We start from the raw sequence: 144,179 nt of genomic DNA, 5'->3' as shown, positions 1-144,179 counted from the left end.
AATTGGATTTGATTTGAATATGTGGAAGAGGACCGTGGAGGCTCGCAGCGTTGCGTACCAATGTAGCCACGTTGTTGGTTTGGGCTAAGCCCCGAATGTTTACAACTTATAGCTCCGCGCCTGATTAACACTCAGATCCATAAGCAGTCTCAAAAATGGTAGCAATATAAAAAATAATACGATCCCTTTCCGTAATCATGATACCCCCCAAGAAATGTTCGATGCACCCCTAGTCAAAGCAGGCTGCATCCGTGACAGCTTATATCACAAACCTCACCAGAGAAGCAGTTCCAGCCATCACATTAGGGGTGAGTTAATTACATGTTTGACCAAATATAGCAGGCACATTTTTAAGTTGATAATTCTGTACGGCCCCCGAATGATTTTATAAATATCTAAATGGCCCTTGGCATAAAAAAGATTCCCCACCCCTGGCATAGATGATCAATACGTAATTACAAAGAAAACACAAACACACACATTATAAACAGCAACGTTATTCACACCCAACTGCAGAGTTTAATTTTTACATTTAGTTTTAGTTTTATAAGTTTTATAAGCAAATCAAAACTTGAATGTACAGTAAGTAATGTAACATTAAATAATGTATTTAAACTCAAACTTGTGTGGTGCGTCGCTGGCTTCAGTGGCACAGCCTAAACTTTATGTCAAAAGAAACGTTCTAATTTCCGGCGCTTTAAAACAATCCCTCACTCAGTGAAGTTTGGCTAGCCACCGCAACTAGCTTGCTCGTAGCAAACCTCTTTTGAACTAGCCAATTCTCCCTAAATAGATGTCAAGCTTATTTACGTTTTTGGGGGCATATTTTCAGTTAGCAGATGGTACTCTTTGAATCGCAATTCCATCTGAAATACTGCCGGTGACAACGTTGTTACAGTAGTTTGTTTCAAAGGAGGTTCTTAATGAATTACGCAATATGAGTAGGCTAAATGCTTGAAAAATGTCACTAGAAGAGAAAAACTTAAGGGGACGGACCCACCTGCAACCGATGCAAGCAAGCACACCCTACAATTTCCCCAGAAATTGTACCCTCTCTAGTTATTGGGTGTGCTTGACTTCGGCAAGAGCACAACCTTTGTTCTCTCACATATATATTATTGTGAGAATGCTGTTAATTTCTCACTATTGTTTTCCTGTTTCTCTTTATTATTCCAACTTCTTAGTTCTGACATTTTTTCTGACTGTTTTTTTGGCCTTTAACTAGTCCTGCATACTTTCACCGATTCCTTCAATTTTTGTATCAAAACGTTCAGCTCCTTCAGGAGTTGGCTATGACTTTTGGTATTTCTCACTTTTATACTTTTCAAAATAATAAGGTTTTTGTGCAAATTATTCTCCCATTAAAAGTAATGGTAAATCCTTTCAAATCATTAAAAAGCTTCCTCCTCTTTCAAACGTAACTACTTCAGCATACTTTCAGCTAGAGACACCATTCAACCTTTAAAATGTTCACAAGACATTCAGCTATTCCCAAATGATTTAGCATTTTCAAATATTCAGCCAGTTTTGAATTATGACAGTTTGAATACATTAAAATGTTTGCTCCTTCTTGATTTTTATGAATGAGCAGCAAGCTGCCTGCTCTTTTTCTTATATTCAACTAAATTGTCAAACAAATTCCTCTAACTTTCATATAGTTTAACTTACAGAAACAAATACCTTAAAATAACTACTAAAATTCGTCAGAGAAAGCCGAAGGAACAAGATTTTGAAACTGCCGATAGAGTCATATTTCTGACCACACAGACATATAAAGGATATCTCTGGTTTCGGTTTTCTTGGGTCTCGGAAAATATCCTTATTTTTTGGATTGGACGTACAGTTTTGCATCTAAGTTAACTTGTTTGAGGTGTGGATTCTAGCTACATTTCTGTTATTCTCTCTTATAATCGAGCTAGCGCGATGGCTCCATAACTAAAAACGGTTTCACTTTTTCTCCACAATCGACCAAATTGGCCAAACAAGGTATGTACATTGAGCTTAAAGTGTACATAATCTAGCTAGATCGTTTTTATTTTTGCAAGTTTCACAGAAATCTGCAAAAATCGAGGCTCAAGACTGTCATAAACAGCCAAACCGGGGTCGCGTAACGTTAAGTGTTTGCTGCAGCTGGCGTTAATCCTACGAACAAACGCTTCGTAACTGGAAAGTTTTTACTTTTAATTGACGATATTGAACACAGATGTTAAGTAACTTGTCTTTACTCTAAATATATTCTCTGTTTTCAATTTGAAGCAGTAAATCTAACACAGTAGGAATCCGCTCACTCCGCTTTGACTAATATGTTTTCTCAGTCCACCATACATTAGACGAGCTAATTTTCAATCACTTTCAATACAAGATACAGGCCATGTTAGAGTTGATACATATATATATTAGGGCTGTCAACGAATATTCTATATTCGAATATATATTCGAATAGTGGTTAAAACAGAAATTCGAATGTGAAAATTAATATTCGAATGTAAAAAAAAAGTTACAAAAATAAAAATAAAACACAACTGCCTCAGCGTCCCTGCTGACGGTTGACTCGCGTGGAATATGGCAGAATGTGCAGAACCCAGCTTGACCGCAGCAGAGAAAGTGATTGTAACCCCAAAAAATCTAAAGAGTGATGTCTGGAAATATTTCGGATTTTGGTCAGTTGATGGTAAACTTGTTGAGCCTACAGCTAAAGTAGTGTGTAAACTATGTAAGCTAGAGTTAGCTTACCATTCAACAACTAGCAACTTGAGGCTACATCTCCATGTTTACCACAGCACAGCTAGCTCGGGGGGGTTCAATGTTGGTTCTATACTGTAAAACTTCAATTAATGTTAATAATATTTGTTTCAATCACTGGAATGAAGCCTGCCATATTTGGGACAAGAATCGCGACCTTAAATTGCTTGCACAAAACTCTTGATCAGAACTCAACATTTGTTTATTGTTGTCGTTAATTTTACACCGCTATGCGCAGAGAGCGCGACGGTGCGGGAGAGAGAGAGAAAGAAAGAGTGCGTGTGTGCGAGCGAGCGGCCAAGGTCTGCGGTCTTGGCCATTAGTTAATTTACTTTTTGTGTAGGTTATATGTTGTTAAATATGTTTAAACTTAGGCTTACCTAAAGTATACAAGTAGTTGTATCTCGTTGTATTAATTTGTCCAATTATTGACGTGCCTAATGTGCAACCAGAAATTCGAATATATTCGAATATATGTGTTTTTTTTAAAGGAATATTCTAACGTCATTTTTGAGAAATTTTGACAGCCCTAATATATATATATATATACATACATAATTGTGTGGGCAATGTAGAACAGCAGACAGATTTTAAATATTATCTTTTGTTTTAAAGTTATGGCTATTCTAGTGACACTACGACTGTCATCATAGCTGCCACAGAACGGCGAAACCAGGTCATACTGTACAGTAGCTAGCTACGTTCTTCCTGCAATAACTATCGTTCGTTACCTACAAACAAATGCTTCGTGACTGAAGAGTATTTACTTTTTATTGGCGATATTGACAACAGAGGTTAAGGAACTTGTCTTTAAATCAAAAGATCGTCTCCGTTTTCAATTTGAAGCAGTATCTAGCTTACTGTAGGAAATCTCCCATTGCATCCTCTCTAGTTTCGCTTCGGCTAAAGTCAGATGGACGACGATGACGATGCATGCATTATTCACGCCTACGGTGTTAATACAGTCTGTACAAATACCACTTTGACACACTTGCAAGAAATGATCCGCTGGTTAGATAGCATGATCTTATTTAATACCCACAATACTGTAGTTCAGCTTTTTTTGCAGCAGCATTTTAATCTGAGTTCGAGTAGCTTTTGCAGTTGCACAACAAAGTCACGTAATGTGACGAGATTTAATTGGGTGTGCTCAAGCCTTCGGCGAGAGCACAACCTTTGTTCTCTCACATATATATTTATTTATTATTATTTATTTTCGCCCCCCTAAGGATCAGTCAATATTTGGACTACATACACAACGGCGGTGTCAAAAGGTTCGTCTTGGTAGCGATTGCGTTGGTTGTATTTTTATTTACGTTCCGTTGCATGGTTTAAGTAGAAATTGCGTTTTTGTGGTGAAAAGTGAAGCTAACGGTGGCTAATTTGCTAGCCACAGTCACTGACGTTACTGACGTCACTACGTCACGAATACACGCGTGACTACCTGTAGCAGAACATTCGTTTCACATCTGTTAACTTGGGGGATAGCTAGGCTAACTATAGCTTTACTGCAAGGCAGCTGCAGGAACGCCACAAGCAAAGAGGCCAGGGTGATAACTATTTACTCATTTTACTTTGTGATGTGAAACACAATTATGAAATGTAATGTACAATATTAGCTGATATTATTAAGGAAGTAGGCCCACATCTACTTTTGGAAACGGTAGTCTACTATTTCACTGAAGCATTAGCATCATGACATTAGCCTCTGTTGCCCGGGCAACACATACTACAGTGGTCTATGATGCATCTGTTTTCAATCTTTAAAATAAACATTCCTCACAAATACATTTTCGTTGTAGGATTTATTATTACATTACATTACAAGTAAACGATTTGTGGGTGAAATTACCATTACCTGTGGTTTCAAACCAGTGTTGCTCACTTAAACGCTGTAGCCTACGTGAGACAAACGACAACAAAAACACTAGAGAGGGTACAATTTCTGGGGAAATTGTAGGGTGTGCTTGCTTGCGTCGGTTGCAGGTGTTGCAAGTTTTTCTCTTGTAGTGATATTTTCAAGCATTTAGCCTACTCATATTGCATATTTCATTAAGAACACCCTTTGAAACAGCTGCGAACCCCCTTTGAAACAAGCTACTGTAACAACGTTGTCACTGGCAGTATGGAATCGCGACTGTACAGTACTGTACCGTCTGCTTACTGAAAATATGCCGGCCCCCCAAAACGTAAATAAGTTTGACATGAATGTAGGGGGAAATGGCTACTTCAAAATAAGTTTGCTAGAGGCAAGCTAGCTGCTGTTGCTCCACAGTTCACTGATTGTTTGAATGCGCCGGTAATGAGAAAGTTTCTTTTGACATAGAGTTTAGCTGTGGCATTGAAGACAGTACTACTACACACTGCCAGTGGGCGAGCCGAGTCTGACTGAGGCTAACGTCAAAACAAGCCGCGGTGTCACTCAAATTCCAAGTTTTACACAAATCACAAAAATATGCTGACCCGCTGGCTATCTTCGCAATCGTCTTATCTTTAAAACACTGCCCTCCTTCTGATTTTTTTATGTAGAATTGACCCTGGTACGAAATTAAGAAAATACTCATCAGAGATCGACAACAGCTGACGCAATCGTCAACGGAGGCTGACGGGGCTCTCACGTAGCAAACCAATCAAAGTTTTTACAGCAACCTACATTAAAATCTCACCATCTGGCTGTCTTCACAATAGTCATATCGTCATAACATTGCCCTCCTTCTGTTTTTTGGTGTAGAATTGACCGAACTATAAAATTACGAAAATACTAAACTACGATGACGATTGCATGGCTGCCGCCTGAGCAGTCTCACGGGCGAACCGCACTCGCTCAAATTACAAAGACTTTCACGACCTAAATAAAAAATCCTAGATTGCAGTTCCACTCGAAATTGCTTTCTCAACAAAACCCAATGGTTGGTAATTTTGGGGGTTGGCATTTTTCACTCATAATCCAAGCTCCAATTTGCGTGCTAGAACGTCTCTATCACGTTGTATCCATGCGTCGTTGCTAACGTGTGCTGACGTAGTGACGTAGACTAGCACTGCTACCCTTCGCCGACAGAAGACACTTTTTGCCACAAAAACGTTGTAACCTCCTAAACTGTGCAACGGAGTGTAAATAAAAATACAAGCAACTCAATCGCTACCAAGACGAAACTTTTGACACCTAGGTTGTCTATGTAGGCCAAATAATGACTGAGTTTTAGGGGGGCAAAAAGAAATAAAAAAAATAATAAAAATAATAATATATATGTGAGAGAACAAAGGTTGTGCCCTTGCCGAAGGCAAAGCACACCCAATTACACAGCTGTAGGAAGTCAAACGGCAACAGAACATGTTCGGCACTCCCCTTACTTAAATCAAAAGTCTAACTACTAACCTGAACTTCATTGCCACAGCCTAAACGTTGTCAATCTGTTCATGAAAATAATTAATTTCAGCCTAAACCGTACAACGGAACATTAAATCCAATTCAACCAACGCAATCGCTACCAAGACGAACACAACAGTAGTCTACTAGTACTGTACCGTAGTAGTACAATTTACCGGGGCAGCTTCTCCACACAGGGCTATATCGCATTTTGCGTTGTTACTGACAATGATCGCTACCAGTGAGCTTTTTATGAATGAGCGATTTTCCACTAAATAAATGTCAAGCTTATTTACGTTTTGGGGGGCATATTTTCAGTTAGCAGATGGGACTGTCTGAATCGCGATTCCATCTTCTACTGCCGGGTAACGTCGTAGAATAATCTTCAAAGGGGGTTCTTTATTAATGAATGAATGCAATGAGTAGGCTACATGCCTGAAAATATCACGAGAAGGGAAAAACTTAAAATGACGTTTAAGTCATAGAGATTAGGTCCATTTTTACACCGGTCTGCCAAATGTATTCGTTTTGATTCAACGATGAGGCTGCCTCTTGCAGGGGAAATGAGAAGACATCTATTTCATTCTACACTTCACTCGTATTTTCAGTTGTAAATGAGCAGCAAAAAAAATATGCTTTTAAATCTATTTAATCTTTATAAATAATAAGTATGCATTTTCATATAAAATATACAGAAATCAGTTGTAAAAATGTCATTCAAAAACAGACCCCTGTGCAACCGACGCAAGCAAGCACACCCTACAATTTCCCCAGAAATTGTACCCTCTCTAGTTTAAAAGTATAACACACTCACCAGGGAAAACGGCAACATCGGCAACCTTGCACCATGGATTATTATTTTTATGTCATCTTTAAATTCAGTGTCTGAACAGGACTGGGTGTGCTGTGCAGGCACACATGATTAGTTTCTCCTCCACCTTGAACCTGAAACCTAGATTCTAGGTTAGAAATGTTGCCAATGACCAATGGTTGCTACGTTACAAGAAACAAGGAACCAATCCGATTGGCCAAGGCTCTTCACTGTTCCACTGTCCTTCCACAAGTACTTTCCAGCTATGAAAAGAGTTTCAGCAACTACATTTCTGCAAACCTTTCCCTTTTCTCTACTTATTTAGCATCTTTAGGTGACTTCATTTTATAAGGATTGAAAAATAATTCAGAATATGAACAGAATTCATCTCCCATCTCCTTCTTTAAACCTTCAACTTTTTCTGCTAGGACTAATAACTTTTTTTCAGCCATTTAATCAATTCTGCCTTTTTTTCCAGCAAGTTCGTCATTCCAGTGTTGTCCTTTTAACTTCAAATTCGTTCAACCCAGACTTCAGCAACTGGTTTTCTGCTAAATTTTCACATTGTCCTGCAGCTCATCTTTCTGAATCTTTCCCCTTTTTGTTTTGCATTTTTGGTGGCCAAGCCGCGAAGCCACCTTGAGTGTTTCTACCTTTTCTTATTAGGATTCCTCCGTAAGGAGGAAACCTATTGTTATTGTTAGTTTTATTATTATTTTAATTCTTGTACCATTGGAGTCAATGGCAGCCCCTAGAACCATATGGTAACTTTTTGTGAAATTTGGCACACTCATTAAGGACAGTCCCTTCTTTATTCACACCAAGTTTCATGTCTCCCATTAGACCACTCTAGCGCCACCAACGCTGGACTTGGAAACACCAAGTTGGACTTGTGTTTACACACGCAACTTTTTAACCGTGTGGCCGATTTTCAAAAATGAGGTACCATTGGATTCCCTGGATCAAGACGAGTTCAACACACCCTATGGCGTCAATTTCCGGTAATTTAGATTTTCCGCCATTTCCGGTTTTATCAAAAACCTTTGAAAGCCTACTCCTCCTACAATTTTTGTCAAATCTTCTGTAAAATTATCAAAGATGATCTTCAGACCAAGCATCACAAAATCTATCGATTTTTTTTTAATCCTCACAACCGTTTGTTCGGTACAGCCAATCAAATTCAGCAGAAAAGCCGCCAAACAGGAAGTGAGGTCATATCTCAGCAAATCCTTGAGAAATCAACACCAAACTTGGTATGATGACTCGAAACCCTCTTCTGAGGATGTCTACACAATTTGGTGTCATGTGATCACTGGGCGTGGCCGCAGGAAGCAAAAATGTGTTTTGGCCAATAACTATTGATTTGTTTGCCTTTATTAAGTGTTTCCTTTCTCTCCTGATATCTTGGGACATCCCGTGTGTGACACATGATAAGCCGAATTGATGCGGCCGCAAGTTTTTTCTCTACTCCTCCTACAATTTTTGTCATATATTCTTCAAAATGACCAGAGATGATCTTCAGACCAAGCCTCACAAAAGTTATCCCATGGCGTTTTGACTTTCTAAACCGTTTGTCCGGTACAGCCAATCAAAGCAACCAAACAGGAAGTTGGGTCAAATCTCAGCAAATCTTTGAGATATCACCACCAAAGTTGGTATATCGGTGGAAGACACTACAACATGTTACCATGTGCAAAGGCAACTTCATACCTCTAAAAATGATTGATATAAAGCAAATCGAATTTATCGCTAACGCTAAAATAATGCTTTACACATCCGCCGGCCAAAAACTGATACTCTGATTGAATCACAAGTTCATATGAAAACTCTTGAGAATGTTGAGTACACATATCTGAGAAAAGGTTGACTGTAACATGAAAAGTACTTTTTTTGTCAATATTTGAAACATGCATGCTTGGCTAATTGCTAAAGTAATTTCCAATGAGATGTCTCCCCTGCTCTTCAGCGCGCGCGAGCTCCACATTCTCACACACTCAGCCTTTCCCTTGACACACGCGCGGGCTTGGCAAGACACACACACAACATTTCAGGAGAGTGTGGGCTGACCAAGCCCCCACTCATTCTTTGGTCTTTAGCAAAGACCCTGTGGATCTTGATGGTATTGCATTTCCGATTTTGTATGCAATGGTAAAAAGTTCTCCAAATCCTGAAACATTGATAGTATAGGTTAAGAGTAACTACCACACCACAAATGGCCCAACATCACCCATAGGTGACGCTACTGGCCACGCCCTGATGCACAAAGATACAAGGCTTTCTGGAATGGGTAGGCTCACTCAGCCCCCTCCCTTCACTCCTTGGGTTGAAATAAAGGTACTTGTGGATCTTGATGGTATTGCATTTCAGATTTGGTATCCCATTGGTAAGTCAGCAGCATGGATTTTTATATACAGTGACAATTTGTAAAGAATATACATTTTTCAATGGTTCGCAATGTTTGAAGGAATCCGCCATTGCTGCTTGCAGCTATATTTATTGGTGGCCAAGCCGCGAAGCGGCGCAGCCACCTCAAGTGTTTCTACCTTTTCTTATAATTATTATTATACATCTGCCATGGGAGTCTATGGCAGCCCCTAGAACCGTATTGTCAGAAGTTGTGAAACACTCTTTGGGACCAGTCCCCTCATCAATTCATGTCTCCCATTCCAACCATCTAGCGCCACCAATGGGTCAAAGTTGAAGGTGTGTTTACACACTACTTTTGAACCATATGCCTCATTTTCCAAAATGAGGTATTGTTGTATTCCCTGGATTAAGACGAGTCCAATGACGTCATACCCAGTTATATAGATTCTCCGCCATTTTGAATGTTAAGGAAAAGCGTCAGGTGGCTGAGCGGTGAGGGAATTGGGCTAGTAATCCGAAGGTTGCCAGTTCGATTCCCGGTCATGCCAACTGACGTTGTGTCCTTGGGCAAGGCACTTCACCCTACTTGCCTCGGGGGAATGTCCCTGTACTTACTGTAAGTCGCTCTGGATAAGAGCGTCTGCTAAATGACTAAATGTAAATGTAAAAGCATTTTTTCGCTACTCCTCCTACAATTCTTGTCGAATCTTCTTCAAAATTGCCATAGATGATCTTCAGACCAAGCCCCTGGAGCTTTGATTTCCGCAACCGTTTGTTACTTACAGCCAATCAAATTGATGTGGCTGAATTGATGTGGCCGCCATTTTGAATATAACGTTTTTTCGCTATCTCTCCTATAAGGTTTTTCCAATCTTCACCAAATTTGGCACAGATCATCTTCAGACCGAAATACATCAAGTGTTTTGATTATCTAAACCTTTTGACTGGAACAGCCAATCAAAGTTGTCAACCAAGCCACCATAAAAGAAGTGAGGTCATATCTCAGCACCTCTTTACTGCATTGCTCTAAAGAATATATTGTGCTTATTAAAGTTATGCATTGTGCTTATTAAAGTTATGAACATAGAAGTGTGCTCAGGCTTAAACATTGGGTCTCACACTGAGTGTGGGAAGCAGGCTGTTCTTTGTGTCTCTATCTTTTCATTTTCAGAAACAACCTTGAATCTGGGTGGAGATGGCACCCGAGCAGGTGGGACGCGGAGGCAAGAACAACTCCCTGATGCACGAGAGAACAAGCTCAACCCTCTTTTCATCTTTCTGTTTTAATTGCACTGTATATTATATGCTGGGGAGGGAAAGATAGCCAGTTGGACTTCGTGAACCAGCCCAAACTCTGTTGCGGGTAGGGAAACGTAGACAACCCCAGAGCTCTGTACTTGTTGATTTACAACTGCTGCATTAAAGCTGATATTATGGGACCTCTGCGACTCCAGACCACTCTTTCTAGAACACAGATTTGTGTCATTGAATACTATCATTACATATTGGAATAAACACATAGATATAAGAATCCTTCAAATGGTGACCCCGACGCTGAAAAGAGGGAGTCCAGAGGGTTCCGGCCCGACCGACGGATCGGGGGAGAGACCCATACACCGGTGCGAGGAGACAGACGTAATCGTCAGAGGCCTCAACATAAAAAAAGGTAAGCAGACACCTGTTAATTCAAAGTACTGCTATTCGGAACTGAGAACCAAATTTAGACGATTACTATGTTTCATCGTACCTAGTCAAACGAACAGTGGTGGGAAATCAACCGTTTTTGTGTTTTGTCCTTGTCCAAGGGGAGGTTAGAGTCCTCTCCAGGGGTTAGAGTCCCTAAACTCGTTGTCTTGTCCAAGGGGAGGTTAGAGTCCTCTCCAGGGGTTAGAGTCCCTAAACTCGTTGTCTTGTCCAAGGGGAGGTTAGAGTCCTCTCCAGGGGTTAGAGTCCCTAAACTCGTCTTGTCCAAGGGGAGGTTAGAGTCCTCTCCAGGGGTTAGAGTCCCTAAATTCGTTGTCTTGTCCAAGGGGAGGTTAGAGTCCTCTCCAGGGGTTAGAGTCCCTAAACTCGTTGTCCTTGTCCAAGGGGAGGTTAGAGTCCTCTCCAGGGGTTAGAGTCCCTAAACTCGTTGTCTTGTCCAAGGGGAGGTTAGAGTCCTCTCCAGGGGTTAGAGTCCCTAAACTCGTTGTCTTGTCCAAGGGGAGGTTAGAGTCCTCTCCAGGGGTTAGAGTCCCTAAACTCGTTGTCCTTGTCCAAGGGGAGGTTAGAGTCCTCTCCAGGGGTTAGAGTCCCTAAACTCGTTGTCTTTGTCCAAGGGGAGGTTAGAGTCCTCTCCAAGGGTTAGAGTCCCTGAACTCGTTGTCTTTGTCCAGAGGGAGGTTAGAGTCCTCTCCAAGGGTTAGAATCCCTGAACATTGTCTATTTGTGTGGAGTCAGATTGAGTTTAATAAAAATAGAGAGGAGTGTGGTGTGTTTTTTCCTTTGACCAAGAAGTTAAAGAAATCCCGAGGAGAGTTGGAGAAAGGTGGGGGCTAAAAGAGTCAGTTACGTTGAGATGTTACAAAGGTTATCCCAGAGGGTATACCCCTGGTTTATAAATTGGTTCTAATACAATTGGAAGAGTTATACTATAGCAAAATTAAGTGAATAGACGGTAAACGCTAAACAGCTGTGTTGGTCAAAGAATGGTTTGAGGAAATGTATGTGAAAAATTATGAGGAAGCAATTGGAAAGTTACATAAAGGATTGGTTTAGAGAGGATCATGGAAGGTTATGAAATAAAACAAGAACGTTTTGTGGATGTGAAGAGATGATTGGTTTAAACACTGATGTTTTGAAGAGGAAACTATGAATATACTTTGAAGGTATATGGGATAACATTTTAAGTCAAAATAGTAAAATCTATGGTTTTTAAGAGTTTTGATGAAGGTATTAGATGTAATTTGGTTAAAAATGAGAAAGAGAAAATAACTAAATGTACTTTTATTTGGAGTTTAATTATAATTTGGTTTTAAGTTTTATTTAAGAGTTTTATCAGAGCCTGGCATACTGTTTGGGATAAACAGTTAGGCTGTGATAATGTTGTATTATGAAGAGGGTTATTATAACATTCAGTTCTGAAATAATTTGGGAAGACTCATCAAGTCTGATAAATTGTGGTTATGTGGTTTGAGCTAATTGGCTCGTTTTGAACTGCAGCAAAACGAGTTATGAAGTTCTACCTATCTGACCTTTATAGAAAATATAGTTGGGAAAAATGTTTGGTTAATAGCTACATTAAGAACATGATTTGGTTTATATTTCATTTAAGAAGCATACGGATTCTGGTTTGGCATAATGAAAATTGCTTTGATCATATCTTTGATAAAAAGAGCTGTGATTTGGTAAAATAGAGAATCTAAAACAATATTGGTCTTAAACTTAACTGTTTTAAAAGACAGAAAAGGTTTTTTGGAGTGAAAGAAATTAGACTAACAGTTGATTTTCTAAAGAAGGGAACAAAGAAACAGATTGTCATTTCTAGGCATGACTAATAGGAGTTGAGTCAGTTCCAGACCAGACCACTCTTTCTAGAACACAGATTTGTGTCATTGAATACTATCATTACATATTGGAATAGACACATAGATATATGAATCCTTCAGCTCTTACTTGACTCTGCTTGCTCTGACCTTAACCTCTCTCCTCTGCTACGACTCCTGGTCTTAAACTAATCCTAACCTCAACCGTCGTTGTGATGTAGTCTAGCTAAAAAAAACCCACACACACCAAAGTAGGAAGGATAAATAGCGGACCAGACGCAAGCTTTTATTTTGAAAAGTAGAAGCATGAGACGGGAGGGCATGAGGCGGGAGGGCATGAGGCGGGAGGCTGTAGGCTGCAGCCATATACTCTTGATTACCTGTGGTTTCAAACCAGTGTTGCTCACTGCAACGCTGTAGCCTATGCGAGACACACTACAAAAACATCTACACAGCTGTTTAGGAAGTAAAACGGCGACAGAACATGTTCGGCACTCCCCTTACTTAAATCAAAAGTCTTTCAATAGGTGAAACTATCTGACTACTAACCTGAATTTCATTGCCACAGCCTAAACTTTGTCAATCTGTTCATGAAAATAATTTCAGCCTAAACTGTACAACGGAACTTTAAATCGAATTCAACCAACGCAATCTCTACCAAGACGAACACAGCAGTAGTCTAGTACTGTACCGTAGTAGTAGAATTTACCGGGGCAGCTTCTCCACACAGGGCTATATCGCATTTTGCATTGTTACTGACAATGATCGCTACCAGTGAGCTTTTTATGAATGAGCGATTTTCCACTAAATAAATGTCAAGCTTATTTACGTTTTTGGGGGCATATTTTCAGTTAGCAGATGGTACTGTTTGAATCGCGATTCCATCTTCTACTGCCGGTAACGTCGTAGAATAATCTTCAAAGGGGGTTCTTTATTAATGAATGAATGCAATATGAGTAGGCTAAATGCCTGAAAATATCACGAGAAGGGAAAACTTAAAAGGACGTTTAAGTCATAGAGATTAGGTCAATTTTTACACCGGTCTACCAAATGTATTTGTTTTGATTCAGCTTTAAGGCAGGGGAAATGAGACATCATATTTCATTCTACACTTCACTCTACTATTTTGAGTTGTAAATGAGCAGCAAAAAAAAGATGCTTTTAAATCTATGTAATCTTTATAAATAATAAGTAGGCCCTATGTATTTTTATATAAAATATACAGAAATGTCAGTTGTAAATATGTCATTAAAAAACGGACCCCTGTGCAACCGACTCAAGCAAGCACACCCTACAATTTCCCCAGAAATTGTACCCTCTCTAGTTGGGTGTGCTCACGCCTTCGAGCGCTTGGTCGAAAGTTGTGAAATTTGGCACACTCATTGGGGACAGTCCCCTGATCCATTTTACAAAGTTTCATGTCTCATACTTGGGCACTCTAGCGCCACCAACGGGTCAAAGTTGGAGTTGCGTTTACACAAGTAACTTTTGAAGCGCATGTCCAATTGTCAAAAATGAGGCACCGTTGGATTCCTTGGATCAAGCAGAGTTCAAAGCACACCATGGCGTCAATTTCAAGTTATATAGATTTTCCGCCATTTCCGGTTTTATCGAAAAGCTTTGAAAGCCTACTCCTCCAACAATGTTTGTCAAATCTTCTTCAAAATTACCAGATATGCTCTTCAGACCAAGCCTCACAAAATAATTCTGATCCCCACAATCTTTTGTCCGTGACAGCCAATCAAATTCAGCAGAAAAGCCACCAAACAGGAAGTGAAGTCATATCTCAGTAGTTCTTTGAGGCAGTGACACCAAATTTGTTATGCCTACTCGGAACCTTATTCTGAGGATGTCCTCAATTTTTTTTTTCATGTGACTAAAAGGGGGCGTGGCCGGAAGCATAAACGTGTTTTGGCTAATAACTGTTCAAGTTTTTACCTTAATAAAGTAATTTCTTTGTCTCTTGATGTCTTGTGAGATCCCAAGCCTTACCATTGATAATATTTCATAACAACCAAATTGACGCGGCCGCCATTTTGGATTTTATGGAAAAGTGTCAAAACCTTTTGCACGCCCCAAATTGTGTCCAATGATTACCAAATTTGGCACAGATTATCTTCAGACCCAGCTGCACAAAAGTTATCAGATGGATTTTCCATTTTCAAAAACGTTTGTTCGGTAGAGCCAATCAAAGGCGGCGGCGAAGCCGCCAAACGAGACGTGAGAGCGTAACTCAGCAAACATTTGTCCGATTGTCACCAAACTTCGGTTTCTTCGTTCCCACGAGGAGCAGAGGAGCCCTGCGGTGTTATGCCAGAAAAAACACTTTGAACACTCAGTTCTCTTGAACGCAAACAGATATTTCAACCAAACTTGGTGTGTTGCATGAGTGCAACAAGTTGTTGTGACTTAATTGTTGCACAAGTGCTATGGAGGCCATATCCTGCTCTGGACTGCTTGGCCCCTCCATTGCTGCTTGCAGCTATATTTATTATTATTAATCTTCTTCTCCTTGCGCCACAATAACTCAACATGTTATTGGTAACACATTTTCTAATTTGGCACATTGATACTACATCCGAGTGGGTACCGCCACACCAAATATGGGACACCACAGGCCAAGCCCAAATGTCCACTTTACAGAGTGATGGCATTTCCACCCCATTGCTCAAATTCTTCTGAAACTTGGTGTGCATGGCTCATTTTTCATGAGGAACAAAAAAGCCTCAAGGACCCATAAGGTCCACCATTATGTATTTTCCTGTACAGTGATAATTTGGGAAAACCTTCAAAATTCCTCTTCTCTTGAACCAAAGATCTAATTGACTTGGAATTTTGAACAGATATGTATCATTGATGTATCTAAAAACGTTAATTAAGACAGTTGAATCAAATACAAAATGGCTGAAAGGGGTGTACTTATGTAAATGTCCACATTGCCTCAATATGTTTGTGTCACTAAATCAAATGTCATTTTGAATGATGGTTTTTCAAACCTAATAGGCTTTAAGGTGACACCCCCCTGAAATACCATGCAAAGCTTCACCTTGATATGTGAAAATATGACTGAATTACAGCTGTTTGAGCTTGGACCAAATCTGACAATGCTTGCCATAGGAGAAACAGCTTACTTTTTTATACAGTAACTGAACATGACAATATTCAACACTGAGAATAGCTCAATGGGCTGTGCTGATGTGCGAAGGGTGGTGGGTTCTAATCCAGGCAAAGGTATAAACTTTTTTTATTATTATGACAGAAATTACAGTTAAGTCTTTTGGTTAATCCCAGTTTAACTATCTATTATGTCAAATTTACAACATTTTGAAGGAGGAATCCGCCATTGCTGCTTGCAGCTATATTTTGTTTTGTTTTAGTCAAGATTCAGTGGTACTCATTTTGAATTTTAGTCAATGTTTTAGTCATAAGTTTCATGACTGAAACTTGCTGAAGGATATTTCTCTTTGTTATAATTCCCATTGAGAAATATTCAAAAAAAAAATCGTTAAGAAAAGCAGTGTAGCAGTGTGAAAAATGTATTCTCGATGACAGTATGCACAAAAAAAGTATTGTGTTTTGCCACTTCAAATGTTTTTGCATAAAGTGCCCGTAATGCAACGCATGTAACTTTTAAGGCATATTTTGGTTTTTCCAAATGCAAACAGCTCATCCAAACAATGTCACTCATGGCACTGCACATCCTTGGGTCCTGAGCAATACACTGGCAGATTTTCAACTTCATACAATGCCCGGTTCTGGAAATAATTGTTGACAGACAGAGATTCCTCGCATTATAGTTAGATGTCACTGTCACAGGGATACCCTGTGCCGTATTATGAAAGATGCACACTGGCATGCACACACGTGGCATTTCCATTTCTGTTAATGATTAAATCAAGCCGGCTTGGAGGTGTCTGGGTTGTAGTGCTAATCATAATTGTCATTTCTGTTTGTTAATGTCAGGATGGGTGTTTTTGGTTTGATAATCAAATTTGAATTGCCTTTTTTCATATGTACTTGCCTAAAATGTTTTAGTATGTTCTGTTACCAAATTGTAAATGTTTGGACAAAGTGTGGACCACTCCTGTGAGATCACTGATTACTAAACACCAATCAATGTTTGTTGACAAAATTAACACTGCACCACTGCTTGAAACAGATCATGGAGGACACCATGAATGACCCAGGTGGTCATGACTGGTTGCATGTCAGTATACATGTATGACATCACAGAAACAAGTGAAAGGCTCACTGGTAGGGAATACTCCTGAAGATGATGTGGTCTAGCAGGGTGCTCTGCTCAGCCAGCTCCATCGCTGACAGGGACTCAAAACATTCTGCTTTGGGGCACTCCGCCTACACACACACATGCGTGCACATGCAAACACACACAGAGACAGGCTGTTAGTCAAATAATCACTTTCACATTTGTAGCCAAGTGGTTTATAGCCATTGTTTTTGGTGCCTAAACAGGTTGGTGTGGCCCCTTTAAGGAATCATCATGCAGGGTGATGGGGTTTCACTTTGGTTAGCAGTGCGCATGTGTGAGAGAGTGGTTAGTCTGCACGGTAAAAGAGAAACCCGATATTCAAGAGATTTTAGAGAGTTCTTGATTAAAACGTGGTAAATAAAGTTTTTGGCTAAATATACACTTAGTGTTGTAGAGATGCTATAACTAGTTCTTGTCACATTCTTAAATATGGTGTTTGATGTATGTTGAAGCCAGAAGATTCACATTGCCATAAGTGGACCACATGGTGGTCGAGGGTTCAGGTACGTGCACAAGAAGAACATACTTAAGAAAGGTTCATAATGTAATTTTTGTTGTTTGTATTATGCAGTTCCTTGTTACATTTGATTTACTAAGTGTTCGGTCGAAAAACTATGTGCCTAGCTAATTTAAAGTTTGATCTCTGTCCGTGTGCTCCCATGTGTAGCCACTTACGTATTTCATATTAAATATTTCATATTTATTTTATTTTATGAAATGTTCTACAATTTAAGAAAGACACAACCATGTTCTGGTTTAATGTACTTTAGTGTGTGAAAGCTCCATAGATTGCAGATTTCTTTAAAAAACAGCAGTCAGAAAACCCCCTAAAAAAAAGGGAAAATAAGTCCCCCCCAGTCACACATAGTTCTCTATTTCTCTCTTCCTTTCTCTCAATCACCCTCTTTCTGTTTCTTATCATCTCGATCGCCATGTTTACCCAGCTTTGACGCTTAGTCTACTTAATAATTGGTCTATAAGCCCAGCTCCTCAAATGACTAAATGTAAATGTCCTCAGCTTAAAGCAAAGGCCCCAATGGAGATTGGTGGTACTGCATTTCTGTTTTGGCACCTTGCTCGATTAGTCCAGTCTAAATAAAGAAAATATGCTTTACAATTATTTGCTTTTATCAATAAAAGCTTAGACCTATTATGACGTCAAAAGCACGGTGATCCACTCTACTGTGCAAGACCGTCTATGACCTAAGCCCCAAAAATGGGGTGCAAGGTGCTTGCAAATTCTGCAAACAGTCTTCTATGAAAAAGCAATTATTTTGAGCCAGGTTCACAAACAGAACAAATTATTATCTGGGATTTTGACTGGAGTTACATTTACAGTTAGTCATTTAGCAGACGCTCTTATCCAGAGCGACTTACAGTAAGTACAGGGACATTCCCCCTGAGGAAATTAGGGTGAAGTGCCTTGCCCAATGACACAACGTCATTAAGCACGGCCAGGAATCGAACTGGCAACCTTCAGATTACTAGCCCGATTCCCTAACCGCTCAGCCACCTGACTCCAGACTCCCTCCAGTTAATAAATCACAGGAACGAGCCAGGTGACCACTGAGCATTTCCCATGGGTCGCCATAGTGACATCAGATACTTCACTGTATCCAGTTATATTATGCTATCAATGGTCCGCACTGGCATAGTTACATGATGATTTTCATTCAACTGGTGATTCATTCTCTGCAGTCTATTCTGGGCTGATAGCAAGTTGAAAAGCTTGTCCATCCTCTCAAATCCCATTCCATCATACTCAAGGACTGTCCAATCCTATTCCATCACACTCAATGACTGTCCAATCAACTTCAGAGACACTGACTGAAGGAGATGCTGGCCAGTTGGACCTCCATGTACATTGATTTGTGAAGCAAAGGTGTATCGTGGGTATTGTAGTTTCCTTACCATCTGTAGGATGTCCTCTATCCTTAGCTGTGTGTCGTCCTGCTCCTCCTGGGAAAGCGCGCTGACAAGACAACACATTCTGATTGGTCAACTGATAATAGAACAAATCCTGATTTGTGGGTGGTCAATTGTAACCCTAATCCTCTGAAAGAACAAGGCATCTATCATATGTATATGAGTGTGTCTATGTGCATGTTTTAGTTTGTGTGTGAGTGTGTGCTTGTGTGAGTGTGTGTGTACCTCAGTATGTTGGCAGTAGCCTTCCTTTCCTGAGGCAGAAGGTCAGGGTCTCTCAGCACCTCCTCCAGCAGACAGGCCACGCTCATCTTCAACTCTCCATTCATCTCAAAGTCCTGCACAACACACACACACACACACATACATACATACACACACACACACACAGGTCTATCATTTAGTGCCATCATGCTTTCTCTTGTTTGCTACCCTTCTTTCTTCCTGCACACTCTATTTAAAGGGTCAGTTGTAACACATTCTTGTTAACCAATCATTACATGCATGATTGTGAGTGTGTATTGGTGTGTATGTGGTGTGTGTCTGTGTGTGTGTGTGTGCAGACCTGGGAGTGTTTGGAGACCCAGTGTCGCAACACATTTAAAACTCTGTTGGTGGCAGCCCTGCGGATGATGAACTCCTTATCACATGTCCTCTCAGAGTTAGTGAACACTGCAGGACACAGGCAGACATAGTGTAAGTGTGTGTGTGACTGTGTGTGTGTGTGTGTTTGTCAGTGTGTGTGCATCGGTGTGTACCTGTGGGAGAACTATGTCCAGCTGCAGCCGTGGCAATAGCGAAGGCTGAGGCAGGAGAGACGGAAGAGCGAGAGTTCTCTCCTGATTGGACTACAGGTCATCATTATCATCAGCATCATCATCATATTTTTCATCATCCTCACCATTACCATAATCATCATGACCATGATCAACCTTATCACCGTCATTATCACCACCATTGTTATCATCATCATCATCATCCCTATCATTATCATCACCATCATCATACAGTAAACTGTGTGTGCGAGTACATGTGCGTGTTTATGCTATGTGTGTGCATGAGTGTGTGTGTGTGTATAAGGCTAACAGGGCCTGACCATATAGCAACTACCCTACATATTAGCCTTCCTTGAATGCCATCCAAGCCTGGCAGGCGCAAGGGAAACTGGCTCTGGAGAACCCCACTGACCCACCTACACAACACTCTACCCCAACCCCGGCAGTACACCTACTTCCTGGCCGGTAGCGGAGGTGTCGTGGGGTGGAGGGAGAGCGGCAGGGAGAGGTCTCTCCTGGATCACTGCTCTGGGGAGACTCTGGCAGGATCTTCTCCAGAGAGACAGACTCCAGCACAGCTACAACAACACACTCAGGATGAACAAAACAGCATAGAACTGCGTTTGATATATTACCCACATACTGCGTATGGTTATATATTTGTCAGTGTTTCCCATACATTAATTAATGGGAAATTTACAGTATGTATGCCGTCGCAAATTTACGACTTTAATCTAAGAAATTCAGACTTTTTTTCTTGCAAATTCTTTCAGACTTTTTAATCTGGGAGAATCTCCGATTATTTTCTCACAAATTGAAGCAAATATTTGTATTTGACCTCCAATGGCCCTAATACGCCATCGTACATCGCAATCATCATTGCTAATATGCAATTATTTTCGAAATAAAATCTATTAGGTAACTGTTTTATAAAAGCAATATCTCACTTCAGACCATGATCTATGGTAATGATATCACAGGTAAGGGGCTGTCGGCTCCGCTTTGCATCAGGTAACCCATACAGTATACCATGGCTAAATTGAGCTTTTCCTTATGAGATACACAGTACTAACTAACAACTACATACAGAAGACTACAATTACAAAGTATACTTATAACTGCATACATACTGTAAATTTTACTCTGAAACTTCTTCCATTCTACCCTGCCTTGTCTACACAGAGTGTACAAATACTGTCTAAAGTATAGGAATAAAAATCCATGTAGACCCAGAGCACACTGAAAACCTTTGATGAACCTCTTAATTTGTGCTCTCTCGCTCTTTCTATCTCTCTATCTGTCCCTCCCTTCCTCCCCCATCTCCTTACCTCTGTTTCTCTCTTGCCCGTCCTACCTCTCACCTCTGCGAATGCTGCGTCTCAGTTTCCCACAGAAGGCATCCATCCTGGGTAGCTCATCCCCCTCTGAGAGAATAGTGGGGCTCTGGTCAGGGGAAGAGGGGGGAAGGGGGTCTTGGTCCTGGGGGAGACCACAGCCCAGTGGGAGGGAGGTGGAGAAGGTGGGGGTAGAGGTGGGAGGAGAGGTGGAGGTGGGAGAGGAGGTGGGGGTGGTTGTGGGAGGGGAGGTGGGGGTGGATGTGAGAGGGGAAGCTTGTGTCTGTTGGGTGTCTGCGAAAGGTGGTGTCTGTGGTGTGGGTATGGAGGTAGGAGGAGTGTGGGGCGCATCCGCAGAGATAGGGGGGTTGGGGGTCTCAGGGGCGGGGGTTTCGGGAGTGGGGGAGGGTGTGGTAGGGGTCTGGTGTGTGGAAGCGGGCAGGGTTTGAGGGGTGCATGTATAGAGGGGAGGGGTTTGAGGTGTGTGTGTTGAGGTTGGGCTACTGACATAAGACTGGGACGAGGAGAGGGCGGAGTTTGGGTAGCTGAGATCCAGCCCAGCCAGCCGGGAGCTGAGGGGGGAGTTGAGTGGGGAGTTAAGGGAAAGTTTGCGCATTCGTACGGGAGAGCAGGAGTGGGAGGGGAGGGAGAGGGGAGGAGGAGAGGAGAATTTACGGCAGAGGCGAGGGGATTTGTCGCTGACGTGCTCAGCGCTGTTTCTGTTGTTCTGACTGGTGGCAAAGTACAACTCCAGAGACCTGGAGGGGGGGACGGGGGATACAGAAAGGAGGAGGAAGAAAGTGGTGGAGGGGGGTAGAACAGGTGCAGGCGGACAACAGAAAAAAGGGAGGGCAAGGGAAATGGAGAAGTGACGGAGACAGAGAGAGGAGCGGAGATCAGGGGGTAGATAGAGAGGGGGGAGACAGAGAGGAGGAGAGAGCAGGGGGGACATAGAGAAGAGGGGGGAGACAGAGAGATGAGGGGGAGACAGAGATGAAGGGGGCAGAGAGAGGGGGGATACAAGGGGCAGTTGGACAGGAGGAAGAGACAGAGAAGAGGGGGAAACAGAAATAAGGGGGGCAGAGAGAGGAGGGGGAGACAAGGGGCAGTTAGACAGGAGGAAGGGACAGAGAGGAGGGGGGAGACAGAGAGAGGAGAGGCAATAGAGAGAGGGGCCACAAAGAGGAAGAGACCGAAATGAGGGCGGAGTCGAGAGGAGGAGAGTGAGAGAGATGTGGGGACATACAGAGAGAGGAGGCGGAGACAAGAGAAGGGGGAGAGGAGGGCAGACAGACAAAGGATTCATTAAGATGCTCAGTAATCTTTGTCAGGACAGAGAGCACAAGGACAATTTGAGAAGTGAAAGAAAGAAGGAGAAAAAAAATGTGAGAAGAGGATGGCTGAGTCACCTTGAAATCATCTCTATAGTGAGCAGGCAGAGAAGGACAAAAAGTGAGGGAGGAAAAAAGAGTCGGATGAGAGGGCAGTACTTAGACTGGTCCAGAGAGATCTTCCTGATCTTCAGGGTGTAGTCTGGACAAACGGAGGTGATGGACAGATGGTCGAATGAGTGGTACTGAACCCTGTGGATGGAGGGATGGGTGGATGGATGAAGGAATGGAGAAGTAGAGGGATGGAGGAATGGGACATACACACACATGCTGAAAAGGTCCATATGTCTGGAAGATTAACACACTTTGGACTCAACTACAGAAGCAGGGACTGAAGAGGGGGTAGAAAGTGAAGGGGAAGAAGGAAAGAGAGAGTTGGAGGAAGAGATAAAAATAAAAAACTGGATATTCCTAAATGTCTGCCAAGAGGAACTGTGTAGAATCATCTGTTCTAATAACTGGTGTGTGTGCGTGCATGTGCGTGTCTGTGTGAGTACAGTGATTATAAAATGTATTAACCCCCCATGGACTTTTTCATGTTTTGTTGTTTGACAACATTGAATCACAATGGATTTTATTAAGCTTTTTTACACTGATCAACAGAACAAAGGAGATCACTTGTGTGCAATCAATGTGTTCCAAGTGACTTTGACGTAAAAAATTCACTGGAAGGTTCAATATTCGGTTAGTCTGTTTCGCGACAAAAAGGACATAATGAAGACAAAAGAAGGTTCCAAAGGAATCTGCGACAAAGTTATTAAAATGCACTGATCAGGGAAAGGATACAAGAAAATGTCAAAGGCACTCAATATCCCTTGGAGTAGGCTATAAATTATAAACAAATGGAAAGAGTATGGCACAACTGTAAATCTGCCCAGAGCAGACATTAGTCAGGGAGCCCATCAAGAGGCCTATGACAACTGTCAAGGAGTTACGGGCTTCCATGGTTGAGAAGAGAGGGTCTATGCATACTACAACAGTTCCCCGGGTGCCTCACCAGTTACAGTTAGATGGGAGAGTGGCTAAGAGAAAGCTACTTTTGAAAAAAACTAAATATGACATCTCGGCTAGTGTTTGCCAGGAGGCATCTGGGAGACTGAAACGAAGTGAAGAGGGTTCTATGGTTTGATGAGACCAAAATTGAGCTTTTTGGTTGAATAGATCTTATGAGATCTTGTGTCTGAATGGGTGTTTGTATATGTGTGTGTGCAGCACTGAAGGTTCAAATGTACTCCTATGTAGATGCTTACAATTGCGCGGAAACAACAGACGAGCAGGAGTTCTGTTTACACTACTTTCTGGAGTCGCTTAGAGCAGTGGTTCTCAAAGTGGGGGGGTCGCGAGACAGCGAAGGGGGGTCGCAAGATGATTTCCAGAAATCAAGGAACATTAAAAAAAAAATGGAAATAGCATATTTTAGGAAGTTAACCCTTGTGCTGCCTTCGGGTCACATGACCCAAAGGTTCATAACGAACCATCGTTGTGTTTACCCAATTTTACCCAATACAAAAACAAATAAAAATAATTTTCTTTTAACCTTCGCAATGTGGGGGGTCTGAGACAGCCCAACGGTTAAAAGAAAATGCTTCAGTTTGGTTTTGTATGCGATAAAGTTGCCGCAATACGACGGTGGGTCACAATGACTGATGGGTCAGAATGACCCGAAGATAACACAAGGGTTAAAAAAAGGAGTTAAATGAATGCATGCAAATAAAAAAGCCATCAGCCTTTTGATTTTCCATTCACTGTAAGTACGGCATACCATCTGACATCCGACCAGGAGGACGCATTAGTTGAACTGTCAAGCGACCGAACGTTAAAGGCAGCGTTCTCAGCCAAGACACTGGCTGAGTTTTGGATTTCAGTGGAGAGGTAATACCGGGAACTAGGGGTGCTGAGGGTGCTGCAGCACCCCCTGACAGCAGGGGTGTCTTAATAGCACTTGATAGTCCATAGCCCAGGGGTGTCCATAGCCCCTGGACTATGGACTTTTTTTTACATTTGCATCAATTTCTTTTTGCCCCCTAAGGATCCGTCAATATTTGGACTACATAGACAACGTCGGTATCAAAAGTTTTGTCTTGGTAGCGATTGAGTTGCTGGTATTTTTTTTTTGTTTGGGCGGGTGGCAAAAGGTGCCTTGTGTCAACGAAGGGAACTCAGTGCTAGCCTACGTCACAACGTCAGCACACGTTAGCAACGACGCATGGATACAACGTGCATTGCTGTTGCACAGCAAGTATCGTATCGTGCCATGGTGTACTAGCAGCATTATACATTTAAGCAATTCAAAACTTGCATATACAGTAAATAATGTCACATTAAATAATGTATTTAAACTCAAGCTTGTGTGGTGCATCGCTGTCTTCAATGCCACAGCCTAAACTTTATGTCAAAAGAAACGTTTTTAATTTCCGCTCAGTGTAGTTTGGCTCATAGATATATAAAGGGTAGATGTCTCGTCCGAGTTGCCGGCCAACGGAGTCGAACGTCCACACATGGCAGCCATCTTGCTACAGTCAACTCGCTCACCCATAACATTGTGTTGGTGCTACATGTACTTTTTAAATTACCATAACTTGCTAAATTTTCAACCGATTTTGAAACGGTTTGGTTTGTTATCAACGTCAGAGATGTCGTTATGCCACTGCATACTTCTATTCTTAAAAAAAAAACATAATTATTCATAAGTATGCATAAGTAATGACACCGCAAATACGGACATTTATCATCATTTTTATTTTGTATTATTATTAAGAGGCCCCTGATTGGTCGAGGCCCCGGGCTTAAGCCCAGGTAAGCCTGTGCATTGAGGCGCCACTGCCTGACAGCACGAGAATTTAAAATAATATGACTTGAAAATCCACCACCACAGTAGGGGACTGGCCATCGGGAGCACCGGGAGAAGAATAACGATGGAAAACCAGGCTAAGAAACGTAAGGGTGGGGTGAAAAATTAAAAGACAAAAAGACATCACCTTCACTAGACAAGGTTTTACCAATTGAAAAACGGCTATGTTTATTTTACACAAAGCTAAAACAATATTTTGCAGTCAAATAAAGGCCAAAAAATGTGGCTTGCGCGCTCGCATTAACTATCAAACTCCCGAACTAGCATCACATCAAACTCAGAATGTGTATGCATTAGCAGGTTAGCTGTGGTAGCGTATACGGGGGCCGGTTCTGGTGGGCCGGTCTGGATCAAAGTCCAGGGCCTATTTTTACTCCCACGTATACATAAACCACCTCCATGGATGCGGGGGTCGCGAGTCACTGGCACCATTATTTTAAGGGTCGTGGGCTGAAATGTTTGACAACCCCTGGCTAAGAGGATGTCTCTAGGAAAGTAATTCTTTTGGCGAGATAACCGGTACCACAACAAAGTGCACACCCTCTGAAGACAATTTACGTGGACCTTAGCAAATCCTCGCATACTTGCGGGCGCGGAAAGTACAACACCGGCTTGAGACTCATCCTCAACAACTCACTCTGAGCTGAGGGGAAACGGCTCAATAACAAAGACACACACATAAATAATGAAACACATATATAATTAAACAGAGATTCTTTATAAAGTGTTAAACCAGAATAATGAGGTGTGTTAGCAAATGTAACAACGTCCCACAAATGTTGTAAACCACAAATGTAATACAAATCTGCAGCTTTAAATCCCACAAACATAATACGTTTCCCACCAATTATACCTACCATAAAAGTAATAGCCTACGTAATTTCCCGCAAACGGTTGTTACGTTTGCCGTAATTTTTTACATTTGCAGGAAGGTGAACATCTTCAGTTTTCGAAATTGTAATAACTTCCCACAAATTCTAGGCCTATCAAATAATAATAATAATAGGTTTGACAACAACCTGTAGTGTAATAGGCCTATCACTTGACAGCGACAAGACTAGGCTAACTTCATGCTAACAAGCCATACTGCCAATAACTTTGCCTTGGACACACACTTGGAAAAGTTAACAAACAGTGAATATGACCTGACGTTTGACAAAAGGATGGCTTGTTAGCCATTTTTCAAATGCGTGCAGCATACAGTACCACTGTCAGTCGTAGCCTCAAGTACATTATTTACGAGTTGAATCACAATTGGTAGGACACACAATAATTTATTAGACAAACAGTTGAAATGTATTGCTTTAGCTAGCTAAATTTTGTGAATTGTGAATAAGGCAATATGAACTTTATATTCCTTACTGCTTATGCAAACAATTGTTGCTATACACATTAGGTTATCTTAATAACACTGTTATTGTAAACAGTAGTAGGCTACATTGTAACACTGAGGCTGTAAAACAGGCACATTAGTTTTGCACTGTAATGAACATATCAATACATGTAGGCTATACTAACACAAATAACTAGCCTACAAACCTGTATTGCCTATGATATAACACAGAGCCATCCCATGGCATAAGCGAACTAAGCGGCTGTTTAGGGCCTCCGTGGCCACCAGTGGGCCCCCAATAGCACATGAAATTACATCTTAATTAAAAAATTATATATATTATGTTAATGGTAATTATACAAATTCGGAGGGGCCCCCAAATCAATTCTGCTTAACCCTGTAAGACCCCTTGTTGTAATATTACAACATCACCTTTAGTTGTCCAAAAAACACATTTAAAAAAAAGACCACATTTTCATAGCTATTGGGTCTTATTGTATTGCTTTGCAATGCCATTGGATACTAAATGTGTATATAGATCCGGCTATAAGGCCATGAACTCATTCCACCAGCCAACTTTCCTGGAAGCGAATCTCCTTGTTTCATTGGACGGATATATCAACATTAAAGTAAGTAAATTCCATGAAATATATATTTTTTGGTTATTGTTAGAATATGTAGTTCATGTAAATACTAAGTTATTGTGGAATTCATGCATCACATTTGATTTTCAGCTTGTTTTGTCATTTGGTCAAAATGGTAGCTAAAATAGCAATTGCACCTTGCACTCTACATGGAGACATTACACTTCTCGAATGTTCAGATGCAGGATAAATACTTACAGAAATATAATGTATTTGATGATTCACACTTTACAAATGGGTTATTTGTTATAATTTTCAGTTTAGACCAGATTTGAAGATTTCTAAATCAATGTTATTTCTATGTTAGAAGTGGTATATAGTCAACTGTTTTTTTACATCTGGACTTTGCTTGTTTGCCCAAATATCTGCTTGTTGCACAAGGCAGATACTGTTTGTGGAATGCTTTGGAGGATGGTTATTCAGGGACAAGTGTAAATGTTTTGGAATGTGGGGGTTGCATGTATGGTGCATTATTCAGGGACAGGTGTGAATGTTCTGCAATATGGGGATGTAAGAGGTCTTGTATCTTCCTTTTAGAATGTTAAGAAGAGAGCACATTAGGCTATCCAGACAGTATTGTGTGCCTTCAGTGGAATGTATTGCATGAATAAGGTATACTTGAACATACTATAACTATTATTTCCATTTCAGAATGACACCATCATGGAGAGTTTACTTCAGTATGCATGATGTCATTGATGCTATCCAAAATGGAGAAAGTGATGTTGACATGGAATCAGACACCAGTGATTCGAGTGATGGTGGTTGAAAATGTTGAGGAAGTGGAAAAAGAGGATCAGAGACCCACTGATTGTCCAACTAATGATGATGATGGTAAGGACATCGAGCAAACCAACACAAGCCAACCAAACCACAACATATGCGCTGTCAAGTGATATGACAACAGGGCAGTCACACTTGTGTCATCCTTTGCTGGCATTGATTCTGTGCAAAAGATTCAACGCTGGAACAAAGCCACCAAATATTACATTGAAGTTGAGAGACCTCATATTGTGGGTGCATACAACAAATACATGGGCGGTGTGGATTTGCTGGACTCATTTGGAGCCAAATACAAGTTCCTCATGAAATTGTGCAGCTGATAGTTACATCTTCTGGCACACTATTATCATTGCTGTGATCAACGCCTGTCTCCTCTACAAACGGGACTGCAAGGCTCTCAATATTCCCAAGAAAAAGATGTTGAACAGGAGACTGTTTCAGGCGCAACTAGCTTCCTCTCTCATCCTGACAAACACAGCTGTCAACACACCAAGGAGAGGGTGGCCATCTTCAGCCAGGGGGAGCCCTTTGACATCGATAACTGTGACACCTCAGAGACCTGTGACTGCTCAGAAGAGACCATCCTCAGGTAATGGGGTCCACCAAATAGGGTCCCAGCCAAGAGGGCAAGTGAACCACATACGGATGTGCGCAGGGACATGGTCGCACATTTCCGGTGAAGACAACGAGAGGACGCTGCAGACACTGCATAAAAGGATATTCTAATACGCTCTGCAGAAAGTGCAATCTCCGTCTCTGCTTTTCAGAGGAAAGGAACTGCTTTTGGGACTACCATTGCACGTGAACAATGGACCCCGGGGTCTTTGAAGTTTTCATTCTCTTTTTATAATATTTATCAATTTTTTTTCTCCATAAATTTTGATTAATCAAAATATGACTGTTGGGTGATTATTATTAATGAAATGTACTGTTATAGTGCTATGTGAGCAATCCAGACTCCAAATTAAACATTAGTTGTTTTTTGTATTTGTTCTGACAGTTTGAGAGCAAATGCTGAAATTCTGCTCCCAACTAGGCCCAACGTTGCATTCCTGCAAATCTAACAAAATACAGCAAACAAAATAATTATAACATTTGCGGGAAATGTATTACGCTTGTTGGATTATTACATTAAAAGCTGCAAATTTGTATTACGTTTGTGGTTTACTACGTTTGTAGAATGCTGTTACTTTGCGGGTCTAACAAGGTGTGTGTGCATATGTTACCTGATGGGAATGGAGGTAAAAGGTTTCTTGTAGATGTCAGCCAGCTTGTCCATGATGACAGAGGCGGAGGTGAAGACTCTGTAGGTGTGTAGGAATGTGTTGAGGAAGTCTATGGACAGGAAGCGCAGGTCTGTCAACCTCTCCAGCAGGCGCTCCACGCTGGCATACCGGATCTGGGGGACCTTGCACGAGTTGAGCGTCTTGCTGAAGCAAATGTCAACATCATCTTTATGGAGACGCATATCGGATCTGATGGACACATAACCACACACACACAACCACAACCAAGCACTTGTGAAACATCTACAGTATCTTTCAAGCTTAATCATCTGAAGTGACTATAATTGTAATTAAGACAATGATGAATGCGTATGTGTGTGGGTGTGTGTATTGTGGTAACCACTGAGGGGGAATCGAGGCGAGCCACCTCAAGACGCACATGAAGCAGCGGCAGGGTGAACCACACTGGTGGGTTTTATTTCTAGAAAAAATAGGTCTCAAAGAAAATCAGTAGACAAAAATCAGTCACTAAAATTCTTCCTCTTGAAAAGAAGTCACTCTGTGTCTCCTTTCTACACCGGTGTGCCGTCAGCCTAGGGGTGTAGGCACAGCACAATTAGTAATCACCTCTTTTTGTCTCAGTCACCACGCTGAACACTTCTGCTCTCTGTTTGGAGCTGGCTATTTTTACGGCCTTGTCCTAATCAGAATCAGAATGGGTTTTTATTCGCCTTGAAAGTTTGCACAGACAAGGAATTTACTTTGGCCGAAAGATACCGACCGAGGCAGCCATTATCGGCGCCCCCTTGAAATTTCAGCAGAAACATGAGGAGAGGAGAGAAAAAGTCAACCCCCAGACTATGCTCCTAGAGGAGTACAGTGTGGGAACAGCAAAAAACACCTCGGCACATACATTGTACAACATTACATAACTCATGACATGCATAGGGGGTGGGAAGCCAACGCAAACAAGCAGCATCTGGACCTGCGGCCGTAAAAGGCGCTGGTCACAGACCCGCCTGCCACACTGGGGGAACGAAGCAGGCGAAGGCGTTGGATGGGGGTGGGGGGGTGATGGCATATCTGTAGTAGGTGAAAGTTAGTGTATGAGTAGGCCTGGGTTGACGCCTTCGCCTAGGCCACAATCAGTCAGATTCAAAGTTCGCAGATTGTATTGCCATGGAGACATCCTTGGTCGTGACCCAGACAGAGACCGCAATCCACAGGTGTCTATGGGAGGGGGGAAGGGAAGAGACTACAAGAGAGTCTCACTGCAGCGCTCTCCAGGGGAGTTGTTGTTCCAGCAACGGCCTTGGCCAAGGCCTGTGCTGGTTACGGGGCCGAAAGCAGATAAGATTGGGGTTGTTGTTTGGTCGAGTAGCCGCATTCAATTTCCACGTCTACACATTATGGTCTCCAAATCGGTCCACTTTCCTTTGCAGAGCCGCTAACTTCTCCATGATGTTATCCATGTTGCGTTGTAAAGTCACAGTCTGAGCGCCAACAGCTCTGCCCATCGCATCAATCATGTCGGGCAGCCTTAGGGGGCTTTTGACAGCTGTAGCCGTTTCATCAATTTTCCGATATACCAGGGCAGCGCCTAATCCAATCAGCAGAAAGCCTGTAATCATGGTTCCGAATAGGTAGATGTCTTCCACGTCCTCCACGGAAAGCAACGCTAGGCACACGACACGCCACTTCTCCCACGCGTCCATCGAGTAGCCAGCTGCGAACAGTTAAGTTCCCCCGAACCCAAGCTTCTATTCGAGAAGATGGTGTCAATTGCGTTGAGACCAGCTAATCAATTCCATGTTTCTTGCTTCGGAGAGTGATGCGGAGAGTCTCTCGAGTATACAAGACAAGACAATACGATAGAAGCCAAGCAGGGAAGGTCAGGGAAGGGGAGGGAGAGAAAAAATGCGACCGCCTTCGCCGAGAGCCAAAAGAAAATGTAATTGGTTGGGACATTGTAAAATGTAATTGTCTGATTCACTGCAGGTGTGTCCATTCCTGGCTGAGGGACGCGAGCAAAAGAGACATACCTCCCGTCCACGACACACCCGTGCTTCAGCGCGTGGTGCTGTCCATGGTGCTGACTGGCCTGCTGCGGCGGATTCAGCCTCAGGTTTTCCATACTACCCCATCCCCAGCAGAAAGCCGGGGTCCCAGTGCCCCGGCCAACAGCACACTGTTCCCAGACCGGTGCTCCACCTGGAAGTCAAAGTCATGCAGAGTGAGACTCTAGACCCCGATGTTAGTGTCTTCTGCTACACTCATCCACTTCAAGGGCACATGGTCAGTAACCAATGTAAATTTCCTGCAGAGCAGGTAGAACCTGAGTTTATTGAGGGGCCACTTGATGGCCAGGGCCTTCTTTTCCACCTAGAGTAAGCTCTCTCATGTGGTAGGTACTTCCTGCTGACATAGGTGACAGGGTGCTCCTCGTCACCTTGGTGTTGGGAAAGGACAGCTCTAAGGCCCACTTCCAAAGTGTCTGTATGGACTACAAATGGGGAGTTGAAGTCAGGGGTGACAAAGACTGGCTGCTGACAGAGGGCCTGCCTGAGCACCTTGTCTTCATTCGTGGCGTCCGACCAGTCCATGCGTTGGGGCTGGTCTCTCTTGGTCAAGTCGTGCAGGGGGCCAGCCAGAGTAGCAAATCTGGGGATGAAACTTTGCTAATTCCCCATCAATCCCAGGAATGACTTAACTGTTTATTCATGGTGGGGCAGCCAGCTGAGGATGGCCTCTACTTTGGGTTACTGAGGCCATACCCGACACAGTACCCCAGGTAAGCGTCCTCCAGACCTAGGAAGCACTTCTTGGAGTTGGCCGTCAGGCACGCTGACCAGTACTCCTCTCAGGTAATGGAAGTGGGTGGTCCAGTCTCCACTGTGCACGACTATGTCATCTATGTAAGCAGTACATGTATGTGTTCTCCTGGTGCAGTCTCAGCACCCGGTCCATCCTACGCTGGAGCTTGGCAGGGGTATCGTGCACCTCGAAAGGGAGTACAGTGTAGTGATACAACCCGTCTAGAGTTACAAAGGCTGTGCATGGGATAGGCACTTCATTTAACTTACGGAAGTCATTACAGAATCAATACGTAGCATCCGGACTGGCGACGTGGACGAAAGGGCTGGACCAGGCACCGTCAAATTCTTTATTACCCTCAGTTGCAGCACATTCTACACCTCCTCTCAAATGGTACTTCTTGTGCCTCAGGCATGTGGTAGGAGTGGAGGAGCACCTTTTCTCCTGGTTTGGTCTGGATGTCTTGTTGGGCCATGGTAGTCCTCCCTAGTTGGTCTGAAAAGACATCCAGGTGTTGGAGAATAATTTCACAGAGGGCTTGCTTGCTTCTGGTTGGACCAGAATTGTTCGCCGAGCGGGAGAGGCTGTGAGACCAGGGACCGGGGAAAGTGCCAGTGATCTGTCCCATTTCTTTTTGTAGGTTGAAGTGATACAACTGCGTGGGCTTGCACCTCTCTGGCTTTCGTACCTGGTAGTTGACGTCCCTAACCTGCTGGATGACCTCATACGACCCTCCTCGGTGGGGACTAGGACTCGGTCACTAGGCTGGAAGGTGCATAGCTGGGCTGCCCAACACTGAGTTGAAAGCCTGTGAGATCTGTCTGCGTGTAATGCTTGCTTCAACCTGGAGTTGTCTTCCTCAATGCTGGATCCACAAATAAGGACATAATCAATAAATACCTTAGTGCCTGGCACACTCTTGATCTGTTCTATGGAAGACCTCTGGTGCCGAGGTTAAACCAAAAGGCTGCCTCTTAAATAAGTATCGCCTAAACAGTGTATTAAATCTACACAGACTGATCTTATGCTTATCTAAATATATTTACCAAAACTCAGCAGAAGCATCGAGAAGTATCTGCTTCTTGCTATGTTTCCAAATATTTCACTCCTGGTTGGCAACCGAAAGAGCTCTCTTTTACATATTTATTCAACTCTTTAGGATCTATACACAGTCTAAGAAGCTCACATTTCTTCTGCATTATGACTAAGGAGTCATGCTAATGGTACCTTCCTAGGTGCATGGACTACAGACTTCTTGTTCTCATCCAATTCTATTTTGTGTTTTAGCTTTAGTTTTCATTTGCCTTGGAATACATTTGTGTATGCATATTCTACATTTTTTAGCTTCTGAACTGATCCATCACTATCACTCAATAAGCTACATGACTTTAACCCAATGATGGGTGCCTTGTTTCCCTTCACAATTACAAAAGAAACAACATGTGCTTCCTTATCTATCTTTAGCATCAATATCCCTGTGGTCGGAATTACTCCCTACTATACAATTTCAGTGTCAGATTGTGCTTTGTATTTACAACAGGCTTTACCTGCAACCTTGACTGTTCAGTGTCTGGGATGATGTTGACCTGAGCTCCAGTGTCCAGTTTGAAAACAATGTTTGTGCCTGTGGTGTTGCATGCGGCTGATCACTCGTCATCTGGTCTGGTTTTTTGCTTCAAGTCCATGATAAACTCAACAGTCTCTGTTTCTGACTGCCTACTATTAAAAACATATCTTTCATATGTCAATTTTTTGGGGGGAGTGCAGAAAGCTTCAAATTTGGAAATTACCAGATTATAGTCCTCCTGCTCCTCCTCATTTAGCTGAAAGCTGTTGAAGACATCAATGGTGTCCATTCTGGCAGTCTTTAAAAACTGAGAAGCCACCTCCCTGAAATGAGTCTCTGCAGGTTGGGATGTCTGGAGACTTCAGCTGCTGATCCATTTATCCTCAGATTGCTACCTTTGCTATCTAATTTACATTTACATTTATTCATTTAGCAGATGCTTTTATCCAAAGCAACTTCCAAGAGAGAGCTTTACAAAGTGCATAGGTCACTGATAATAACAACAAGATAGCCACAAAAACATTGCGAGTAGCCAAAACATGAAGCACACATTGTGAACAACCAAAGTAAGTGCCAAAGGGAAGAACCATAAGAGCATGTAGTTAAACAAGTTACAATTAAACAACATGAACCGCTATAAGTGCAAGTGTACCTGTAGAAAAAAAACAAGCAACAATAATAAAACAATATATCACAGCGAGTACAAACATTTTAAATCAGTTACCACTAACCACAAGAGCAACAAGTCTCTAAGCAAGAGTCATTGTGAACCTTGAGGAAACTAACATCGGGTCAAGCAAACCATTCCTAAGTACCGTTGTACTCCCGGAACAAGTGCGTCTTGAGCCTTTTCTTGAAGGTGGAGAGACAGTCAGTGTCTCTGATGGAGGTGAGGAGTTGACTCCACCACTGGGGGGCCAGACAGGAGAAGAGCTTGTGTTGGGACCGGGCGGTCTTGAGCGGTGGGACCACCAGGCGGTTGTCTGAAGAAGACCGTAGGTGACGGGTGGGGGTGCAAGGCTGCAGGAGAGACTTGATGTAGACGGGTGTAGTCCCGTTCACTGCTCGGAAGGTCAGCACCAGGTTCTTGAATCTGATAGGGGCCATGATGGGTAGCCAGTGGAGAGAGATGAGGAGCGGGGTAACATGGGAGCGTCTGGGTAGATTGTAGACCGGGCGGGTTGCACATGCTGGGAGACCAGCGAGCAGCGAGTTGCAGTAGTCCAACTTGGAAAGGACAAGTGCTTGGACTAGCAGCTGGGTGGAGTGCCCAGACAGGTGTCTCCTGATCTTCCGGATGTTGTAGAGGGTGAATCTACACGACCGGGAGACTGCAGCAACGTGGGCCGTGAGGGAGAGCTCGTCTTCCATGGTAACCCCAAGGTTCCTGGCAGAGGATGAAGGGGTCACCGTCGCAGATCCCAGGGTGATTGAGAGATCGTGGGAGATGGAGGGTTTAGCCGGGATGATGAGAAGTTCTGTTTTGGCAAGGTTCAGCTGGAGGTGGTGCTCGGTCATCCAGGCGGAGACCTCAATCCTAGCTGAGATCCCTGGATCGGTCGGGGGGAACGACAGGTACAGCTGCGTGTTGTCAGCATGGCAGTGGTTTAGCTAGCTGAATTTAGCTATCAATTTAGCAACTTGTCTAGTATGCTGGCTAATGTTACACAGTACGCCAACACACTTCCAAAATCCACAATCAGTGTTGGGAAGGATACTTTCAAAACTTATTTTGTTACAGAACACAGAATACATGCCCAAAAATGTATTTTGTAACGTATTCCGTTACGCTGAATACTTGGATTACATGCACATTGAATTGCATTTTAGAAGTGCAGGAATACGGCCATCAAATCCTGCTTACTAAACTGCGTTTCCCGATAACGTTGGATCTTAGTTGTTACGAGGGTTCTCTACTAGCAAAATAATGAACCATCGTTATTTCTTACGTGCGTTTCCCGAACATGATCGTAAGGAGAACCCTCGTACGTGTCTCTTAAGAACTACTTGAGAGTGGATGAGAGGCATGCTTTGGCCAACCATGGTACGCGAGTTTGCATCCCCCGTGCATGTGATGGCCATGCATTGGCTTAGCCAATAGCATTGCAGAAGGAAAGAACGAGAGGCAATGACATGGGAGCGATAGATGTATTTGTGTACGTACAGTGTAGAAACCACCAGATAGAAGTTCTGGGAAATGCATGGAGTTGCCTTAATTGGGTGTGCTTTGCCTTCGGCAAGGGCACAACCTTTGTTCTCTCACATATATATTATTGGGTGTGCTTTGCCTTCGGCAAGGGCACAACCTTCGTTCTCTCACATATATATTATTATTATTTTTATTATTATTTTTGCCCCCCTAAAACTCAGTCAATATTTGGCCTACATAAACAAAGTAGGTGTCAAACGTTTCGTCTTGGTAGCGATTGAGTTGCTTCTATTGGAATTTACGTTCCGTTGCATGGTTTAGGCTGAAGTTAAGTTTTTGTGGCGAAAAGTGAAGCTAACGGTGGCTAATTTGCTAGCCACAGTCACTGACGTTACTAACGTTACTAACGTCACTACGTCACTAACGTCACGAAAACACGCGTGACTACCTTTGGCAGAACATTCGTTTCGCATCTGTTAACTTGGGGGATAGCTAGGCTAACTATAGCTTTACTGCAAGGCAGCTGCAGAAACGCCACAAGCAAAGAGGCCAGGGTGATAAATATTTACTCATTTTACTTTGTGATATGACACACAATTGTGATGTGTAATGTACAATATAAGCTGATATTATTAAGGAAGTACATCTACTTTCGGAAACAGTAGTCTACCATTTCACTGAAGTATTAGCATCATGACATTAGCCTGTGTTTCCCGGGCAACACATACTACAGTGGTCTATGATGTAGCGTTATCTGTTTTCAATCGTTTTTTCAATTCCTCACATATACATTTTCGTTGTAGGATTTATTCTGACATTAGAAAACGATTTGTTGGTGAAATTACCATTACCTGTGGTTTCAAACCAGTGTAGCTCACTGCAACGCTGTAGCTTACGCGAGACACACTACAAAAACATCTAGCTACAGTACTCAGCTGTTTAGGAAGTCAAACGGCGACAGAAAATGTTCGGCACTCCCCTTACTTAAATCAAAAGTCTATCTAACTACTAACCTGAACTTCATTGCCACAGCATAAACGTTGTCAATCTGTTCATGAAAATAATTAATTTCAGCCTAAACCGTACAACGGAACGTTAAATCCAATTCAACCAACGCAATCGCTACCAAGACGAACACAGCAGTAGTCTACTACTGTACCGTAGTAGTACAATTTACCGGGGCAGCTTCTCCACACAGGGCTATATCGCACTTTGCGTTGTTACTGACAATGATCGCTACCAGTGAGCTTTTTATGAATGAGCAATTTTCCACTAAATAAATGTCAAGCTTATTTACGTTTTGGGGGGCATATTTTCAGTTAGCAGATGGTACTGTTTGAATCGCGATTCAATCTTCTACTGCCGGGTAACGTCGTAGAATAATCTTCAAAGGGGGTTCTTTAATAATGAATGAATGAATGCAATGAGTAGGCTAAATGCTTGAAAATATCACGAGAAGGGAAAAACTTAAAAGGACGTTTAAGTCATAGAGATTAGGTCAATTTTTACACCGGTCTGCCAAATTTATTCGTTTTGATTCAACGATGAGGCTGCCTCTTGCAGGGGAAATGAGAAGACATCTATTTCATTCTACACTTCACTCGTATTTTCAGTTGTAAATGAGCAGCAAAAAAAATATGCTTTTAAATCTATGTAATCTTTATAAATAATAAGTATGCATTTTTATATAACATATACAGAAATATCAGTTGTAAAAATGTCTTTCAAAAACGGACCCCTGTGCAACCGACGCAAGCAAGCACACCCTACAATTTCCCCAGAAATTGTACCCTCTCTAGTTGGGTGTGCTCAAGCCTTCGGCGAGAGCACAACCTTTGTTCTCTCACATATATATTATTATTATTATTATTATTTTTATTTCTTTTTGCCCCCCTAAAACTCAGTCAATATTTGGCCTACATAGACAACGTAGGTGTCAAAAGTTTCGTCTTGGTAGCGATTGAGTTGCTTCTATTGGAATTTACGTTCCGTTGCATGGTTTAAGCTTCAGTTAAGTTTTTGTGGCGAAAAGTGAAGCTAACGGTGGCTAATTTGCTAGCCACAGTCACTGACGTTACTAACGTCACTGCGTCACTAACGTCACAAAAACACGCGTGACTACCTTTGCCAGAACATTCGTTTAGCATCTGTTAACTTGGGGGATAGCTAGGCTAACTATAGCTTTACTGCAAGGCAGCTGTAGAAACGCCACAAGAAAAGAGGCCAGGGTGATAACTATTTACTCATTTTACTTTGTGATATGACACACAATTGTGATGTGTAATGTACAATATAAGCTGATATTATTAAGGAAGTACATCTACTTTCGGAAACAGTAGTCTACCATTTCACTGAAGTATTAGCATCATGACATTAGCCTGTGTTTCCCGGGCAACACATACTACAGTGGTCTATGATGTAGCGTTATCTGTTTTCAATCGTTTTTTCAATTCCTCACATATACATTTTCGTTGTAGGATTTATTCTGACATTAGAAAACGATTTGTTGGTGAAATTACCATTACCTGTGGTTTCAAACCAGTGTAGCTCACTGCAACGCTGTAGCTTACGCGAGACACACTACAAAAACATCTAGCTACAGTACACAGCTGTTTAGGAAGTCAAACGGCGACAGAAAATGTTCGGCACTCCCCTTACTTAAATCAAAAGTCTATCTAACTACTAACCTGAACTTCATTGCCACAGCATAAACGTTGTCAATCTGTTCATGAAAATAATTAATTTCAGCCTAAACCATACAACGGAACGTTAAATCGAATTCAACCAACGCAATCGCTACCAGGACGAACACAGCAGTAGTCTAGTACTGTACCGTAGTAGTACAATTTACCGGGGCAGCTTCTCCACACAGGGCTATATCGCATTTTGCGTTGTTACTGACAATGATCGCTACCAGTGAGCTTTTTATGAATGAGCAATTTTCCACTAAATAAATGTCAAGCTTATTTACGTTTTGGGGGGCATATTTTCAGTTAGCAGATGGTACCGTTTGAATCGCGATTCCATCTTCTACTGCCGGGGAACGTCGTAGAATAATCTTCAAAGGGGTTGTTTATTCATGAATGAATGCAATATGAGTAGGCTAAATGCCTGAAAATATAATGAGAAGGGAAAAACTTAAAATGACGTTTAAATCATAGAGATTAGGTCAATTTTTACACCGGTCTGCACTAATGTCACGAAAACACGCGTGACTACCTTTGGCAGAACATTCGTTTCGCATCTGTTAACTTGGGGGATAGCTAGGCTAACTATAGCTTTACTGCAAGGCAGCTGCAGAAACGCCACAAGCAAAGAGGCCAGGGTGATAAATATTTACTCATTTTACTTTGTGATATGACACACAATTGTGATGTGTAATGTACAATATAAGCTGATATTATTAAGGAAGTACATCTACTTTCGGAAACAGTAGTCTACCATTTCACTGAAGTATTAGCATCATGACATTAGCCTGTGTTTCCCGGGCAACACATACTACAGTGGTCTATGATGTAGCGTTATCTGTTTTCAATCGTTTTTTCAATTCCTCACATATACATTTTCGTTGTAGGATTTATTCTGACATTAGAAAACGATTTGTTGGTGAAATTACCATTACCTGTGGTTTCAAACCAGTGTAGCTCACTGCAACGCTGTAGCTTACGCGAGACACACTACAAAAACATCTAGCTACAGTACTCAGCTGTTTAGGAAGTCAAACGGCGACAGAAAATGTTCGGCACTCCCCTTACTTAAATCAAAAGTCTATCTAACTACTAACCTGAACTTCATTGCCACAGCATAAACGTTGTCAATCTGTTCATGAAAATAATTAATTTCAGCCTAAACCGTACAACGGAACGTTAAATCGAATTCAACCAACGCAATCGCTACCAGGACGAACACAGCAGTAGTCTATTACTGTACCGTAGTAGTACAATTTACCGGGGCAGCTTCTCCACACAGGGCTATATCGCATTTTGCGTTGTTACTGACAATGATCGTTACCAGTGAGCTTTTTATGAATGAGCAATTTTCCACTAAATAAATGTCAAGCTTATTTACGTTTTGGGGGGCATATTTTCAGTTAGCAGATGGTACCGTTTGAATCGCGATTCCATCTTCTACTGCCGGGGAACGTCGTAGAATAATCTTCAAAGGGGTTGTTTATTCATGAATGAATGCAATATGAGTAGGCTAAATGCCTGAAAATATCATGAGAAGGGAAAAACTTAAAATGACGTTTAAATCATAGAGATTAGGTCAATTTTTACACCGGTCTGCACTAATGTCACGAAAACACGCGTGACTACCTTTGGCAGAACATTCGTTTCGCATCTGTTAACTTGGGGGATAGCTAGGCTAACTATAGCTTTACTGCAAGGCAGCTGCAGAAACGCCACAAGCAAAGAGGCCAGGGTGATAAATATTTACTCATTTTACTTTGTGATATGACATACAATTGTGATGTGTAATGTACAATATAAGCTGATATTATTAAGGAAGTACATCTACTTTCGGAAACAGTAGTCTACTATTTCACTGAAATATTAGCATCATGACATTAGCCTGTGTTGCCCGGGCAACACATACTACAGTGGTCTATGATGTATCTGTTTTCAATCGTTAAAATAAACATTCCTCACATATACATTTTCGTTGTAGGATTTATTCTGACATTAGTAAACGATTTGTTGGTGAAATTACCATTACCTGTGGTTTCAAACCAGTGTAGCTCACTGCAACGCTGTAGCTTACGCGAGACACACTACAAAAACATCTAGTTACAGTACACAGCTGTTTAGGAAGTCAAACGGCGACAGAAAATGTTCGGCACTCCCCTTACTTAAATCAAAAGTCTATCTAACTACTAACCTGAACTTCATTGCCACAGCCTAAACGTTGTCAATCTGTTCATGAAAATAATTAATTTCAGCCTAAACCGTACAACGGAACGTTAAATCCAATTCAACCAACGCAATCGCTACCAAGACGAACACAGCAGTAGTCTACTACTGTACCGTAGTAGTACAATTTACCGGGGCAGCTTCTCCACACAGGGCTATATCGCATTTTGCGTTGTTACTGACAATGATCGCTACCAGTGAGCTTTTTATGAATGAGCGATTTTCCACTAAATAAATGTCAAGCTTATTTACGTTTTGGGGGGCATAATTTCAGTTAGCAGATGGTACTGTTTGAATCGCGATTCCATCTTCTACTGCCGGGTATCGTCGTAGAATAATCTTCAAAAGGGGTTGTTTATTCATGAATGCATGCAATATGAGTAGGCTAAATGCCTGAAAATATCATGAGAAGGGAAAAACTTAATGACGTTTAAATCATAGAGATTAGGTCAATTTTTACACCGGTCTGCCAAATGTATTCGTTTTGATTCAACGATGAGGCTGCCTCTTGCAGGGGAAATGAGAAGACATCTATTTCATTCTACACTTCACTCGTATTTTCAGTTGTAAATGAGCAGCAAAAAAATCTATGTAATCTTTATAAATAATAAGTAGGCATTTTTATATAAAATATACAGAAATATCAGTTGTAAAAATGTCATTCAAAAACGGACCCCTGTGCAACCGACGCAAGCAAGCACACCCTACAATTTCCCCAGAAATTGTACCCTCTCTAGTTTATTTTGAGAGTGAATAAACTTGTGTAACAGATAAGTATCGTAATGTAATCCATTTATTTCAACAATGTAACTGTATTCAGAACTTCTCATCATCCCGGCTAAACCCTCCATCTCCCACGATCTCTCAATCACCCTGGGATCTGCGACGGTGACCCCTTCATCCTCTGCCAGGAACCTTGGGGTTACCATGGACGACGAGCTCTCCCTCACGGCCCACATTGCTGCGGTCTCCCGGTCGTGTAGATTCACCCTCTACAACATCCGGAAGATCAGGAGATACCTGTCTGAGCACTCCACCCAGCTGCTAGTCCAAGCACTCGTCCTCTCCAAGTTGGACTATTGCAACTCGCTGCTCGCTGGTCTCCCAGCATGTGCAACCCGCCCTCTTCAGAGGATTCAGAACGCGGCGGCCCGCCTGGTCTACAATCTACCCAGACGCTCCCATGTTACCCCGCTCCTCATCTCTCTCCACTGGCTACCTATCATGGCCCGTATCAGATTCAAGACCCTGGTATTGACCTTCCGAGCAGTGAACGGGACTGCACCCGTCTACATCAAGTCTCTCCTGCAGCCTTACACCCCCACCCGTCACCTAAGGTCTTCTTCAGACAACCGCCTGGTGGTCCCACCGCTCAAGACCGCCCGGTCCCAACACAAGCTCTTCTCCTGTCTGGCCCCCCAGTGGTGGAATCAACTCCCCACCTCCATCAGAGACACTGACTGTCTCTCCACCTTCAAGAAAAGGCTCAAGACGCACTTGTTCCGGGAGTACAACGGTACTTAGGAACGGTTCGCTTGACCCAATGTTAGTTTCCTCAAGGATCACAATGACTCTTGCTTAGAGACTTGTTGCTCTTGTGGTTAGTGGTAACTGATTTAAATTTTTGTTCTCGCTGTGATATATTGTTTTATTACTGTTGCTTGCTTTTTTCCACAGGTACACTTGCACTTATAGCTGTTCATGTTGTTTAATTGTAACTACATGCTCTTATGGTTCTTCCCTTTGGCACTTACTTTGGTTGTTCACAATGTGTGCTTCATGTTTTGGCTACTCGCGATGTTTTTTGGCTATCTTGTTGTTATGATCAGTGACCTATGCACTTTGTAAAGCTCTCTCTTGGAAGTCGCTTTGGATAAAAGCGTCTGCTAAATGAATAAATGTAAATGTATTCTAAATACCAACTATTTAAATTGTAACTGTAACGGAATACAGTTACTCATAATTTGTATTCTGAATACGTAACACCGGTACATGTATTCCGTTGCTCCCCAACACTGTCAACAATGACCTAAACAAGGCAAGTTCTATTTCTCCTGGTACCATGTTGTATCTCCTTCGATAGATACAATAGAGAAACTACTCATTCCAAGTACTGTGAAATAGTCTTTCTTTTATTAAACACTAGTATGTACAAATCATGCCTTCAATCCAACGGTCCACATCAACTGAACTGCCCAAAGCGCGGGCTGCCTTAGAACTATATAAACTGCAGTCACGGACATTACACACTACAATATAATATGCCACAATACCTGTCTCAAGCGCTGTTGCATCTGCTCGACATGCTCAATCCCAGTGCGGAAGACTTCCCTAGGCCTATTTGGCAATGTCCAGAAGTCTCCACGGTCTCCTTCTGTACATGAGCTCAAAGAGGGAGAAACATGTGGAGGCCTCATGGAAGGAGAAGAGTACATATGGTAGGATCTGGTCCCAATTCTTCCCATTCTCCTTGATCACTTTCCGGGCAACTATTTCCGTGTCTGGTTGAACCTCTCTACGGGTTTTCTCTATATGTATGAGGAGGATAAACAGTTCTGTAGATGTTTCACCTGGGAAAATCTCAACATTTCTTTTATAACAGAGGACATAAAACAGGATCCTGAATCCGTAAAAAAAACTTCCATCCTTCTGCACAATGTGAATGGTTCCTTTGCTGCGGCCTTAACTGTCGCGGCCCGGAGCGGCACCGCGTTCGGGTAGTGTGTGGCATAGACTACTAACACTAGAATATAACGGTGACCCCAGCAGGTCTTGGGCAAGGGCCACACAATGTCCATAGCCAGCTCTCGAAGAGAACATCTATGATAGGCAGGGGTATCAGTGGGTCTCTCGTGTGAGCTGACACTCGAGACAGGTTTGGCAGTACTCTAAGACTGTTTTCTTCCCCCCCGGTCAATAAAACCTAGCTTGTTCATCGGACGCAAGAAAAAGTGACATACCTCCCATCCACGACACACCTGTGCTTCAGCGCGGGAAGCTGATCATGGTGCTGACTGGCCTGCTGCGGCTGATTCAGCCTCTGGTTACCACAGTATACATGCATGGATGTGTGTGTATGTGCTTGTGTGTTTTCTTACTTGATCATATGAGGCACAGTGACTTTGGAGTTCTCCTCAAACACACTTGTCATCAAACCATTACAACGGATATTATCTATGCACTAGCGAGAAAGAGAGAGAGAGAGAGAGAGAGAGAGAGGGGGATGGACGCATAAGAAGAAAACAGAAGAATATTACTTTGATGACCATAATGAATATACATATACAGTTGCAGAATGAAGTCAGTGTATGTGTGTGTGAGTGTGTGTGTGTGTATGTACCTGGCTGATGTCACTGGTCCAGGCAGCCTTCTCCTGTCTAGAGGGAGCCAGCAGAACCACAGTGAAGGACGCTGAATCACACGGCTCCACCACCAGCTTGAAGTCCAGCTGACCAAACACCTGGCCTGACTTAGCTACACACACGCGCACACAAATGTACACATGCGCACACACACACACACGGATAATGGAGTGATGATGTCACAGGATTAGACCCTGGCATTTAAAGGAATGGCCATGTGATATTTTAAAGGGAGGCCATGTGTAGACTTTAATATGTGACACTAATTAACCTGGCTGAGGAGCAGGAGGATGAAAGATGGGGAGAGCAGGGTGGAAGGTGGAGGGATCAGGGAGAAGGAGGGATGGGAAGAGGAGGGAGGGGGAAAAATAATTAACCTGGGCGATGAGCAATAAGGAGAGGGATGGGGAGAGTAGGGTAGAGGAAGATGGAGGTAGGAAAGATCAGGAGAGGAGGGAAACTAATGAACCTAGCTGAGTAACAGGGGGCTGGTAATGAGACTTCACAGTCTACTGGGGACTAATGGTGCACACAGATCCTAGCAATCTGAACACAAACACACACAGCCTAGCAATCTGAACACACAAACCTACACCCACACTGATATACGCACAGCCTAGCAATCTGAACACACACCTACACCCACAGTCACATACGCATGCCTAGCTATCTGAACACCCACACCTACATCCACACTCACATTTGCACAGCCTAGCAATCTGAACACACACACCTACGCAAGTTGATGAGCTGGGGAAGAACACACACACATGCATGGTGGACTCACCCTCCTCATCGGCAGCATCAGGCTCCTCTATGAGAGTGCAGTCTATTAGAGAGAGGACCCCTCCTTGCTGTAGACAGGAAGGGTTGTAGTACGTGTGAGTGTGTGTATGTGTGATGAGGGTAGAGGGCTGCAACTTTAAATGGTTTCCCGCTCTCTACTCAGTGGACGAGCCACACAGCTGTGACCTGGTCATTTTTTGTTAAATAACCAATTATGTCAATTGTATCAACAATTGTGCCATTCCCCAATTTCTGTGTACAACCTCCTGAATTGTATGCATTTCAGCCCTCTAACTCTCAGTGGCTGCCACAGTATGTTTGTGTGTGCATGCGTGTGATTACAGGAATGTGCATGCGTATGTGCCTGACCTTGAGCAGGTGCAGCTTGCCCCCTGAGCTGCGTGTGCAGATGAGGAAGTGCTTGGTGAACAGGAAGCACTGTCTCTCTCCTTCCTTCTTCAGAGACAGAGAGCCCAGGCGCACCTTACTGAGCTTACCTCGCTCCACCGACGGGAGCTGGATCAGAGATCCTGATGGGGAAGAAGAGGGGAGGAGGGGGAAGAAGGGGGGAGAGAGATAAAATGGTACAGTATCTGGGTCAGTGTTCACCCAAGGATCCAAGGTCAGGGTCTGGGTTACAGGAGCTTAGAGAGTCAGGGTTAGTGAAATGTAGAGGGTCTGGATTAGAGAAGTAAAGAGGTTCTGAGTTAAAGGAGATTGGAGGGTCAGGGTTGGAGAAATATAGAGGTTTGAGGTTAGAGGGTCGAGGTTAGTGGAGAACGTAGAGGGTTTATGTTAGAGGAGCGTAGAGAATCAGAGTTAGAGGAGCGCAACAGAATGTAGACGTTCTAGGTTAAAGGAATGTAGAGGGTCTGGGTTAGAGTAGCGTAGAGCGTCAGGTTATAGGAATGTAGATGTCTAGGTTAGAGGAATGTAGCCGTCTGGAACATAGAATGTAGAGGTTGAAGTTTAGAGGAATGTAAAGCATCAAGTTCAAGGAATTTAGAGGGTCTGGTTAGAGGAATGTAGAGGGTCTGGTTAGAGGAATGTAGAGAGTATGGTGAGAGGATTGTAGAGGGTCAGGTTAAAGGAATGTAAAGATTTGGTTAGAGGAATGTAGAGAGTCAGGTTAGAAGAATGTAGTGGATATGGTTAGAGGAATGTAGAAGGTCTGGTTATAGGAATGTAGAGTCAGGTTACAAGAATTTAGAGAGTAAGGTTAGAGGAATGTAGAGGGTCTGGGTTAGAGGAATGTAGAGGGTCATGGTTAGAGGAGCTTGGAGGGTCAGGGGTAGAGTAAAGTAAAAGGTTAGAGTTAGGGGAACGTAGAGCGCCTCACCCTGTCTAACGAAGGTCTGGCTGGTGTCCAGTAGGATGTCACAGCCTTCCACAATCATCCTCTCTATTGCCAAGTTCTTACGGATGTTTTCTGTGTCACTCACCTCATCATGCATCACCCTAGACGCACACAGACACAAACACACACCACATACACACCACACAGACACAAATCCCACACACACATCATACACACCAAACACACATAACATACAAACCATACAAATAGTTTTTGTTTATTTGATACAACAATACAATTTGAAACAAAAAATTTAGGCCAGAGATTTTACGTGTTCTGAGATGCAATCTAGGTCATATAAAGACAGGTTAAAAACACATCACACAAATCAATCTGATTCGTCTACAATGTAGCCTATCAGGGACGTGCGGTCAGGGTTGGCAAAAAAAAAATAATGATACAAATATATATATTAATATTTCTCTACTGATCTGTGCTATAAATGTAATTTATGTATGATTCGAATCATTTTACGCATTTTTATAATCAAAATCGCTGAATTTGCGCATGTCCTGTTCAAACAGACACGCGAGATGAGGCAGCAACGAGCTGCGCCTCATCTCAGAATGTGCAATCCCAAACACAAACTGGGTTGAGCGCATGCCTTTTGTTTTCTCATTGTCTGTCACCACTGTACATATTTCCAGACACTTTTATTATATGTCCTTTCTATCTGTGGAATAGAAAATGTATTTTACGTATGTGTATAACCTATTAGTCTGATCCGACATACAGGGGCGTCTTAATAGCACTTGAGGCCCCTGGGCTATGGACTTAGCACTTTTGAAGCCCCAGCCCGCTAATCGCACAATCGCACGAGTTGCTTGTATTTTTATTTACATTCCGTTGCACGGTTTAGGCTGAAATTCAGTTTTTGTGTCAAAAAGTGCCTTGTGTCAACGAAGGGAACTCAGTGCTAGCCTACGTCACAACGTCAGCACACATTAGCAACGACGCATGGATAGAACGTGCATTGCTGTTGCACAGCAAGTATCGTATCGTGCCGTGGTGTACTAGCAGCATTATACATTTAAGCAATTCAAGACTTGCATGTACAGTAAGTAATGTCACAATAAATAATGTATTTAAACTCAAGCTTGTGTGGTGCGTCGCTGTCTTAAATGCCACAGCCTAAACTTTATGTCAAAAGAAACGTTTTTAATTTCCGGCGCATTCAAACAATTAGTGATGGGCATTCCGGCTCTTTTTCGTGAGCCGGCTCGTATGGCTCAGCTCACTAAAAAGAGCCGGCTCTTTTGGCTCCCTAACGGCTCTTTAAAAAATACATGTTTAAACTATGAATTTGACTATGATAGGTGTGAAAACAATTTGATTAAATTATGAAATGAAATCATACTCGACCGTAACCACATATCTTTAAAAATGCATTGATTTGTCATGGCTCTCCTCCGAGTTTTGACTACTCTGACTGTGTGAGTTGGCTCGGCCCTCCCTCATGCAGGATTGACAGGAACAGACGATGTTCGTGTGCGCCTTTAAGCCTACAAGTATTTTTTCGTTGTTCTTTGCATTAGTCAATTATTTTAAATACAATTAAAATTCATTATTTCATAATCATTTAGTTTTTATAGGCTGTATTAATCTATTAAAAATAGAGTCGGCTCTTCGCGAACGACCCATCACTACAAACAATCCCCTCTGTAGTTTGGCTAGCAAACAGCAGCTAGGCTAACTTGCTCGTAGCACAATTCAGATTTTCCACGCAGGGCTCTAGACTTAGACCAAAAAGTCGCGCTTAGGGGCATATTTTCAGTTAGCAGATGGTACCGTTTGAATCTCGATTCCATCTGAAAAATACTGCGGGTGACAACGTTGTTAGAATAGCTTGTCTCAAGGGGGTTCAGCTTGTTTCATATTAAATGGACCCATCTGCAACCGACGCAAGCAAGCACACCCTACAAATTGTACCCTCTCTAGTTTTTGTTACATTTTATTTAGATAAGGGGGAGGGGGGGCTTCCCTCCACATACACCACCAGATGCCACTGTAGAGCAGAGTAATGACACGGCGAATATGGATGTTTATCATCATTATTATTTTGTATTATTATTAAGAGGCCCCTGATTGGTCGAGGCCCCGGGCTTAAGCCCAGGTAACGCCTGGCACACACTGCCTGCTATCGGCTGCGATCTGCTGCGACGCGCCTGGAAGCGCCGCCTTTTTTCTTTCGGCGCCCATGTTATCAAATGGGGCCGACCACACTGGCCGCGAAGCACCGCGATTGCCTGCGATGTGCAGCGATCGTTTCGAGACGCTTGCGAAATCGGCTGCAGGATGATGAAATACACCATACTAGTTGATATATTTTAATAAAAAAACATATTAAGATTTTACTCCATTAATTGTAGACTACGGTGAACATTTGTAGAGTTGTAGACTTTATAATTACACAATGTTGGTAACGAACGTCCTTTACATGTGGTTACCCTGATGAAAACGAATGAAAATAAACAGATTGATCCGTTGAGCTAGCATGCCCGTAGTTGTTTTGTTTGTTTGAGAGAAACGAGTTGTCAGGCATTGCACACAACACACACGCTTGCAGATTTAGCCTACCGAGCCTATTTTGCATTTATTTGTATTTTTAGTAATATTTGTATTTTTTTATTTTTATATTGTAAATTACGGCAACTTATATTTTATTGTATATTTTATTTAATTCTAATTCCACTTAGTACTGCTAGTTTATGTACCCTTAGTATAGATAGTTCACATATTTAAATTTTAGGTCCCTATATGTTTATTGTATGCACCTTCCTGCCAAAGCAAATTCCTTGTCTGTGCAAACTTTCATGGTGAATAAATCCCATTCTGATTCTGAGAGAGAACCCCCAAGTCGATTTCTAAAATCAGCATCAAATTAATTCTCGAAGTTGAAAAGCACAGGGAGTTGTTGTATGACCCCCAGCAACAATTTTACAAGGACAACGTAGATAAGGATCAATGCTGGGATATAACTAATGCCATGTTTATGTACCATGTCAGCGTAAAGGAAAGCTCAGAGTAGCTGAAAGGCTTGATGACCGGCGCGGAGAAATGCGCGTCTGGTGTGAACAGCTTTTGCTCAGTCGTAGCCGATCGTAGCGCTGCGCGGCGCGTCCAGGCGCTTCGCAGCCAGTGTGTCCGAGGCGTAAGCCCGTGCATTAAGGCGCACTGCCGACATAAAACCGCAGTGAAAAAGCAGAGGGGAGGCAAATAGTGCCTCTGCCTCAATGAAGGGCGAGTGCAAGAGCCTGGAAACTGGACTTTCAATCGATAAACTAGAGAGGGTACAATTTCTGGGGAAATTGTAGGGTGTGCTTGCTTGCGTCGGTTGCAGGTGGGTTCGTCCTCTAAATTTTTCCCTTCTAGTGATATTTTCAAGCATTTAGCCTACTCATATTGCATATTTCATTAAGAACACCCTTTGAAACAGCTGACCTAAACAGCTAAACAAAATTGACCCTGGTACGAAATTAAGAAAATACTCATCAGAGATCGACAACAGCTGACGCAATCGTCAACGGAGGCTGACGGGGCTCTCACGTAGCAAACCAAAGTTTTTACAGCAACCTACATTAAAATCTCACCATCTGGCTGTCTTCACAATAGTCATATCGTCATATCATTGCCCTCCTTCTGTTTTTTGGTGTAGAATTGACCGAACTATAAAATTACGAAAATACTAGACTACTGTGACGCTTGCATGGCTGCCGCCTAGGCAGTCTCACGGGCGACCCGCACTCGCTCAAATTACAAAGACTTTCACAACCCAAATCAAAAATCCGAGAAGGCAGTTCCACTCGAAATTGCTTTCTCAACAAAAGGTTGTGCCCTTGCCGAAGGCAAAGCACACCCAATAATGGGAGACCAATGCCAGAGCTAAAAGGTTTATTTCAAACGACGGGACAGAAGATAACACTAGTTAGTAGTTTTTTTGAACCTCAAGAATAGATTTGGCTTTGGACGAACAGCGGAGACTAAATATTAGCAAGAGGGAGGGGGGCTTCTCACCCCTCATTCGCTAACATTACATTCATATCAGAGTAGTAAGCCCTTGCTCCGTTGATTTCACATTATTTCTCTGAGGATTGTTTAATGTCTATGTGAAGCCATTTAACATCATACAAGTGGTTGTAATCACTTTGAACCCAAGACTGCTTTTTATTGGTGAGCTGATTTTGAGAAATTAAACTTAAAGGTTAAAAGTTGCAGCTAAAGTTGTTTTTCAGGTTGCTATGGTAATCTAGTTGCTATGCTAGCTACCTAGCTAGATAAGGACACTTTAAATAACCTTAAACGATTTAAATGGAAGAGATCAATCTGCATGAAATGATAGCTAGTTATCTAGCTGATGTTATAGTCTCTTAGATTTAACTTATGCAATTATAATGGGAAAAGGTAGAAACCCTCAGGGTGCCTGTGCAACTTCGTATAAAAGTGTTAATATTCACAGATATTAACACAAGTTTATCACAAGCTAGCAGCTGCCAACCCTTACAAAAAAAGTATATTAAAGTATACTATAAGTGTACTAAAAAATGGATAGTACACTTTTAGTTCACTTTTGATATACTTTTAAGAAGTATGATTAGAAAAATAGTTCACTTTCGATATACTTTTAAGAAGTATACTGAAAATAGTTCACTTCTGATATACTTTTAAGTATGCTTTGAAAATAGTAGATGTAGGCTACGTTTTCTTATATTATACAGCAAAAACAGTCAAAATACTTTTAAAGTCCATTACAAGTTAAATGTTTTAGATCCATCTTGTATATTCTAATTATTCATGTCTAGGAAAATATATTATGCATTGCAGATTGAATCTTTTTTGTTACTGAAGCTGTAACTTTAATTACGGCCAAAACATTTTGAAGCCCTATACTCTTATACGATACTAATCATTATCAATTGGAGTATTAATGGCAAAAACTACTTGAAAAAGAAGCAGACAGAAGGGTTGCATTATGCATTTGAAGGTTATACTGTCAAACTGACTGAAGAACGAAATAACAACGTGAAACTAGAGAGGGTACAATTTCGGGGGAAATTGTACGGTGTGCTTGCTTGCGTCGGTTGCACAGGGGTCCGTTTTTGGATGACATTTTTACAACTGATATTTCTGTATATTTTATATACTTGTTATTTATAAAGATTACATAGATTTAAAAGATTTTTTTTGCTGCTCATTTAAAACTGAAAATACGAGTGAAGTGTAGAATGAAATAGATGTCTTCTCATTTCCCCTGCAAGAGGCCGTTTGACTTCCTACAGCTGTGTAGATGTTTTTGTAGTGTCTTGTTAACAAGCTGCTAAACTAATGTTCTGCTAGAGGTAGTCACGCGAGTTTTCGTGACGTTAGTGACGTAAGCAGCGTCATTGACTGTGGCTAGCAAGTTAGCCACCGTTAGCTTCACTTTTCGCCACAAAAACTTAATTTCCACTTTAACCATGCAACGGAACGTAAATCCCAATAGAAGCAACTCAATCGCTACCAAGACTAAACTTTTGACACCGAGGTTGTCTATGTAGGCCAAATATTGACTGAGTTTTAGGGGGGCAAAAAGAAATAAAAATAATAATAATATATATGTGAGAGAACAAAGGTTGTGCCCTTGCCGAAGGCAAAGCACACCCAAAAATGAAGATAGCGTGGCTCATTGGCTGGTCAATTCCCATGATGCAAGGCGGTAAATAGTGTTAACATTTGCTGATAAATTTGCAGTGTGTTCGAAATACAAATGTAACTTCATGAATTTCGTTTTTTTATTGTGTCTGCTTAGAATGTAGTGTTTTGTTGCGTGGTAATTGTCATTGTTGTGCTGGTTTACCATTGTAACCATGAGTTAAATTACTGTTACGTTTGATAATAAGAGCTGGATTAAAGCAACATGAGACCATACGCAGGAATTAGCTTCTTTCAGCTAATAATGTCACTTTGCGAGGGCCCCGTTCTCGTCAAGTGATGCAAGATCGGTGGCGTTAGAGGGTCCCCTAAACATATAAATATTATAGTAAATCATAGTAAATGGACATTTATTAAGTTTACTTCTTTAAGTAAGGGAGTCAGGTGGCTGAGCGGTTAGAGAATCGGGCCAGTAATCAGAAGGTCGCTGGTTCGATTCCTGGCCGTGTAAAATGATGTTGTGTCCTTGGACAAGGCACTTCACCCTACTTGCTTCGGGGGAATGTCCCTGTACTTAAGTTGCTCTGGCTAAGAGCGTCCGCTAAATGACTAAATGTAAGTACTTACATTAATTGAAAGTGCACTTGAAAGTATTCCAAAGTATATTTTGAAGTACTTTAGGAAGTATACTTCATAAACTAAAAGTGCACTACACAGGCTACTTTACAGTATTCAAAAGGGAACTTCAAATACACTATAAGTGTACTTTAAAGTGTACTAAATGACCTAAAAAGTGGGCCAATTCAGTTTACTTAGTACAAAAATAGTATATAAGTACACTGCTAGTATACTTTAGGTACCATGATAATAGTATACTTTTATACTTAAGTATACTTACAAATTAAACTTGAAGTATACTTATTTTTTGTAAGGGAAATGTATGTACCTTACCTATGTGTGTGTAAAGAATGCTGATATGAAATATGAAAAACAACCAGTAGTCAATGTGCAAGCTGCCAATTGTATTATAGAATTCCTCATCAACAGCGGGAATCCTTAAACTACAAACAGCATAGCATCCTGTTAAAAGTAGTGACGGCATAAACATTAAAAAAAAATGTCTGATCGTATTGGCTCTTTGCCGACGCAAGGGACGAATCATAAGACGGCTTATATGTGAGCTTTACGGCTGTTTGGATGTCAACACATGCACGTGGCTGCCTGCTGAAATAATTACATCGATTTGTTGGGTAATGCGTAGAATGCATAGGATATTCAAGTCAAGTGTAGCACCGTAATTGGGGCCTCGAAATCGCATCTGCTACGCCAAAATCGTGTATGTTGGCAGCTCTGTACATACGCTTTCACCCACACTCACACACACACCTTGACAGCTCTTCCAGCTTGGACTTGGCAAACTCCAGACTCTTGCGCTCCACATGCTCATGTGGAGTGTGTGCCAACAACTCATGTAGAGTGATGATGTAGCGAGGGATCTGGGAGGGAGAGAAAGAAACAGAAAGGGGCAGAGAGTGAGTTACACAGGTTAGAGATGGATGGTCAATTGTGTATGTGTACGTGTGTATATGTCCGTGTACCTGCCTGCATGTGTTTGTATGTTCCTGCATGTGTGTGTGCATGCATACATGCAAATTGATGTGTGTGTTACCTGAAACATGGGGTATGTGAGGAAGGTTTCCAGCATGCGTCCTTCACAGGCAGTGTTGGCCTCATACTGTTTAAGCAGCTTATCAAAGTCTCTGTTCTGCTTGCAGTTGGCCAGAACCTGCAGGCTGTACTGGTGGTTACGGACAAACTCCTGGTAGATGTTCAGCATGGGGAGCAAGATGTCAAACAGATCCGCTGGGGGTGGGGAGGGCACATTAGAGAAAACACATTTATACGCATTCATCCACTCAGAATGAACCAGACTATACAGTTAGTTTACAACTACACCAGAGCAGAACCAGATTAGAACCAGAGTAGATCCAGGCTAGAATCAAGGCAGAATCAGACTAGAACCAGACGGGAACCAAAGTAGAACCAGACTAGTGCCAGTGGAGAGCAGATTGTCTGTTTATCATTCAGCCTCTTCTTCTCCCTTTTCCTGTCTTTCTCTTTCTTTTTCCTCTGTCTCTGTTTCTCCTCTTCTTTAGTCTACCTGTCTCTCCTCTCCAGTCTCCCTCTATTCCCTCTGCTTCACTTGCTCTTTCTCCCCCTTTCTGTCTCTCCTCTCCTTCAGTCTCTCCATTCTTCCTGTCTCCTTTCTTTCACTTACTGCCTCTTTCCCTTTGACTCCTCTCCTCTTTCTCCCTCTGTTTCCTCTTTTCTCTCCCTTCTCTGTCCGACTCTCTCCTCTCTGCCTGTCTCCTCTCCTCTTTCTCCCTCTGTCTCCTCTCTTCCCTCCCTCCCTTCTCTGTCTGACTTTCTATCATCTCTCCCTCTTTCTCCTTTTCTTCGTTCTCTCCCTCTCTCTCCTCTCTCCCTCTGTCTCCTCTCCCTCTTTCTCTGAATGCATCATTAATGCTTGTGTCTTTGTCTCTGAACAAGCCCCGCTTCAGGATTGGGTCTCCTTGGTGATTCTCATTAGTCAGGGTGGGTTTTAGGGGTAGAGGAATTATGGTCTGTCTGTGTGTCAGGCCATCCTTTGTCTATCAGGTGTGTGTCTGCTTTAGGATGAGATAGCAGAGGAAAGACAGAGGAAACAGATGAGATTGTATGTGTGTGTGTGTGCATATGTGTGTATGTGTCACATGTGTGTTTGTATGAGAGAGAGGGAGAGCAGCTTACCCAGCACCAGAGTAGGCCAGTTAGCGATGCGAGCCTTTAGGCCCTGATGAAAGATCTCATGCAGGAACATAATGGTCTCACTGAGGAACATTGTACACACAGAGAAGGAAACTCAAGTTAAATACATACATGTAGGCATGTATGTGTGAATATGAGTGTATGTGAATGATTTGTAGGGTTGTAGGGTAGGGTTGTAACTATAAAGATTCTAAATTTCCAAGAAACGTGGATTCGATAAGACACGCACATTTCGACTCCTCACTTAGGTTCCTAACTATATTACGAAGGGTATTACGATCCCTTGGTGGTATTTTTACGAAGATAAAAAAAGAAAGAGGTTTCTACCGCACTGTCTCTTGTACTCCCCCGGTTGAGCCTTTCACATGGCAACAGGCTGATTGGTTGAATTTACAGCTCTCCATTAATGATCGCATGACAAAATGAAACGTGGGGCACAAATAAAGGCAAAATTGCTCAAACTACTTCGTCGGAGAGTTCCGAGATAGTCTTTGGCGAAGCATGGTCAATAGAAATGGATAGATGGATGTTGGGGATTAGAGCAGGGTTCTCCAATCCTGGTCCTCGAGGGCCGCTTAGGTGCGCTGGAGCAGGAAAACATCTAAAACATGCAGGACAGCGGCCCTCGAGGACCAGGATTGGAGAACCCTGGATTAGAGCATTGCTGTCGCCACAGACAATCTTTTGGCGACTCCAGCTTTCACATTCTAGGATGCCAGAAAACAATTGAGTCTTGATGAACGTAGGAGTTAGCTAGCTGTGTGTTTTCCTATAGTAGGTTAGCTAGCTAGCTGCAGAGCTGTATCAGCAGTGTTCACGTTAATTTGGTAGTTGATAGCAAGATCGGACACTACGCACAAATGGGTCGGGTAGCTATTCAACAAATTTCCCATACATATAAATTGTAGGTTAGGCTACCCATCTCTATTTCCATCTCATAATTTGACATCAACTTTGTATGCTTTTTGTAGTTATATAGTGTAAGCATATGATAAGATAATAGGCCTACAAATGTTGTTGAATAAATAGCCTACAGAAAGCGTGACATGTTTTTCACAGGATACATCCATGGACATTGTCCTTTGTCTATTTGCACATCAGAATCAGAGCTAGAACAGAACATTATGTTCTTATATTTTTTCTCTCCAAGAAATTATTGGAACCGTAACCAAGATTAAAAAAGAACCAGATTCGAAAACCGGAATCGGAATCGACAAAATTGAAATTATACCCAACCCTAATGTGTGCGTGGGTTTGTACCATAAGGTGTGTTCGACTTCATGCAGTGCCGGCGACGCCAACAGCCGGCTGCAGCTGGCTGACTTGAAGCAGTGAATGCTGGTAAGACTTTTTGTCTGACTTGAGGCGGCACGAGGCTAGGTCATTGTGACGTATGCCATCTAAGTACCGTGAGATCGATTCAAGAACTGCCGGCTGTGTAGCCCATAGATATATATAAAGGCTATAGGCCGATATATGCTTCTCCGTTTTCCCAAAAACGGACACATGGGAACGCCCTCCTCTACGGGGAACGCCCTCTCGGAAAGCCCTCGGAGAGCCCTGGAGAGCTCGACGTGCACCTCCTGAATTTTCTAACTATCCGTCGTAATTTCGGATAGTTACGGATACCCCCTTGGCTGTGATTGGTCAGTATTAAGAACCACTTGCGTCAGGGGCGGGGTTGCCGTGATAAACAGGACGAACAGAATCCTTTGACCGCCATTGCTGTAAGTGTTTACAATTCATATTTCAGCTAAACAGTACATGTAAATCAGCATCTGAATTAAAATGTGACGATAAATGGGCAGTGTAGTTGCTGAAAATTTGCGTATTTTATTGATGAAACGGCTCATTTGTAAATTTGCTCCGACTTCTCGATAACCTAGGTAAATAAACACTCGACAACGACTTACAAAAAACCGTTGCGCCACCTTCTTTTCTGACGGTGAATTGTTTTCAGCACCCACAGCCTACGGAGAACCATAAACGCAGTCTATCCGTCTGTATCCGTCCGTATCCGTAAGCCCGCCCATCCGTAAACGGAGTCGGAGAAGCATATTGCGGCATTAAGTCTCGTCCGCGTTGCCAGCCATCTTGCTACAGTCAACTCGCTCACCCATAACATTGTGTTGGTTCTACATGTACTTTTTAAATAACCATAACTTGCTACATTTTCAACCGATTTTTTTACGGTTTGGTTTGTTATCAACGTCAGAGATGTCATTATGCCACTGCATACTTCTATTCTATATATTAAAAAAAATAAACATTATTATTCATAAGTATGCAGTGGCATAACGACATCTCTGACGTTGATAACAAACCAAACCGTTTAAAAATCGGTTGAAAATGTAGCATATATTATAATTATTATATATATAATTTATATATATCTATGGTGTAGCCGACAAGGGGCAAGCTGAAAAATGCCAATGTGGAAGTGGCTTAAAGTGCAATGCCGCCGATGATCGCCAGGGGCTGGCTCCAAAAAACTCAATTGCAATTGACTCCCATTCAAAAATCGCCAACTTCTCTCAGAAATACTATGTTTTTGTTTTTTTTCACAATTCATTATGGTGTCATTAGCGAGATCAAAGATTGGTATTTTTGGGGCCGTGGATGGCTTGATTGATAGGTCTACTAGCCAGGGGCATAGAGGAGAAAGGCCGTTAGCGAGGAGGGAATCTACCTAATGACAGCATAATGTCATTAGCAGGGATGTAGTGGGGGCTAAACGCACGTATACGCCGTTTACGCACCTCCCGAAATTGGGAAATTGCGTTTATCCACCTCTAAATTGCGGAAATTGCGTTTATCCACCTCTAAATAGCTTTTATGTGCGTTTACGAACATCTAAGTTCCCTGCGCCTCGTATTCTGCCGTTGGAATAATCTGAAATACATTTGGTGTAATTTTAAAGAGCCAAAAACTAAATTTCATGTTGTTGAAACGCTGTAGTCTGAATCATTTCAACTGCGCTGTATATGGTGTATGCTGTATTTGGGGAGTCAGGTGGCTGAGCAGTGAGGGTATCGGGCTAGTAATATGAAGGTTGCCAGTTCGATTCCCGGCCGTGCCAAATTATGTTGTGTCCTTGGGCAAGGCACTTCACCCTACTTTCCTCAGGGGGAATGTCCCTGTACTTACTGTAAGTCGCTCTGGATAAGAGCGTCTGCTAAATGACTAAAATGTAAATGTAAATATGGTCTGTGACCCTCCTATCAAGGCAACGCATTGAGGAAGTACTACAAAGTACTATGTAAACACACACGTTGTGGATTAGCCTACCTGTTCGGAATGGATTAATTAGCCATGGATATCAGGCGATTTTTGAAGAGACCATCGAGTGCTCCCACTCCCACAGATGCCGGCAAAAGGCCTCAAGTACAGAGTAAGATCAATTTACGTTTGTAAACGTTGTTTTGGTTCGCACAACATCCCATTAAGACAGGGACAAACGCTAGCGGCTAGCCTAATAACTTGCTTTCAAATACAATGATGCAGGTACAAGCCAACCTTACTGGTTCCATCTAAATAGGCCTAATGAATGTAATAATAAATAAATAATCAAATTCATAGTTTACCCACCTCTAATTTTACCACTACACCACTGGTCATTAGGTAGATTAATTTCACATTTCATAAAAAAATATGAAATGTTCCTTATTGTTAGGGCTGTCCCCGACTAAGATTTTCTTTGGTCAACCAAGACTCGACTAAACACTTCTGAAAATCGATTAATCAAAATTTGAAACAGGTTTTTTTTCTATAAATGTCACAATGTTTTTCATCAAACGCTTTTGTGTGATGTTTTACCTCACTGTTTTAAGAGATAATATGAAAGAAATACATATGTAAGAAGGGAGATTGACAACTAGACAAACATAAATGTACAAACATTTTCCCGATCTGACTCAATGTAGCTGCTGGACATTCCAGATTCAGCCGCTATAAAATAAGCTAATTAGTAATAATAAGTCTTGTGTCACTAGTCCTGTTGTTACCGAATGCCGATATAATACAAAATACCTGATTGGTTATTATGTAATATCTCTTACAATGTACTACAAATTAAAAATATTGTTTGAGCAAATCGTCAGAGCGCGCTGATCACTGGCTGAAAACGTGCAGCATGCAAACTTACGTAGAAGCCGAGTGGGGAACGGTGCAACAGAGAAAGATTTTGTTGTCTTGGCCGGAGAAGATAATGTCATTCGATTTGAATCACATCCAAATCGAATGACATTCATTTTTCAACCCAGCGCGTTAGCATGAGCGAAGTAGACCTAGGTCAACGTACGTTTTTCAGGTGGTAGGCTACATCATATTCGACGTCGAACTTTGAAAAATAAACCGTTGTTGGCAGAGTTTGCATTCAAAGTTTTTTGAGTCACCCGGTACTTTGTAAATGTAAATGTACTTTAATGAAATTCTGCTATACCACAGATTTCTTTGCCATTTTGACTAATAACACCGACAAAGTAGGCTATGGCAGAGTTTGTAGTTCGGCAGCCAATTGTGCTCGTGCCGTGTGCAAAAAAACAAACCAAAACAAAGCGCAGATTAACGAAAGGGAAAACAATAACACCTTTTCTATTAAATTATATATTTTTAGAGTTGCTTTATTTGTCTTAAATAATATAATCTACAATTTCTGTAGAACATTTCTTTAATTCAGCAATGGTGACACAAGCGGGAATCAGATCTCACACTGCCAATACAGCAGCTCGACTTAAAAAATCTTAGTCGACCAAGAGCATATCGACCAGAAAGTCGACTAGTCGACTCAGTGGGGACAGCCCTACTTATTGTATTCCAGTATTCTATAGAAACACGTGAAAACATTTTCCTCAAATACTCTGAACCAGCAAACTTTGCAAAACACAACATTTGTCATTGCCAAAACTTACGGCCACGACTGTATATTGGTCGTAGTCATCGTGACGTCACCCATTGGTTTGTGAAAGCCCGTTTTGAAGCCTTAATTTTTGCACTTCCTGGTCACCATCTTTGTTTTTTGGAGCCAGAAGTGACCACATTTGGACGAGAGGGCGGAGTGGGGAAGGGGCGAAGAGCGGGAGAAGCCGAGGACACAAAGCACACCCACCTCGCTAACGGCCTTTCTCCTCTATGCCCCTGGCTAGTAGACCTATCAATCAAGCCATCCATGCCCCGATCTGAGGCCTAATATCTAAAAAAATATTTTCAGATGGACCACCAGGACACTGATAAGGAGAAGGGAATCTACCTAATGACAGCATAATGAATTGTGGAAAAAGAAATTGACTTAGTATTTCATGAGAGAAGTTGGCGATTTTTGAATGGGAGTCAATTGGAGCCAGAGTTTTTTGGAGGCAGCCCCTGGTGAACATCAGCGGTATTGCACTTTAAGCCATTTTTCAGGCCCGGAGGTGGCCCCTTGGATGTGTACCAAGCCCCCACCCCTTGCTCCTCAGCTTGAGGCAAAGGCCCCAGTGGATGTTGGTTTGCATTTCCGATTAGGTACCAGGCTCGTTCGGTCGATTTCATTCTATAAACTCAAGTCAACATATCCTGAACTATCTTCCCCAATATATTTTTGTTACATTCTCGAACCTGTCTCATACTACTAGCATTTTGTTTGTAGACTTTATTCCCGTTATTTGAAAGCAGATTTGAAATTGTTGTCATTAACGTTTTTACATTAATGACACGATAAAGGCAATAACTATATAATGTTAAGTGTTAAGGCTTGAGCATATATTGTTGTCTACCTGGAGCAAAGACGAAGATGAATACATTTGCTGTTTATCAATCCAAAGAACGCTAAGAAAGCACACCCAAGTGTCCTTGCGAAAACGGTCTTGCAAGACCGCAGGACGGAAAACGATTTGAGATGCGTGTTCTTGGTTATTATCTTACAATTACTTCTGGGAAATCAGATGCGTTCTCGCTGGCCAAGTCACCAACCTATGCATTCTCGATAAAAGGGGCGGATCAAGAACACTTCCAGGTTCCAGTTGCGAGCATGCACGAGCCTCGGAGCTAGGAGCATGTCACTAGGTGCGTTCGACATGGACTGACTTCATGCAGCGCTGCAGCCGGTTGCAGGCGCCTGACTTGAAACAGTGAATTCTGCTTAGACTTTTTTTCCGACTTGAGACGGCGCCGAGGCTAGGTCACTGTGACGTAGCCATCAAAGTACCGTGAGATCGATTTGAGAACTGCCGGCTGTGTAGCCGAGCGCATTTTCTCAAGAGCAACTGCACGGGTTCTAATGACGACACAGCTATTTCATGATTGGCCAGACTCACACACGACAACTTTGACGCGTGTTTTGTAATTATTCTGACACCTTCAGTTTCGCCAACGCTCAAATCCGGACCAAACTGTTTAATTGAATTAAAAATGTGTTAAAGAAAGGGTTTTAGTCCGCCTCTTCACTAACGGAAAGACTAAGTTTAATTATAAATAAAGTAAAGTAAGCAAACAGCGCTTAATCGGCCATGACTGACGTCAACGCAGCAAACCACGAGAAGCTGGAATGTCCGACTTCACAGAGCCGTTTTCAACTCCTCCCCGACTGCAAGCGGCTACTCTCGCCGGTCGTTTCATGCAGCCGCAGTCCATGTCGAATGCACCTACTGTTCTGCGCAAGACTGGACAAGCCGGAACTTGAAAGATGGCGCGGTCCGTTTCAAGCTCTCGCTTGCCTCACTGCACCACTTAACACTTTCTATGGAAACGAACTGGGACAACATCTTTCAAGAGCCGATTCGCTTGGTCTAGTTATATAGGTCTATGGCAGGGGCATCGTTAGATCCTTTTTACTAGGGCACGTGACCCAGTATAAATCTGCTGTGCCCCAGTAAAATCAAAAGTTTTAACAATTTACTTTATTAGTCAGTGCATTCATTTAGATTGATAATCCCGGAAAAAATAAACGCAGTATCCCAATCAACGCTTGTAAAATCAAAGCAGTTTAACCAAAAACACAAACCGATGCCGCAGCACGCACACAGAAGTCTAGGTGTAGGACTTGGCAAACAATTGAGGTAGGATAAAAAAACATTACAAAACTAAACTAGAGAGGGTACAATTTCTGGGGAAATTGTAGGGTGTGCTTGCTTGCGTCGGTTGCACAGGGGTCCGTTTTTGAATAACATTTTTACAACTGATATTTCTGTATATTTTATATAAAAATGCATACTTATTATTTATAAAGATGACATAGATTTAAAAGCATTTTTTTTTTTTGCTGCTCATTTACAACTGAAAATACGAGTGAAGTGTAGAATGAAATAGATGTCTTCTCATTTCCCCTGCAAGAGGCAGCCTCATCGTTGAAACAAAACGAATAAATTGGGCAGACCGGTGTAAAAATTGACCTAGTCTATGACTTAAACGTCATTTTAAGTTTTTCCCTTCTCATGATATTTTCAGGCATTTAGCCTACTCATTGCATTCATTCATTAATAAAGAACCCCCTTTGAAGATTATTCTACGACGTTACCCGGCAGTAGAAGATGGAATCGCGATTCAAACAGTACCATCTGCTAACTGAAAATATGCCCCCCAAAACGTAAATAAGCTTGAGATTTATTTAGTGGAAAATCGCTCATTCATTGACTTCCTAAACAGCTGTTTAGTGTAGATGTTTTTGTACAGTAGTGTGTCTCGCGTAAGCTACAGCGTTGCAGTGAGCTACACTGGTTTGAAACCACAGGTAATGGTAATTTCACCAACAAATCGTTTTCTAATGTCAGAATAAATCCTACAATGAAAATGTATATGTGGGGAATGTTTATTTTAACGATCGAAAACAGATAACGCTACATCATAGACCACTGTAGTATGTGTTGCCCGGGCAACACAGGCTAATGTCATGATGCTAATACTTCAGTGAAATAGTAGACTACTGTTTCCGAAAGTAGATGTACTTCCTTAATAATATCAGCTTATATTGTACATTACACATCACAATTGTGTGTCATATCACAAAGTAAAATGAGTAAATAATTATCACCCTGGCCTCTTTTCTTGTGGCGTTTCTGCAGCTGCCTTGCAGTAAAGCTATAGTTAGCCTAGCTATCCCCCAAGTTAACAGATGCTAAACGAATGTTCTGGCAAAGGTAGTCACGCGTGTTTTCGTGACGTTAGTGACGCAGTGACGTTAGTAACGTCAGTGACTGTGGCTAGCAAATTAGCCACCGTTAGCTTCACTTTTCGCCACAAAAACTTAACTTAAGCTTAAACCATGCAACGGAACGTAAATTCCAATAGAAGCAACTCAATCGCTACCAAGACTAAACTTTTGACACCTACGTTGTCTATGTAGGCCAAATATTGACTGAGTTTTAGGGGGGCAAAAAGAATAATAATAATATATATGTGAGAGTACAAAGGTTGTGCCCTTGCCGAAGGCAAAGCACACCCAATAAAGTTTCCACATGATAGGCCATCGATCATCTTATTTTGACAAAAACATAAAAACAATATTACATGAAGCTCAAAAAACGTATTTGCGCTCAAATGAATGCGGAAAACAATTGCACGCTTGCATTAACCATTAATGTCCCTACCAAAGCTGATATCAAACTTGCGTCCCTGAACTGTTGTATAGTGTGTTAAGCAAGGGGAGTTTCTATAGCCTAGTAGTGCATTTTGCGCAGCAAGCTTGTAAGAAAAAAAGGGATATGAATAGGGGCCTGTGCCCCAGTAGGGCTTTATGTCTGACAACGCCCCTGGTCTATGGTGTGTACAATGTATAGTCTCACCTGTTGAGGAACACACTGCTGACGTCATCATGTCTGATAGGAGGCTTCTTAGAGCTGGCTGCCATGCGGAGTGGCCGCAGGAAACAGTTGACCAGGATAGACAGCTGGTGGACATATCTAGACCCAGACCAGACTAGGCTTAGAACAGGACTTGGCTTTGAGAGTTGGATTTGAGTAACGAAGAAATGTGACTTGGCTTGATTTACACTTTTGATCAATTGACTTCAGCATTTAACTTTAGACAAGAGACTTGAGAATAATGTAAGTCACTATGTAAACACTCAGTTTTGTAAACACACTGACAATAACCCTTTTTAGATTATGAATAATAATGACACATTGTCCAATAAACAGATTATAATTGCTGATAATAATAAGCTTACAATTATCAGCAAGGTAATTTGCATATGTGTCTGTGTGTTCTTATTGATGTGTGCTCTACATTTGTCTTCCCTTCTGTTCCCTCCAAAATTCAGGTGTCCAGCTGTTATCAACCGGACCTTCATCCGGCCAATCGTAGACATGTCCTATACCAGGACTAGGGTTGTACTATGACTAGAGTTAAATCAGGACTAGATTTAGATCAGAACTAGACTAAGACTAGGGTTAGATCAGGACTATAGTTAGACCAGGACTAGGGTTAGACCACGACTAGACAGACCAGGTGTAAGGTTACACCAGGACTAGGATTAGACCAGGACCAGACTACAACTAGGGTTAGACCAGGACCAGACTGTGTGTGTAATAGCTACGTACTCTGTCTCTGCCTCAACCATGTTGAAGACAATCTGGTTCCTCTTCCTCATGCTCTCAGCGTGGGGGGAGCTGATGTAGTCCTGGACGATGCTCTTCCACTTCCTCCTGCACAGCCAGCCTCGCATGAAGCCCTGGACCTACAAGCACACACATAGATACAGACAAATGGGTTAGCTGGTCTTAGTGTATCTCCCTCCACATGCAGGTTAGCTGGGTGTGTGGTGTGTGGGTGGTCTGTGTGGGCTGGCTATGTGGTGTGTGTGTGGTGGCTATGTGGTGAGCGTGTGGTGTTTGTGTTGTCTGAGTAGTGAGTGTGGGGTGGGTGTGTGGTGTGTATGGTGAGTGTGGGATGTGTGTGTGAGGTGGTTGTGTGTGTCTTTACCTTCTTGATCTTCTTGATGTCTGGGTCATCTTGCTCCTGCTGGGTGTGGTAGGGCTTCATCCTCTCCTTGGTCTTGTTCAGTGCCAGGATCTGATAACACACCAGCTGCTCATGACCACCATGCAAATACACAAATAACTTGTGGGTTGTGGTAATGTGTGCATGTTAAAACATTGAACCAATCTGATCTGTTTGTGCATGCGCCGTGGATGTGTAGGTGTTACTCTGTCAGATAAGCATCAGATCAGATTTCCTCTTCATAAAATTACACACACAACACAGAGTGAATAAGTAAGCAAATGGAGGATTACAATATCCTGTGCATGGATGGACAGATGGCCTACCCTTGAGGCTTTTGGGTTAAACATTGGCAAAGTATGTAACACTGATACACACACCACACAACATCAACTTCTCTATTGCCGTGTTCCTGCTGAGTCCATGTGTGTGTGTGTACCTCAGCCTTCAGCCTCTCGATCTCCGTGTCCTGGTCCTCCAGCTGGGTGCGGAGTTGGTTGGCCGCCACCTTCTCGGTCTCCACAATCTGGACAAGGTGGATGTACTTTTGCATCAGTACCTCGCGCTCGATGATGATGTCAGAGTAACTGCAACCACAGCCGAACAAAGATTATGTCACTGAATGATGGCACTCCTCAAGTCTCTCATACACAAAATGACCTGCTGTTAGTTACTGAGACGATTGCTGATGCTGGAATCAGTATACATCGAACCATACTAGATGATTACCATCATCCAACCATGTTAGGAGATGTTTATTATGCTTAAAATCAAAGGTAATATAATCTGGAGACGTTTACCTCCCGGTGTTCACTCACAAATCATCAAGAAAATGATGTTCTAAGTGTGGATATTGGTCCACTCATTAACGTCTATCTGACAAATAACAGGGCATACTAGAAGGACAGAGGGATGGAGAGAGAGGAGGAAGAGAGGCAGAAAAGGGAGAGGGAAAGACAGGGAGAAAGGGAGAGAGGGAGATGAAGAAAGGGAATGACCATGGGAGAGGCGTATACCTGGCTTGCTGTATGGCCTCCACCCATTCGTCACATTCATTCTCCTCATCTGTTCGCAGCTCCAGGGGCTTCTGTCCGTCGTGGCCAAACACTATAAGGAAGTAATGCTGTAGGGAGAGGGCAGGTCAGCATACACACACAAACACTCACTCTGCATCTGGGCTTTGCCCAACCACTTCCTTCTATTCCTCATCCAATGTCCTATAATTATAGTCCCTGATGTACCTACCCCCCACATACACACACCAGAACACATACACACCAGGAGCATTATGTGAACCGATTGAAGCTTTTATTCAAATGCTTCTGGCCCGGAGCACTGCTATTCATAGACGAGCACACTGGCCTCCTCTTCCTCCTCTTCATCTCAATCTCTCCACCTCCCATCTCTCCTCTTTCTCACTGTACTTTATCCTCCTCTTCTGCCCTTTCTATTTCTAATTACTCTATAATTTTTTACAAAGAGTTCAAAAACGGAGAGTGGAGGGAGAAAGTGAGGAGAGAGTGAAAGAGAAGGGAAGAAAGAATGATTGCAACATTGAGCAAAAGAGAGAGCGATTGAAATAAGGAGAGATAGAGAGAGGGAAAGAGACAGAGGGAAGGAGAGTGGGAGAGAGACTGAGACAGAAGGAAAGAGACAGAGGGTAAGAGAGGGAAGTGGACAAGTGTTATTACAAAACATGTCTTTAAGGTAGGCACAATTGTAAACCATGTCACTACCTAACAACAAAAATGTTTCCAAGGCAACATATTCTCCCAGCACTCCAGAGATGTTCTGTCGTTTTATTTTCAGCTATTCAATCTTTTTCCCTCCTCTACTCATCCTCCTCTTTCAGTTCTGATAGAAGGACATGTTTAATTTCTAATTCTCTGCTCCTGTCCCCTCCTATCCTCTCCTTTCTTGTTCTCTTCTCTCTCCTCCTCTCCTCATGTTGTTCTGTGTCACTGACACCTGCAGGGTCATTACCATTACAAATAAAATACAACAGAGAACCAGCTGTGCAAGTGTGTGTGTGTAGCCAGGGGCTCAAATGGGTGATATCATACAAAGATTGGGGGGAGACACATAATTAGCTTTTTTCTGTGTATTTCAAAGAGAGAATACTGAATACTATTTCTCGGTTTATTTGGTTTATTTGGTGTCAGTCTTGGCTCATACAGAAAACTTTATAAAGTTTATGTTGGCATTTAATTGCTCTGACGTTTAACTTTGCTGCGAGGATTCCCGTTTATAGGGATTACCCATTGGCTACTATTGTGCAGGTGCTGTCCAGTTGCACTAGTACTGAGGTCAGTGCTAAATAATTAGTTTTTAATTATATTATTATTATGTTCATTAGTTGCCACGTGTCTGTGTGTGTGTGAGAGGTAACAAGTCTATATTAACCCCCAGCAGTTATTAAATTCTCAGAACATTATGTAACATTGCTTCTCAGCTGTTCCCAAACGACAATTAGCAAAGCTGTGTATGTGTGGGTGTATGTGTGTGAGAGAGAAAGGCGAGGTGGAGGATAATGAGCAGGTGCTATTGTTCTCTCTTCTCTCACGTAATTTCTCTCCTTCTCTATGTCTTACAAACACACACACACACAGATGTGAGGTTTGTCACTCAGCATGACTGACTGACAGCAGCTGAAATCATGCAGCTTGTTGGGGCCAGAGGGTGTTCTTGTCATTGTGTCATTGTGTGTATCAGTAACAGACAGTGTTCTCTTGTCACCAGCTGCAGATTTCCTTTTTCTTTCTTTCTTTCTTTCTTTCTTTCTCGGAGTAGTTAACTGAGCTAGATGTTCTAGACTTCTTGGTCACATAGTTTACCACTATTCTCTCTCTCTCTCTCTCTCTCTCTCTCTCTCTCTCTCTCTCTCTCTCTCTCTCTCTCTCTCTCTCTCTCTCTCTCTCTCTCTCTCTCTCTCTCTCTCTCTCTCTCTCTCTCACACACACACACACACACACACACACACACACACACACACACACACAGGTTTCTTTTACTATCTTATGGAGGACTGACAATTCAATCCCATTCAAAATGGTGTTATCTTTATTAACCCCTGATCCTAACCTTAACCCTTTCAATCCATTCTAACCCTAATCTCCTTAGCCCCAGAAAAAACACTTGAAAGTTATGGGACCCAAGAAAATATCCCCACAAGGTAATTTTGTTCTTACTTTACTAGTTAAACAACACACACAGCTGGACAGCACAAGACAGCACAGCTGAAAATTGTGTATCCTGCTGCATGAGTTAGTATCTTTCATTGTTTGAGTAACCTAGAAGACAATCCACCTAGTTACCAACACACCAACCAACCTTGTACCAAACCAGTAACCAAGCTAGTAATCAACCCATCTGGTATCCAACCCACTTAGTAACCAAGCTAGTAACTAACCCACTTAGTAACGTACATACCTACTCACCAAGCTACCTATTAACCAATCCACTTCGTCACCAACTAGTACATAGTAACCATAGTAACCAAGCTAGTAACCAAACTACATAGTAACCAAGCTACCTAGTAACCAACACACCTCTCCATACAGGACTATCAACTTCCTACTATCACCATGCCACTCTCTTCTCTCCATACAGCACTATCATTGTGGTGGGCCAGAACAGCTGGAGACAGACACACACACACTCCAATAGCCTCAGATGCACAGCCTTGCATCTGAGGCTGGAGAGCTCTCAACCTGTCCTGGATGGTTTCCACAGCGACCATGGTGTTGCATCAGCTGTGTGTGTGTGTTTGCATGTGCATCTATACAGATTGTCATAAATGTGGATTTAGACCCACACAACAAACGCACACACACACAATTGCACATCCTTATTGATTTGAGCCCCAAGACAGTCTTTAGAAGTGACAATTTAGACTAGTGTGATGAACATCCTCAGAACTGATCTCTCCATAAATATTCAAGAAGGCTTAGTTGAACGTTTGAGTGTGTGCATTCTATTATTTGTATGTTTTATTTATATGTATAGTTTTGTTAGTGTCCATGTTTGCAACTCTGAATGTGTGCATGTTAGCCAGTATGTGTGGGAATGTGTGTTTGTGTCTGTGTGTGCGCATATGTGTGGATGGGTGTATTTGTGTAGGTGTGTGCAAGTTTATCGTGTGGCTAAGGGTCTAGAACGCTGCACAGTGCAGAGATGAGAGTGCAACAGAGAGAGGGAGAGGGTGAGAGAGAAAACAAAAGATTAGTGCTCCTCACACCTCTTAGTCAAGCACATACTCTGGGTCTCCCAGTAATAATGTTTATACAGTATGCACCTTCCAAGCCATAGCTAGAACTCTCATATTCTGCTTGATTTATATTTCATTGTATAACACACTCCCATAAACACAGTCCGACATGCTCCAGTGTTGTTGTGCTGTTTGACCCTCTGTGTTTATAGGTGCAAGTGTGTGTGCTCGTGTGTGTGTGTGTGTCCATGTGTTATTACCTAACCCTAACACCAGAACCTGAACACTTCACGCTAAAATGGCCTAACACTAGAATTATGACTGTTGTGAATTTGCTGTGTCTGCTACAGTGTGTGGGTGCTAGTGTGTGTTGCTGCTTGGATGTGTGTACATTTACTTGCATAGTAACACATGGCTAGCTGAGAGCACAGAGACAAAGAATAAAATAACCCTAATTAAACAACACAGCTGAAGAAAAAGGGGGTCTGACAGATACAGAGGGAGAGAGAAAAGACAGATAAAAGAAATAGAGGGGGCAAGAGGAAGAGACAAATAGAGTGAAATACAGAGTAAGAGAGGGAGAGAGAGGAAGGGAGACAATAAAAGAGAGGAGAGGGAGACAATAAAAGAGAAAGCGAGAGAGAAAAATTGAAGAGAGAGGAAGAGACAGGGAGCAAGCACATCTCACATGATCTTTTCCTCTTTGACCATTGCTTGCCTGAGAAGGGGCAATTAGAACTGGATAATTAACATACACAAGACTTTAGATCATACACACAGGTCTACAGAACACAGACATAGAGCTTTACAAATTGTTGTTCACAGAACATACACAGGCCCACAAACACGCATTACACACAGGCCAACAGAACACACACACACACATTGTGGGTGGTACAAGAAGAATTTGTGTGGGGGTGAATGTTGGCAGTTTGAACAGACCTGTCCAGACAACACCAATTAATGCATATAGGTTCGAATCTCTCGACCAGAACCGGAGGAACAATACACTAGCGCTTCCGTGTAGCCACCACAGCCACTGATGTCATATGTCATATAGGTTCCTCTTAAACGTTACAATGAGACGGCGCTCATTCAACAGGTTCATTCAGTACGTTCTGCAGGGGCTAGATAGAATCTTTCTCCTGTTCCTGCTCTACCCATCTTCCTGTGAATATGTTGCTGTTTTTTACTCTTTCTCACAAACAAACACACACACACGCACACAAGCTGTTGCACAAGCAAGTATCTGATAAGAATTTTACTAAAAGCGATCATGCACGAAAACACCCCGAGGACGTTCTAGTCCACGCCCCGTAAAGTGGGAAGACACAACACCCTTACCCTCCAGATTGCACTGGTACCCGTTTCTTTAAATGCTGTACAGATATTCAGAATAAATCAATGAATCAATCAAAATATCTTTGTATTTTTTACAAGCAATGACATATTTCGCCCATAGAACTACCTCTCAGCCAACCTAAACCATCAAGGAAGACAAGGAAAACTCACAGGAAAAGTAATTGAGAAAAAAATTGAAGAAACCTTGGGAGGAGCAATTCGGTGAGGGGTCCCCTCCTCCAGAGACGGTTGGTGACAGAACTAACCTTGCGTAATTCTCTCAGTCTCTCTTTCTCTCACCTGTTTATCCAAGGGCTCCTTTCCCGCTGTGGAGACTTTGGGCGCGGGCACACGCTCGCAGGTGCATCCTTCCAACAGGTAAATCCCTGAAGGTCGCGCGCTCTGTTCATTCTCGAAGTAAAACAGCACGTTCTGGTACAGTGCAAAGAACTTATCGTGCCAGCGGCTGTTCTCCGTGGTCTTCTTGCTCAGATAACCGCGCTTGGTCCCTTCCTTACGCGCTACCACTGAGAGGAACAGTGCGTGACCCTCGTTGTAACGGACACTCTTCTGCATGTTGTAGCAAGGTTTATCCTGTCAACGGTTTAGAAAAACCTGGATTAGATACTTTACCGGGAGCCAATATCTGGCATGACGCATGTCAGCGGTCCATTTTCAGCGCACGCAGAAGGTTCAGCAGTTTAAAACACGGTATCACAATCCGAATCAAGTCAACTTCTTTCCATGTTTACATAAACAAAACTTTTGAAAGAGTGACATATAGTATAAAATATATTATACGGAAAATAAAGGAAGTCTCGCTCACATACCCCGGGGTCAACCGTATATTGTGACCGAATCGCCAGCGAGATCAGCAGTAATAGGTTTTGACACCAGTTAAAGACGCAGCATCTCTCTTTCTCTCTGATGTTCTCAGATCTCTGTGAAACTGGGCAGGGCGGCGCTGGAGTTGGCGGAATTAGAGGCGGAGTCTCTGTAGTATAAGGGCTAGTGCGTGCGTGCGTGCGTGCGTGCGAGAGAGACAGAGAGACAGAGAGACAGACAGAGAGACAGAGAGAGAGAGAGAGAGAGAGAGAGAGAGAGAGAGAGAGAGAGAGAGAGAGAGAGAGAGAGAGAGAGAGAGAGAGAGAGAGAGAGAGAGAGAGAGAGAGAGAAAATAGTGGTAAACTATGTGACCAAGAAGTCTAGAACATCTAGCTCAGTTAACTACTCCGAAGAGTTGATCAGATTTGCGTCTCTCTTGGATTTGTTGCCCGGTGAGAGGGAGGGCATTGAGGCAGAGGAAAAGGAGAGAGCGTGAGTAGCGGTGTGCAGAGTTCGACTTAACTTCTGGTAAGCTAAATTTTAACAAGAAAGTTACCCTTCCCAAGTGTAAAACAATTTCTCATAAGTATACCACCGGCAAAATAACCTTTAACACTCAAAATGTGAAAATAACCTGCGACAAAAATCTGTCAATCGGTACCTGATCTTATGGATGAAATATAAAGTGGATACTTTATTTTCAGCGTAGATCAGTGAATTTTGGCATGTTGTTATGAATGAACGTGTTGACTAATAATCAATGTGGATGCGCAGTAACTATCTCTATCCAAACTGTGAAACGGTTTTACCCATGTGCTGACATCTTACAATTTTTCTCAATTGCTAAAACACTAAAACCCATTGGCTGAACAAAGTTCTCAGTTGCCTGAACTCACTTAGCTAATTGTGCTTGTCTGTTGTCAATACCTTAAACCATTTCACATGGTAAAACACAATTTGCAGATCTCACTTAGACTTTTCAGCAAAACTCTAAACACATTCTCAAAACACATTCTGCACTCTAATGCACATGTCATCCATACTGGTAAACGTGGCAAAAATCAAATACAAATAGAGAAAATATGTCATTGATTTAACTTGTTTCAAATGATGTGACACAACCAATATAAGCCAGTTCAGAGAGCAAACAGGTTGTTGAAGGTATGAAAATATTACTTGTGATGTCGACAAAGTGCTCTGGCCTGACCCAGCCCAAAGACAAGAAGAGTCCCTTTCAGTATTGTATACTGTAGTTCAGTGCATTGTGGGCTGTATACTGTACAATGAACAAATTGTATGGCCCTGAACATTGTGCTTTCCATTTGTTACAGTAACAGTACTGACTGGATATATTTTGACTGGTTGCAGGTTCATATCAACAAAGAACAAGAATTACAGTATCAAAGAGACAAAGGACAAGTTTGTGAGATTTTTTTGCAATTTTCTTTGTTCTTTCTCCTCCTTGTACCAAGAACAAAGAAAATTGCAAAAAAAAATTGCAAAGAGCAAAGCAGAGTTAGCCAAACTTAGCCCACCCACAAAAGAATTTGGTCAGGAAGTTGGGTCTGGGGTCGCTCGGTTGGGGAAAAACGATGTCCGAACAAGAGCTGTTCGGACCAATTAAATTGTCAGGGCGGGTTTTATACGATGATGGACAAATGATCAACAGTAACGTAATCAACCACATCACCAAAGAGCGCTTGGGTTGAATTTGTTTTCAACAAACAAAATACTACGTTGCTCTGATTGGTTGTAGGTCTATCCAATTGAGTGAAGAGGCATTTTTGGTGTATTGTTTACTGACTGCTTGATAGTGTATGTCATTTTTATCACTTTGTTTATGATTTGAGAGCAGTGTTTGATTTTGAGCACAGGTAAATCTGTTTTGAGGCGAAAGTTTGATTTTGAGCACAGGTAAAACTGTTTTGAGGCAAAAGTTTCATTTTGCAAGAGGATTCAGAGGTTTTGTAAATAGTGCTTGAAGATGAGGTTTTGTGTTTACAGTTTTGAGAAAATGGGTGAATGTTTCACGAAATGTGTCTTAGCAATCGATAAAAACTGTAATCGCCGGCTGCATCACAGGCACGGGCACACATTATTCTAAATGTGTGCTCGTATAATGTACTAAAACACAATTATAGTTTCAAATATTGTATCTTTATTTATTTAATCAACAAAGCAATTGTATTGAACAGAGTTACAGTACAACAGTAATAAAGTAGAAAGGTTAATTGTAGAGTAAAGGTTAGTTGTGATGGCCTCCAGTGAATCCTTGTGTCCCAGAAAGCCAGCAGAGTCATCCCTGCAGCAAATATGTCTCACTTCATTAGTTAACTGAGTGTATATGGGTGTGAGAGCATGTGAGTGTAATCAGGGGTTTGACTGCATCCAGTCCAAAAGAGATTCTCTGTCTCTGATGCTCAACACTGATAAAAGCTTCTTAGTCCTCCTAGAAAGAGAGAGCGAAAGAGAGATTAAACATGTGTAACTGACAAGCCTATTGAAACTATTCTTTATCTGAGCATTTTATTTTGTAATTACACACACACAAATATTTAACGTTTCAAAAAAGTTACTTGTATTATTATATTGTATGGATGTTTCATTTTGGTGTTATATCTATGCAGTCCAAGCCAGTGGGTACCAAAGATTAAATCTAGACGCTCGTTTGGTAAATCACCAATCATCAAACGGTATCATATGGTTGAAGATAATTAAGTGTGTTGTCCTATCATTGTGGATTGCTTTGGCAAAATTGTTTAGCAAAACGATTTATGCCAATAATGCATACTGCATGAACGTGAAAGAGAGGGAAATGGAGAGAAAGATTGGATGGGGGTAGTTGAGTGACTGTGGTGGCTGATAGATACAGTTAGGTCCATAAGTATTTGGACATTGACACAATTTTCATCATTTTGGCTCTGTATACCACCACAATGGATTTGAAATGAAACAATCAAGATGTGCTTTAAGTGCAGACTTTCAGCTTTAATTTCAGGGTATTTACATCCAAATCAGGTGAACGGTGTAGGAATTACAATACATTTTATATGTGCCCCCCCATTTTTAAGGGACCAAAAGTAATTGGACAATTGTACAGTTCTGGAACAACATCCTATGGACAGATGAGACCAAGATCAACTTGTACCAGAATTATGGGAAGAGAAGAGTATGGAGAAGGGAAGGAACTGCTCATGATCCAAAGCATACCACCTCATCAGTGAAGCATGGTGGAGGTAGTGTTATGGTGTGGGCATGTATGGCTGCCAATGGAACTGGTTCCCTTGTATTTATCGATGATGTGACTGCTGACAAAAGCAGTAGGATGAATTCTGAAGTGTTTCGGGCAATATTATCTGCTCAGATTCAGCCAAATGCTTCAGAACTCATAGGACGGCGCTTCACAGTGCAGATGGACAATGACCCGAAGCATACTGCGAAAGCAACCAAAGCGTTTTTTAAGGCAAAGAAGTGGAATGTTCTGCAATGGCCAAGTCAATCACCTGACCTAAATCCAATTGAGCATGCATTTCACTTGCTAAAGACAAAACTGAAGGGAAAATGCCCCAAGAACAAGCAGGAACTGAAGACAGTTGCAGTAGAGGCCTGGCAGAGCATCACCAGGGACGAAACCCAGCGTCTGATGTCTATGGGTTGCAGACTTCAGGCTGTCATTGACTGCAAAGGATTTGCAACCAAGTATTAAAAGTGACAATTAGATTTATGATTATGTTAGTTTGTCCAATTATTTTTGGTCCCTTAAAAAGGGGGGGGCCACATATAAAATGTGTTGTAATTCCTACACCGTTCACCTGATTTGGATGTAAATACCCTGAAATTAAAGCTGAAAGTCTGCACTTAAAGCACATCTTGATTGTTTCATTTCAAATCCATTGTGGTGGTATACAGAGCCAAAATGATGAAAATTGTGTCAATGTCCAAATACCTATGGACCTAACTGTATATGTCATAATTTATATATGTTTGAAATATTGCTCTGAGGACAGATCACAGTCATTACAATTTAGTCCTTTGATACCGTCTACAGTCGTGGCCAAAAGTATCGTGTTTTGCTAAGTTTGCTGGTTCAGTTTTTGTAGATTATTTTTTTCACATTTCCATGGCATATTGGAAAACAATCATACGTATTTTGTATTTTAAAAGCTTTTATTGGCAAGAACATTCAATATATGCATAGAGTCCTACCTTTTATAGCAATCAATATGCTCTGATAATCCAGTTAGAATGATAGTGATTTAACCTGACTAGAACTTGTTTACACTTTCCCATGGGCTAATGATGACTTGAATATCATCCTCATCAATGAAATTATGTTTGCTAGTTGGGTGTGCTCAAGCCTTCGGCGAGAGCACAACTTTTGTTCTCTCACATATATATTATTATTATTTTTTTTTTAATTTCTTTTTGCCCCCCTAAAACTCAGTAAATACTTGGCCTACATAGACAACGTAGGTGTCAAAAGTTTCGTCTTGGTAGCGATTGAGTTGCTTCTATTGGAATTTACGTTCCGTTGCATGGTTTAAGCGTAAGTTAAGTTTTTGTGGCGAAAAGTGAAGCTAACGGTGGCTAATTTGCTAGCCACAGTCACTGACGTTACTAACGTCACTGCGTCACTAACGTCACGAAAACACGCGTGACTACCTTTGCCAGAACATTCGTTTCACATCTGTTAACTTGGGGGATAGCTAGGCTAACTATAGCTTTACTGCAAGGCAGCTGCAGAAACGCCACAAGAAAAGAGGCCAGGGTGATAACTATTTACTCATTTTACTTTGTGATATGACACACAATTGTGATGTGTAATGTACAATATAAGCTGATATTATTAAGGAAGTACATCTACTTTCGGAAACAGTAGTCTACTATTTCACTGAAGTATTAGCATCATGACATTAGCCTGTGTTTCCCGGGCAACACATACTACAGTGGTCTATGATGTAGCGTTATCTGTTTTCAATCGTTAAAATAAACATTCCTCACATATACATTTTCGTTGTAGGATTTATTCTGACATTAGAAAACGATTTGTTGGTGAAATTACCATTACCTGTGGTTTCAAACCAGTGTAGCTCACTGCAACGCTGTAGCTTACGCGAGACACACTACAAAAACATCTAGCTACAGTACACAGCTGTTTAAGTCAAACGGCAACAGAACATGTTCGGCACTCCCCTTACTCAAAAGTCTTTCAGTAGGGAAACTATCTGACTACTAACCTGAACTTCATTGCCACAGCCTAAACTTTGTCAATCTGTTCATGAAAATAATTAATTTCAGCCTAAACCGTACAACGGAACGTTTAATCGAATTCAACCAACGCAATCGCTATCAAGACGAACACAGCAGTAGTCTAGTACTGTACTGTAGTAGTAGAATTTACCGGGGCAGCTTCTCCACACAGGGCTATATCGCATTTTGAGTTGTTACTGACAATGATCGCTACCAGTGAGCTTTTTATGAATGAGCTATTTTCCACTAAATAAATGTCAAGCTTATTTACGTTTTTGGGGGCATATTTTCAGTTAGCAGATGGTACTGTTTGAATCGCGATTCTATCTTCTGCCGGTAAAGTCGTAGAATAATCTTAAAAGGGGGTTCTTTATTAATGAATGAATGCAATATGAGTAGTCTAAATGCCTGAAAATATCACGAGAAGGGACAACTTAAAAGGACGTTTAAGTCATAGAGATTAGGTCCATTTGTACACCGGTCTGCCAAATGTATTCGTTTTGATTCAGCCTGTCAGCTGCCTCTTGCAGGGGAAATGAGAAGACATCATATTTCATTCTACACTTCACTCATATTTTGAGTTGTAAATGAGCAGCAAAAAAAAGATGCTTTTAAATCTATGTAATCTTTATAAATAATAAGTAGGCCCGATGCATTTTTATATAAAATATACAGACCCCTGTGCAACCGACGCAAGCAAGCACACCCTACAATTTCCCCAGAAATTGTACCCTCTCTAGTTATTTTATGCCAGGCCCCAAAAACAGTGAAATGTGGGTTTTTGTTAATTTTTTGGGCCAATGAAGCTGTTATTTAAAATACATCTGATCACTCTGCACAATTATCGAGAAACAATGTGAATCAACGCCACAACTGAAGCAGCAAACTTTGCAAACACAAAATGTATGTCACTGCCAATACTTTTGGCCAAGACTAACTGTTGTTGCTGATGTGATTATCTGATGACACAAAGGAGACCACTGTTTCAACGGATGTGTTTAACTTGTGACAAAGAGACCACAAGACAAAAACAGTAAACCATTTGATTGCGTCTGAAAAACTGTGACTTTTGGGCTGTTTGAGATGACAATATGTACAGTCGGGTGCCAAACTGCAAATGTTTATTGCAAACGCCTTTGTAAACCGAGATTTGTTAAAACGTTTGTTAACCGAGACCGTAGGTCGAGGTTTACAAACAAATCGTTTTAAATCGAGGCGACAAAGCGTTTGCTGACCTGTCGAGGAGTAAACATTTGGTTTCTTATATACTACAACAATACGTGGGAAGATCCCAAATCAAACACGTCGAATCTGGAGCAGACGCCATGTTGTCAGAGCAATCAGCTGCACTTGCACTGGTGACGTCACTACATCTCCAAGGCAACATATCAACATCAATTCGTCTTCCGTCTGCTACAGATACTTCTTTAAAACGGGAAGCGATTGCGGGGCGTTTGCGGACCTGTGCAAAAACCATATTTGGTTGTTTTAGTTTTTTTAGGCAATTTAGGCTACTTTGTTGCCGAGCAGATGCCACGTTGTTAAGGTCAGTTGCTACATCTCCAAGGCAACCGTAAGGTCCGTAAAAACGTTTATTTACCTCTGCGAACTTTCAGGAGGTATATAAACGGATTTATTAACTTTTGAGAACGTCTTCTGGACCAATAGGAACAGCATATTGGTCCAATTATTACACTAGTATATAAGAAACTCCTTTGTTGAAAAAGCACTACAAGGAGGTGTATAAAAGCTTGTTGAAATAATTGTTGCTTTGAGGGACACACCTAGAACCTGGTAGCAGGCATGTCCTCCATGTCTGCAGATATGTACTCATCAAAATTGTATTGGCTGTTTGAGCCTTAGCACTTAACTTGTGTATCAATTAAAATAGCATGCATTGGCTGAAATTCCACAACAGTCACATAAAGGCAAAAGGGTAGAGAGAGAAAGACAGGTAGACAGAGGTAAAGAAAGGAGAAAGTAACTGACCTCTGTGACTCATATTGATCAGTCTTCCCCCTCACACCTCTATACAAACACTTCATATGGAGAGGATTAAGCTTGGACAGACAGGGACAGAATAGTGTGTGTACAAGTATGTATGTCTATGTGTACATGTGAGTGAGTGTATGTGTTCATTCAGACACATGTAAGCTCTGTTACAGCTCTGAATGCTGATCTACAAATATACTGGAGGTGTTGGGTACACTCCTCTCTTTCACACACCTTCTCTCTTCATCTTTTCTCATCACCTTTTCTCATTCAGCAGGTGTTCAACTACAGATTAGAAACTCTTTCTACAGTAGCTCTGTCTCTGTTCTGTTAGCATTTAGCATGACATTAGAACTAAGAGTCTCTGTCACGGTGCTGTTAGCCATTCGCATGATGCTGGCCACAGCAAGTGAGATCATTCCATTAACAGAGCTAGAGAAAGAAGGAACATTTGTGCATCCGTTTGCGAATGTGTGTGGGCGCGTTAGAATGTATGAGTGTGTGTGCATGCAAACGTGCATGAGTGTGTGTAGGCTACCTCCTGGTTTTGACAATGTTCTCCAGTTCGTGGGCTTTGCGAGCAGCAGTTTGTAGTACAGGTTCTGGGATATCAGCCAATCGGGCGACATTTAGTCCATAGCTCTGCCCAGCAGATCCCTCAGTCAACTGATAGAGGAAGGTGATGAACTCTGGCTTGACCTCTCCATCTGACACACAAAAACTGAATTTACGACTCTCAAATGACACAAAGAAACACACAAACCTGTACACTCATATGCATGGGCGGAACTAGGGAGGGGCTTGCAGGTGCTTTTGCACCCCCAAGAAAGACCAAAGCACCCCGATAGCACCCCTAAAATATTTCTCATTTAGTAATAATATTCAGGCCTGGAGTGGCCATCGGGAGAATTCCCGGTGGGCCGCTCTGCCCGCTCATAAATTGGGCCAGCAGATCGTTTTTTCACACACCGAATAAAACGATATTTTAAGTTTGTTAAGTTAAAATCCAGCTCTTAACCCCAACCCTTGGTGTAATTTTAACCTTAACTGTAATTCTAGCCTAGTGACGTGCACAGATAGACCCCAGGTAGTTCTCAAGAACCTGCCCTCTGACTAAAAAAGTGCCCTTTTTTCCTAACTTTTTTTAGGTATTTCTTTTTCGAATTTTTGTTTAAAAATGTTATCCATGACATTGATTCTTAATTAAATCCGTGTTGCAATGCCTGACAACTGCATTTAAGTTCTAATCTAATCTGTGACACCACATAAGCCCCTCCCTACCTCTAGGTTATTTACCTTAATTAACATAAAAACTTTCCCATGTTCCAAATAGCCCGTAAGCGTTAGGGTCAACATGCACAATGTGTTTTCTTTGTTATTGCCTGTCCATGTAATATATGTAGAAATAGTGAATGCTAAAGACATTCGTCTTAAATCATAAATTATGGTCTTATAGACATATGACATGAAACATTGTATGAAGCATCTGCATGAGTATGAGTATTGAAATGAATACATCTGTAAGTAAGTAAATTATGTGCTACGATATGTAACTTCATTTTGTAGAAATAATGAGAGGGGTACCCTTTTCTAACCCCAAACATGTCTGTGCACAGCACTGTTATACCCTAAACCCCTTAAAAACCCTATAAATAGCACTTGATCTTGAGAGGACAAAGACAATTTCCCCCCAGTTTCCTTGTTTTACTATTCTTGAGAGAATTTCTCAAGACATCCCCCCCACACACACACCTTGGGAGGTGCCAGAATATTCATTAATGAAGAAGTCCATGTGGTAGTTGGCTACATATTGAGGGTACAGGTTCTCCAGCTCACACAGTGGAGGGTAGTGGGTCACAAAGAGAGTGAAGCACTTTGTCTGAAAGAGAGAGAGATGAGGCAGAGATTAACTGGATTGAACAGGTGTCTGTAAGTGTGTTTGTGCGCACGTGTGTGTGTTCAATGCGTGTGTGTATCCCAGGAACCAGACATTAAGAGCAGCTCTTCACCACATAACTCCACCACAGACAGACATACCCTCCCTCCCCACTCTCTATCAGTCTTCCCTTCTTTCTCTCTGTTTCTCATTATCACTCCATCTTTTTCTCTCCATCTTCACCACGACCACTTATCAGCACGAGTCAGAAGGATGAGCAGTCTCCGTGCGAATGTGTGTGTGTGTGGCTCAACAAAACACTTGTGTAGCTCTAGGTTAACACCAGGGACGGTGGGGTAGAAGAACTCCTGGGACAGGGTAAAGGTAGGAAAGCTCTCAGGACAGAGTAGGGTACTCCAAGGAAGGGGTAGGGCAATTCCTGGGGTAACAATATAAGCTATATCTACTTTCCTCTCCTTGGGGAAGAGCAGAAGATTTCACCATGGCAACTAGTTCTGTCTTAGCCCCCCTCCATCAAGGCTGTCTGCTCTACAATGGTCTATTCAGACCATCCGCCTCCTAAACACTTCACAGGTAAACTCTCTAGGATGGGCTGTAGCTATGACAACTACTGAATGCTAGTAGACAGGTACCGATTAAGAAGAAAAGCAGGAGGAAGAAGAGGAGGAAAAGGAAGGAGTAGAAGGAGGAAGAGGAGAAGGCAAAGAAGGAAGAGGAGGGGAAAAGGAGCAAGAGGAGAGGGAAGAAAAGGAGGAGGAAGAGAAAGAGAACAGTGCAGGGTGTTAGATACAATGGGAGAGAGCACTATATGCACTATATGGCCAAAAGTATGTGGACACCTGACCATGACACCTATGTGAGCTTATTGGATATCTCATTCCAAATTAGTATCCTCCTTAGTTTCAGCTTGCAATGAATACAGAAAAGGCTTACTTGTGCATATAGTTATTTTTCTCATATGTAAAAAGGTCATCAAAATATTCACACGCGACTGGATGAAGTTGAAATGCGGAATGTGTATTGCTCGGATGATCGGTGTCACACCCATAGGCGTACCCCAGTTTGAGTTCTTATGGTATTTCCCTGTCCTTTGTGTTTCCTTGTGTGTTCTCCTGGTTAAGTGTCTGTGAGATTTTTAGTTTGTTAATTTGTTGCAGCTGGGTTCACATGTGTCTAGTTTGGTCCATGTGTGAATCAATACAGAAATGTTTTGTAGAGTTTTGTGTGGAAAAACTTGACCGGCTTGCACAAATCTCTGACCTACACACCATCAAACATATTTGGGATAAACATAATTTGCAAGCCAGGTCTAATTACACAACATCAGTGTTCATTGCCCAACTCTCCACATTTTGTGGCTGAATGTAAGGAAATCCCACGTCACTGTTCCAACGTCTTTTTGAAACCATTCCCAGAAGGCAGTTATAAAAACATAAATATAGCTGCAAGCAGCGATTCGGGTTCCTCTGCAAAATGGCAAAATATTATAAACATGTACACTGTAGAAGATCGAGAGTTGGACAACAAGAGAGCAAAACGACTTCATGTTCGGCCAACAACAATAGGCTGAATGGGGATTTGAACTCAAGAGCTTAAGGTTACAAGTCAGTCTCTCTATCCTCTCTGCTACACACCAACTGTTGAGATTGTATGAATAGAAAGGGCAGAGTATTAGCCATGGTCAGCTTTGGGACAAAGGTTAAGAAACGGTTGACATTTCAAGGTGAAATTGCACATGGTATTTTAGAATGATGTCATCCTGTTTAACTAAACAGATAATCAAAATTAAGACAGGCCAAAAGATTGTGGCTGGATTCAAACCTACAACCTTATACTTTGCAGGTCACCGTCCTAGCCCATTGAGTTATTCTCAGTGTTGAATATTGTCATGTTCAGTTACTGTATAAAAAAGTAAGCTGTTTCTCCTGTGGTAAGCCTTGTTAGATTCAGCCAAAGTTGAAACTGCTCTAATTCAATCATAGTTTGACATACCAAGGTGAAATTGTTTATGGTACTACAGAGTGATGTCATCTTGAACCCTATTAGGTTTGAAAAACCATCAGTCAAAATTATATTTGATTTATTGACACAAAGACATGTAGGCAATGTGCACATTTACATAAATACACCTCTTTCAGCCATTTTGTATTTGATTCAACTGTCTTAAGTAAAGTTTTTAAATACATCAATGATACATATCTGAACAAAATTTCAAGTCTATGTGACCTTTTGTTTAAGAGGAGATCGATTTTGAAATATGTTGCTGTACAGAAAAATCCATCATGGCGGACCTTATGGGTCCTTGAGGCTTTTTTGTTCCCTATGAGAAATAAGGCAAGTATACCAATTTTCAGGCATTTTGGAGTAATGGGGCGCTGGGGAAATCCTGTAGACTTTGGACGTGGCTTATAGCGCCACCTATGGGCGTATGTGGGCCACGGGCCGTCTGAGAGTAGTGAGTGACCTGTTATATCATTGGGCCAAATTTGAAAAAATCGGGTCGAGGACTTTTCGAGCTATTGAGCCATTTAGCGGAGAAGAGTAAAAATAATACGAATACTAACAAAAACAATAGGTTTCCTCCTACCAGAGGAACCCTAATAATAATACCAACAATACCAATAGGTTCCGTCCTACCAGAGGAACCCTAATTACAGAAGAACCCTGTCCTGTATTTGATGCTCTGCCAGAGGAACACCTGTTGGTCCATTAATCCACACGGCAGAAGCTTCAAAACAAGGTCCCCCCAAGTGCACCAATAAACACTGTCCCCCCGAGGAACTACAAGGGCTGAGCGCTGATAAATACATTCAACCCTGAGCAGTAACCTTAAGGGAAAAATTACCTTAGACACCAGACACAACCAACACACCCACAAGTATACACAAACAGACAACCACATGCATTTCTCTTTTTTACCAAATACTTTTCTTTGTCATTCTCTGTCACAAACACACACACACACTTCTGCTCTGTCACCAAGAAGACATGCAGCGACATGCAACACCCAGTGGAGCTCTGCCTGTGCCAGTCCAAAAACACATATGGGATGAAAACACAAACACACACATGGCTGACTCCAGGACCAATCCTTCACTCCTCCCCTCCCCTTCTCTCCTCTAATGCGGCTTATTATCTATCATCAGTCTAAACAAATCTGTTTAACAAGACCCAAATGAGACAGGTCATATATGTAATTACACTACTGGTCATTGCAGATCAATTCTCTTACCAATTCTCTTCAGTGTTTCAGAGCAGATCTGCTGTCAGTGTTTCTCTGGAGTCTCCACTATGCTTGCAAAACAAACCCCCTGATCCCTCACACACACACTCACGCTTTCTTTCTCTCACATACACTCAAGCACACACACAAACATATACCAACACCCACCCACCTTTTTATTGGATGCCATAACTTGTAGATTTAGCGAGCTGTTGACATCAAACCCCCATTGGGGCTGTTGACTCAGCAACAGTGTGTATGTGTGAGGGGGGTGCCTACAGGGATTTTAATGTGATCTTTCAGGGAAACCATAACCCTGGAGGTAAGTACAAGCTCTACCTCTCTCTTTTTCTTTCTCTATTTCACACATCCCCTTCACTCTCTCTCTTTCCCACCCCATCCTCTGACTCTGCCTCCAAACCTCATACTCTCTCTAACACACACACACACACACAGTAAAGGACAGACAGAAACAGACAGACAGGCAGGCAGGCAAGCAGAAAGACAGACTCACGTCTCTGATGAGGTGCTCCAGAGTGGCGCGGGCGATGGAAATGCCGTCATGGGTGCTGGTGCCCCGCCCCAGCTCATCCAAAATGACCAATGAGTGTTCGGTTGCCCGGGAGATGATATCCGATACTTCCGTCAGCTCCTCCATGAACGTGCTCCGCCCCTTGTAGATGTTGTCTGACGCCCTCATCCTACAAATCACAACAGAGGGCAACACAAGAATATGGCAGATACAACAAATCAGGTGTACATGTGAGTGGAGCCATGAAGTTGTGGAGAACTCAAGTGTACAGCTCCATTCTGCCTGCTTCTAAAAATATAACTCACACTACTGCCAGGCTTTCGGTTCCAAAGGTAGGTGTGTGTATGTGTGTATGTATGTATGAAAGTATGCCATTCACAAACACACACGTGCATACAAATGTACATGCACACAACAGCAGGTTAATGGTCCCCTTATGTTTCTTTGAAAGCTATATCAGTCCACATCATCTCTGCTGAACATGTTCTTTTCATGAGACTGCCCAATGAGACACTGAAATTCATGTAACCATGGTTACAGCTCTCCATATAGTTGAGCAGTGTGCCTATGCATCTCTTCAGTTAGTTAGAGTGTGTGTATGTGTGTGTCCGATTTGGGGGACAAATACAACTGGGGATAAAAAAGAGGAGAACCAGGTGTTTCTCTGTTCATCATTCAGTTATTTCTTCCCTTCATGTATCTCCTGGGATGGTCTTCCCTTCCTGTATCTCCTGGTCTTCTCTTCCTGCTTGTCAAGGGATAATTTTCTTTATCTGTAACTCCTGGGTTGGTCTTCACTTCCTTTATCTTCTCGTCTTCTTGTCCTGTATCTCCTGGGATGGTCTTCTTGTTACGTCCCATGGCTCGTCACTGTGTGTACTGTTTGTTTGTCTCCCTCTGTCCTGTCCATGTCTCCCAGGGGTTCCAGGTCCTGCCCTCCTGTGGAATGGTCCATGGTCCAATCAGTGACCTCTAAACTACCTGTTCATCAATTACCCATCTGCCCCGGATCACCAATCAGAGCTCACTTCCTGCTATTTAAGTTCCTTTGTTCTCCCTTGTGTTGGAAGGAGGGTTGTTTACTATTGCTACATTGATTGGGTGATGTATGGTTTATGTTTTGTTCTCAGTGTGTACTATCGGTGTTTCACCATTTTGTTTAACCCTGGTGGATGGGGGTGTGCATGTAGGTAAGACGCCCATGGGCTTACACACTACCCATAGGAAAACCTCTGTCTATACACCCTAGGCAAGAAACTGGGCGGACCACCCCCTGTATTTTGTTTGGTTTTAGGGCGCCCTGATAGTGTGCCAGATTAATCGAATGGGGTTGTGCTAGGGAGTGAGCACGGGTTAGGGGTGGGGATGTTACATGTTTGATTTCTTTGTTTTGGTCCTGCTCAGCCCCTTTCTCCCATCTATTATTATTTGTAGACTAGTGTTATACAGTGTGATGTTGTGGGTGGAGAAATAAAACTCCCTTCCGTTGTCGCTACCACGGTTGTTCAGCGTCTGTGTCCGGCTCCTCATCCACCATTCCCTCACCCTGATTCTTGGTATGTTGTTTCCGTGTGCAGTGGCACATTATGTTTCCCTGCCCACCCAGGGATTCATAACACTTCTCTTCCTGCTTGTCCAGCGATAATCTTTTCTATCTCTAACTCCTGGGATTTTCCTAGGACCTTCCCATCCTGTATCTCATAGGATGGTCTTCTGTTATCTTCTGAGATGGTCTTCCTGTATTTCCTGGGTTGGTCTTCATCAATCTTCTGAAATGGTCTTTCAGTATCTCCTGAGATGGTCCTCTGGGATCTTAGTAGATGGTTTTCTCTTCTTTTATCTTCTGAGATGGTCTTTCCTTCTTGTATCTCCTGTGATGGTCACAGCATCATTCCTCAGAACCCACGAAGTACCGTAGACACAGACTCGTAATAAAATAATTGGAGAATTGGAGGAGAGGAGAGAATTGAAGAGAGAAGATAAGGATGGGAGGAGTGGAAATATGAAAGATTGTTATAAAACAAAGAGAAACCTAGCTGAAGCTAACAGTCTGTTTAAAACATATTTTTACATTCCACTTCCTTTGCTGTTTCCATAACAACCGTGAAGAGGATGGAGAGTGAGCTACCCAACCTTCAGGAACACACACACACACACATACATACACGCACATGCACACATACTATCATGGAGGAGGTGTATCTATTCCCTCAGTGCTACATGATTGAATGAACTGTATTTGCATGTATATAATATTTGACTCATGAATACTGGTAGGAGAAAACATTGCTGCATTGGTTATTTACACTGAAGGATTGGGGTTTGAATTAGGGTTGGGCGGTATGACCTCAAATGTATATCAGCAGTACGTTTATGGGATAACAAGAACATTTAGTTCAATATTTGTATTGAGTTAGATAACAAAATATTACATGGCTGAATACTCGACTTCTTCAACGGCCTACAATACAAATTTTACAATTCTAACAAAAAAACGCATTCTGGTAGATTGTTAATATTCGCGCACATTCATGGCTTTCAGGTGGTGAAAAAGATTGCTAGTGTTTCCACCTTTGGCTAGCACAATTCGACGACACAACCTACAGAGTAGCTTACTGTTTGTTGGTCGATGTCGGATAACTTGAAACCAAACCATTTCCAAACGACAGAAGAGCCCACTTTTTTTTACCAATTCTTCTTTGTCATGCAAATCAACCCCACTGGTGTTATTTTCAGACATCCTTAACGCTTGCTTACAGTTACACTTGCCAACAAAAGCAGCTTACTCCAATGAATGTTTGCGTCCTCTGAAGTTGTGCATGCTTGTTTGTTGACTTTCATTGGCTGGCACAATGCGTGCAGCGTCCATGCTTGAATGTTTTTTTTGTAAAAGATACAAATTTGAACTAGCCCATTAGGCATAAGTGATACTTATGTTCTGGTTTTTGTTTTGGTTATTTAAATGAAATGGAAATATGTTATTTTGCAAGTATACGTTATTTTGGAAAAGCGTTTAAGATTGATGGTAACCAGAGCCATAGAAAAAGAGTTGCGACACTTCCATAGACTTCCATTGTTATCGAAGAATGCGGAAGTAAAGCGTGTCTCGTGTGACCTATGGTTCCAAACATTTTCCAACGTTCAACCCCATTTATTTTCAGTGTTTCCGAAGCAATTTGGCTGGTAAATTGATCCAATTACTGATTTCTTTTCATATTTCAACACATTAGTAGACCTCTTAGCAATTTTTATTAGTAGCATTTTATATAGCCAACTTTAAAGTTTATCGTAAGATATAGCTTGATAGATTCTAAATGCAGTTAGAGCTAGACTGTAGGTCTAGTATCTAACGTAAGCAACACTTTTACTGTAGCTAGCTAGAGAGCACGTGTATCATAACCAGAAGTCCGTTGGTTTATAGTCTGTCAAATTAGTTCTAGTTATTGGTGTTCGTTGGTATACAAAGTTAGTCTTATCTTATAAACCTAGTTAGTAGGGGTGCAAACCAAACTGAAAAAAATTGAAAGGGATTAGAACGCAGCAAAATTTGGGTTGGCCCCACCAAATCTCACTCCAAGGTTTTTTGAAAAGTTGGCAGCCCTGTGCTAACGGTAATACATCTAACATGATGGGGTATCTACGCCGGATATACAGAAAATACACCGAAAATACAGAGAGAACACTGAAATGGTAATGTTTTTTTTTCCCCCTAATGTGCTAACCGAACCGAAACCCATAAAACCGAACCGAACCGTGGGCTTGTTGAATTGTTGCACCCCTACTAGTTAGTACATCTGATTAGAGCTAGCAACAATGAATTGCAGATTAAGGGGTCCCCTATCGTCAAGCGAGCTCTCAACGTTCGTCAGTAGAACAATAGTCCTCATTATGATACAGTATGGTAGATGCCAGCAGTTACGGCATCGGGGCAGTGCTGATGCAGAAACACAGCGAGGGCTGGAAGCCTGTCGCCTACTGTGCTCGGCGCCTGGATGAAACAAAAACCAGGTACGCCCAGATAGAGAAGGAGTGTTTGGCAAGTGTCTGGGCGTGTGAAAGGTTTGGAAAATACTTACACGGCCTAGAGGGGTTTCGGTTGATTACAGATCACAAGCCGTTAGTCCCCCTGATGAAATCCAAAGATCTGGATAATGTTCCAACTCGCTGCCATAGACTACTGATTCGACTCATGAGGTTCAATCTTATGGCTGAGTACGCACCAGGAAAAACCCTTGTGACAGCGGACACACTATCCAGGAGTCGGGTGGGAGAGCCACAGGAGAAAGACTACGCGCACACAGAAGTGGAATGCTACGTGGCATCCATCGTGGACAACATGCCAGCTACAGAGTGGAAGATGGACAGCATCAGAGATGCCACCGCTGCTGATGACACACTGCAAGCCGTGAGCAGATACATCCAGTCCGGGTGGCCCGACCACGTAAGTAAGGCACACCCCACTGTTAGAGACTTCCCCATGAGAGCAACCTGCAACCCAGGTGGCCCAGAAAGCAGAAGGTTGCAGCCAAGGATGCGGCTGAAAAAAGGAAACAAACCCACTACTACAACCAGCGTCACGGAACAAGGAGCCTTCCACCACTACAGCCAGGAGACCACATCCTCACCAGGCTAGACAAACAAAAGTCCTGGGTCACCCCAGCCGTGGTGAAAGGTGAGAGCATCACACCCAGATCCTACCTCATCGAGATGGAGCAGGGCGCAATACTCCGCTGCAACCGTCGCCACCTTTAGGTGGTGCCAGACTTGAGAACTGCAGCGTCAGGGACACTGGACTCACACCTGAGCAGTCATCTGGCGAGCCCAAGGAGGGGCCCTACAGCAGTCGACACAAGCAGTACCACAACCACTGATGGTTGACTGAGACAGACCAGGTCAGGCAGGGTTAGCCGTCCGGTTCAGAGACTGGACTTGTTAAAGATGTTGATGGTTTACCCCTAGCCCTTGTGTCTCGAAACTGAGGGGTAAGGGCTACATAGCCCTATGAAATGAGACACCACTTAGTTATGGTTACGTATATCGATGTCTCCAAAGCAAGTAGTGTTATGCACTGATATCAAACCTAATTCAAAAGAAGTTTGCTGGAAGCGATCATTGTCAGTAACAATGCCAAATGTGACCATTTGGTCTCAGTAGAGCCCTGCGTGGAGAAGCTGAAATTGTGCTATGAGCAAGCTGGCCTAGCTGCTGTTGCTAGCCAAACTTCACTGAGGGGATTGTTTGAATGCGCCGGAAATGAAAAACCTTTCATTTGACATAAAGTTTAGGCTGTGGCATTGAAGACAGAGCACCACACAAGCTTGAGTTTAAATTAGTGCTGTCAAACGCTGAAAATATTTATTCGCTATTAAATCGCATTAATGTCATAGTTAACTCGTGATTAATCGCAATTAATCAACCATTTTTATCTATTCTAAATGTCCCTTGACTTCTTTTTGTCCCATTATTTTTCATTTTAATGCTCTTATCAACATGGAAAAGTGGATAGGATTGCTTAGTGCAAATGTTTTTTATTTTTATTGAAAACAACATTGCAATCGCCTGGCTTTGAAGAGGGGGCGGAGAATTTGCATCAGCTGTGTGCTTGGCCATCAAGTGGTATTTCAGACTGGACGTGCTGCGATGATAGCTCACAACGACAAAACACACAGATCACTTTGGTCTTGTCAATGGAACCATTTGGCAACTTTTTTAAAGTAAACTTTCCATTCAGAATCTTATTGGCATCCATTTCGGCGTCTCACGCTCGCCATCCACTCAAAAAGTAACGTAACGTCTTGGACACACTGCCTGCGATCTGCTGCGACGCGCCTGGAAGTGCCGCCTTTTTTCTTTCTTTCGGGGCTCATGTTATGAAATGGGACCAACCACACTGGTGCTTGAGCACTCCTAAAAAGGGTCTAAAATCGCCCCTTCTAGGAGGACTGATTGATAAGTGCATCATACATTTAGGGCATAGCTAAGACTTGCATACAGTACGTAATGTCACATTAGATAATGTATTTAAACTCAAGCTTGTGTGGTGCGTCGCTGTATATCAGTTGTAAAAATGACCCATCTGCAACCGACGTAAGCACACCCCACAATTTCCCCAGAAATTGTACCCTCTCTAGTTACATTAATAATTGCATTGCAGGTCGATTTTAAAGGTGTGCCCCTAAATTTTCTGCTTGCACTCCAAAAAATTTCAGTCAGGGGCTACGGTGCTCCTAGTAAAAAAAGTTAGTCTGGAGCCCTGCAGAGTAGCAGAGAAAGGCTTGGTGACCGGGGCGGAGAAATGCGTGTCTGGTGTGAACAGCTTTTGCTCAGTCGTAGCCGATCGTGGCGCTGCGCGTCCAGGCGCTTCGCAGCCAGTGTGTCCCAGGCGTTACGGTGCGTTCACACTGCAGCGGAGCTCGCGTAGGGCATTGTGGGAAGGCGAGCGGAGCGGAGAGGAGCATTGCAAGTTGGATTTTCTCAACTTTATGTAAATGAGGAGCGTGAAAACGCTAGCGTTGGCCAATCGGATTGGTTTCTTGTAACGTAGCAACTGTTGGTCATGGTAAACATTTCTAGGTTTTACAATTTCAAGATGGAGGAGAAACTTATCGTATGTGTCTGCACACCCAGTTCTGTTCAGAACATAGTTACGTAATGTGACGAGCCTGAATTTAAAGATTACATTAAACTAATAATGCATGTTGTAGGGTTTCCAACGTTGTCAGTGTTCCTAGTGTGTTTTTATATTTTTAAATTCAGTCTGGTCACATTGCGTGATTGTTCTGTGTAACTGCTAGCTTGCTAGCCCAGCCTACAAACGACTGGTTGAGTGACTGGTGGCGTAACATGTATTCTACTGTAATCTTGCCCAAGTAAACATTCTGTATTTTTACACAAATGTTGTGTAAAAGTTGTATTTTTATCGATATTGTGAGTACATGAACCCAAGTCTGCACGCTTGGTCATGACTACAACAGTGACCTTAGAGAACTACAACTCTGTATTAAGGCAAGCGGTGCAGAGCTTTAAAAACGCTGCAGTGTGAACGCACTGTTAGCCTACTACTCTTTAGCCGGCTCGCAAGTCCAAACAAGTGTGTGCAGCGTGCCTGTTGTTTTGTTTCCGGTCTAGCTAGATCCGGTGTGGTGTTGTAGTTTTTCTAACGTCAGTAGTTGTTGCAACAGCATGTGAAAAAAACTACAAAGTTTGCTAGGCCAAAAATAACGTTAATCTTGCGATAAAAAGAATTGACGCCGTTAAAATGGGTTTGCGTTAACGCCGTTAATAACGCGTTTAACTGAACTGAAAGTCTGCACTTAAAGCACATCTTGATTGTTTCATTTCAAATCCATTGTAGTGGTATACAGAGCCAAAATGATGAAAATTGTGTCAATGTCCAAATACTTATGGACCTAACTGTACATATGCATACACACACACATTAGGGCCTAAAATGTACATCACGGTATAATTTGAAGCACGGACGGTAACATTATATATCACAACATTAGTTTTTCTTAAAATGTCTAGTTTTGAGAGAATGTAATCCGCACAGCTGCAGCTAATCTACCGCACTCGGACGGATTTTGATGGGGTACGGCAGGTTTGTCGCATGAGTTGAAATTTTCCTACCATCACAGTGCTTTGCCACAGTAGAAAAGCTAATATGTAGCTTTCAGCAATACGTTCAAGGGATCAGAAGAAAACTAGCTATAAAAAATTCTTATATGGCTCTGTTGGCCTACAACAAGCTTTTCACAATTCCAACCAACCTGGTATCTTTCCTTACATTTCCATTTAGTCATTTAGCAGACGCTCTTATCCAGAGCGACTTACAGTAAGTACAGGGACATTCCCCCGAGGTAAGTAGGGCAAAGTGCCTTGCCCAAGGACACAACGTCAGTTGGCATGACCGGGAATCGAACTGGCAACCTTCGGATTACTAGCCCGATTCCCTCACCGCTCAGCCACCTGACTCCCCTCCTTCCTTGCATGGCTACACTCTTCCATGCTGCATGTTTGACGTTTATGTCTCTATGTCGTAAGTTGTGTCAAATGAAACCGAACTTTAAAACACTGTGGCAGACGGCAGGGAGAGGTGAGGGGAGTGGTGATTGAGGGCAGGTATCTGGCCGCCCGTTGGATCCACCCCCGAGCCATATAGGGACTTCCTGCTTCAACGAGACAGGCTGTGTCTCGTTGGGAGGTTGATTGTTTGTGGGATGGCCAATAAAATGATGTATGTGATGAATTAAAGTGCCCTGATACATGGAAAGTGGACTGGGTGTGCTGAAGTTTTATTCTACTTGTTATTGTGGAAACCCCACACCCCTTGACCTGCTACAGCACGAAAACAATGCTATCCTCGATCTGTGCATTACTGGTTATGAGGATGCGGAAAATTTGTTGCAATGTTAGCATAAATTGCAGAAGATTGCTTGCGATCTTTGCGTAGATTGATTGCAATGTCTGTGTTAAAGTTCCGTACGGTAATTTTAATGCCGTGGCTGGTTTGAATGGGGCTGTGCCAAATCTTATTTCTGGAAGGCTGTACCGCGGTTAGCATGGTAGAGTCAAAATCCATACCGCATATAAGCAAAACACAGCAATACACACCCTGACAAAACTGGCACGTTCAAGCTGTTACACATAAACACACACATACAGGGAGTCAGATGGCTGAGCGGTTAGGGAAGCGGGCTAGTAATCAGAAGGTTGCCAGTTCGATTCCTGGCCGTGCCAAATGACGTTGTGTCCTTGGGCAAGGCACTTCACCCTACTTGCCTCGGGAGAAATGTCCCTGTACTTAATGTAAGTCGCTCTGGATAAGAGCGTCTGCTAAATGACTAAATGTAAATGTAATACACACAAATCCATCAACACACACACATCCCCTTAAACACACACATCCACTAACACACCAGTGACACCACCTTGCACAAAAACATTGCAATTACACACATCTATGAGACCTCATTAGGTCTGTTGCAGTAGAGAACACACCCACACACAGTACATACGTACAAACACAAGTACACAGGCAAAAACAGACACAGTACACACATACATGAAAACATACACCTGTCACTGTGCACGTGTATGTGGTGCGTATACCTGGTGTATATTCCATCCAGGATGCTGAGCTGAGCTTGTGCCGCAGGGACATAGGAACCCAGCTGGAACATGATGCTGAGCAGAGCCACCTGGCGGATGTATGAGCTTTTACCCCCCATGTTAGGACCTGTTACTATCATGGCCCTCTGGCCCTCCCCCTAAGGTAGGAGTGGGTAGGAGAGGGGAAAGGGGAGGGGGGAGGATAGAAGAAGAAAAGAGGAGAGGGGGAGAGGAGATGGGAGGAGTTAGAGCAGGTGGTGTTTTTATTTTGCAGGTCAGTTAGGGAATGAAAGAGAGACGGAGAGGAGGATAGAAAGAGAGGAGGAGAGGGTGAGGTATTTGTATGCACTTCTGTAACTGAGTGTATGGTTTGAAAGCTTGGCTCCTCATCCTATTGGCCTGTGTTTCACAAGATCAAGCTGCACTCTCCTCTGTGCTGTGTGTGGGAGGTGTATGTGTACCTGCAAAAATGGTGTGTTTACTTGTTACTGTGTGTGTCTGTACCTGAAGCAGTGTGTCTGTGTTTAAGTAGGTGTGGACCTGCAGCTGTGTGTGTGTCACTGTGTGTGTGCGTGTACCTGCAACTGTGTGTGGTTGGGTACGTATTGGTGTAGTTCTCCGAGCAGCAGGTCTATGGAGGGGTGCCTGCCCTCCTTCACCACTATCTGCTGCTGCTCACTCAGCCTGGGCCTGAGACAGAACACACACATTGTTACATATACGCACACACTATTGGATGGTGCAGCAGGAGGAAAAGAGACAGTGAGAGAAAGAGGGAGACAAAAACAGAGAGACACTTGAAGGGAGCTTCAGAGCAGTGGGTGTCAGAGAGATGTTGGCATTCTCAGTGAGCTTGCTGCGCCAACCCACTCCTCCTCACATGCTGTCCCCTTCCCCCACACACAAACTCACACGGACATACACATATACACCTACACTCACACACACACATATACACTTACACACAGACTCACACCCGTGATCATCAATGTAAGAGGACATTACCTGCAGTAGACACACAATCACACACTCAGGCACATAACCTGTAGTTTACAGACACACATCACCTGCAGTAGTTCCCTTGCTTTGCCACCTCAGCCAATGAGAAGAGACAGTCCACGGTTGCTAGGTGACTAATAGCTTTTTTCATTGTGTGATAATACTCCCCAAACTGACTGTAGAGAAGGAGGGAGGGGGAGAAAGAATGAGAGAGAGAACAAGCAATAGAGAGTGAGAAAAACAGAAAGCGAGTGAGAGAGGTTGAGAAAAAGAAAAAGATAGAAAAACTGGACTGGACAGAATATTTAACAAGGAAATACTTTGGATTATTGAACATTATAGATTAGTAGAGCAGAAAGCAGTATGTGTATGTGTGTGTGTACACACTGCAGGAAGTTGGTCCACTCTGTCTGGCAGTCGAGCAGTAGCAGTTCTCTGAGCTGCAACAAAGTACGGTAGCGCTTCACTAAGAAGGGGGAGTGGTACCTGCTCACAGCTTTGGTACTGCAGGGGGGGCATACACAGCGGAAGGGGCATGATCAGACACAGGGGCAATGACATAATTAAACAGAAAAACAGAGTAATAGTACTGTGTGGTTGGAAACAAATTATGAAAATGTTCGATAGCGTATATGTTTTACCATATGTGTATGTGTGGAGGCGAATGCCTGCGTGTTTTTATTTCTGTGTGTGAGGGGTGGGGGATGAATCACCTGTTCATTTTGATCCAGTCAGATGGTACTACAGATGACATGGAGTTCTTCAACTCAATCAAGAACTGAGAGATGGGATGACGGAGGAAAGAAAGGAGGGTGAACAGAGGAGAATTTTCTGTTTAATGTTCCAATCAGCGACTACAGCTGATCAATTACCTGTCTGCCCCGTTTAGTAAGACATTTGTTGGGTAATGTATTGTCTGTGTTTTGAATACCCTATTTCTTCGAATAAACGCTGCAGCGTGTATTACACAATGATCATATTTGGTGCGGCGTTTATTCGAGGGTGGCGTTTAATTAGTAAGAGAGATTTAGAGAATTGCAGCTGCAGTGCGGCCATAGACAAACAAAGAATAGACAAGAAGGTCAAACACAAAGCCTAGTATAAAATTGAAGCCGTGCGTGTCTAAATTGTGTAGAAATCTGAAGCAGCATGCCGAAACGTTCTTACACTTCAGCTTTTAAACAGAAAGCTGTGCAGAAAGCACTCAACACCAGCAACAGATCTGTAGCACGCGAACTTAGGGTTGATGAAAGGAGAATTCGCCAGTGGTGAAGTCAGCTACCTCGCTATAGTAGGCTGTAGGCTACATGTAATTGTCGCTATTACATTATTATAATGTATAATTTGTTTTCAACCAATGTCATAATTTAGAATTATATAATTGCATTCAGTATTATTAAGTGAGTAAGAGTACAGTGCCTTTATTTTGAAGGCCTTTTGGAACGCTTGTGAGTGAGAGAGTCGACAAGCTAACAGCAAGCGAAGCACGCCGTGTTGCCAGGTCTGCGGTTTTCCCGCGGAATTGGGCTACTTTTGGTTCGGGTAGACCTATTTTGCATGCAAATTAAATGAATATCTTTACATAAAAATCCATATTTTAAATTAGATAATGTATTTATACCTAAATCCTACCAAACTGACTCCAGATCAGCACGTACACACACGCACTGTGCTCACGTGCCAAAAGACCGAAATATGCTACTCCGACATCCGTTTATGAGCGGTCGGACGGATACGGACGGATAGACTTTGTTTATTGTTCTCCGTAGGCTGTGGGTGCTGAAAACAATTCACCGCCAGAAGAGTAGGTGGCGCTGCACTGCGATGCTAGCTAGGTTATCGAAAGTCGGAGCAAATGTACAAATTAGCCGTTTCATCAATAAAATAAGCACATTTTCAGCAACTACACTGCCCATTTCTCGTCACATTTTAATTCAGATGCTAATTTACATGTACTGTTTAGCTGAAATATGAATAATAAAAACTTACAGCAATGGCGGTCAAAGGATTCTGTTCGTCTTGTTGGTCACGGCAACCCGGCCCTGACGCAGGCGGTTCTTAATAAGAAACCAATCACAGCAAAGGGGGTATCCGTAACTATACGAAATTACGTGGTAAATTCAGGTGGTGCACGTCGAGCTGTCTGGGGCTCTCCGAGGGCTCCCGGAGAGCTCGGAGAGGGCGTTCCACGTAGACGAGGGGCGTTCCCATGTGTCCGTTTTTTGTAAAACTAAGTAGCATAATTCGGCCTTAATACTAATACAGTCTCCTGAGAAAACCTCCTGAAAACTCCTTTTAATGCTGGTATACTAAACATTTGGTGTTACTTTGTAGATATTACAATACATTTGGAAATGATAGCAATGCTGTTGGACTTTAAAAGCAGTGTATATGGTTTGGCAGGAAAATATTTTGAGTTCTGATATTGTGCTGTTTTTTTTGGCAATTGGGCTGGTTTTGATTGGCAATTGGGCTGGTTTTGTCACACAGACCTGGCAACCCTGGAAGCACGGACCATTTAATGCTCCGATAAAAGTTTAAGGTTGTTATCAGATGTTAGCGATCTAAGGAAACCTTTATTCCCGAGGTATGTTGTTTTGTGTCTGTATTTTACTTTGGTTAACGTTATTTACATGCTGCGCATGTCATTGTATGTTCATATTAGGCTAATGTGGTCTTTATTTTCTCGTTATACTGTGGGTTTAGTTTTCACGGTGGATTTGGAGAAGAAGCTTCAAACCTGTAGCAAGAAAGCCACTTGTGTCTGCCAGTGCTTTGAGGGAATTATACACTTGTGATTTACTTGTACTGTAATAAAAACAATGTTTTAATTTAACCAATTAAATAACAGTTTTCTGATTTTTTTGGTGCAGCATTTACTCGAGGGCAGCGTTTATTTGAGGGAGGCGTTTAATCGAAGAAATACAGTACCTCTCCTTGTGCTGAACTGTGTAGTGTACTCAGTGTTTGCCACAGTTTGTTTAATCCCACAGTTTGTTTAACCCTGGGGGAAGGGGAATGCACATGGGATAATAGGATGCATATGTAAGACACTCATGGGCTTACATTCCACCCTTAAGAATACTTTTGTCCCTAGGTGTCTCACCCTAGGTAAGACACTGGGCGGACCACCCCCTGTATTTTTGTTTAGGGCACCTTGACTTTGTGCCAGATTAGACACACACGCCTTCACACACGAGTGCACCCACACAAACACACATACACATAGGTAGGTACCTCATGTCCAGAGACCGAGATGTAGTCCAGTGAGGGCGTTTTGAGTGTGAGCCGGACCTCCCTACGGTGGTCCAGTATGTCTGTCAGAACCTCCTGGATCTGCTGATGACGCTCTTGCAGCACTGGGAACCCAGTCAGATCTGAAAAAAGCTCCCTCTTATCCCCTGCCCTGCAACACAACCAGTAACAACCAGTAACACCCAGTACACAACCAGTACATACACATTCACACCCAACACACAACAAGTACATACCCAGTACACAACAAGTATACAAAGAGTAACAACCAGTACACACTCAGTACACAAGCAGTACCAACCAGTAACACCCAGTCACACAATATACACCCAGTACACAATCAGTAACAACCAGTGCACACAAGGTAACAATGGTTATGGAGATAACTTTAGTGGAGTGGAGCGGAGCCCCGTTGGTTTACCCCTAACGTTCACGTAGCCAATCACTGAAACACAAAAACACATGTGCCCCCTACATAAGAGGGCACCTGCAGTTCATTCGCCAAGAACTTATGAAAAACAGCCTGGTTGAATAGGATGAGCTGGGCTACCAATCCGATGGTGCTCTGCTCCACTCATATAACTGGAGCTATCTCCATAACCATCGTTCTATGGCATGGAGGTCTGCCCATAGGGGCTCTGCTCCTCCTGGTTTAGGCGGAGCGTGAGAGGCTAGATATACCCCCAGCGAGACCAGGTCCTAACACTCAGTGGAGCATCTGGAGGCACACTTCCCATGTTTCAAAGTCATGGTGACTGTCAACACAGAATAAATGCAGCGTATAGCGTCCCTCCCCCTTTTTGTACCTTCACAGCAACTGCGTAGCAGGAAAGTAGTGTTATACATCTGGAAGGGTTCTTCCCAAGGAAAGACCCAATATGAACTCAATAGGAGTCACCCTAAGAGGCCAGCCTGGGGTGACCGAACCGCTACACTGCCCCACCCCAGTTGTGCTGAGGACAAAGTGAGAGAAGGAGGGACATGATGTCCATCAGGTAGTAACGTACGAAGGGTGAAGGCGGTGAACATGATGCCATGTCATAAATCTCTTCATCTCTCATGCCACGGAGGATGGCCACCGAAGTTACCACTCCTCTAGTGGAATGAGCCCGAATGCGAGGTGGCATGGGACAGACATTCGCCTCATAAACTATAGCAATAGCGTTGCGGAGACAGTGGGAGACTGTGTAGACAGAGGTTTCCCAGCCTTCGATTTACCATAGCAGACCAGTAACTGGAGGGAAGATAAGTGTAATATATTATAGTATCGCGAAAGAGCTTGTACTGGACATAACCTATGCAACCGTTCCTCCTCAACTCCACTATGCAGAGGGGGAAAGAACACTCTCATTTGGCAGTGAGGGAAGCTAAACAACTGTAATCTGAGACTACAACACCAGTTCTCAGCTAATGACTCTGCTTTTGTCTGGAGAGGGCTCAGGCAGATCACCAACTACAAGCCCAGAGCCCCTCACTCCATTAACGACTCTCGCCTGTGCCAACGACAACAATGAGTTCTACTGTCGCTTTTAACAGTTGGATTGTCCTCACCCCCACCTGCCCAAACCAGAGGCCCACCCACCACAAAGACAACTCTTTCCATTCAGGAGGGAGAAGTCAACAGACTTTTCAAGAGGCAGAACCCCCGCAAAGCAGCTGGGTCAGATTGTGTCTCTCCGGCCACCCTGAAGCACTGTGCTGACCAGCTGTCTCCAGCTGTGGTCAGCAACATCTTCAACACCTCTCTGGAGACATGCCATGTGCCAGCCTGTTTCAAATCCTCCACCATCATCCCTGTGCCCAAAAAGCCAAGGCCAACAGGACTGAATAACTACAGACCCGTCGCCCTGACCTCTATGGTAATTAAGTCTTTTGAACGCCTGGTGCTGGCACACCTCAAATCTATCACAGACTCTCCTGGACCCCCTGCAGTTTGCCTACAGAGCTAACAGGTCTGTAGACAATGCAGACTACAGGTCGGAAGCTGACAACCTAGTGACCTGGTGCAGCCAGAATAACTTGGAGCTCAATGCACTTAACACAAGAAGCGCCAACCAGTGATGAGAAAAATGTGTTTGACTTCACACTCCATAAAATTCCAGGACCCTGCTTTGATGACTTTTCCTAGATATGTGTGTTTTATCACCCAGTATTATTACATTTTCAAAATGTTATTTTGAAATTACATTTTACAATTGCAAAACTGAATTGATTGTAGTCTGAAGATAATTTGATTACAGTTAAAAAAAAGTTGGTTTTTAATGAAAATTCCAAATGGCCGGACACACTGATGGCCGGTCCCCAAGATGGCGGACACGGGTCAATGTGAAATCTTTCGACTTGGTATGCCATGTAGAATCAGAAGAGACCAATCTTGTGATTTATGACAAAACTGTTCAGAAGATGTAAGCAAAAATTAGTATTTCGTATTACTTGACCAGTAGGTGGCGCGGCAAATCATGCTTGTGATGACATTTCCAAAGTTTCGTCTCCACACGGTAAATAATCTCAGAGTTATGGCCTCACATCCTCTTTGGCGTGCTCTTTGTCAAAATCGTTTGCGCGTTGTTCGTGAACGGTTTGACTTAGGAATACAATTTTGATGATTTTTTGTTGGCATAGTCTGAAGATGATCTAATACGATTTTCATGAAAATCGGAGCAATGGCCTGTGAGGAGTTCGAAAAAGTAGGTTTTTCAGAAAATACTAAATGGCGGAAAAACCTTCATGACGAAAATGATATCATAGGATCCATTTGAATTGTCTAGATATAAGGAATCCAATGATACCTCACTTTAGAAAATTGGTCTTACGGTTCAAAAGTTATGGGCGTAAACACACCTCCAACTTTGACCCCTAGGTGGCACTATACAGTGCTTGAGTGGTCGACATGAAACTTGGTGAAATTGATCAGTAGACTGTCTCCAATCAGTGTGCCAAATTTCAAAATCTTTTACTATATGGTTCTATGGGCTGCCATAGACTTCTATGGCTAAGTATAATAATAAAATAATAAAACTAACAAAAACAATAGGTGCCCTAGCAGCTTTGCTGCTTGGCCCCTAATGATATGACTTTGATAGTTTGGAACTATTTTGCAAATGGTAGGCTAAACCATTTATGAATATAGTAAGGTAGGCCTAATAAAAGGAGATGACAGCATGGGCGATGGCTGTTATGATCATTGGATTCACAATAGTATAACCGATCGTTCTTGAAGGCTTATAATAATAATTTGAGACACGGACAGCCTACAGGGCTCCATTTGGCCAGCCACACTTTATTGTCTCCAATCTCTTTGCAACGACTTCCTCCTTCACAATCAAAGTCCCACTTTTTGAATTCCTGCCTAACATTATAACAGCCCACTCAAAAAAATAGCTTACAATAGCATTTCTGAAATATTGAGAGGTATAAATGAGCAAATGAGCATTTTACAAACTCTTACATTTGGCTGCAATGAATATTGCCCATATTTTGTACAAAAAGTGCGTGAACGTAGTAATAAGCTAGGCTAAATGAAATGTATTCTTGAGCTGTAAAGTAGTCTTATCAGAATGGAATGCTTGGAATGATGGATATCTGGATTTAAGTAAGCTAGATGAACATTGAAAGGAACTGTTGAGACCAATCCATTGATTCACTCTGCGGTCAATCATTAGAAGGATATTCTGCCTTTCAAACAACCTAAAAGATGTTGTTTGGTTTACCAGCAAAGAAATATAATAATCCTGTGCACAATGCAATACCTGAGATTAGCCTTATTGTATTTACTCTGTCGATGTACAGGCAGTGTTTCCCCTAGGATTTTTTCAGGAGGGGCGGTAGACCAAACTTTTGCCTCCCATTTATTTTCAATGGAAGTCACAACAGGCCCCGCAAGTCAGTGAGATACCCGGCAGCGCGAACAGTTATTGTTTAGTTTTTTAGAAGTGTCAACGGAAGTGTTCCAGACCACTAGGGGCAGTGCAAAGTGGAATTAGTTGGGTTCCCACCCAGAGCTTGACATTAGCACCTGCCCACCCGCCAAATGCGTGTAGAATTTGGCTGTGGCGGGTAAAGCAGTCACTCTTACTAGCCACTGACGGAGAAGGTAAGTTTACATTTACATTTAGTCATTTAGCAGACGCTCTTATCCAGAGCGACTTAAAGTAAGTACAGGGACATTCCCCCCGAGGCAAGTAGGGTGAAGTTCCTTGCCCAAGGACACAACGTCAGTTGCATGACCGGGAATCGAACTGGCAACCTTCGGATTACTAGCCCGATTCCCTTACCGCTCAGCCACCTGACTCCCATGCCAAGTTGGAAGAAAGCTTGTCTAACATTTTTTATATTTACTCCAGAGAGGCTAGAACATTTGTAACTTTGTAAAACCACTAGCCACAGTGCCTGGTGAGCAAAATCTTTAATGTCAAGCGCTGTTCCCACCAAAATAAAAACAAACTTGTTGATAGCCGTTCAATTTGAAATCATTCCAACCAAGAACACAACTTACATTCACCAATTTAAGTTGGTTTTATTATATTTTAATTATAATCTTATGTTTTACAAAATGCACGCCCTCTCTTAGTTTGAGCGATGTTGTACTGCGTTATGTTCGATAGCAAACCTCAGGTACAGTCGAGTACAGATGCCCCTAGAGGTCTGGAGCACTTCTGTTGTGAGCAACTTGAAATGCAGCGTTTCTGCATATGTTGTTGTGTTTTGGGATGATGTTGTGGTGTGAACCAATACTGTTGTGTTGACACTTAATGTTGTGGTGTTGTAAGTTGATTGTTTTTTGAAATGCAGCATTTTTATAAATGTTTCGTTTTTGTTAATGTTGTTGTGTGCTTAGCTAATGTTGTTGTGTTGTGCACAACCCGTGAACAACACGCTGTGGATTTCACGTGTGCATGCTCTGTATAGTCTGGATGACAGCATCAGACAGACCTCTGCGTTCTAAGAGGGCCAAGCAATGAGAGGACCCCCGATCACTGAAAAGCTCTCCACCATGCCTCTGGCTTGAGAAAGTGAATCATTGCGTCGAGGAAGAGGCCCCGGCCCCCTTCTTCACCAGACTCATTAGTTCTGGGAACCAAGGGGTTCCAGGGCGGTAGGAGGCTATGAGACTTAACGACAGCCCACTTCGAGCTCTAGGAGGTTGATGTGGTGTGTCTTATACAGGTCCCTCTCTCCTCCTATTTAACCCTCTTGGCATTCCCTTACCCACCCGGTCTGGGACACATCCGTGAAGACCAGATAGTGGGATGCCACTCTGCCCATGGAGACTCCGCGAGCAATGAATGCGAGTCTCTCCAATGGGATAGATCAGTTCCGACGGAACGTAGTATCACCAGCAGCCTGCGACCAGGATCTAGTCGCAGCCAGGCAAACCACTTCTGCAGTAGGCGCATGTGTAGAAGGGCCAAGGGCACGACTACATGGGATGCAGCCATCATTCCCAGCAGGGACATCACCGACAGAGCGGTGACTGTGTGTGGGACTCATGGAACGCACGGATAGCCAAAACCAAGTCTCTCTCCATGGAGCTGCAAGTCTGGCTCTCATCTCTACTGTGTTTATCTATAAACCCAGGTAGGTAAACTGTTAAAACGGCCACGGTGCGCTCTTTTCCCAGTTGACAGCAAATCCGGGTGAGGTGACTCATCAGCGAGATTGTGTTCAGGATGGCCGTGTCCAGAGACCGAGCTAGAACCAGGTTGTCGAAGTACGCCAAGACGCGTATCCCTCTCCGTCGCATCAGTTCTATTGCCGCTTTCACACATTTAGAGAAGGTTTGAGGAGTCAGTGCGTAATCTAATGGTAGGCACATGTGCTCGTACACCTTTCCCTCGAAAGCGAAACACAGATATTTCCTGTGCTTTCATGTGACCGGCACATGGAAATATGTGTCCTTCAAATCCATGCTGAGCCCGAAGTCGCCCCTCTGTACGCAGCACAGAAGGTGCTTTGTCGTCAACATACAAAAGGGCCTTTTGGCCACACTTTTGTTTAAGAGTTGTAGGTCCAGAATGAGCTGCATGGAACTCTTCTTTGGAACAAGTAAGTATGGGGAGTACAGGCCAATGCAAAGTTCCCTCAGAATGGGAGCCACCGCTACCCTGTCCAGCAGGCTCACTATCTCGCTATTACGGAGAGCGTCCACCTTTACAGGACAGGGCAGTAGAGTCTCCCTCATGCCCTTGAAGGGAGGGGGAGCTTTTTCAAACAGCAGTGGCGGCAAATGGGGTTAACCTGAAAGGGCTGGGGCGGCATTGGATTAGGTAGCAGTGTGTGAGAAGGATTCGAAGGTGACGGGGTTCGATCTCCCTTTCCTTGGGACCCTTCGCTCAAAACCAACACATTGGAATCACTTGGAAAGCTTCTTTAGACAGGGATGTGGCTAACCCAGGTGTAACACCATGCATAAGATGGTTTTTAATGGAAAGAGTAGCTATGCCTCTTTTTAATCTTTATTACACAAACTATACACAGGACAGACGGTGGTGGGGACAGAAGACTTCGGTCCTGCCGACACTCACTTCCGCTACCTCCTCCATCCCTTGGAGATGTCTATATCAGGGCTAGGAGTCGGGGAACAGATTAACCACAGGGAAAGGTCTGGGATGGCAGCCGGCCAGGCTGAAGACGAGGGAGGTAGAAGAACCGGTGGCCGAGGGTTCGCCGTCCTCTTTAGAGAAGCTGGACCTGGTGCCGGCACCATCATCTGACAAGATGCAAGGGAATTGGACGGGAGAGCAAAGGCATCACTGGAGGGTCTCTCTCCCGCTGCCCAGACTCTGCCTCCATAGGGTCCTTGGGGGCATCGTCCGCAGCCAAACTATCTATATCGGAGATGAACGCGGAGACAACTGCCTCGAGGGACTCCTTCTCCCGGAAGAACGCAAGCAGTCTCTGCTGTTTTCCAAATGAGCGGCAAAAGCAGTTCAGACATTCCAAGGGGTATTCACCTTGGCTAGATGCGGGACGAGGCAGAATTTGTGCCCGTCCCTGTTGTTATCCAAGGGACAACACTGGCAGTGAGCCCTTAGAAGGGCGTTTGGTGGCAGTGGAATAGTCGACATGCTGCAAGGAAAGAAGCGGGTTGCTCATTTAGTCAACAAAATCTTTCTCTTTGAGATGCCGGCTTCCAATAGGAGCAGAATCTCTATGAGGCAGAGCTCCACGACAAAGAACAACCAGTACATACCCAGTACACACTAGTACACACCCAGTAATAACCAGGTCACACCCAGTAACAAACCAGTACACACCTAGGGAGTCAGGTGGCTGAGCGGTGAGGGAATCGGGCTAGTAATCTGAAGGTTGCTAGTTCAATTCCCAGTCATGCCAACTGACGTTGTGTCCTTGGGCAAGGCACTTCACCCTACTTGCCTCGGGGGGAATGTCCCTGTACTTACTGTAAGTCGCTCTGGATAAGAGCGTCTGCTAAATGACTAAATGTAAATGTAGTACACACCCAGTAACAAACCAGTACACACCCAGTAACAAACCAGTACACACCTAGTAACAACAAGCACTCAAGTCATAAATCAATCAGCTTTTACTCAAGTTAACAGCTTCAAAACAACCATCACCCACCATATACAAAGTTATTAGGAAACTACAAAAAGATACGTTCTTGTTGTGTAACTCTGCGCTCAAACAGGCCAAAGTCCTGTGTTGATGTCGCCGAGCTATTGCTTGCAGCAAGCTTATGGGCGTTGCTAACATAGTTTAGTGTGCTACAAATGTATTGACAGGAGATCTATAAAAGAAAATATATATATCATAAATATGATACATATATATTTACTTATGATATATTTATATTGCCTTTTCTATATTCATCATGGATTGCCATTATTGGGTGTGCTCAAGCCTTCGGCGAGAGCACAACCTTTGTTCTCTCACATATATTTATTATAAATTTATTATTATTTCTTTTCGCCCCCCTAAGGATCAGTCAATATTTGGACTACATACACAACGGCGGTGTCAAAAGGTTCGTCTTGGTAGCGATTGCGTTGGTTGTATTTTTATTTACGTTCCGTTGCATGGTTTAAGTAGAAATTGCGTTTTTGTGGTGAAAAGTGAAGCTAACGGTGGCTAATTTGCTAGCCACAGTCACTGACGTTACTAACGTCACTACGTCACTAACGTCACGAAAACACGCGTGACTACCTGTAGCAGAACATTCGTTTCACATCTGTTAACTTGGGGGATAGCTAGGCTAACTATAGCTTTACTGCAAGGCAGCTGCAGGAACGCCACAAGCAAAGAGGCCAGGGTGATAACTATTTACTCATTTTACTTTGTGATGTGAAACACAATTATGAAATGTAATGTACAATATTAGCTGATATTATTAAGGAAGTAGGCCCACATCTACTTTTGGAAACGGTAGTCTACTATTTCACTGAAGCATTAGCATCATGACATTAGCCTCTGTTGCCCGGGCAACAAATACTACAGTGGTCTATGATGCATCTGTTTTCAATCTTTAAAATAAACATTCCTCACAAATACATTTTCGTTGTAGGATTTATTATGACATTACATTACAAGTAAACGATTTGTGGGTGAAATTATCATTACCTGTGGTTTCAAACCAGTGTTGCTCACTGCAATGCTGTAGCCTACGCGAGACACTACAAAAACATCTACACAGCTGTAGGAAGTCAAACGGCGACAGAACATGTTCGGCACTCCCCTTACTTAATCAAAAGTCTATCTAACTACTAACCTGAACTTCATTGCCACAGCCTAAACGTTGCCAATCTGTTCATGAAAATAATTAATTTCAGCCTAAACCGTACAACGGAACGTTAAATCCAATTCAACCAACGCAATCACTACCAAGACGAACACAGCAGTAGTCTACTAGTAGTAGTACTGTACCGTAGTAGTACAATTTACCGGGGTAGCTTCTCCACACAGGGCTATATCGCATTTTGCGTTGTTACTGACAATGATTGCTACCAGTGAGCTTTTTATGAATGAGCGATTTTCCTCTAAATAAATGTCAAGCTTATTTACGTTTTGGGGGGCATATTTTCAGTTAGCAGATGGGACTGTCTGAATCGCGATTCCATCTTCTACTGCCGGGTAACGTCGTAGAATAATCTTCAAAGGGGGTTCTTTATTAATGAATGAATGCAATGAGTAGGCTACATGCCTGAAAATATCACGAGAAGGGAAAAACTTAAAATGACGTTTAAGTCATAGAGATTAGGTCCATTTTTACACCGGTCTGCCAAATTTATTCGTTTTGATTCAACGATGAGGCTGCCTCTTGCAGGGGAAATGAGAAGACATCTATTTCATTCTACACTTCACTCGTATTTTCAGTTGTAAATGAGCAGCAAAAAAAAATTCAGTTAAATCTATTTAATCTTTATAAATAATAAGTATGCATTTTCATATAAAATATACATAAATCAGTTGTAAAAATGTCATTCAAAAACGGACCCCTGTGCAACCGACGCAAGCAAGCACACCCTACAATTTCCCCAGAAATTGTACCCTCTCTAGTTAACATTGGTACTGTTCACGAGGAATTTTGACTAGCATCATTGAAATTTGCCATTAATTGATTAAACCTCAATATTCACCCCAAAAATCTGCGTCTGTGCATCATCTTTTTTTACATTAACGTCTGTGAATAGGGATGCGTATTGTTAAGATTTTAACGATTCCGACTCCTTATAAATTCCTGCTTATCAATTCGTTTCCTTATCGATTCTCTTATCGATGTTCCCCTCTACAGCCAACTAGGTCTGTGCGTCCTGCACCCCCCCCACACACACACTCGTTCTAAACAAATTTCTCAAACTGGCTTTGACTGGCTCTGAAATGAGCTAATACCTACCACCTCTAGGCCTCTTCAGGCCTCTGTTTTCAAAACAAAATCTAGTCGGAGATAGAAACTTTCAGTTTCCTTGTGTTCAAGCTTCTTTTACTCAACACCTGTAGGACTTACAGGGGTCCTAACAACAGGGGAAATAACTTCAGTGTCACCTTTCAAAAGAGACCATTTACATGCATGTACTCCAAATGGTTCAACAACAGCTTTCAATGTACTTTGGGTATGTCGTTTAGGCGTTTTCAGGCACATTTAACAGGACTATTAAAAGGTTAAACAATTAAAATGCTATGTTTAATAATGGATTAAAAATCGATATGCTCAGTTTAATAATGGGACACGCGAACGTTTGCTGATAACACACGCCGCCCCGATAACGTGAAATGATCAATAAGATCAATACTAATGGGAGACGAATGCCGGAGCTAAAATGTATGCTTCAAAACGACAGAAGATAACTAGATCGACTACACACAATAAAGGCAAATTGCTTCACACAGTAACAAGTGGTTGTGATCACTTTTGAGCAGTTTAGCTCTACCTTAGATAGTTAGAGATGAAGCACGAACGTTAGCTGCGCTGCTGCATGCATTGAACACATGACGTTCCAGTAACTTCATTCCATGCTGTGTGTTCAAATGCTTCTTCATATTTGTAGTATTTCCTCCCTTAGACGAAATAGACTTTTTACACGCGTTACAAGTGGCGTTGTTGTCATTTTGTCGTGTGAAATACAACCAAACTTTAGAACGCTTCTTCCTAGTTGCCATGTTTGCTGCAGAGAGAGAATCATTAAAAGAATCGTTAAGGAATTTTGCTAACGATTCCAAGGAATCGATTCACTGGGAACCGGTTCTAAACAAGAACCGGTTATCAATACCCATCCCTACCTGTGAATATACATGGCTGCATCTTAATGTAGCCCAATGACCTTTGGAAAGGAATGACTTCAAGCTGCTTCACACACCCTCACCTGGCTGCCTTCTCATTGAGCACTTTGAGGAAGTTGTGGGCGGGAGCCAACATGTCTGGGGTGTCCATTAATAGCATTTGTAATAAAGAGGAGGTCAGTTGCGATTGGATAGCAGGGAGGACAGCCTGTAGCTCCGTCCCCACACGAGAGAGCGAGCTGCAGATGAGGTAGAACTCCTGAGTAGAACACTGGACAAACAAACAAAGATAGACAGACACAGACAGACAGACAGAAACACCAGGCCAGATAGGTGTCACAGTGATGTCCCAGCAGACAAGAGACCACAACTACAAACATTATACTCTCATTATGAAAATAGTCCCTTTCTGGATGTCCATCTCTGAGCGTGTGTGTGTGTTTGGGAATATGATATGGAACAATAAGGAGCCAGACAGGAATGAAGGTCAACATGAAACACTCTAATATCAACCAGCCCTTTCTCATCTCCAAGTAAGTGCTCACACACAACCATATGCAGAAACACACACATACACACACACACATATTTGACATTTGAAGGTTGTTTTTCTGATGTGATTCTGTCAACCAATGAGACAGGTGTCAGAGAGGGCATTGTTCCAAACTGTTTATGCATGTGTGTGTATACATGTCTGTATGTATATGTGCACATGTACATGTATTTATATATACATGCATGTGTATATGCATGCATGCAAGAGTACAGCATGTATGTGTTTACCACCTACTTGTGGTGCAGGCTTATAGGGCATCACACATGCAAGGCAAAGCGTTGAGTTCTAATACATTGTCAAAAAAACTGGATGTTGGGGGAAGGGGCCAAGGAGTTGCGAGGAGAGGTGCAGCAAGCTGCGGTGAGCAATGGAACAGCAAAGGAACGTAGAATATGAGCATTGTGGAGATTTTTGTGGTGTCCATATTCTTGCTGTTTTTAATCGTCAAAATGCTGTACAATACGTTTTTGGTAGTACAGAGATTTTAACCATTAGATTTTGCCCATAACCACCTTTTCATTAGTAAAACGGACAATCCAAACCTGTGTTGTAGTCAAGACTACCTAAACCGAGACCAAGTCATGACCAAGACCAAGGCAGGGCGAGACCGGTTCAAGACCAGACCATTCGAAATACACAAGCAGTAGGGTTTGATTAGGTAATGAGTTAGATTTGATCTGTAACTGTATTTGAACAAAAAATGTGCACTTTTAAAGTAGTTCCGTTTGCTTATGGCCAGGCAAAACAGCCTATTTTTTTTCTTTCTTAGAGGCACAGTAGTACTTGGTCTCTGCTTTCACATCTCTCTCACCCAAGTGAAGGAGGGCGGTACCGCAGCGTTTAACTTAACATTATGAAGTCGGGAGAGGTATGCAGCTGACATGAGTAAACGTTGATGTAACATAATTTTATATTCATAATTAGCTACATTGCCTTATGTGACCTGGCTCGTTATCACAAACTAAATCTGGCAAGCAACTGAAACTAACGCCCTGAAACATACAGTATGTTAAATAGCTAATACTAGCTAAATCTCTTTGTGTAATGGGGGAAAAGATTTCTGAATAGTTTCGGTACAGAGGCACATTGCAAACGTTAGGTAGCTAGGCTGGCGTCACTTACGCCTAGCTTACCTTTTTAAATGTTTTCTTTCTAAAGGCCGGTTAAAGTTTGATGTAGTGCCAGCCGTCTCAGTGAGCGTCTCTTTGCAGAATTTACACAAACTGTGTGTTTTCTTTTGGACGTTATTGTAAACTCTTTGTGGTTCAGGTAACCTATCTTCCTCATTCACTTTTGGGGTGCGAGGAGGCATGATGGGTAATTTCAAATAAGAAATGAGTTAAGTTATTGGTTGCATTTGAAGCGTGACGTTTTACATCCAATAACAGTAATCATATTAACAAATAAATTAAACAATTCAAAGGCAATTTAGTGATATTCCCACAGTTATGGTCTTGAGCGATCTTGAAATAAAATCCTGAGTCTTCTTTGTCCGAGATCGAGACAAGACCGAGTAAAAATCGAGTCTGAGACAAGACCGAGACCTTCAAAATGTGGTCTCGAGACCGGTCTCGAGTAGCTACGACAACACTGATCCAAACTGGGACGTTAATTGCTAACAACAATAGCTAGTTAGCCAGCTAGTTGACGCAGCTTCCAATTTCACCCACACAGAGCATTGAGCTCATGCCCAGCAGAGCGTTGCAGTGTTGAATCCATTCTCATCGCTGATGTATATGTGAATGCCAAAATGTCCTCTGGTTGTTGTGTGTATGTGTGTGTATGTGTACGTGTGTGACTGTGTGTGTACCTTCTTGTGGTATATGCTACAGACTCCTCTCTCAAGGTCTGGAAGGCAGGTGAGCAGAGCCCTGACGGAGGCCAGACTGGCACAGTCAGACTGCAATATCTCACTCACTGCATCTAGGCGCTCTGAGATAGACCTGGGGTGAATGAGGGGCGGAGAAGGAAAGGGCGGGAGGAAAGTAGAGAGAAGGGGAGGGAGAGTGGAGAGGAAAAGAGAAGGAGGAAGGAAGGGTGGGTGGGTGGAGGGGCAGTCAGAAAGAGGGGGGGTTTGGGTAGAGAGTGAGAGATGGAATAAGGGGGAGAAAGAGGTAGAGCAAAAGGGATGAAGGAGAGTAGGGTTTAAAATCAGTTAATTCCCTGCAAAACTCAGTGCCGGTTCAGATGTCTGTGTGTGTGTATGTGTGTGTGCACATGCAAGTGGGTACTCACTTTGTTTGTGTGAGAGGTTGGCTCACCCACTTCCTCATCAGTCTTTTCCCAAAGGGTGTGTGGGTATGATCTAACACCCAAAGCAGACTTCCCCTCACACCTCCGTCTGTCTGACATGCACATGTAGTAGAGTACAGTTTGGTATAATAGACTATGGTAGAGTAGAGTGGAGGTGTAGCAGAGTATAATAGTGTATGTAGTAGGTGTGGAACGGTACACTGAAGTCACGGTTCGGTTCATACCTCGGTTCAGACATCAGTGTTCGGTACGAGTTCGGTACAACGGAGGGAAAAGCAAAACAAACCAGGTTCCTCAACGAGTGAATACGGCGCATTGAAGATGACATGTAAATTCCGATTGCGTCAGTACTTTATTTGGCCCTATTTGTATGTGTATCTAATGGCTGGTTAAGCACTGTAGGGAGAAATTGAAAAAAAAATTTTGTCTCGTTCCAGTGATTGGCACACCTGGGTGATGGCGTCGGATATTTTTAGTCATTTAGCACACACCGGATGCGTTAGCATGTTAGATGTATTTCCAGTCACATACCCCACAACCAGTGACGTGCGGTGATGTCAGTAAGAGGCTAGGCACTTCAATGGTAAAATGTGTCCAAACTTTTGACTGGTAGCCTACTGTACACGTTGAAGAATACAGGATCGAAGTGCGGAAGTGAGTTTTTCGCTTGTCGTCCGCAGTGAACGGACAGTGAAAGCACTGCTTATTTGATTAATGCGTAACTGCTACATTCGTCATCGTAATTTCTAAACAATTGCAATAACACACATATTGCATATATAAATCACAAGAATAAACAGTAAAAATACAAATACAAGTTTATTAAATAAAATGATTTAATAAAAATGTTTATGTTTGAATTTTGGCAGGGTAGGCAGTGCCTACCTTGCCTACCCAGACTGCACGTCACTGCCAACAACTGCCACGCCGACACAGTGCTCGTCTTATCCACCACTCTCTTGCCTGTACTACTGTAACTGAATGGGAAACTGAAGTTTTCCCAAACTTGCAATCTTAAAACGGCCGACGGGTCCTCTATCTCTCGTGGGTCGCCACCACTCCCCATACTCGTCCTTAGTGCTGCTAGCTAGCCTATCTCTGACTCACGGCGGTGCCAATCAGAGCTTCAGACCTACAGATTAGATGTCCCGAAAGAACACGAGTATTTAACAGTAGTTCCGCATTACATTGATTAATTTGCACGCAAGTTTTATTTATTTTTATACCGTGTATTCTCATATTCCCGTGTATATCGTGTAATTTCATGCACCGAACCGTGACGCCCGTACCGTACGGTTCGGTACGAATACATGTACCGTTCCACACCTAGTATGTAGAGTGTAATAGGGTATAGTTGTGTATAATAGGGTGTAATAAGGTATAGCATACACTAGGACTGGGAAAGTTAACGCGTTAATCTTAGAAATTAATTTGAAATGTTTAATGCGTTAAAAATAATTTAGCGCAATTAACGCAAGACCACTTTTGCATCATGGAACCCAAAAATGCTCAAACCATTAAGTTCAACAGGAAACATTTATTCCAAATGTTTTTAGAGAGATTTCAACTACTAATAATCGTGACTCGGATAAACCTCATTCGTCCTGCGATAGCCTACTGCATCTGTCCGGCGCTGTAACAGCCTGGCTAGCGATCTAGCTAGCTAACCTTCTTTCTCAGTGTGAACAATATAACTAAGCAAACTAACGGCCAACTAACGTCCGAGTTTAACAATAGAAACTTAAACAATGCTTCCGTCAACAAAATTAACCCCCCTTCTGTCCTACCGCAAGCCATGCTGAAAACCAAGAGCGCAGTTGCGACCCTACATGAACGCCGGTGTGAATACAACATAAAAACTACATTTCCCATTAATGAGTAGTTTGAACCCATCCACCACAGAGGACCTCATTCGGATCAGTATAGAGGCGCCCTCCCTGGAAATGTTTGATGCCTGTAAATGTGCTGAAAACTGTCTGTCAGCTGGAAAAAGATAAAGACTCCTATGCTACAAAGCTTGGCCAAGCCAGTCAGTTTGAAACAATGTCACAATGAATACAAAAAAGTAAAAAATCAATATGTAATGAATAAATAAGTAACCAATCCTCTTTCCGGTCAATTTTGTGTAATTCATTCAATAGTCTAATAATAATGCAATGTTTAAAGTTTTTAAAAACAGAAACTGACTGTGCCCTTAAATGTTTGTCTGTGCCCCTAAAGTTTTTCACTTGGGGGCACATGTGTTCCAGCAAAAAAAAGTTAACGTAGAGCCCTGTCCAGTATTTTTGATAACCTTCAGGGTTTAAACTTTAAATATTCAATGTGCACTTAAACACTTTGTTGTTTATAAAGTTGCTGCATATATTTGATGGGAATGACTATTCTGTAGTTCCCAGGAGAGACTGTTTACAGTTCACGAGATATCATAAAATGTTCTATTTAAAATATAATTGTGTTCATTGATTTAATTCAGTGTTTTACATGATGATAACAAGCTCAGGGAAAATGCGATTAATCACAGCATATTGTGCGAGGATTTTTAGATTTTTTTTAATATATTAGGCATGAAAGACAAAATGTTGTCCTCGAAGTTGGTGTTAGAAGCAGGAAAAATGGCTAAGCGTAAGGATTTGAGCGACTTTGACAAGGGTCAAATTGTGATGGCTAGATGACTGGGTCAGAGCACTGCCAAACTGCAGCTATTGTGGGGTGTTCCCGTTTGCTGTGGTCAGTACCTATCAAAAGCGGTCCAAGGAAGGAAAAACTGTGAATCGGCGAAAGGTTCATGGGCAGCCAAGGCTGATTGTTGCTGTTGCACGTGGGGAGCGAATCCTGGCCCGTGTGGTCCGATTCAACAGACAAGCTACTAATACCTGAACATTTCTGAGATAGTTCATGCTGGTTCGGATAGCAATTTGTTGCGTATGGGGCTGCATAGTCACAGACCAGTTAGGGTTCCAATGCTGACCCCTGTCCACTACCGAAAGCGCCTACAATGGGCAAGTGAGCATCAGAACTGGACTAAGAAGCAATGGAAGAAGACGGCCTGGTCTGATGAATCACGTTTTCTTTTACATCACGTGAATGGCCGCGTGCGTGTGCATGGCTTAGCTGGGGAACACATGGCACCAGGATGCACTATGGGAAGAAGGCGGTGTGATGCTTCTGCTGGCATCACACCGCCAGTGGAAGCAGTGTGATGCTTTGGGCAATGTTCTGCTGGGAAACCTTGGGTCGCGAGCTGGTGTGGAGTGGGTTGCGGATGTGTGCTTCAGCTCTGTCAAAAAATATAACTTTAATTTTGACTTAATTACCAAATTTCCAATGTTGCGCTTTTATTTTATAAGGTGTTCAAGTTGTATAGTACAGTTTAGCAGGGTAGGGTTTAGCAGGGTAGGGTATAGTAGGATATAGTAGTGTAGGGTGTAGAAGTGTATATAAGGGTATAGGATGATGTAGTAAGGTGTAGGGTGTAGTAGGTATAGCAGAGCATAGTATGACATTGTAGTGTTTAGTTGGTAGGCTATAGTATAGTACAGTAGGGTATATCAGTCTATAGTAGGGCGTTGAAGGGTACAGCAGTAGGTCATAGTACGGTGTAATAGTTTTACTCTCTAGTTTAGTAGGGTATTTACCTGGTTACAAAGTACCTCCAAGTTTCTCAGAGTGGAGGCACTAAGCATCATCCCATCAGCTTTGCATGACAGATGTCGGAAGGAGCTACCAGACACACACACACTTACTTATGAGGGTGTGTGTATGTTAACATTCATTTGTATTCATGCATACAGGGTTGGTATACTTGTATTTATGTGTGTGTGAATGTGTGTGTGTGTGAATGTGCATTCAGCATGTGTGTACCTATCACTGAGGAGAACCTTTTCCAGGTTGAATTCTCTGAGGTAGTGGATGAGAGGTCCCAGACAACAGATTACAGGAGCCTCCAACGCTGCAACACTGGAGAGAGATTGGGAACCTGCAACACGCGCACACACACACACACACATATATATGAATCATAACCTCAAACCACCTCTCCGTCACTAGTCTTCTGGCTTCATCAATTGTTCACCCACAAAGAAAAAACAAAAGACACACACACAGAGTGTCTCCCTCCCCTTAGGGAGGGAGACACTCCCTAAGGGGAGTGTTTAAGAGAATTAAAGGGCAAACTCAGAATACTGACCAATACCAAGGAAAAAGTAGGTCTATGAGCCCCACTTTCCCTAGACATACACACACACAAACACACACCTTTGTTGTCTTTGTAGCAATAGAACTCTGTGATTGTGTTCATTGCTGAAGAAAACTCAAACTGAGAGCTGTCCCTCTTCTCCACACGAACACGATCATCTTTCAGGACACTGGAGAAAGACAGAGAAACCATCAGGACACAGAGAGATGTTTTTCCTCTCCATCTCTCTTTCCATCTATGTTTCACCACTCTGGCTACTGGGATTCCAAGGACTCTGTTTCTTTGTGTGCTCTCTGCTGTTGCCAAGGTAACCAAGGCAAACACGTGGCTGTGGACCTAAGAGTGTTGCTGCGCTTTATACATGCAAACACATACACACACTCAATGCAGTTCATAGTGTCAACACAATGTATGTGTAATGGACGCACCCTGTCCCTTCTGCATCTCCAATACTCCAAGGACCCTCACCTCACACAGTTGCAAAGGAGCTAAGGATAGGGTTGCCACCTTCAATACAGGAAAAAATAAGGGACGCCTGCCGCAGCGTGACCCCTCGGGGCAACGATGACCACAGGCCCGATGACGTGCCAGTGGTGGTAAATCACAACTTAAAACACGCTTTCATAAAAAATATTAGGATTGATACATGGACATTATAAAAATATATCTGCTATTGAAATCAGTGTGAACAGATGCACTCAGTCTATCTCTATATCACAACTCAAGTGGTCATATCGTCATGGCTGAACACAGCTATGACGATAATAAACAAAGTCCAACAAAGTTTGACAGTCGTCGTCATCGTCACCTGCCGCTTGTCCGGGGGTCGGATCGCGGGGGCAGCAACCTAAGCAGGGAGGCCCAGACTTTCCTCTCCCCGGCCACTTCCACCAGCTCTTGCTGGGGGACCCCGAGAGAGACATAGTCCCTCCAGCCTGTCCTGGGTCTTCCCCGGGGCCTCTACCCAGTGGGACGTGCCCAGAACACCTCACCAGGGAGGCGTCCAGGAGGAATCCTGATCAGATGCCCGAGCCACCTCAACTGGCTCCTCTCGACGCGGAGGAGCAGCGGTTCTACTCTGAGCCCCTCCCGGACGACCGAGCGTCGAGAGGAGCCAGTTGAGGTGGCTCGGGAAGTTTGACAGTGAGACCACAAAAAATAGGCTTTTGGAGGAACTTGTGAGATGTGAACCATATTTTTATTAACTTATTAAATTAACAGATCCATAACTTATTAACTTTAAATTAAACAAATGCTTTGATACTCACAAAGGTACAGTTAGGTCCATAAGTATTTGGACATTGACACAATTTTCAGCATTTTGCCTCTGTATACCACCACAATGGATTTGAAATCCATTTGAAATCCATTTGAAACAATCAAGATGTGCTTTAAGTGCAGACTTTCAGCTTTAATTTCAGGGTATTTACATCCAAATCAGGTGAACGGTGTAGGAATTACAACACATTTTATATGTGCCCTCCCCCTTTTTAAGGGACCAAAAATAATTGAACAAACTAACATAATCATAAATCTAATTGTCCCTTTTAATACTTGGTTGCAAATCCTTTGCAGTCAATGACAGCCTGAAGTCTGGAACCCATAGACATCACCAGACGCTGGGTTTCGTCCCTGGTGATGCTCTGCCTGGCCTCTACTGCAACTGTCTTCAGTTCCTGCTTGTTCTTGGGGCATTTTCCCTTCAGTTTTGTCTTTAGCAAGTGAAATGCATGCTCAATTGGATTTAGGTCAGGTGATTGACTTGGCCATTGCAGAACATTCCACTTCTTTGCCTTAAAAAACTCTTTGGTTGCTTTCGCAGTATGCTTCGGGTCATTGTCCATCTGCACTGTGAAGCGCCGTCCTATGAGTTCTGAAGCATTTGGCTGAATCTGAGCAGATAATATTTCCCGAAACACTTCAGAATTCATCCTACTGCTTTTGTCAGCAGTCACATAATAGATAAATACAAGGGAACCAGTTCCATTGGCAGCCATACATGCCCACGCCATAACACTACCTCCACCATGCTTCACTGATGAGGTGGTATGCTTTGGATCATGAGCAGTTCCTTCCCTTCTCCATACTCTTCTCTTCCCATCATTCTGGTACAAGTTGATCTTGGTCTCATCTGTCCATAGGATGTTGTTCCAGAACTGTACAGGCTCTTTTAGATGTTTTTTGGCAAACTCTAATCTGGTCTTCCTGTTTTTGAGACTCACCAATGGTTTACATCTTGTGGTGAACCCTCCGTATTTACTCTGGTGAAGTCTTCTCTTAATTGTTGACTTTGACACAGATACGCCTACCTCCTGGAGAGTGTTCTTGATCTGGCCAACTGTTGTGAAGGGGTTTTTCTTCACCAGGGAAAGAATTCTTCTGTCATCCACCACAGTTGTTTTCCGTGGTCTTCCGGGTCTTTTGATGTTGCTGAGCTCACCAGTGCGTTCTTCCTTTTTAAGAACGTACCTAACAGTTGATTTGGCCACACCTAATGTTTTTGCTATCTCTCTGATAGGTTTGTTTTGATTTTTCAGCCTAACAATGGCTTGCTTCACTGATGGTGACAGCTCTTTGGACTTCATATTGAGAGTTGACAGCAACAGATTCCAAACACAAATACCATACTTGAAATGAACTCTAGACCTTTTATCTGCTCCTTGTCAATGAAATAACGAACTACCTTTATGAGAGAATAACATACACCTGGCCATGGAACAGCTGAGCAGCCAATTGTCCAATTACTTTTGGTCCCTTAAAAAGGGGGGGGCCACATATAAAATGTATTGTAATTCCTACACCGTTCACCTGATTGGGATGTCAATACCCTGAAATTAAAGCTGAAAGTCTGCACTTAAAGCACATCTTGATTGTTTCATTTCAAATCCATTGTGGTGGTATACAGAGCCAAAATGATGAAAATTGTGTCAATGTCCAAATACTTATGGACCTAACTGTAACTCTGAAAATACGGGACGAACCCCGTCCCGTATTGATTCAAAACGGGACGCGTTATTTCATTCTCAAATACGGGACGATTCCGCATTTTAAGGGACGGGTGGCAACCCTAGCTAAGGACTTGCCAGCCACTCCACCTCCCAGAAAGAGTGAGATGCAGTCCAGTTCACTACATGCTAGCCACCTGAAGTGGTAACAACACCTTAACACAGCTCTCTCTCTCACACTCCCTCCCTCCCCCTCTCCTCTCTTACACCTACTTAAGGTGTAACCTATATTCTATGTCATATATATTATTAGGTGTGCTTGCAACACAACCTATTGCTCTCTCTGATATATATTTATTATTATTTTCCCACCCTAACAGTGCGTTCACACTGCAGCAATGCGAGCGACACGACAACATGCTTTCCATTCATTTTCAATGGAGCCAGGCAAATCGCTTGCGTGGTTCATTGTGGGTAGCGACGCAACGCGACTCAAGGTGAGATTTTCTCAACTTTATGCAAATGAGGAGCTAACGATTTTCACTAGCGATGGCCAATCGGATTGTTTTCTTGTTTCTTGTAACATAGCAACCATGGTGAACATTTCTAGCTTTCAGTTTCAAGATGGAGAAACTAATTGTTTGTGTGGCTGCCTGTACGATGCATCTCTGTATTCGTACAGAGATGTAAATAAATACAAATATGCATGGCACAAGGTTGCCGACGTGCTCCTGGTGGGTATTTTGTACTTTCAAATTCAGTCTAGTCACATTACGTATCTTCGTTCTGTGGTAACTAGCCTAGCTAGCCTGGCTTGAACTCCCTTGTCATATCGACAGATTAATATGATACGAGTAATATAAAACAATGTTTTTACACATGTCAACGTGTATGTCTATTAAACAGTTTTCAAATAATTTTTCTAGCTGAGGTTTGCAAAAAAAATAACTATTTAAGGGACAGTTACAAGAGGGAGAAGAACAGGGAGAAAGAGTTGGGCAAGAGTGGAGCAGGCCTGAAAAATCACAAACCCTGGAAGTATGCTGCTGTGATTGGGTTCCTGGCTCCATTTATGGAGTACCGGGACTCCAGCAGCAACTTCCAGAGGCCTGCCACATCAGTCCCCAGCCAGGTCACTGCCAGTGAGGATGAGGTAGAGCAGACAGCCAGACAGCGAGCAAGAAACCCCTGCCAGTGAGGCCAGAGCTTCCCCTGCTAGTCAGGCTATGAGTAGCCAGCCCCCAGCATCCTCTGGCTGAAAGAGGGTGCGTAAAGAGAGGCTGTCTTTGGGAAGATTGTGAAAAGTGTCAGGATTCCCGGTACAGCCTGTAACACTGCATTTACGGCGCTCCATTTTCAATATCTTGAAAACGTATTAACTTTCTTATTTGTAATTCCTGTGGAAGTACAGAGCAGCGCGCAGCTGGCTAAAAAAGTGTCGGAGATCTACACAACCTTCCTGGACCAAAAAACCATAGGGCGGGTAAATGTAAATTTTGAGGCGTGACAAAGTTGATGCTGCAACTTGTGACGACACAAGTTGCACTGTTTCAAAAGCTAGCGTTTGCAAGTTGCAGTTTCAAAATAGTGGTGATAAGTGAAATTTTGATGGGAAAGAGGTTTCAATGGACTTTGAGGTTCACTGTATGTCTATTTTACACACCAATCTGTCATTTTTCAACTATGACAAGGTAAAATCAGTTTTGCAATCAATCGCCCCTCTAAGATACTATTATTCACTATGAATTGTTGGTAGGGAAAATTAATAATGATAAGAAAAACAACATGACCGCACAATGATTTAAGCTCATATTTTATGAAAAAAACATTCTGGACCTGTTTGCTTTTTTTGTGATTAATGTGGGTGGCTCTTAAAAGAGCCTTTGTTTCTTGATGAGACGGGATGACAAAGTGCTTGCCATCGATGGAGCTCAGGCAGTTTGGGAAGTTCCAACTCTGAAGGAAGCCTTCAGTCCTATAGTAACCTATTGTGTGCAGTAGATAAGATCATGTCAGATCTAGAAAGCGTATTGGATTTTTGCTTAATGTGTGTAAAAGTTGTATTTTGTCTGCACACTTTGCCATGACGTTATACGAACTACAACAGTGACTTTAGAGAACTACAACTCTGCATTAATCTTTCTGACACGCCCTCAAGCGTGGTGCACTGTGGGAAGGCGAGCGATGGTAAGCGATTTGCGTCGCTGCAGTGTGAACGCACTGTAAGGCTCCCAAAATTTTTGGATATATAGACAACGTCAGTGTTCGTCTTGGTCATGACTGCGTTGCTTATATTGGGATTTACGTTCCGTTGCATAGTTTAGGAGAATACGTTTTTGTGGCAAAAAGTGCCTTGAATGCTAGCTAGTTTTCTAACCACTTCAGTGCTAGCCTAACGTCACAACGTCAGCACACATTAGCAACGACCCATAGATATGACGTGCTAGTAAGACAGACAGCGATATCAGCGAGCCCTCAGCATAAGTACCGTAGCTAAAAGTCTAGAAATGTTGAGGCTACTTTTCACTAGGTACCTAGAACCGTATACTAAAAGTATAGGAAAGTTGAGGCTATATGTCACCAGGTACCTACAAACATGTCTTAATCTGGGGGGCTAGTTTGTGCAATAGACTAATGCGTTCTGCAGAGAAGGGAGACTGGCGTTGGTCACGGTTTGGAATGTAAAGGAGAATACAGGACAACGGCGGATATTCATTTTTTTATTTTTTTGACTACGTAGTTAAGGTGGCAGGCGTGTGTTGCTAAGGCGGTCTTAACTGAAAAGTGCTGCGGGAAACCCTGCTATTTTCCCACCCTTAAAACACATTTTTGCACTACATACACAATGTTGGTGCCAAACATGTAGCTAGGTATCTTTCCAGGCTGTGATATCTACACCTTGTATTTTTGTATGCCCTTCGACTGATTAGCTCCTGAGATTCCCACACAGCAGTAGTCTAGTTAGCTAGCTCGTAGTATAATTTACCGGGGTCAGCTTCTCCACGCAGGGCTCTAGACTGTGACCAATGGTCGCATTTTGCGTTGTTACTGACAATGATCACAAAACCTTTTTTGAATGAGCCATTTTCCCCTAAATAAATGTCAAGCTTATTTTAGTTTTTCATGCCTATTTCCGGGAGGAGAAGCCTCCTCCCGGAAATGAGTCTCTGCAGGTTGGAATGTCTGTACTGTTTTAATCACGATTCCATCAGAGATACTGCCGGTGACAACGTTGTTAGAATAAGCTTGTTTCAAAGGGGGTTCTTTATTCTGTATAAAATGATACTGTGTTTAGCTTTGTGTGCAAAGAGAGGCTAGCCCTGAATTAACTCTAGGCTTATGTAAACATACTGGGCCCTTATCTTGACCTGGGGGAAGGATGAGCATTTGTTACAGACTAAGGCTGAGAGGATGTTTGGGGGGTTGAGCTTTTACGACACCAGAGATTCAACTAGGGTTGATGACGCACTCACACACACGCGCGCCAGGTCTATGCAAGGGAGAAAATGAAGGAAGAGCCATGGGACATTTGCATGCCTTTGTTTTAGCCAATAACTGTCAAGAGCGGTTCTGTTTAAATAGGTTGCTAGCACAACATGCTAGCGGACAAACTTTGTAGCACAATGGCGTGTGATTTTTTTGTTTCCTTGTGGGCCGGCCGCAAGCAATAAAGCATTCTTAAAGATCCTGTAAAGCAAATTCCATGATTTGCTTCTCAGTACATTATATACGTGTTAAATGAGTTCCTGAAAGCATGTGCAAAGCGTGAAAACGTTGTCGCACTGAAATGTGGAGTTAGACCGTAGAACGTTTCTCTTCCGTTTTCATCTTAGGTTTTGTATAGGCGGAGCCAAAAAATGACCGACCTACGTTACTTTGACCGATCTACGTCAGATTACTGCATGGCTCCTCCTCTCACCCGGTGAAACGGTATAAAACCCTGTAGCTCATTTACATTTAGTCATTTTAGTCATTTAGCATTTGTATAAGAGGTCCTCCAACTCCACTTCAGTTACGACTACTGCTGTATTGTTATTGTAGCCTACAGATAGCTAGCTAGCTTCAGGATGTCTCCCTCCACCCACCACTACATCTTACCTGGATGAAAGAACTTCAGCTGCGCTGCAACGCTATTTAATTTCCATACTGATGAGGAAAGGAAAAATAGGTGGATTGATTTTGTGAAGAGCCACGCTGATGGAAAGTCCAACTCCAACAGCCGCCTCTGCAGTGACCATTTCCCAGCGGATAGTTTTAACATGGACCAGAGACGGATGGGGTTCACAGACACAAGGCTTCTCTTGCAGCGCGGAGCCGTACGGAGCATCGCCCTCCCGGCCGTTCCTCCTCCGGTCGCACCTGGACCATCCACCGCCGCCAGCAGTTCATCACTCAGCGTAAGTTCTGTGTGCTTGTTATAATTATAATAGATAACTTTTCCAGAGGTATCTCTGCTATGAGTTAGTGCAAACCGCTAACTTAATATTACTCGACAGTGAGATCTCCAAGTAGTTGGAGCTTCAGTTCCTTCAGGCGACACGCCCCCCGAGTCTCAAGCAGAGAAGACTGCTGATTTTCTCACGATTTCAAAGCCTAATTTAACATACTTGTCGGTGTTTCTTTTCATTCGAATTTGGATGGGTAGTTAACAACACATTCTTCTGTGGTGTGATGAACTTAAAACTCGTTTTCAATTCCACTTTACAGGATCTTGTTCACCGACTGACTATGCAATGCTTGATAGATTAATATTTCTGACAACCATTTTTACACAGGATTGCCCAATTTCTTCGTTTTGATGCAACTTTTCAACTAGAGGCTGCTATATAGTTGCCTGGTCCTAACCAGACCCTCGTACATTACATTTGTACAGAGGGTCTGGGATCGCTCCATTGACAAGCGTTAACTTCCTTGAAGGCGGGTACTCTATTGAAGTTTAAAACTATTGGATATGCCCAGAGCCACTCTGATCTGCCATAACCAATCGCTAGCGTTCGCCTTAGCCAACTCCTTCACCACGGACGTAGCTGCCGTAGCTGGAAACTCAAACCTTTCCCGAACCCCGTGGGGAGGAGGGCCACAACATCATGACCACCAACAAAACTCAGCAAGGATTGTTCTTGCTCCAGCTTTAACTTATGGATATTCGGCAGCGTTGCCACAACCGCAGAATAGCTTCGCTCGCATCTTTCTCCGCGGCCATTACTGAACTACAACTCAAACTAGTGCACAACATCAACGTCATCGTTCTCAGCCACTCCCTGTTCGCTGATTGGACCTACAAAAAATGTGTTTCTGAAAACCGACTGATGCACTGAAATCCCAGACCTAGTACAGAAGCAAAATCCAAATTGAGCGGAAGTACGTAGGAGGGCAGAGCCAGGCTAGCTATATAGATGATCACCATTCCCTCTTGCAAGGAAAATGAGACGACAATTGTTTAATTCTACATGTCACTCTTAGAATTTTGAATTGTAAATGAGCAGCAACAAATGTATGCTTTTAAATCTATGCAATCTTCATAAATAATATGTATGCATTTTTATATAAAATATACAGAAATAATAGTTGTAAAATGTCAGTAAAAAAAACAGACCCATCTGCAACGGACGCAAGCACACCTCACAATTTCCCCAGAAATGGTACCCTCTCTAGTTAATAATATTTTCCCACCCTTAAATTTCACTACATAGACAATATCTGTGTCATAATGTTCGTCTTGGTTCCGATTGCGTTGCTTGTATCTCCGCGAACATTCCAGGGAAAAGTGAAACTAACTATAGCTAACTAGCTAGCCACAGTAACAAATGTCACTAACTTCATGATGTCACAAACCTGCGTGCGATTACCTGAAGTAGAAAATCAGTTTAGTAGCTTGTTAACTTCTGTGAGATAGCTAGCTACCTAAAACGGCAAAGACAGCTGCAGAACGCAACAAGCAAAGGCCAGGATGATAACATGTAGCTAGCTATGATGTGATATCAACACCCTGTCTTTTTACATTTACATTTATGCATTTAGCAGACACTTTGCAACATTGCGAGCAGCCAAAACATGAAGCATACATAGTGGAAAACCAAATAAGTGCCAAAGGGAAGAACCATAAGAGCATGCAGTTAAACAAGTGAAAACAACATGAAAACTCCCCACAAGAGTGCAAGAGTGTACCTGTAGAAAAAACAATCAACAGTAAAATATTTCACAGCGAGTACAAGAATTTGAAACCGTTACAACTAACCAACAAGTCTCTCAATACGAGTCATTGTGATCCTGGAGGAAACTAACATCAGGTCCAGCCAAGTATTCCTAAGTGCCGTTGTACTCCCGGAACAAGTGCGTCTTGAGCCTTTTCTTGAAGGTGGGGAGACAGTCAGTGTCCCTGATGGAGGTGGGGAGTTGATTCCACCATTGGGGGGCCAGACAGGAGAAGAGCTTGCGGTGGGACCACCAGACGGTTGTCAGAAGAAGACCGTAGGTGGTGGGGGGGGGTGTAATGCTGGAGGAGAGACTTGATGTAGTCGGGTCCAGTCCCGTTCACCGCTCGGAAGGTCAGTACCAGAGTCTTGAATCTGATACGGTCTGTGATGGGAAGCCAGTGGAGGGAGATGAGGAGCGGGGTAACATGGGAGCGTCTGGGTAGATTGAAGACCAGACGGGCCACCGCGTTCTGAATCCTCTGGAAAGGGCGGGTTGCACATGCTGGGAGACCGGCGAGCAGCGAGTTGCAGTAGTCCAACTTTGAGAGGACAAGTGCTTGGACTAGCAGCTGGGTGGAATGCTCAGACAGGTATCTCCTGATCTTTCGGATGTTGTAGAGGGTGAATCTACACGACCGGGAGACCGCAGCAATGTGGGCTGTGTGGGAGAGCTTGTCATCCATGGTCACCCCGAGGTTCCTGGCAGAGGATGAAGGGGTCACCGTCGCCGATCCCAGGGTGATTGAGAGATCGTGGGGGATGGAGGGTTTGGCCGGGATGATGAGTTCTGTTTTGGCGAGGTTCAGCTGGAGGTGGTGCTCGGTCAGGCGGAGATGTCTGTGAGGCAGGCCTCGATCCTAGCTGAGATCCCCGGATCAGTCAGGGGGAACGACAGGTACAGCTGCGTGTCGTCAGCATAGCAGTGGTAGGAGTAGCCATGGGAGGTGATGATTGGTCCAAGCGAGGTGGTGTCGAGGGAGAAGAGGAGGGGTCCAAGGACGGAGCCCTGTGGGACACCAGTGGAAAGCTGGCGGGGGCCTGACACTTTGCCTCCCCAGGAGACCCCAGGAGACCTGTATGCCCTTCAACTGGTAAGCTCCTATGATTCCCACACAGCGGTAGTCTAGTAGTTAGCGCAGATGCAAAACTTACTTACCGGTCCGGGGGTCAGGTGTGATTCTAGGAGCAAAACGGAGCACAGCTACCGGGGCTTCTTTCCAGCCCCAGTAGAGCATAATTGTACATTATGCCTGCTAGGATTTGCTCATCTTTCACTGATAATCCAGTTCTCCAAAGTACCGGATGTACAAGCTGTGTTAGCCAGCTACAGTACTAACTACCAAGCAGTTAGCTATTACTTTGTCAGCTTTGTCTTCCCTGAAGATGGCATGTATTGAAAAGCATACATGTATTGCTGCTCATTTACACTTCAAAATACTAAGATTGAAGTGTAGAATGAAACAGGGTTCTCTTGCCATTTCCCTTAGTGCAAGAGGCTATGTCAGTGGTTCTCAAAGTGGGGTCCCCGGACCCCTAGGGGTCCGCGAGCCATAGCCAGGGGGTCCGCGAAATAATTTGCCATAAATTATAAAATTGTAGAATTGTGCTGTATCATTAAAAAGTGAAAAAAAATATAATAATCTACAGATGGGTGACCATTTGCACCAATAAAATAAGCATATTGTGTCCATTTAAGAGCACAAAGGCAGGGCTCTACAGTGTGCCCATTTAAATATATGTGTGCATGGAAAAGTACTTGGGCGCACGGGTGCGAGCGAGTTATGTTTTTAACCTATTGCAGCTGTCAGTTACGTGAAAATAAATGATAGAACCCGAAAATGCTCAAACCATTATTTGCAACGGAAACATTTTTTCTGAGATTTCAACACCTAATAATCGCGACTCGGATAAACCTCATAGGCTGCGTCTTGTGATAACCTACTGAATCTGTCCTGCGTTGTAACAGCCTGGCTAGCGATCTACCTAGCTAACCTTCACCCTCAGTGTGAACAATCAAACTAACATCCAACACTACACATATCAAACGAGTTCAACAATAGAAACTTAAACAATGCTTACGTCAACAAAATGAACCCCCCAACTGAGTCCCCTTCTGTCCTGCTGCAAACCATGCTGAAAACCAAGAGCGCAGTTGAGACCCTACATGAACACCGGTGCGAATAGCTACAACATAAAAACTAAATGTCCCATAATGAGTAGTTTGAATCCATCCACCACCGAGGACCTCATTCGGATCAGTACAGTGGGGCCCTCCATGGAAATGTTTGATGCCTCTAAATGTGCTGAAAACTGAATGAATAAATACAAAAAAGTAATTAATGAATATGTAATGAATAAATAAGTAACAACTCCTGTTTCTGGTCAATTTTGTGTAATTCATTCAATAGTTTAATAATGATGCAATGTTAAAAGTTTTTTGTTTTGGTGGTGGTGGTGGTGGTGGGTCCTTGGAAAATGTTCTCCCTTGTAAGGGGTCCCTAGCCCCAAAAAGTTTGAGAACCCCTGGGCTATGTTACAGCCTCACACAGTTGAAAAAGTTGCATCAAAACGAAGAAATTAGGCCATCCTGTATAAAAATCTACCAACGTTGTCACTGACAGTATATCAACTGGAATCGCAACAACATTACCATCTGCAAACTGAAAATATGGCCCAAAAAAATTTATAAGCATTTTTCGGGGGAAAACTGGCTACTATAACAAGTTTACTGGAATAAATCATTGTCACTAACAATGTCCCTGTCTCGAGGCTCATGTGACCGTCTATCTGGAGTATCCGCGTTGTAAGTAGGGAAAAGCGCATTCAACTTTGTCAGCTTCTCTTATACGCCCTCTTTATATGCAATCCTGGTAATTGATCCTGGTGAAACACCTCTCTGCGCTTATTCAAACTCATCTCGCTGCACTTATTGAGATTCTGAATGATAAAAGGTGGATCCAAAATCCCTTCAAATTTGAGAGTCCTGAGTCCAGGGGCGCCGCCAGGAATTTTGGGCCCCATGACAAAAAAATCTAATTGGGGCCCCTCTGCGCAGCTGTTGTCACCACAAATCTAGGACCTAACTGTCCCATCAAAAGCTTTACATAACTTGAATTAAAGGCGAGCAACTGTCTTGCTTCTTGTAGTTCAATACTAGCACAATATTTACTGCTGGTGATTTGAACATGCAAGTCTGCATGTGTACGTACATCATCATCATCTCTGCAGGCCAGTGCCCTGACAAAAGCCTCCCTATCCCTGTCAGTCAAATCTGCTGGCCACAAACCTGGGTCAACATCCTTTTTATGACTTCTGTCTTCTTCCACCATGCATCTCTCATCCTCATCATCACTGTAACTTTCTTTCCCTTCTTCCTGTGCTTCCACAGTTCTTCCTCCTTCTAGCTCTACCTGAGAGGGCCCTGGCTCTGTAGGATGTACACAATGCATGTGATATATGCATATATACAGTATATATAAAAATATGCCATATAGCAATAAATGACACTGACACTACAGAACATTGACCCAAATTACGTACAGTTCTGTATCACCACCACTTGATTACATACATTAGATCCTATCTTTTTTTTGGTGTGTGTGTGCAAGCTTCTTAAATAAATTGCCCTTCATGATGGGAATAATAAATATTTTATCTATAGATGTCATTTAACGGACATAATTCAATCTAAATTAACGTATCAAACTGGATTATTTTAAATGTCTGTAATTTACATGCAGGCTGAACTAAACTACTCACTGTTTCCAACTGTCCATCATCCAGTACAGATAGTTGTTTATTTTTATTTTTTCATAATGATCATTGTGAGAAAATAATTAGTTTGAATTTCTGTCATCAATAAATATTTCTTTTTTGTTATGGTAAAAAGAGCAAGAGAGACAGAGAAATCCCTACAGACTCCTGGGAATGATGCTAACTGGCATGTTGTTAACACAATGTTACTCACCTTCTTCACTGGGACAGGGAGGAGTACAGTTATGGGGAGACGGGACAATGATTTAATAGGAATATCTTGTAAACGTTTCCCTGTACTGATTAAATGTTGATGAAATGTAGGCTAACACTAGTCTGCAGCTAGCTATCTTATTTCACTATGGACATTAAGCCAACAGGTTAATACCACAGACTACTGGCTACCCACCTTTTTTGGTGAAAAACTGGGTTACAGATTGAAAACCTCACCTTTGTCTTTCCTATCTCTCTTTTTCTCTGACCTTCTTTGAAAACCTGATTTATTTACATTTACATTTGATTTATGTTTACTACGCGACATTGTGATCACTATTTCTGGCGATTAGTGCGTCTACTGACTGCAACTAAACACCGTCAGTGATAAGTGCGCTAAGGCAGGAACAAACCATTTCATGCCGATACAGGGGGGTTGTCGGTCAATATGGATGTTTACTTTTTGGTCAATGGGGATATTTAACTTTTATTGCCAAACACAAGCAAAAACAAAGAGATCATTAATTGTATTATTATATTTGAAATAAATATATACTCAATGATGACGGTTTATATGATATATAATATAATGTAATTTCATATTAGTTTTTACCTAGTTTTTGGGGCCCCTGTCAGTCAGGGGCCCTTAGAATCGTCCTAACTTTTCCCCCCTATACACGGCGCCCCTGCCTAAGTCTTTGCTTGAGTTGATGCTTAGTCCTGCAGAAGAAACTGAGTTGTTGCAGCTCATCTGCGATCGCACTCTGCAAAGACGATATGGATCTGTGACCTTATCATCATTCTGGATAAGCATTTCGTCAAAATATCCTGTCCTCAGTAGGGACAGTATTTCTATGCTTATCCTTTCACTATTACATATATGTGCGAATTGGGATTTTCTGTGCTCACAAAAACAGGCCCACCTATCCCATTAGCAATGTTGAAATGGTAAGACATGTTTCGTATAATTTGTAATCTTTTTGTAATTGTCCAAGTTCTGAAATAACCAAAAAATATCATTTATAAAATAACAATAAAATATCCTCATTAATGTTCAATAATGGTCAAATCCACCTTTATTTTGTGATTTCTATTGGCTTGGGTCGCGAAGGCTTGTGACTTTTAAAATATGGGTCCCCAGAAAAAAAGTTATTATTTTACAGATTGAAAATGGAAAGTCGATGTACTAATAATATCAGTGTATATTGCATTGTACATTACATTTCTAAATTATGTTTTTATCACAATGTTAAATGAGCAAAATAAATACTAATAAATATTAGGGCTGTCAATAGATTTTTTTTTTTTTACTAATTAATCTCACATTTTGAAATTCATTAATCTAGATTAATCGCGATTAAAAGTTAGTTTTTCTTCTAAAGACTAAATCTTACATTTAGTAATTTAGCAGCACATATCCAAAGCGACTTACAGTAAGTACAGGGACATTCCACCGAGGCAAGTAGGGTGAAGTGGCTTGCCCAAGGACACAACGTCATTTTGCACGGACAGGAATCGAACCGGCAACCTTCTGAATAATAGTCCGCTCAGCCATCTGACCCCCTTAAATCTTATAAATTAACGAGGAATCACTTCAGACTTTTAGACACTAGTCTTCTTTAGATTTAGTTTTTTAGACACTGTTGCTTAATTATTTCTTTATTTTTTACTTCCAATGCAAAATATCTCCATACTTCCATACATTGTCAATAAAATGAGCTCTGACACCCAGGTAATTGTCATTGCTGACTGACTTTCCGTGGTCACCAGTAAGGGCGATGATGGCAGCTTGCTCGAGGAGCTGCATTTTTCGTTCTCTCTCGCCGTGATACAAGGAATGTATGCGAGACATGATGCCCCTCGACGGTAAATCGTAAGAATTGTCCCCTGAAGCAATTCGAATCACCTCAGTCAGCCCACCGTCCTCAACTATGTTGATGGGCCGACAGTCACCGGCAACCCAAACTGCTAAAGCGTTGGTAACCTTTTCACAGACTGGTCTAGTTATTTAAGTCGTGGAGTGTGGGTTGGCGACCATCTAACCTGGGACTGCTTTCTGTCGGGTGCTTTGCATTAAGGTGATAATTTAAAGACAAGCTACTTCTGTGATAGCTAAATTCAGCTTGACAAATGCTACATACAACTTTAGTTTTGTCGATTGTTCTGTCATTCTGCCTCTTAAATAGAAACTTTCCGCCTAACAATCCCTCAGCTCTCTCCATCTTCAACTACCGTCTCGGTCTCTCCTATCTAACTGACTGCAGGCACGCGGCGGTTTCGTGTCAGGGGTCAACGCACGCCGGAAGTAAACAAAGCTGCGTTAACTGCGATTTAAAATACAGTATTTTATCGCAGCCACAATAATCTCATAGATTAACGCATTAACTTTGACAGCCCTAATAAATATATATAAGAGAGAATATAGGTTGGGCCTTGCCAGGCACACCCAATTATCTTTACTTAAATCTGACTTGAATTAGTCGGATTGCTTGATCTAGAATGGGCCTTTATGGAACCGCTTTAGACCCGACTGGTTAGGTTAATTAGAATCTGGTTGGGGACTTTAATCCAAGTTTTTTTTATCTGCCTTTATGGAACAGGCCCCTGGTGACATACCAGACCATACACAAACATACACAGCAACATGTCAAGGCATTGAAGTAGAGGAAGAGGTTGACACAGCTTCCTAGTGCTGACAGAGAGTACCAGCATCGGTGTCAGACTGCCCTGCTCACGGTCCCTTTTTTGTTTGTATTCCTCTATCTTTCATTGTCTCTCAGTCTCTTTCTCTGACTCACTCTTTCTTTCATAGTCTCTTACTCTGTTTCTCTTCTGTTTCCCTCTCTCTCAGGTTAGCGGTAAAGGTGAAAAGTTTAGGGGTTAGGGTTCACCTGGCCTTAGCGATGGTCTGTAGCAGTCTGTGGGTGTCATCTGAAAGGCCAATGGGCACCAGGATCTCCACTGGGTCGACCTTTAGGACACGCACCTCCAGCTCGGAGCGAGCTGTACCATCACTGAAACAGTCCAGCAGCACATCTCCAGTACTTGGCTGCACTGCCTGCAAGACACACACACACACATCCACACACGATCACACACACACTATGCATGCAACCAAATACAAACACACATGTGGTGTGTGCATGTGATGGGATGTTTATGATGTTGTCTGTGTACAAGTGTGTGCTCTACTGACCACCAGGCCTATGGTGAGCTGTTTCTTCAGTTTGTCCCATGTCTCGGTCAAACACAATAGGAAGCCTTCTGTGGGGTCTGACATCACTTCTTGCCCCAGCTCCTTGTCCCCCAGACAACGTGCTGGGTTCACATCTGGACACACTGTTAAGGCCCCAACTAAACACTAATACTACAACTGAACCCTGCTAAACACTACTGAACACTTAATACTACTGAATACTACACAAACACTAATCAGTCTGTCACTGAGTCATTCATCACACTCACAAAAACAGATCACACACACAGGACACACGTGCACACAAACATCAGGATACCCTCTCCCACCAGAGTGGACCTGGTGTACAGGCCACTGAGCCGGCGATCAAACAGAGCATTCTTATTTACTCCCGAAGCCTTGATTGCTGATGTCTCTGTCTGCTTCACCACACCCACCTGGGAGAACATCCAATCCCAGACCCCCACAGGAATTAACAGCCAATTAAAAGCAAGCCGTCTCATGTAACTGTTTCTGAATCAGTCCTTACTAAAGATAAAGCACCTGAAAGTATGAGAGGTTTATTAGATTTGCTTCAGAGTTGGCAATTCAGGGATTTGGTATTCTACTGTGAAGTAGTAAGGACTAAATCAAGCACACCCCAAGTAGTAGGGTATGCCGCTGTGGGTGTGTTTGGTTTGAGCAGAGCGGCTACCCTGACCTTGTGTCCCTGAGAGACTAAGCGGCGGACGTGAATAGCGAGTCGATGAGCAGGGATGCTGCAGGTCATAAAGTTATGGTCCAGGTGGCAAAAGATGTTCAGCTCCTTTGCTGCTATCTGCACACACACATGCACACATGTCCGCAAACATGCACACAGCCAGTTAAGTTAACACATTCCCTGGGTGCTGATTTCTGTTGCACACAAATTAGCACTCACCCACACACATTCCTCACCTCTGCGTCCTCTCCAAAGAATCTGTACTTGTATCCACACTCCACAGCCAGCAGGGTGTCTTTATGCTGCTGCTTGATATGGACAAACTGCTGCTCCAGAGGCGTGTATCCCTGTTTAGCCCCACCCCCCACACCTCCTCTGACTCCTCCATCACTTTTGATGTCTGCATCTCGTCTTCCTCCTCCTGGTGCTGCAAACTGGCAAAGATTGAGGCACTAGAGTAGATGGAGGTTGTGAAACGTTGCGATATTTATAATGATCATGACATATCCTATATAGGCAATTCCTAAACTTTACTCATTTCTACTCAAAGACCAGAAAAGAAAAATCTTACTCAATTCAGTCAGCATTCAGAAAACAAGGAAGCTTTTTTTTTTTATTGATCATCAAGTTCTTGACTCGGAGGTGAAACCAGAGCCTGAGAAGCATCTACTACCACAAATCTTAGCTTGACGACATCAGACACTGATGCTACACCGATTGGAACTGCTGTCAGCACATACCCGCCAACGAGGTAAAAACGCAGGACAAACCCAAGATTTGTGCAGATAAACTATAGAAAATAGTAAATTACTCTGCAAAGTATACTGCACTGCTTTAGTTGGACGTATTGCATTATATTGTGATGTTTTGGTTTTGATACCCGTGTGGAGGTTTGATGGTCATTAACTGATTATTATACAATAGTTGGGGTGGGGGGAAAAAATAGATTCACATTTGAATCGCGTTTCAGTTCTCGCGATTCACATCGATTCACAAATTTAAGAAAATCTTGAAAATTTTCAATCGAATAGTGACCACAAAAATCGATTCTAATCAAATCGTGAGGTACCAAAAGATTCTCATCCCCTATACAATAGCCTTTTTTAGATTTGCTGACATAAAGCAAGTATGCCTACATGGTTGCAGCTATAAATTTTTCTTTCAATTGGTCACAGTCAGTCATCTCTTTGAGGCACGCGCCCTCCCTCCATACAAAAAAGTAAGCTCCCCAAATGCCATGGTATTTAGTTTGTACACTGTTGTTACCTTATTATCGGTGGATGGATCTGTCTTCCTCTCGTCTTCCTCCTCCTCTTGCTCCTTGGTTATATGCTCTTCCTCGTCTCCCTCCTCATCTATCATTCTCCCTTTAGTATTGTCCTGGATAACTCCCCCAGGCACACAACCAGAATCCCCAGGCCCTCTATCTGCACCACCAGGCCCACGGTCAGTTCTACTGTGGGGCTCAGCCATGCGGCTAAAGCCCTTCAGGCGCTCCAGGGTGGAGGAGAGGCTGTCTGACCCTCGAGACACATTGGTTTCTGAGAGAGAAAGTGAGAGTAGAGTAGGGAGATGTTTCTATTTCACTCTTTCTGTCTAGTAAATGAACTTGACCCAGGTAAGATGCCCAGGACCCACCTCTGACACTCGGACGGGAAATGTCTTCTTTCTGCCCAAGATGGTAAAGCTTGGGACGTTTCCTGATCGATCCTAAGTCATCATCATCAGTGGAATGCTTAAGCTGCATGAACACAGAGGGCAGAGAAAATAGAAGGGATAGCAAAGGATAGCACATCACTGTTTTACTGTTTCACAGAGTTTTAGCACTAGCATTTTAGAACTTCCACAATACGTGTCTGTGATACCTTTAACTGAAGTGGGTATAGCCTATATCAATTCTAGGAGCTTTGCAAATCATGCCCACCTTGCCTCTGCTGGCTCCTGTCTGCAGCCCAGTAGGCACCATTACAGAGCACATACCGGGTTGTGTGCTTTTGTCCGGGAGACTCTTGCTGCTAGCTCCGCCAAAGTACCGGCTTATGGAGGTCTGTACAGTGCTAGATTTTTTAGCAGATTTCGGCATGCTTTTAATCTTATTCTTATAACGTTTAAATCGCGTGATTAGATATGCTGATAACCAATGTGTATTATTTCTTTAGCAAGTGTTGAAAGTCAGCAGCGTGGTCGGTGTCGCTCACGTCGAGCTTTACAAAAATAACATTAATTTATACACCTTTATCTCCCGACTGAGTACAAGGGTTCCGCAGTTGTTTATCAGCGCGCAGCATCAGCGCTCCTTTTCAACATCTGCCTCGGTAATTGTAGAATATTTTTAAATTGCCATACGGGTGGAAAATAATTGTTGTCACCACACCCCCAGCCCACCCCTCGCCCTTCGGCTTGAGGCAACGTCCCCGGTGGATGTAGGTGGTATTGCATTTCCGATTTGCTACCCGACTCGTCCGGTCGTTTTTATTCCATTAACTCCAGTCAACATATCTAAAACTATCTCCCCCAATATATTTTTTTTGATTCTCGAACCTGGCTCATGCTACTATCTTTTTCATGGAATATTTTTTCCAGATTTTTGCTCAATTTGAAACCAATTTACCTGAACTGAATGAGAACAAGGAGAAAGGACTTGATGATCTACAGTTGCCTGCCTTTATTGGGTGTGCTTTGCCTTCGGCAAGGGCACAACCTTTGTTCTCTCACATATATATTATTGGGTGTGCTTTGCCTTCGGCAAGGGCACAACCTTTGTTCTCTCACATATATATTATTATTCTTTTTGCCCCCCTAAAACTCAGTCAATATTTGGCCTACATAGACAACGTAGGTGTCAAAAGTTTCGTCTTGGTAGCGATTGAGTTGCTTCTATTGGAATTTACGTTCCGTTGCATGGTTTGGGCTTAAGTTAAGTTTTTGTGGCGAAAAGTGAAGCTAACGGTGGCTAATTTGCTAGCCACAGTCACTGACGTTACTAACGTCACTACGTCACTAACGTCACGAAAACACGCGTGACTACCTTTGGCAGAACATTCGTTTCGCATCTGTTAACTTGGGGGATAGCTAGGCTAACTATAGCTTTACTGCAAGGCAGCTGCAGAAACGCCACAAGCAAAGAGGCCAGGGTGATAAATATTTACTCATTTTACTTTGTGATATGACACACAATTGTGATGTGTAATGTACAATATAAGCTGATATTATTAAGGAAGTACATCTACTTTCGGAAACAGTAGTCTACTATTTCACTGAAATATTAGCATCATGACATTAGCCGGTGTTGCCCGGGCAACACATACTACAGTGGTCTATGATGTATCTGTTTTCAATCGTTAAAATAAACATTCCTCACATATACATTTTCGTTGTAGGATTTATTCTGACATTAGTAAACGATTTGTTGGTGAAATTACCATTACCTGTCGTTTCAAACCAGTGTAGCTCACTGCAACGCTGTAGCTTACGCGAGACACACTACAAAAACATATACAGTACACAGCTGTTTAGGAAGTCAAACAGCGACAGAACATGTTCGGCACTCTCCTTACTTAAATCAAAAGTCTATCTAACTACTAACCTGAACTTCATTGCCACAGCCTAAACGTTGTCAATCTGTTCATGAAAATAATTAATTTCAGCCTAAACCGTACAACGGAACGTTAAATCCAATTCAACCAATGCAATAGCTGATAGATTAGGTCAATTTTTACACCGGTCTGCCAAATTTATTCGTTTTGATTCAACGATGAGGCTGCCTCTTGCAGGGGAAATAAGACATCTATTTCATTCTACACTTCACTCGTATTTTCAGTTGTAAATGAGCAGCAAAAAAAAATGCTTTTAAATCTATGTAATCTTTATAAATAATAAGTATGCATTTTTATATTACATATACAGAAATATCAGTTGTAAAAATGTCATTCAAAAACGGACCCCTGTGCAACCGACGCAAGCAAGCACACCCTACAATTTCCCCAGAAATTGTACCCTCTCTAGTTGTAGCAAGTTTTACAAATGGGTGCACACATACATGACGGTTGTTTGTAGAGTTTATTTCCGTTATTTTAAAGCAGATTTAACCATTTTGTAATGAACGCTAGTATGCTCATGGCCAGTAGCGGCTGGTGATAATTTTTCTGGGGAGGGCGTTTTTCTTTACTATATCCTCCCATCCACTACCAAAAAGCATGTTAACTAGCTACTTGAACATCCAGCCAGCCAACTCCGTTTCGCATAAAGAGCAGGTAAGAAGCCCTGGTTGTACCAGCTTCGTCCCCAGTCACTAGCCTGCTGCTTCGTCCTCGGTCACTGGCCTGCTGCTGGATTTGTAAATCGTGTTGGTCCGAGATTCTTTATCCTCTTTTTTTCTTCCAGCGAACGTCTTGTGAAAGTTTTTTTTTGTAAATCAATGACAGAATTTGTTTTGACGCACCGTCACTGATTCACAAAACCAACTTCAAGAAATTCAAGCATCTACCAACTTAAACCATAAACCAAAAACATAAACATAAGGCATAAACCAAGAAATTCAAGCATCTACGAGAGCAGCTGTTCTGGTAACTAGGGGAATTTTAAAGGTCGCTGAAGGTCACCGAATCAGTCCAATCGCGTTGAAGTAAGAAAGATAGGAAACCATGTCATTGGTTAGCCAGAATCAAACTTTCAATCCGCCAATGAAAAGCTGTTCCTGCTGAAATGACAGGAAAAAGTTAAAGATCCTGTAAAGTGGACCTGGAAATTAGTTTTAAGTTCGCCACACCACAGAATAATGTGTTATTAACTACCCATCCAAATTCGAATGAAAAAATAACACCGACAAGTATGTTAAATTAGGCTTTGAAATCGTGAAAAAATCTGCAGTCTTCTCTGCTTGAGACTGGGGGGGCGTGTCGCCTGAAGGAGCTGAAGCTCCGTCCCTCGCTGCCTAGTGCCTACCTCCGACCCAGATAATGGACGCTATGTCAAGCCGAACAAAACCGTATAGAATTAGAATGTATTTGTTCAATGAGTGAAACATACAGATGCATATAAATGAAATGTTCCCGTGAGCTGTGACAGTAAAAATGGACACCAGAGACAGCAGACAGTGAGCTCTCCAACTAGGCTACTTCTAACACATTAGCTACCATTTCACCAAAATACCATCATTTTACACCGAGTAGCCTAATATCAATTTAGCGGTTTGCACTAACTCATAGCAGAGATACCTCTGGAAAAGTTATCTAGTATAATTATAACAAGCACACAGAACTGAGTGATGAACTGCTGGCGGCGGTGGATGGTCCAGGTGCGACCGGAGGATGAACGGCCGGAGGGGCGATGCTCGGTACGGCTCCGCGCTGCAAGAGAAGCCGTGTGTTGGTGAACCCCGTCTGTCTCTGGTCCATGTTAAAACTCTCTGCTGTGAAATGGTCAGTGCAGAGGCGGCTGTTGGGAGTTTATCCGAAGCTTTCCATGAGCGTGGCTCTTCACAAAATCTATCCACCTATTTTTCCTTTCATTATCAATAGGGAACTTAAATGGCGTTGCAGCGCAGCTGGAGTTCTTGCATCCAGGGAAGATGCAGTTGCAGGGTGGTGGGAGACATCCAGAAGCTAGCTAGCTAGCTGATGTAGGCTACAATAACAGTACAGCAGGGGGAGCCATTCAGTGATCTGACGTAGATAGGGCGAAATGACGTATATAGGGCATTTTTTGGCTCCGCCCATTAAAACCTGATCTGAAAACGGAAGAGAAACTGTTTAAGTTAAAACGGTTTAACTCCACATTTTAGTGTGACAAAGTTTTAGCGCATTGCACATGCTTTCAGGAACTCATTTCACACGTATATAATGTACTTAGAAGAAAAACATGGAATTTACTTTACAGGATCTTTAACTAGCTTCCATAGACTTTCCTGTTACCGGCGGCCTTCCCCTGAAGGAGGGGCTTTTCTCAGTAATGACGAATGGCAATATATTATGTTTGGTCACATTTAACCCTTGTGCTGCCTTCGGGTCACATGACCCAAAGGTTCATAACGAACCATCTGTGTGTTTACCCAATTTTACCCAATACAAAAACAAATAGTCTATTCTAGAATGTACTTTATGCACCGCAGAATTGTGTGAAGTCTTTCTCTAGCGGATGTAGATTGCTCCATATATCGACCAATCCCATCTCCTCCAATAATGTATTTACGTATTTTGATATTAGTATTTTCGATTTTTTGAGGCTCGTTGTGTCCATGTTGTCCAAACAAATTTTAACCTTCGCAATGTGGGGGGTCTGAGACAGCCCAACGGTTAAAAGAAAATGCTTCACTTTGTTTTTGTATGCGGTAAAGTTGTCGCAATACGACGGTGGGTCACAATGACTGATGGGTCAGAATGACCCGAAGATAACACAAGGGTTAAGTGGTTGTTGTCAGGGGCTTACGGTCTCCCACACACATTTAACGCGTAAACACGGTACATTTCTTATTTTTATTATTTTGTATTTAATGTTTTTTTACATGTCTTTTGACATATTTTTATCTCAAAATTTTAAGTGGGGCGGCGCACGTGCGCCCACTATTGACGCACCGCCACTGCTCATGGCATAACAAATTTTATTATAGTCTAATATAATTAATTATAATATCGTGGTATGTTACGGCATCCTTATAGATTGTTGACATGTTATCTGCAGCAAAGACGAAGATTAATAAATCATGTCTGATAACCACAATATTGTTATGGTCGTTATATTCTTAGAACTTTGTCAGTTAACATTACAATGATGGCATTAACAATAAGCTAGTAATAGTAAGCAACACTCATCATCATTATAATAGTAACATAGGTATAGCCTTAATTGGGTGTTCTTTGCCTTCGGCAAGGGCACAAACTTTGTTCTCTCACATATATATTATTGGTGTGTTTGCTGAAAGCAAAAACACTATTGTTATTCTGCATACTTATTATTAGTGTGTTTGCTGCAAGCAAAAACACAATTGTTATTCTGCATACTTATTATTAAGCATTCGCATAATAAATTGTTTTCCTGTTTCTCTTTATTATTCCAACTTCTTAGTTCTTCCGTGTCCTTTAACTAGTCCTGCATACTTTCACCGATTCCTACAATTTTGGTATCAAAACGTTCAGCTCCTTCAGGAGATGACTTCAGAAGATGACTTTTCTCATTTCTCACTTTTATACTTTAAAAGAAATTAAGGTTTTTGTGCAAATTATTCTCCCTTTAAAAGTAATGGTAAATCCTTTCAAATCATTAAAAAAGCTTCCTCCTCTTTCAAACTTAACTACTTCAGCATACTTTCAGCTAGCGACACCATTCAACCTTTAAAATGTTCACAACACATTCAGCTTTTCCCAAATGATTTAACTTTTTCAAATATTCAGCCAATTTTGAATTATGACAGTTTCAAATACATTAAAATGTTTGCTCCTTCTTGATTTTTATGAATGAGCAGCCAGCAGAGTGGCTGCTCTTTTTCTGATATTCAACTAAATTGTCAAACAAATTCCTCTAACGTTCATATAGTTTAACTTACAGAAACAAGTTATACCTTAAAATGTAGGAAACATTGTCCTCTTTCAGCCAATGTAACTACCAAAGAGCTCACATTTACAGATTTTCAGCTATGAGCCTTGAAGCGAGAGCAGCCTTTCAAATTCTCTCATTAACTTCAATGGAGAGGTGCGTAAAATTCGTCAGAGAAAGCCGAATGAACAAGATTTTGAAACTGCCGATAGAGTCGTATTTCTGACCACACAGACATTTAAAGGACATCTCTGAAAATATCCTTATTTTTGGATTGGACGTATAGTTTTGCATCTAGGTTAACTTGTTTGAGGTATGGATTCTAGCTAAATTTGTTATTCTCTCTGCCCAACTCGTTAGCGATCACAGCTGCTCCATCACCGTGGCAAACAAAAAAACACGCACCAGGAAACCAAAAGAAACACGTTTTCAAAACTGCAGGTAGTCGTATTTCTGACTGCACAGACATATAAAGAATATCTCTGGTTTCGGCAGAGTCTTGGGTTTCGGAAAATATCCTTATTTTTGGATTGGACGTACAGTTTTGCGTCTAGGTTAACTTGTTTGAGGTGTGGATTCTAGCTACATTTCTGTTGTTCTCTGCCCTCAGCGCGTTAGCAATCATAGCTGCACCATCACCGTGGCAACGACAGACACGAACCACTCAGTCTCTCACGCAGGTGATTATTAGCTGATTAGTGGAGTCACAAGACAGAGTTTGATAGTATTTCAACCTGATACAAAATATGATCTTTTGTTTTAAAGTTATGGCCATTCTAGTGACGCTACGACAGTCATCATACGGCGAAACCAGGTCACATAGCTAGCTACGTTTTTCCAGACATAATATTCGTTACCTAGCTACAAACAAATGCTTCGTAACTGAAGAGTATTTACTTTTTATTGGCGATATTGACAACAGAGGTTAAGGAACTTGACTTTAATCAAAAGATGGTCTCAGTTTTCAATTTGAAGCAGTAGATACAGCTTACTGTAGAAAGTCTCCCATTGCATCCTCTCTCTAGCTTCGCTTTGGCTACAGATGGGCTTTTTGGAAAAAAACTCAAAATCAATTTACGCTGCTGAAACAACACCACTCTGCTGGTTTACGCTTTGCTTTTTGCGACATAACTCCCCATTTCGACGATCGCGTGATATGGGCTGCACAGTCTAAGCTTATTGAGGTCTAGCTTGAATTAGTGTTGCCTTTTAGTGGAACGGAACGTTAGTGGAACGGCTTGAGGCTTAAGTCTAAGTTGACGTTTACCCAAGTGAGACTTATTCTTGTTAGCGCGACTTGCGTTAGCGACGTCGATGGAACACCCCCCGGGAGGAATGGCAGACAGAAGCTAAGAGTGAGATGCTAACTATGGCCGCCCAGACCCAAAGGATACAGGATAAAATTACGGACCTCGAGGGGAGGTCGAGGAGGAATAACATCCGCATTTTTGGCATACCGGAGGGCACGGAGGAGAATTCGACAGGCAAGTAAAGAAAATACTGAAGGAAGAACAGATCAGCATCCAGACCCTGCTAGCGAAGATGTGCATTCACTGGGCAAGCGGAGTCAAGACCTACGACAGCGCAGAGGACGTGGCGAGAGACATGGAGGAGAGAGGATATGAGGTGGGTCTCCCGGGAGAAGACACCGCGACCGCAGGGAGGGAGAAGGTAGAGACCGGGCAGAGTGGCAACAGACGACTCGAAGCAAGACGGATGGCAGCGGCTGCTGCCCTAGGTGAAGCTGAGGGGTTTTCAAAGGGGGAAATTAGTCTGACCTGAATGGTTGTTTTAAGGGACATGGAACCCAGTCTGACGGCCTACAAGGTATGTTAACGGACCTCTACTAAATCCAACGTAATTGATGCTGACTGAGAGTCTAAAATGAGAGAGTTGGACATAACTAGACGGAGGGGAACCCTACTGAATGGGTTTGATTTCGGTTCTAGGGAGGGGCCTTTCTGAGAGGAAGGATAACCCCTCAACCTACCAACGGGACTTTGGGAAGACGACATCCCCTTCTTTGGAAGAAGTTTGTGTTTTGTTTTATTGCATATTATAATTTCATGTTATGTTTTGTTAAAATATGTTCATTATGTCCTCAGTTGTATGTAAATGTGATGCTGCACTGTTCTGTGATTGAATATATGTTTGTGCCACGGGGAGGCGCTACCTCTGTAGCGTGTGTGTTGTGGAGGGCGCGTCGGCGTCATTTCTGTTCTAGTTGATATGTTCGATCGGAAGCTGTCTGACCGTGAGACTGATGTGTCGACAGATCTGTAGCTCATGCAATAAATATACCAAGAATGGCTAAAAGGTGATCAACCTATCGTCCACTCTTTTCCTCCGAATACAACGTTAGCTGCAACAGTTAAGCATAACTCAAAAGGTTATGGGCCCAGGAGTTGTTCGGAAGATAAGTTTATCGTTTTCCACCGTTTAGAAAGTCGCAACGGACCGCGTGCTAACGGATTGCTAGCTAAGAAAAAGAACAAGCTAACATGGCGGAACAACGAAGGACGAGTAGGGTGCCTCGACTGACATTCGACGGAGACGAGACTAAGTATGAGCTTTGGGAGACCAAAATGTTGGGACATTTTCATTTATCAGGACTAAAGGACACGGTGCTAAAAGAACCGCAGTCAGAAGCCGAGATAGCAGCAGATGTAAAGAAAAACGCTGACGCATATGCAGAGTTGATTTTACTGTTAGATGACAAAAGCCTATCATTAGTTATGAGGGATGCACCCAACAATGGAAGAGGAGCTCTGAAAATATTGAGAGAGTATTATGCAGGGAGGGGAAAGCCCCGCATTATCAACTTGTACACCACGTTGACATCGCTTCAGAAGGCAAACGATGAATGTGTAATGGACTATATAATCAGAGCAGAAACCGCCATCACAGCACTGCGGAACGCAGGTGAAACGTTAGGCGACGGCCTGCTAGTGGCTATGGTTTTAAAGGGATTGCCTGAGAGTTTTAAGCCATTCGCAATACATGTGGCTCATACAGACGATAACACCACGTTCGCAGAATTCAAGACTAAATTACGTAGTTTTGAAGAGACAGAGAAGATAAAAGCAGCCGAATCGAGCGACAGTGTGATGAAGACTCAAGGGAAAAGCGGGCGGCGGCCCGCCAAGATGAGCGCACGTGGCTGGAACAAAGACGACTCAGAGATGGTGTGCTTCAAGTGCGGCACCAGAGGCCACCGAGCGAAAGGATGTCGACAGAAGACATGGTGTAGTTTCTGCAGAAGTGACACACACAAAGACACCACGTGTAGGCGAAAGGATAAGGACAAAAAGGATGGTGCGAGTAAAGTCTCAGAAGATGCCGACGATGACTACGTGTTCAAGATGAGAGACGGAGGGATCGGTAACCAGCGGCAGCCAGCACGCAGCATCCAGGAGAGAGGCCTGATGGTGGACACGGGGGCTACCTCTCATATTATCACGGACATAAAGATGTTCAAGAGTTTCGACAGCGCATTCAGGCCAGAAACTCACAGTGTCGAGCTGGCAGATGGCACCCGGTGCAGCGGGGTCGCTCAGCGGAGGGGAAATGCTGAGGTTTCCCTCATCGACAGCGAAGGACAGCGGCGGAAGGCGACGCTGAGAGACGCTCTGTTCGTACCGTCATACCCCCAAAGCATTTTTTCAGTGAAGGCAGCAACTACGAGTGGGTCTACCGTTGTCTTTAAAGAAGATAAAGACACCCTGATAACCAGAAACGGTACAAGATTTAACATTCATGTATATGGCAGGTTGTATTATTTGCATACTGAAGCTGAGTCTAATGATAAGTGTAATGCATGTCACGACATACAGACATGGCATGAGATATTAGGCCATTGCAACTATGACGATGTTCTTAAGTTACAGAATGTTGTTGAAGGTATGCAGATCAAGGGCAAAACGGGTAGACCTGAACAAGAGTGTGAGGTGTGTATTCAGGGAAAGTTTGCCCAAACCAGAAATAGGGACCCTGATAGCAGAGCAAAGGCTCCCTTACAGATGGTACACACAGACCTTGCAGGTCCGGTAGCCACAGAGTCGATAGATGGTTACAAATATGTGCAGTCATTTACTGACGATTACTCGAGCGCAGTGTTTGTATATTTTCTAAAGAAGAAAAGTGACACAGTGCAGGCTACGGAAAAATTCCTAGCAGATGTATCCCCTTATGGGCAGGTGAGGTGCATAAGATCCGACAACGGAACAGAGTTTACATGCGGTGACTTCCAAGCACTGTTGAGGAAAAACAAGATCAAACATGAAACGTCAGCTCCGTATTCCCCACACCAGAACGGAACTGCAGAGAGGGGTTGGCGTACTCTTTTTGAGATGGGTAGGTGCATGTTAGTTGAAAGTGTGCTACCAAAGCAGCTATGGCACTACGCAGTACAAACAGCAGCAATGGTACGCAACAGGTGCTTTAACAGGCGTACAGGGCAGACTCCTTATGAGCTGCTGACAGAGAAGAAGCCTAATGTATCGAAAATGCAAAAGTTTGGGTCTGGATGTTACACGTACAAACAGGACAAGGGAAAACTTGACTCCAGATGTGACATGGGGCGTTTTGTAGGTCATGACAAGAACAGCCCGGCGTATTTAGTATATCATCCAGAT

General features: G+C 42.6%; 2 protein-coding genes across 8 annotated transcripts in view; both read right to left on the bottom strand.

Moving 5' to 3' along the window:
• The window catches only part of rasgrf2b (Ras protein-specific guanine nucleotide-releasing factor 2b), an 83,072-nt gene extending 12,310 nt beyond the window's left edge, over nt 1–70,762 (bottom strand). The window contains exons 1-24 of one of the 4 annotated variants that reach the window (XM_067227569.1): nt 70,487–70,762; nt 65,655–65,761; nt 65,078–65,225; nt 64,621–64,710; nt 64,239–64,375; nt 63,483–63,599; nt 54,709–54,788; nt 53,588–53,781; nt 53,305–53,414; nt 46,273–46,391; nt 45,303–45,463; nt 44,935–45,001; nt 44,126–44,259; nt 43,884–43,966; nt 29,346–29,594; nt 22,608–22,700; nt 21,583–21,875; nt 21,145–21,366; nt 20,239–20,361; nt 19,766–19,855; nt 19,573–19,679; nt 19,233–19,345; nt 18,993–19,053; nt 17,064–17,167 (exon numbers count right to left, since the gene is read on the bottom strand). In XM_067227569.1, coding sequence (XP_067083670.1) covers nt 17,064–17,167; nt 18,993–19,053; nt 19,233–19,345; nt 19,573–19,679; nt 19,766–19,855; nt 20,239–20,361; nt 21,145–21,366; nt 21,583–21,875; nt 22,608–22,700; nt 29,346–29,594; nt 43,884–43,966; nt 44,126–44,259; nt 44,935–45,001; nt 45,303–45,463; nt 46,273–46,391; nt 53,305–53,414; nt 53,588–53,781; nt 54,709–54,788; nt 63,483–63,599; nt 64,239–64,375; nt 64,621–64,710; nt 65,078–65,225; nt 65,655–65,761; nt 70,487–70,762 — 3,278 coding nt within the window. Of the gene's footprint in view, nt 1–17,063; nt 17,168–18,992; nt 19,054–19,232; nt 19,346–19,572; nt 19,680–19,765; nt 19,856–20,238; nt 20,362–21,144; nt 21,876–22,607; nt 22,701–29,345; nt 29,595–43,883; nt 43,967–44,125; nt 44,260–44,934; nt 45,002–45,302; nt 45,464–46,272; nt 46,392–53,304; nt 53,415–53,587; nt 53,782–54,708; nt 54,789–63,482; nt 63,600–64,238; nt 64,376–64,620; nt 64,711–65,077; nt 65,226–65,654; nt 65,762–70,486 lie in introns of all 4 variants that reach the window. The other 3 variants (XM_067227570.1, XM_067227568.1, XM_067227571.1) reach the window with 3 other exon arrangements.
• A 2,397-nt stretch (nt 70,763–73,159) lies between these two features.
• Nucleotides 73,160–134,326, bottom strand: msh3 (mutS homolog 3 (E. coli)). Of its 4 annotated transcripts, none has more exons than XM_067227885.1 (24): nt 133,940–134,326; nt 133,654–133,756; nt 133,282–133,556; nt 132,252–132,467; nt 132,016–132,132; nt 131,635–131,752; nt 131,316–131,449; nt 131,011–131,177; nt 115,071–115,180; nt 114,678–114,792; nt 114,452–114,536; nt 110,799–110,908; nt 110,374–110,506; nt 108,091–108,278; nt 97,253–97,421; nt 94,729–94,793; nt 94,403–94,519; nt 94,084–94,191; nt 93,595–93,706; nt 93,017–93,174; nt 83,888–84,074; nt 80,006–80,132; nt 78,792–78,960; nt 73,160–73,460 (listed from the first exon to the last, which is right to left on the bottom strand). In XM_067227885.1, exons 1-24 carry the CDS (start codon nt 134,096–134,098, stop codon nt 73,382–73,384), a joined length of 3,321 nt encoding a protein of 1,106 aa, XP_067083986.1. In that variant the 5' UTR covers nt 134,099–134,326; the 3' UTR covers nt 73,160–73,381. The 4 variants fall into 4 exon arrangements, 3 of the variants coding, with proteins under 3 accessions (XP_067083986.1, XP_067083987.1, XP_067083988.1); XM_067227886.1 differs by having other exon boundaries at nt 132,252–132,449; XM_067227887.1 differs by lacking the exons at nt 97,253–97,421; nt 108,091–108,278.
• Between the last annotated feature and the right edge of the window lie 9,853 nt (nt 134,327–144,179).

Source organism: Osmerus mordax, chromosome 24, assembly GCF_038355195.1.
Source record: "Osmerus mordax isolate fOsmMor3 chromosome 24, fOsmMor3.pri, whole genome shotgun sequence".
NCBI lineage: Eukaryota > Metazoa > Chordata > Actinopteri > Osmeriformes > Osmeridae > Osmerus > Osmerus mordax.
Note: the sequence above shows the minus strand (reverse complement) of the source record. Positions and strands in the feature narration are given on the sequence as shown.

Coding starts and splice junctions, on each gene's coding strand:
- msh3 (XM_067227885.1), bottom strand. CDS start 134,098: ATGCCGAAATCTGCTAAAAAATCTAGCACTGTACAGACCTCCATAAGC. Junction 133,557..133,653: donor TTCCCGTCCGAGTGTCAGAG/GTGGGTCCTGGG, acceptor TTTCTCTCTCAG/AAACCAATGTGTCTCGAGGG. Junction 131,178..131,315: donor AGCTCACCATAGGCCTGGTG/GTCAGTAGAGCA, acceptor TGTGTCTTGCAG/GCAGTGCAGCCAAGTACTGG.